The sequence below is a fragment of the Urocitellus parryii genome, chromosome 6, assembly GCF_045843805.1.
Source record: "Urocitellus parryii isolate mUroPar1 chromosome 6, mUroPar1.hap1, whole genome shotgun sequence".
Classification (NCBI taxonomy): Eukaryota; Metazoa; Chordata; class Mammalia; order Rodentia; family Sciuridae; genus Urocitellus; species Urocitellus parryii.
The window spans coordinates 194,762,920-194,872,617 of NC_135536.1; the positions used below are offsets into that span (position 1 = coordinate 194,762,920).

A 109,698-nucleotide genomic window follows, 5' to 3' on the forward strand; every position below is an offset into this window, starting at 1 on the left:
CTCCATAGAACATCTTCCCTTTCCCATCACCTTTGCCTGGTTCCTTCCCAGCCAGATCGCGTCAGGAATCTCTCTTACTCCAGGACAGCACCTCTGCACCCCGTCAGGGCAGGACTTCCTGCCTGCTACTCTCAGAGCCCCCAACCCTTTTCTCTCAGCTCTCGTCATAGCTAGGAGTAGCATCTGTCTCGGCCACTAGACCAAGAGGCTGTGTTGTTCTTGCTCATGCTGTGTCCTTGGTACCAAGAGGCTCTTAATCCACAGTTGTCAGCGCAAACCACAAGCCTCAGTTCCAAACGGCCCACTCCAAGCTGTATCTGCTGAACTCTGTGCCCAGGGAGGAAAGAGACCCACCACGTGGCCCAGCCGGGCTCCGGCCCTGAGCTTGGTCTCCTCTGAGGTACCCACACAGCTGCCTAACCTCCTTGGTCCCCTTGGGCCCCCAGGGCTCCACCTGCCACCTCCCCAGATTCGTGGTGCGCCAGCTCACGGAGGACGCACCGGGCCAGAGCACGTTTAATTTTAATTTAGGAATCGGTTAAGGCTGCAGGCCTGCTCGGCTCCGGGCTGTCAATCAGCCTTCCCCGAGGCTGCATCAATTAGTTTAAAAATATTGAATGTAATTTTGCCTGACACAACATATTGCAGCTACTGCAAAATATAATTTATTTTAGAAGAAGAAATAATTAAACTAATTTGCATGTCAGTCAGCTGAACTGAGATGCCAAGGGGGGAGGCTGTGGGGGACCAAGTCCCTGGAGGGCACCTGCCGCTGGGCATTGGGTGAGGTCAGCTGCTGGGTCTGAGCAGTAGCTGCCATCGAATGGACAAAACTCAGGCAGAAGGAGAGCCGGGTCCGTTATATCTGGACCAAACACTTAGAATCGGGAGACTCACGACCTGACCCTGGGCCTAAGGCAGACTCACCTGACTTGGGGGGACATTCCCACCCCTCACTGGGCCTCAGTGTCCTCATCAACAAAATGGGTTTAACAGTCCCCCTTCGGGGGTGTTTGATACTCACTCAAGGCCACCCATCAGGTGCTATAAAGTGGAAAATCCTGCACGGTGGTCAAGGGTGGGCAACTGAGGGATTCTCTGTTAACAACACAAATTTATAAGATGATGAACCCAGAAATTATTATCAAATACTAACTGTAATCGGGGGGTTGGGAGAAGCCAGTCGGAGGTGACCTGCCGGTCACCCTCGGTCACTTGTTGGCCATCCTTGACGCCCGTGAGATTTCCCTGGGGAACTACTGAAACCACACCGGTGGCCGAGCACCCTGCTGGCATGTGTGAAAGGCTCCTCAGGTGCTTCCTATGGACAGCCCCCGAGGGCCGCTGCCCCCATGTCAGGGCTCGGGGGCGGCTGAAAGCCCTGGGTCTGGGCCAGCCCAGTTCCCCAGGACAAGCCCGAGGCCCAGCTCCCTCAGGGCCCACCCTGTGGATCTGAGGCCCTCACTCATGCCAGCACGGCCAGGGCTTTCCCAAGAGGTGACCTGTGGCATTTTTTAAAAGGTCATTGGAGCGGCTGGGGGGTGGCTCGCTTGCCTGGCCCGAGTGAGGCCCTGGGTTCCATCCTCAGCACCACAGAAAAACAAAGAAATAAAGGCCTAGTGTCCATGCTCAGCTAAAAAATATTTTAAAAAGGAGGCAGGAGAGGCCCTAGCACGACCCAGCAGCTGTCAGTCCTGGGGTCTCCTGGACCAGGGGCCTCCTGAGCTCTCGGCTGCCCGGCCGTCTCCCTTCTGCGTGGCCTGGAGGACCCAGGCTCCCCGCCCGCTGCCGCACCCACTGCAGGGGGATGCCCAGGAAGGCCACTCAGGCCCCGCGGCTCCCACCCCCACCCCAGCTGGGCCGCAGCCTGGGTTCCTGGCTGTGGGCCTCGCCCTCCTCTCCCCAGCCTCCAGGAGGCACCCCATCTGTCTGTGGGGGTTCCCTGGCAACACCCGCTCTCAAAAATAACGCTGGCCCGGCCTCCCCGTCACGACTGCCACCTCTCAGCCCCGGAGGCGCCCTCTAATCGCTGGAGCGGCGGCAGATCTGGGTGAGCCGAGGAGATAAGGTGCCCCAGGCGGAGGGGAGCTCCAGAGAGGGGTCGGGAATTTCTGAGCTAAAGAGGGACGCCCCTCCCCGGCCCCCAGGAGGCCCCCGCCCGCCTCCGGTTCTCCCTTATCAACACACGAGCAGCTGCAGTGGCATCCAGCAGCCCCGGGTTCAGAGGAGGCAGCAGCCAACCAGTCCCCTTACCCAGAGCTCGGGGCGCCTGGCTGCTGAGGGTTCCAAAGGCTGCCACCAAAATAGCTCCTGACCCGCCCAGCCTGAGACCTGTCATCCAAGCTGCCGCTGGGAAGTGGGGTGCCATTTCCCCATGCCCCCGAGGTCAGTGGCAGGTGGAACAGGTAAGTGACAGTCACAGGGTTGGACAGCTGAGGATGAGGTACAGCGGGCACTCAGAGGCCCAGGGCAGGGGCAGGCCAGAAAGGGACAGCATGAGAATGAACAGCATGAGAATTCACCAGCGGGTGAAGCACTCCCACCTAGAGTCACTTTGAGGATGTTTATTTGTTTATTTAACAAATACTTATGTAGCACTTGCTTTGCGGTTGTTCTTTGTTACAGTTTTATGTGTTTAACAAACATTCAGGCAATCTCTCTCCTAGCCAACCTGTTGCTATGAGACCTGGTTTGCAGGTGAGAAGCTAAGGCACAGAGAAGTCAAGTGACTTGTCTCAGATCACACAGCTACTAAGTGGCAGGGTTGGGATCAGAACCACCAGGCTCAAGCCCCTGTTCTTCATCACTGTACCCTGTTCATTTCCCATGTGGAAACTGATATCAAAGAGGACAGAGCCTTGCCCAAGATCAAACCCTGGGTCAGGGTCTCAGTCACCCCTGGAATCCAGCCTCCTTCGGTCTCTGTCCTTCCAGGGTTTATTCTTTTGTTCAACCTGCTCTGCTGAACCATGCTGGGTCCTGCGACAGGACCCGGAGGCAGATAAGACTGGGGCCTTGACCTCGTGCACATCCCAGTTGCCTCTGCTGGCAGAATCCGCCTCCTTAGCCCGGTGTGGCCTTTCAGGATCAGAGGCCTGAGAGTCCAGCCGGCAGCTGACCGGTCCTTTGACGTCCCGAGTTCTCGTCTCCTCTTTGCAAGGTGGAGACACAAACGTAGGGTTTCTGCACCGACAGCTGAAGTGATGGCTGTGGACGCTCCCGGTGCATCCCAGTGCTCTGGGTGGTGGGTCGGAGGCAGGAGTGGCCACGATGGTGTTGCTGGGTCGGGGGTGACGTGGTGGTGACGCTGGCGATTGTGGCGAGGGTAAGGGAGTAACAGTGTGGCTCGTCACTGTGGTGGTCACTGCGGAGAGGTGTGGGTGAGGACGGGGACGTGATGTCGGGTGGCCACAGGGGACGCTGCTGGTGGAGTGGTGATAAAGGTGGTCGTGTTCTTCTGATGGGGGGTGACGAGAGCAGGGCCAGTGCTGAGGGTGCCCATCCCAGCTGATGGCCATGGTGGGGACGGCAATGGCGACGGTAACAGAGTGGGGATGGCGGCGGTGCGCTGGGTGGGCAGTGCGCTGGGTGGGCGGTGTGGGGGTGGGCCGAGCGCTGGGTGGGCGATGCGGGGTGGGCGGTGCGGAGGTGGGCGGTGCGCGGGTGGGCGGAGCGCTGGGTGGGCGGTCTTGCGCCGGGTGGGCGGGGCTATGAGTGGGCGGAGCGCCGACTCACGCTGGGAGGGGCAGTGAGGACAGAGTCCAAGGCAGGGATGGTCTCAGGAATGGTGGTGAGGATGGCAGTGGTGGTCCTGGGGTTGACTGCAGCCATGATGATGCTCATGGCGGTGGGGATGGAGTCCAGATGTCCCTGGTCCTGGTCCTCTAATGCGCGTGGTCAACCCAGCGCTCTGTGCGACTCCACTGACCCTGGACCTGGTGGCAGACCTTGTCCTGCTGTTGTCCCCCAGCCCTCACGCGGGACGCCCCTGCCTTCCTCCTGTGCTCTCGTTACAGACAATCATGCTCAGCTCTCCCGGGCGTCCCTGAGGATCCGAATCCTGGATGTGAATGACAACCCCCCAGAGCTGGCCACGCCCTACGAGGCAGCGGTGTGCGAGGACGCCAAGCCAGGCCAGGTACCCCTGAGGGGCTGGGGACGGGGCTGCTGCCAGGAAAGGCCAGGACACCCTCCAGCCTGGCCCAGAGTGGCCTCAGCCCCGTCACTGGCCCCTGCCCCCCCTGCCCTCCAGCTCATCCAGACCATCAGTGTGGTGGACAGAGACGAGCCCCAGGGCGGGCACCGCTTCTACTTCCGCCTGGTGCCCGAGGCTCCCAGCAACCCCCACTTCTCTCTGCTGGACATCCAAGGTGAGTGGCCTGTGCGCCACCCAACCCCAGGGTGCACCGTGGGCGGGCCTGGCCTCCCCACCCTCTTCCCTTCTTACAGATAGAGGGACTGGGACACCCAGGGGACCCACGTTGGGTCTAAGGTCACAGAAAGACCCCGCCCAGCGGGGCTGTTCCCAAACCCACTGGCCAAACCATCAAGAAGGAGCGGAGGGGTTGGCAGAGGGAGGGGGCATCCAAGGGTGGAGAGAGGTCAGTGGAAAGATCCAGAGAGGACACGTGGCAAGGACAGAGTGAGGACCTCCTGCCATAAGCGAAGGTGGAAGGGGTCACACAGGCCGTCCTCAGGCGGTGGCACAGAAGTGCACCGCCTGCCCCACGCCCTCAGCATCCCCACGGCCCTTGGAGTGGCCATCGGCATCCCCTGGAGGGTGGCTTTCCAGCCCCTCTCCTATTTTTCAGGTGGTAAAACTGAGACTCTAAGAGAGACTTAAAGTCTGCCCCTGCCCTCCAGGGAGCCAGTGGTGAGCAGGGCTCAAGGCCACAGCTGCCTCAGACACAGGTGTTTCTGCCCCAGCTCACAGCCCGAAGTCCACGGTCCTCCCACCTGAGCGGAGGCCTCAGTGAGCCTCCATCCCAGGGCACCTCTGCAAGTTGTTCAACCCTAAGGGACGGACCCAGGGGGAGGCAGGCGCCAGTGCAGGGGGAGTGAGGGCCCTGGGTCCCTGATCCCTGTGCAGCCCTGGCAAGTGTCTGGCCCTCTCTGAACCGCAGTTCATCATCTGTAAACAGGGGCTAGTAATGACCGAGAACCACCCTGGTGAAGCGGCAGTCTGCAGAGGCCCTGAGGTGGGAGCAGGGTTGGGATGGAAGGGGACCTGCTGCGACAGAGGGGGCGAGAGGCAGGACCCTGAGGAAAGGGACTCAGAGAGGCGCTGGGGGACAGCTCACATTTGTTGCGTCTCGCCCTGGAACAGGTCTTCCGTTGACCCCAAGGCCTTTACACCCCAGCCCATAAAGGGAGAGACCTTGGTGGCCTCTGAGGCCAGGCCCCTCTGTATTCCCAGGAACCATAGTAGGAATATTTAATACCCAGCCTAGCAGCTCAGATAACCAGAAAAACCCTAACCCCAACCCGGGCAAGGCCCCGGAGCCCCTCTGTGCCGGGCACTAACCCCTTAGTGGCTTGGTGGTGTTAAAGATCAGAGGACACCTGGGGGACAGGCTGGGGCAGCAGGAAGGGCTGCACCAGGCCTTTAAGCCTTTCTAGGAGTATTTCAGGGTTCTCACCACGTACAGCGCAGCCTACGCCGCCCTCCAGCGTATTCCAGGCTGGCCCAAGAGACGCAGCTACCCTGTCCCCAGGTTCACACTTCTTTCCGACACCAGGGGCCTGGGGTTGTGTCCTGGCTGCTGTTTGACTTGTGACTTCCGGAGCTTTCTCCCTGTGTGACCGCCTGGAGTAAGTCCCAGGGACAGCAGGCTGAGGTCGGAGCAGCCACCAAGGTCTCTCCCTCCAGTCCCTGAGGCCCTCTCTGCCGCGTGCCAAGCAAGCCCCTCCTCCTCCCTGCATAAATATCCTAGGTGACAAACGGCCACCCCAACCCATCTGTTTCTCTGTACAAATTTGTAGCCAGTTTGGAAACGTGATTTATAAATATTGCTTTTGCAGCCAGGGATTGACACTGATGTATGTCAGGCCAGATGGATGGATGCAGGGCCGGGCGCAGATCCCACCTAGAAGGGTTGGGTAGGGTCTGGGGTGGCCAGGGGCTTCCCCAGCAGAAACCAGCTGCTGCCCAGGAGGGTAGCTTGATGAGTTCAGGGATGACGTGGGGGGAATCCCTTCTGCGGGGTAGAGGAGTAGTGGGACCAGAGCTCTCTGAACATATGTTTGCATGGCCAAAGACAGCAACCTGAGAGATGAACATCTCTGTTCCTGTTTGGCAATTTGAGACTGAGCCAGAGCCAGACACTCATTTCTCAAATCTGTCTACCCAGTTCCTCCACTACCACAATTATCTCACCCAAAACACGCAGCCTTCCTGACTGCTCTTCCACGCCCATTCTGGAACATAAGATCTTAAGCTTCCTTGCCCAGAAGGGAACCATGTCTGTTTAGTGATTGCTGGGTTCCCCTGGGGCTAAGAGAGTCTTGACATAGGAGTGTGTTCAATGCATATTTGCTGTTGAATGAATGGACGATGTCATTAGGTCACTTATTTGCTTAAAATCCTCCAATCAATGGCCTCTGCTTTTAAAATATATCCAAATTCCTTACCAAAGTCAGCCTCCAAACTGTCTGTGATGTGCTCCTGCCTCCCCCCAGCCTCCGCTGGGCTCACTCTAGCTGTTTCTTCCACCCTCCTGACTGTGCCTGGGCTCTTCCCTTTCCCTGAACTTGTTGCTCAGGACTCAGGAACAGTGTTCCTTCCTTCAGAGGCTCAGCCCAACCTCCCAGGCTGGTCGAGTCCTCTGGCATGTGCTCTTCCTGCCCTTGTCCCCCACAGCACTCGCCATGTTTGTAACTGTAGACCAAAGTGTGCATTTGTTTGATTAGCATTCATCTCTCCCATTAGAGTGAGAGCTCCAATCCAAGACTGCAGGTCATTTAGCTCGGTGTTGTTTTCCCACAGTGAGTAGCATGACGCCTGGCCATAGTGGTTAATTAAGATCTGTTAGAAGAGAGGGAGGAAGGGAAGGAGGAAGGGAAGAGGGAAGGAAGGATGGAAGACAGGTAGATGGATGGGTAGGTAGAAGATGGAGGGATGATGGATGATGGATGGGTGAGGATGGAGAATGAAGGATGGATGGGTGGATGGATGGATGTACAGGTGGCTGGATGGACAGGTGGATGGATGGATAGATGGATGTACAGGTGAAAGGATGGATGGATGGATGTACAGGTGGATGGATGAATGGATGTACAGGTGGATGGATGAATGGATGGATGGATGGATGTACAGGTGGATGGATGAATGGATGGATGGATGGATGTACAGGTGGAAGGATGAATGGATGGATGGACAGATGGAGGAATGGGCGAATGGATGGATGGATGTACAGGTGGAGGAATGGATGGATGGATGGATGTACAGGTGGATGGATGAATGGATAGATGGATGGATGTACAGGTGGATGGATGAATGGATAGATGGATGGATGGATGTACAGGTGGATGGATGGATGGATATACAGGTGGAAGGATGAATGGATGGATGGACAGATGGAGGAATGGGCGAATGGATGGATGGATGTACAGGTGGAGGAATGGATGGATGGATGGATGTACAGGTGGAGGGATGAATGGACAGATGGACAGGTGAATGGATGAATGGATGAATGATGAATGGATGGATGGATATACTAGTGGAGGGATGGATGGATTGATGAATGAATGGATGGGTGTACAGGTGGGTGGATGGATGGATGGATGGATGTACAGGTGGGTGGATGGATGGATGGATGGATGGATGGATGTACAGGTGGGTGGATGGATGGACAGATGGACAGGTGAATGGACGAATGGATGAATGATGAATGGATGGATGGATATACTAGTGGAGGGATGGATGGATCAATGAATGAATGGATGAATGCACTGGTGGGTGGATGGATGATTTCACTAGATTAATTCAAATGAGTCACTTCTCTTTGAACCTCCATTTCCACACATATAAAAGGAAAATAAAACCCTGGGTCTTGCTCATGAGATTCAACATTGCTATGTACTTAAAGTCCCCACACTGTCCTGATGCATAAAAAGCATCCAGTCAGGACAGAGTCCTCTCTGTTCCTTCTTTCCTCTACTTGCCCTCGAGCTCCTTCTTCCCCAGTCAAAGGTGATGTCTCCACAGCTGGGGTGACTCACCCCTTGACAGAAGGGCCAGAGTCCAAGCCACAGCTTGAGGATCGGGCACACAACCACAGTTAGCCCAAGAGCTATGCTTCCTTCAAGTGTCGTTCCTCAAGACTGGCTCAGTGCCAGGTCCCAGCTGGCCAGGTAGCAGAGAGGGGGCACTCGCCAGCTTAATACAAGGTGACAAGGCTGCCACAGAATGGTGCATGGCATCTGCATTGTCAGAGCAGGGAGGGGGCATAAATCCTTCCTTCCCAGGAAGCAGAGAAAAGAGGCCACAGAAAGGAGGTGACATTTAGCTGGAGTGTGATGGATGAGCAATCTGCCTGGGCAAGAAGGTGGGGAGGGTGCGGCAGACAGCGGGAACTCTGTGAGGAGCTCGGGGAGGCCGGGCAGGGCAGGGCACAGGGTGCAGGGCGCAGCCTGGGGAAAATGGGTGAGCTGGGGAAAATGTTGACCAGCATTTATGGAGAAGTTCTCGATGCTGGGGACTGCTCTAAGGTTATGCATGAATTACGACATTTAATCTTCACGTGTGATGCCCTTTTTCTCAGTTTACAATGAGGACACCAGGGTCCAAAGGTCCAGCTAAATTTTCCAAGCTAGTGAACGATACATTCTGAGTACTATTTTAATATGTGCATGGAAATACTCAAATGTGTGTAAAAGTTGTAAAATAATATCATGGATCTTTCTGTGCCCATCACCTCATGGGCAGCCTTCAACTTACTACAAACTTATCTCATCTGGACATCTGGTCACTTCCTGGATATTCCCAAGGTTACAAGCCAGTCCTTCCTGTATTATGTTCATGATAAAGAAGGTCAGGTCTGGGGCACTGAAGTGGAGGGTCATCCAGGAAGGGGCTACTGGGGAAGGGATTGGTCCCCATCCTGAGGTCCTAGTTTCCTTTCCAAATAGACCCTTTGGGGGGGGGTCTCACTTTTCTTCTCCATACAAGGATAGGCTGACCTGGATGATCGGGAGCCACAAAGCTGGAGAGGGAGCCAGGCTGCCCCAAATCTCAGGTTGAAGATCGAGCCCAATGACTGGGAGGGTGGGAAGAGGCGGGAGGACCTTCTTTAGTGAAGTTGGCTATGAATGGCGGGGCAGTGGCCAGCTGGGCTCCCAGCCCTCCAGATCACCATGATGTGCAGAACCAAGAGGGTCAGGGCAACGGAACCACACAGGCCAGGTGTGGAGGGGCAGGGGGAGTGGAGGAAGTAGGTGCTACCTGTCACGAGCCTTTGCTCCAAGACTAGCCGCGCCTCCCCAAGCCCGGCCTGGCTTCCCCAGCAACAGGCTGAAGCCATGCAGTGAGCACCGTCTGTGCCAGGTCACACACGGTCCTCTCCTGCTGCCCGCCTAGAAAGGAAAGATCTGCATGAAGAGGCCTGTGCTCTAGGGTCTCCTCGTCAGGATGCAGAGGCTGTGCACCCGGCCTTACGGGCTCAACCTCTTCACGAAGAGAGCCCTGAGTTGGTTCCAGGACTCTTGACTGGCGTGAAGGACAGAAAGGTTCCTCAACCAAAGGCAGACGCCAGCCAGCACTCCCAGTTCTCTCTGATGACCCTGGACTTGTCAGGGCCCAGTAAACCATGACAGAAGGGTCACAGGACTCCTAGGGTCGGAGAATATGGGGCAGCTGGAGTGGGACCCAGAACATAAGCAGGCTGTTGAGAGAATGAGGAGAAACTTTTTTTTTTTTTAACATAGCTGGGGTGAGGACCTTGGCCCAGCCGGGGACAGAATCTTGGAATAGCTGGGGACAGTACCTTGGCACAGCATGGAACAAAATCTTAGAAGAGCTGAAAACAGCATCCCGAGGCAGCTGGGAATAGAATCTGGGGACAGCTAAGGACAACACTGTGGGCTGAGTGGCTCAGGACGGGATCTCTGGGCAGCAGGGGCAGAACTGGGGAGACTGGAGAAGAGACCCATGAGTCACATGGGTGGCAGCTGTTGGAGCCCAGAGAGGCAAATCCCAAGGTGAATCAGGAGGTGGCAGGGTGGGGGTTGACCCCAGCCCGAGTCACGCCACCCTCTTCTTCCGCTGCAGACAACACAGCCGCGGTGCACACTCAGCACGTGGGCTTCAACCGGCAGGAGCAGGACGTGTTCTTCCTGCCCATCCTCGTGGTGGACAGCGGGCCGCCCACGCTGAGCAGCACGGGCACGCTCACCATCCGCATCTGTGGCTGCGACAGCTCTGGTGCCATCCAGTCCTGCAACACCACGGCCTTTGTCATGGCTGCCTCCCTCAGCCCGGGCGCCCTCATCGCTCTCCTGGTCTGTGTCCTCATCCTGGTCGGTGAGTCCACCGGGAGCCTCCCGCCCTCTGATTGGCCCCGTCCTGGGTCCCTGGGTTTCCTTCCCAAGTAGCCCTATGGGCCAGTTTCCCCCTTCATTGAGGTGCCCCGGCTGATCTCAAAGATGAGCTCGCAGCGCCCAGCCGAGGTCCCCTGGGTACAGAGCAGCCCCACACGCCCAGAGTGGTCCCCGCCTGGGATGGAGTCCACGCAGCCCACCTCCCACAGCCCGCGTTCTCCCACGTTTAGAAAACAGGCATGTCTTTTAACTCTTCCTCGGGGTCTGTGATCCTTAATTCTCCATAAAGACGAGGCACAACTGCGGGGCCAGGCACATGGCGGCCAGGCATAGGGTCCTGCCTGAAGACCAGGAGGCCCAGGCTCCCAGCTGAGTGGCGGGGGGAGGGTGGGCGACCTTCTCACCTGAGCCCCTCCTCTGACTCCACCTCCTGCTGTGAATTTAAACCGGGAGCCCAGCTTTGGGACCCTGGGGCAGGATCTTAAGACGTTGTGGAGGGGGTACCAGTCTGGTACCAGTCCCACCAGCAGCCCTTGAGCCCCAAAGTGTCCCTGAGAAGAGGTCAAGTTTCAGGAGCTAAATGGGATTCAAGCGGCCCTCGGGCTCCCATCCCAGGTGACCACTGATGCCCCAGTCCTGCCGCAGCTGGGCTGACCCGGGTGTCGGGGTGTCTAGAGGACAGACAGCAGCTCTGCTCGGTTCCCCGGGAGCTGCCGGCGGCCCCCGGCCCGCGCTGCGCATCCTCTGAAGGCCCGCGCCGCCCTGCGCATCCGCGCTCCGCCTCTCCGCAGGCCCCGCCCACCCCCGCCCCAGCCGGAGGCTCCGAGCCCTGTTCCAGCGGGTGCACTTTACAGCGGTTTCATTTTCCGAGGCCGTGCAAACAAATTTCTGCCTAATTGCCCACAGACGAAGAAAGTGCACATCAGTGCTCTAAAGGTGACGGGCGGAATCGCTGATCAAGCCTGGCACATCTGTCGCCCGCCTCCCGCAATCCCCACCATCTGCTCTCGCGGGCATCCCCCTCTGCAGATCCGGCCTCCAGCTCCGAAAGCTGTCCATCCATCTTTCCCACTTCTCTCCTGACACCTTCCTCCCCTCCTGCCCTCCTCTGGGCCATTCCCTGTCACAAGCTACCTTGTTAGGTGGTAAGCCAGTAGCCTGCCCAATGGCCCCAGCAGCCGGCTGCGGCCACTGGCCTGGCTGGAACTGTCTGGAACAGCAAGAAGAGTCTAATCCCTGGCACAGTCCCCAGCATATGTCTGTCCATCCATGCATCCATTCACCCGCCCACCGTCATTTACTTATGTATCCATCCCGTGAGGCGCTGGATTCACCAGTGAACAAAAGAGACTTTTAAAAGCCCTGAGTAACTGAAAAGTGGGGGGTTGCCATTACCAAGATGGGAGACACTGAGGCTGGGGAAGGGGGAAAGATTGTCATTTCCACTTTGGTCATGTAAGTTTGAGAGTGAGTCTCTTGGTCAACCTAGAGGACATGTTGAGCAGGAAATTGGATGCACAATCTAGATTCCAAGGGAGCGTTTCAGGCTGGAGCCTGAGATATAGGAGTTGTCAGTTTCTAAATGGAATTTAAAGCCATGAGACTGGAGGAGAGCGTCAGGAGAGGGAGGTGGAGTCCTGGGACTTCTCCTGTGAAGGGGTCGGGGAAGAAGGAGAAAGCTGCTCAGACAATTGAGAATGAGCCTTCAGGGAGGTGAGAGGGGGAGAATGTGAGTCCTGGAAGCCAAGACGGGAGCCAATTCATTCACCCCCTCACCCTTTCGCTCACCCAGGTGTCCATTCAATTATTCTTCCCTTCATTCTTTCCCTCAGAGCATGCTTCGCGTGTTTTCTGCACATGGGGCACCAAGCTAGGGCAACATTTCCAGGTCCTTGAGAGTATCTAGGCTGTGTATGTATTTCCCCATCCGGGAGACAGACATGGGAACGCAGCAAACCTGGTCTATGACAGCGCAGAAGCTGCCTCTTCCTCACCCAGAGACCTTGTAGAAACAGAGTGCTGGGCCCCACCTGGCAGACCTAGGATGGACCCGAGGATCTGCATTTCTAACAAGTTCCCTGGGGGCTGCTGCTGCTGGCCCAGAGGCCACACTTTAAGGAGAGCAGGACAGATGGAGGCACCCCTTCCTAGGGGAGCTCAGAAGTGAAGGCACTCAACCTGGCCTGGAAGTCTGAGGAGACCTCAGGACTCCTGGAGTGAACCCAGGAGGTCAAGGGTGAAGGAAAGACCAGGGTCAAGGACATCTTTCCCCAAAGCTCCCTCTGTCTTTCAGCCGGCTCCTCCGCCGCCCCAGCACCTAGAGACAGGGAGTATGTATGGAGACCTCAGAGGCTGGGTCCAGACCTCAACACCCACAAACCCACCACACTGGTCGGCCACCTCATGGCCAGTGCTGGTCTCGCCCGACTTGCCCACCTCCTGAGGGGTAGCTCCCCACCTCTCCAGGCCGCTGGGGTCTGGCTGTTAAGAAAGGTGTTTTCTGAACAGGAATCTAGGAAATTGGCCAGATGAGGAGTCCCCTGCTCCTCTGAGTGGTGGGGTGGGGGGTCCCCTAATGCCCTGAGACCCTCACTCTGCGCCCTCTGCATCCCACAGTGCTGGTGCTGCTGATCCTCACCCTCAGGCGCCACCACAAGAGCCACCTGAGCCCAGACGAAGACGAGGACATGCGGGACAACGTCATCAAATACAACGACGAGGGCGGCGGCGAGCAGGACACGGAGGCCTACGACATGTCGGCGCTGCGCAGCCTCTACGACTTCGGCGAGCTCAAGGGCGGCGACGCGGGCGGCGGAGGCGGCGGCGGGGGCGGCGGGGGGGACGCGGGCAGCCCCCCGCAGGCCCGGCTGCCCTCCGAGCGCCACTCGCTCCCGCAGGGGCCGCCGAGCCCCGAGCCGGACTTCTCGGTGTTCAGGGACTTCATCAGCCGCAAGGTGGCGCTGGCGGACGGGGACCTGTCGGTCCCGCCCTACGACGCCTTCCAGACGTACGCCTTCGAGGGCGCGGACTCGCCGGCCGCCTCGCTCAGCTCGCTGCACAGCGGCTCGTCGGGCTCGGAGCAGGACTTCGCCTATCTCAGCAGCTGGGGCCCGCGCTTCCGGCCCCTGGCCGCGCTCTACGCCGGCCACCGCGCGGACGACGAGGCCCCGGCCTCCTAGCCCCCGCCCTGCCGCCGCCTCTCCCCTCTGCCCTGCCCACCCTCCCGCCCCCGGGCGCCGGACCGAGCGCAGAGCGGACTCGACAGGGCGGCCTCCCGCCTCCAGCGGCGCAGCTTTGGGGTCCAGCGGTGCGCAGTGATGGCCATCGTCATTAAAGGGAAGGAGGCCGGGCGCTGCGTGGCTCCGGGTTAGCAAAGGAGATGGAGGAGGCGTCGGGGCGTGGGATCGGGCAGCTCGCTCGTCCTGGCGTGGAAGGGACACTACAGCGAGGACGATGCCGACACGCGCCCCTCCCCGGTTTCCTTGCAACAAAGGGAAGAGGAAAGAAGGGCTGTTCATTTATTAAGCACCTACTGTGTGCTAGGACGCTGTGTAGAGACCATCTTAGTCGTCACAGAAACCATGAGGTGGGATCCTGCAGGTGCCAGATGGGGAAGGCCCCCCAGAGAAGGGGTTGTGACCTGTCCAAGGACACCCAGCCAGCGAACGGTGCAGCCTCTGGCACGAGCTGGCTGCCTGGCCTTGGGCAAGTCACCTCGTTTCTCTGGGCCCCAGTTTCCTCATCTGTCAAATGAGGTTAACAACAGAACCTACCTCGAAGAATTGTGGGGATAAGAAGGGTTCAGACGTGTCCAGTGGTTAGGGCAGTGCCTGGCACATAGTAGGTGTTCAATAAATGCTAGCCTTTGTTACTATTATTATTTCTGTCTTTATTAGAAGCCCAGTGTGTCTGCCTCCAATTCTGAATTCTCTCCGTGGCCCCAGATGCCTCCTTGGGGACCTAGGGAGAATGAATTGGTCCCAACTCTGGGTTCCCCATCCTACCCTGAGAGGGAAAGAGGGGTGTCCCCGGTGACTGTGGAGCCTTCCAGAGTCTCTGGTCACATCAACATAAGACATTTGGCAGGAGCATCAAGAGAAGACAAGCTGGACACCTCCTGGACCTAGACAGAGAGGTCAGAACCAGTGGGCACTGGGCACTTGTCTGTCGGATCTGGAAACTCATGAGTTTCCATCCCTGAACCCTAGTTCAGGAACCCCTGCACGAGGTCGTCTCAAGAGTTTCCGACTCCAAGCCATGATTATGAGGCGTTGGCGATCTGTCTTCCTGCCTAGTCCCACCCGGGGTGGCTCCTTCCTTCGCATCCATCTGATGTGAGTTCCAGCTCCTGCTAGCTGGGCACCTCCATCAGCGTCCTCGGTGGCTGAGCCTCGGTTTCCTCACCTGTAAAGTGGAGAGGATGACGCTTCTTCCCTAAAGGAAGAAGGGTTCCGGAGGCTTAAAGGAGATGTGAATGATAAGCTCTGGTCTGGTGCCTTCCTGGCCCAAGGCAAGGGCTCCATACACGTACCTCAGCCTTATTCATGCTCCCAGAGAGCCTTCATTCATTCTCTCCACATTTGCCAAGGTCCACCGTGTCCTGGTGCCTTGCCGGCTAAGTTAGGCACTGCCAGCCAATGCTCGGGTGAGAAAGCGGCAGCTTGCATGGCCGGTAGTCAGTCCTGCCTCCTGCAGCTCAAGGCCTAGCTGGGGAGGGAGAGTGTCAGGGACAGAAACAGCCAACCATAGTGTTTGTTTGAGATGTCACAGAATGAACTAGAACTCTGAGAAAGAGGGAAAAAATCCGGGAGGGCTTCCCGGAGGATGTGACTCTGGCTGGGTCTCAAAGGATGCCTATGAGATCGTGTGAGCCGAGCCAGGAGAGGAGTCTGCAAAGGCGGGTGGGTAGGGTGCAGAGCACACGGAGCCTCAGGAAGGCCGCGTGCCCCAGGGCTGGATCCCGGGTGGAGGAGTAGTGGGGGTGGGCTTTTCTGATGATGTGGTGCCATGGAGAAGAGGCTGGGGAGGAGTGCACAGCCTTCAGCCACCGCCTCCTTGGCCCCATGCGGTCCCCCAGGAGGAGAGCCAAATCTTCTGCCTGGTCAGGCCGAGAACAGGCTGCCCCAGCTCCAGGCTCCAGCTGGGTGCACCCAGTTCCACCAAGGAGCTCGAGGACGAAGAGCCTGCCTCTTTAAAAGGCAGCTGGGAACACGGTAAGAAAGAGACCCGTCCCTTACTGTCCCCGTTACTGTCGTTATCGTGGGTTAAAAGACCATCCAGGGTCCTGAGCAAGAACGGATGGACAGTTGACGGAGAATTCCAGAACCAGGGGTCTGAATGGCAATGACGGGGAGGAGGAGGGGGACTGCACACTTATGTGGCACCTGCTGCATGCACGCAGTACTTATGTGGCACCTGCTGCATGCACGCGGTACTGAGCACTGTACATCATTAATACATATGAAGGTCAAACTCACAGACAGGACTCTGTGGTCGCGGAGCCTGGCCCTTTGCATAACGGGTCTTGTTGAACTTTAAGCAGGTGCTTTTCTTAGCCCTCCCTCAGGAGGAGGAGATATAGGGGCCTGGGACAGTTTTATGCGCCCCCCGCCCGCCACACGGGCTCTGCAGGGACTTAGAAAACCAGACTCCAGGTGGAGTATGCAGGGTGGGGTGGACAGGAGAGAAGCCCCTGGGGAGAAGGGGACATGCACCCGATGGTGGCAGAGCCGAGGAGCGGGCTGGCAGTCCGCCCGAGCCTGGGTGTGCCTCTCTGTGGGCATCCTCGAAAGGCTGCGAACACGACCCGGGAGGAGGGGAGCCGGCGCCCAGCACAGAGGTCAAGGCCAACCCCCCACCTCCTGATGCAGGCGGCTCAGAGAGCGGGCTGCTGTCACAGGGGGCGGCTGAGCGCCTGCATCTGTCACCCAGCCGTCATCGCCAGCCACCCCCAGGTCACGACTCGGCAGCTGCACTTACCTCCTGCCAGCAAGCGCGCTCAGGCCGGCTCTGTCACTGGCCGCCGAGCCTTTGGAAAATGTAACCCTGTCAGCCCTCACACTGATGCGAAGGCCTCACGCTTCAGTGAATGCACACGGGCGCAGGAGCATGCTAGTATGTGACACACGCACACGTGGCACCAAGATGTGTCCCCCCCAGCGTACCATGCAGACGTGTGCGTGTTCACTACAAGGTGCGTCCCTGCAGGTCTGCAAATGTGGTCACGTGCCACCACAGGGCAAACTCTCACATGGACACCCGTGTTTCTACACGAAGCACATACCCGCCTCCCCAGGCATGTTCCCCTACATGTGTGGACAGGTGTGCCCACGAGCAAATATACTTTACCATTTGGACATGACACACGTGTGCCCCCAGAAACTCCACTCAAATGCACAGCACATGCATGTGTGTGTTCCCAGTTGTGCTCGTACACACTACATAGACCTCCGTGCATTCATCCATGACGCATTTGTGTGCACTCGGGAGAAAGCTCACGTAGCTTCAGGAAGTCTGTCACAAACCCTCAATTCAGGCACGATTCCACTTCTGGACCACTTGTGCCCAGACACCTAGCCACCTCTGTCCCCTGCACCTTCGGGCAGGCCCTCCGTGGCCCCCACAGCCTGGGCCACATCTGCCTGACTCCACAGACAAACACGCACACAAATGACACGTGCCTCCAAAGCCAGTCTCCCACACGTGGATGGAGTCGGATCCGTGGCACGTGGCCGCACACCACCCCCGGGGTGCAGCCTGCCCAGCCCCCAATGGGCAGGTGTGCTGGGCAGCAGGAGGTGCCACACAGAAACCGCCACTCTCGCAGAATCGCATCTGCGCCAACTCCTCGTCGAGGTGCAAACGATGATTAAATGTTATTGTGCAGGAGAAGACGCAGGGAGGGACTCATTAGCTTCATTGTCAGGAAGGACTCCGTGGGCTCCAGCTCCCATCGCCGAGGCTGGCTTAACCCGCTGCGAGCCGCGGGACACCGAGCACAGACGTGGGCTCGCAGGGGACGCAGACCCGAGTCGGAGATGGCCCTGTGGGCCCGCAGGAGCCCACCCAGACGCAGAGGGCACCAGGTGCTGCAGCCTCGCCCCTTCTTTGTGGTGGCCAGCTCCTCTGTCACCCCCACTGTGTCCCCAGTATGTAGAGGTACAGATGCCATGGTCCTCCGGGCATCCAGAGGGCACTTGTTCAGGAAGCAAAGACACGCACGGTCAGCAGGAGGACAGGCCTGCGGTCAGCAGGAGGACAGGCCTGCGGTCAGCAGGAGGACAGGCCTGCGGTCAGCCCCCCAGAGAGTGCGTTGCCTCTTCCTGAGACCGACGGGGAACCTGGAGAGGTGCGGGGACAGAGCTGGCCGTAAACACAGGGCACCCACTAGGTCTGAATTTCAGATCAATGACCAGTCACTTTCCCAGTATCAGACCCTGAGTATCGCTCAGGCCATGCGTAGGCTGAAACCCTTACACGTCGTTTATTGAGACTCACATTCACCTGGGAATCCTGTCTTTCTACTCGCTGAACCTGCGACCTTATGTACAAACTGTGTCTAGAGATCCCCTGGCCCTTGTGCTCAGGGTGGGTTAGAGGGTAAAGGAAGAGAGGGGACCCAGTGCGGGTGGGAGCAGGTGTCACAGTCTTGCCTTCGTCCTTGATCAGCTGAGACCCATGTTTTATCCGGACACAAGAGCATCTTTTATGATGACCGCGTCCCCCGGCCTCTACCACAGCTGGGTTTGGCAGGGACTGTCTCAGCCAACACAGACTGAGCAGAACTGGCGTGAGTCAGCTTCTGGGCCACTCCTTGAAAGACTGCTGGCCTGTGCCTTTTGCCCCTTCCTTCTGCCCCTTCTCCTTTCTGCTGGCTGCACACATCTGAGATGGCTGGAGCCCAAGCAGCCACCTTGGACCATAAGGACAGAGGTTATAGCCTATGGAAGGCCAGACAGCAAACCAGAGGCTTGGATCCCTTTAACCTCGTGAAGCCCCACACCTGGCCCCACCTTCCCACGGCCAGGCTGACTGAAGTCGCTTGTTTGGGTCTTCTGTCCCTAGCCGGCAGGCCAACTCTAGCTGGTTCAAGGAGTTGACACAGGAATCTGAAAGAGAGAGACTGAAGCCCAACCAAGGTCAGCCACAGTGGACCTGAGAGCCGTCTCGAAGGGAGCCTGACGGTGGAGATGGGGTCAGAGGCGTCGGGCTTGAGTGACAAGGGCGTCAAAGCTGGTAATGAGCCCGGGACCCAGGAGGGGCCTCGGAGTGGGGTCAGGCGCAGTCGGTCTGATTTTGGACGCGTGGAGTCTGCATGGGGAGGCCCAGGGAGATGGACTGGCCACGTGTCTGCAGTCGGACCAGAGCGGGGCCAGGCAGGCAGGGGAGGCCAGGACCAGAGGTCGGGGTGAACTTGGAGGAGCTCCAGGGTCAGGGAGAGGGAGCGGGGCCCCCCTGGGAGCCCGTGTGTCCTGCTGTGGGTGAGGGCGGCGGGAGGGGGCTGCACGGTCCCCAAGGCTCCCTCCTGACCTGACATCAAGAATCTTCAGATGTGACCGGAGCCACTGACTTGTCCTCTCGGAATTTAGTTCTCCTTTGGAAAATGGGCGTAAGACAAGCCCCCGGGCGGGAGGCTGTGGGCGCCCACCCTGAGGCCCAGCCCTGGCACAGAGGGGGCTGGATGAAGAGCAGCCGTCGGGGCGCCAGGGAGGGGCCTGGTGCGGCGAGGGGAGGGGTGACTCGTCCTCTTTCCCACCCAAGCCCAGAAAGAGGCTGAAAGCCTGGAGCCCTCACTGAGGCTGAAGAGTGGGCACCTGCTGCATACAGGACAGAGAGCTCTGCAGGAGAGAACTGCGGAAGTCTGAGCCCCGGGCTTGCCCACTGAGCCGCGTCCCGGCCGGTTTACATCTTCTTTTGTTTGTTTTCTTTTTGAGACAGGGTCTCACTAAGTTGCTGAGGGCCTCCTAAATTGCTGAGGCTGGCCCGAACTTGGCCATCCTCCCGCCTCAGCCTCCCCAGGCTGGGATCACAGGCGAGCACCACACCCAGCCGGACGCGGTTACTCGGGGAATGGTGGAAAGCCCGGCCTTCCCGGAAGCCTCTGGGGGAAGCGAGATGGGCACCAGGGCAGGTTGGAAGAGGGACAGGGCGGGGTTGGCCGGAAGGGCTCTCAGAGGAGGCTACTGACCCGAGGCCCAGGCGTCAGAGTGCTTCCAGCAGGAGGAGCATAGCGGAGGCCCACGAGGCAGGGCAGAGGGGGCGGCTGCTGGCCACGGCACTGACGTCTGTGAAATGGGCGCTGAGGGCGCACGGGGGCTGGCAGGTGAAGCGCTTCTCCTCCGTCTCCTGATCCATTCGCGAGGGCTGCGGTAACAGAGGCCGCAACCCGGGTGACTTAAAGGACAGAAACGCCTCATGGCAGGGTCCTGGAGGCCTGGAACTCTACAGCACGGTGTCCGCCGGGCTGCGTCCCTCTGGGTGGGAGGGAGCGGCCCCCAGGCCTTCCTCGTGGCTTGTGGCCTCCGCCTGCTCCGGCGTCTCTTCCCCTTCGCCCTCTAACACGGCCGAGTCCACCTTTCCCCCTTTTTATAAGGTCACAGTCATGTGGGGTTAGTGACCACTGGACTCCAGGATGGCCTCATCTTAATGAATTGCACCCCAGTGACCCTGTTCCCAAACGAGGCCACCTTCTGAGGGACATGGGCCGAGCTTCAGCAGGTGAAAGCCGGGGACACGACTCCCCGTCACCCCCTTGTTCCCTCTCAGCTCCAGCTCCGGCCACGCCCCCCGCCAGCTCCCTCCCTGGGTCAGCACCCACCGCGGAGGCTCCATCCACGCGGTCAAAGGGCGGAGGCCGGGGGCCTGACCACCAGGGAGTGGGCAGTATTTCCCCTCCCTGCCCTCATAGCCACTGATCTTCTCAGATGTCACACCACACACATGCGTGCACACACTCACACACACACTCTCTCACACACACTCACACTTTCCAAAGAAACCCAGAGACGCGCCCCATGCCAAGAGTCACACACACACTCAAGGACGCCTGTGCAAAGCCTCTCGCAGATCCACGCAGATCCACGCAGAACTCGGTATAATACACACCTGCTCACACACCTGGCGACACGCAAACACGGATCACAGCTCACACATCCCCAGACACACGCACGTGTGCACAGGGGCAGTGACAGTCCCGTGGACAGACGTGGGGCACGTTATGTTCTCGTGATCGCGTTCACAGCACAGGCTGGCGCCTTGCTGGGTGCACACGCCCACGCGGAGCACCAGGCCCAGGCCCTCACGGCACTCACGCCCACAGACACGCGCCAGGCTGTGTGCACTCCCAGGCTGTTGGTCCCTCTTGGTTGGCAGGTCCTGGGCTCCCGCCCCTTCCCGCTGGCCCCACGGCTCACCGTCCACTCGCTGGTAATTGGAGGCAATTTAATCCCCATCCTGCCAGCCAATCACGGGCCCGCGGCAGGCAGCCATCCAAGCCCCCGCCACGCGGGCAGTGAGGCAGAGAGCCTGTGTAGTTGGCACGGGGTTTACAGACCCAGAAATGCACACGCACACGCACAAACAACACACACACACACACACACTGCTGTCCTGAGACGCACATGCACCCACCGTCTCATCACAGAACCACACTCGATGGTGCCCACAGCTACACGGGCACAGACGGTGCCTCTGCCTCCAGATACCCACAGTGGGTAGTGCTCGTGTGTGCGGCGGCCTGGGGCCTGCTCACGTGTACAAGCTCACACACGCACAGCTACACAGATCCCACGCTGGGCTCGGTGACCACCGGGGGTCTCTGAGCATGTGTGCCCGCCCACGCACGGTGACAACCAGGAGGAAGGGGCGCAGGGGCAGAGGACAGATCCCCCAGGCCCTGGTGTGTCCACTCCAGGCCGAGCGTCCCCTCCTGCTGAGCCAGGCTCGTTCCCTGCCCGGCTGGGCTGATTTCCCAGGGGAGGGGCTGGGCCCACCTGTCAACCTGCTGTTCGTCACTCCATCACGGCCCGTGCACTGACATTCAGAGCTGGCGCCGAGATGATCGCATTTAGCTGTAATGTGCCACAGATTGCACTGACATTTGGAAAATATTCTGCCTCGGGACCCATTCACTTCCAACTTCTTTCCTGGAAGGGGAGAGAAGCGGCAGGGACGGGCAGCGAGGGCCCGCGATGTTCCGCGGTGTCCCCCAACCCGCGGGGCTGAGAATCCTGGCTCAGCTCCGGAGGCTCACGCACCTGCCTCTCCCCCCTGCCTCCACCTGGGGAAAGAGGTCGGGAGCAGCCACAGCAATCCCCCAGGCGGAATACTATACAGCAGTTCTTCCCTGCACAGCTTCTGCCGGCAGGCGCCCGCGGGGTCTTGGGTCTGGTGAAAAGGACCTGCTGTCAGTGGAGTACCTACTAAGCACCAGACCTTGTTTCAAGCATGTCGCACACACGCCCTCATTGGTAATGGAGTGACAACCTTGTGAAGTAAGGACTACCCACATCCAATTGGAATAAGGAAGAACTGGAAGCTCAGAGAGGTGCGGTGACTTGCCCAAGATCACACAGCCAGGCTTCCTGACTCCTCCCTCCTCCCCTCCTCTCGGCCTCACTGAGCAGGACCAGCTCCCAGAATGACAGCCGGGCTGGACGGCTTCCTGGGAGAGAGCGGCGCCTGGAAACTCAGAAAAGTGATGAGAAAGGTCAGCAAGCACCTGGGACGCGGGGCCAGGGTCTTGCCTTTTCATGGCGAGGACAGCTGTGTCCTTCCACGCCGCAGCTGCTGACCCAAGGCTTGGCCAGGGTGACTGGCCGGCAGTGGCCCAGCCTTCTCTGAGGTTGTGCCCAGCGTGGGGTCCAGTCCAGGCGGCTCTCCAGGGGAACTGGTGGCTGCAGAGGTGCCCTCCCCGTCCCCAGGAGAGGGGCTGCGAGAGCCCCACCCGGCTGATCCCCGGCCCCGATGGTGGAAAACCATGACTGGAAGTCGGGTGACAGTGACGTGGCCCCGGCTTGCCCTAAAGGAGACGTACGAGGTGGGAAGGCTGTCCAGGTCTAAAGCTTATTAATCTCCTTAAATAACTCGAGTCCAACTTCCCAAAAGGCAAAAAAAAAAAAAAAAAAGTTGGGTTAATCTACTCGAAACAACTCTGGGTTCTCAGGTGGCGATCAATACCCGGGCGCAGCCTCCCTTCAGGAGCGATTCCCAGTAATTGTAAGACAGAGAGGTGGGCGGCGTGTGTGCGTGCGTGTGCATGTGTGTGTGCATGTGTGTGTGCGTGTGCATGTGTGTGTGCATGCATGTGTGCCTGTGTGCGTGCGTGTGCGTGCGTGTGTGTGCATGTGTGTGTGTGCGTGTGTATGTGTGTGTGCATGCATGTGTGCCTGTGTGCGTGCGTGTGCATGTGTGTATGTGTGTGTGTGTGTGTAGAACAACACTCCAGCCTCCCAGAGCCCTCAGGAGGGGGATCAATCCGTCTCCAGCGCGGAGCCAGCAGGACACAGGCCAGGCCACCAGGCCACCAGGCCACCATTCCCGCCCCCCGTGGAGGGCTGTGGGAGGGGCCAAGGCCATCTGCCTGCCAGGGCTTAGATCCAGTGGGGACCAGAGCCAATGGGGAGGGACGGTCTCTCCCCGTCCCTGCTCCCCCTCCCACTCTCCAACCCCGTCTCCAGGAGGAAGAGCCAGGCAGCCCCTCAGCCCAGCAGAGTCACCACTGATGTCACTGGGTGGCCGTCAGTGCCCAGCATGGGTGGCCTTGACGGGTCCCAACGGCGCCCACTCTTAATGTAGAGGAAGGAGTGCCATCTGTGTCCCGGGGGGGGGGGGCATCGATGCCCTGAGGAGACGATCGTCATGGAAATCACCAGTGATGTCTAGGGCACCGTCAGTGTCCACCCCCAGTGCCCACAGGGTCACCTGTGTCCTCAGGAAGACTCACCAGGGTCCACCCCAAAGCCTGGGTCGGCCTCCTCACTGATGCCCCCGAGGACAGGGATGGACGGCGTCGCATGACCGTTACTGCGTCTCCACTAGCCGCAGTCGCTGCACATAGTAGGAGCTCAGCCAACCTCTGCTGGGAGGGAGGGAGCCGGTGCAGGCTCTGGAGAGGAGAGGACCGCTCTCTGCCCTGTCCACCGCAGGGCCTCAGGGCCTCTGGTACAGCGCCCGGCCAGGAGGGTGCTCCACACACGCTGCGGGGCGGGTGGTGCCAGGTGGGTACAGGCACCTGGGGCACAGTCACCGCCCATCCTTAACCCCAGGGAACCAGCCTCCAGGATCTCAGGACAAGAGAGAGCCACCTGCCCCTCCCTAGGGTCCAGGCCCCACCTGGACGCAGTGGTTTCCTGTTCCCTCCGTTGCGGCAGCGTAAGGACGGAGGTGGCAGAGGCAGGGACAGTCTCTCTCCCCCGGTCCCTGCTCTCCCCCTTCCTGTGCAATTTTCTAGAATGTCCCCAGGTCCTGGAGGGAAGCTCATTACCTGTGATCCACCCATAAAGCCGTCAGCGGCTGCCTGGTGGCCAGGAGCCAGCTGCCCTCAACTCAGCCCCAGCCCCCACTCCGCAGCTCCGTGCAGACGGGGTGACCCTGGGGGGCTGCCCTCTCCCCAGGGAGTCAGCCTCGGTGTGGGGCTGCAGGCCTGCCTGTCATTCGCTCCCTCGCTCCCAGGCCACCAGCACCCTGGGGACAGCCCTGCAGCCAGTCACCGAGGAGTCCCGGGCTCCGAGAGGTGAAAGAAGTTGCTTCAAGTCGCACAGCGAGGATGTGGCAGAGTCGGCCCTCAGACCCAGGACCCCAAACCTGGCTCCCACAGAAGGCTGGTCCCAGCCTCTGAGCCCAAGTCAACCCACGCCACCAAGGGCAGGTGGCCACCAAGGTGCCTGGAGGGCGGCAGCCTCCTGCAGGCAGGAGCACAGAGGGCAGCAGTGGCCTGACCCCTGCCTCTCCAGACACTGGCTCCAGGACGCTGTGGCTCGGGGCATTGTCCCCAGCTCAGCAGGCAGAGAAGGGACAGGCCTGGGGACCTGCCACCCGCAGCACACCTGGCTGTGAATCAGAAGTCACCCGAAGGTCTGGCGGGGCCTGGTGGTCTTGTGGGCGGCCAGCCTGCAGCCTGGGACAGCACTGTCACTCCGAGGTCAAATCCTGCTCTCAGACCCCGGGACCCCGGAAACTCAGCTCTGGAAACTAGAAGGTGGATGGGCCTTCGGGGCGCCGCAGCACGGAATGCCAAGGTCGTGACCTCGGCCACCTCCCAGTGGCACTTGGACTATCGGGAACCTGACGTTCGCCCTCCCCCAACACCCCCTTCCCCCCTTTACACCTGATTTTATTTTGAAAGCGAAACTGGCGTCAGCACACCCAGTGGGGAGAGTGACGAGGACATCAGCGGTGAGGCGAGACAAAGCACGCGCAGATAAATGGCACCGCCAGCTCCCGCCCGAGTCCTGTGCTCTGGTCACCACAGAGATCGCCGGGTAGGAGAGAAAGACAGACACACAGCGCCCCACCGTCAAAGACGGAAGGGGGCTGGGGCGGAGCCTGGGCTGCCGGCAGGTGGCCATCCCGTGAGGCTGTCTACGGGTGGTCAGGGCAGGCGGACCACGCCTTGGGGGAGCCAGGGTGGAGGCCAGCTCTCAGGGCCACTGTGCACTGCGATGTAGAGCCGGGGATTCCCCTCCTGACTCCTTCACTACTTGCTGTGTGTCCTTGGGTGAGTGCTTTCCCCTCTCTGTGCCTCTGTGGATGCTCTGAGCTCTGATGTCCTAGAAGTCCGAGGTCTAAAAGGGGGTGATCCCCTGGCCTAGGGTTGTGGTCAGAGGGGCGGGCCAGGGTTTTTCTGGATGAGGATCAGGTAGGAAGTCTTTTGGCTCTGAGAGTCTTGCCGGATCTGGTAAGTGGCCATCTGGGTCACGGGTGGAAGTGGCCACACACAAAATGCCTCCATGAGGGGCTGGCCGGGTCCCCGTAAAACTCTCGGTGGCGCAGCAGGCTGGGCGCAGGAGGAGCTCTGCCAAGCCCTGATCAGGCCCCGGGCGGGAGGAGCCCCAGGGTGGGCCCCACAGCTCTCAGTCTGCGACAGTCCCTTGTGAGGCCCCGGCCTCCCCCTGGGAACGGTCTTTCCCCGCGGCCTCCGTGTGACCATCATCTGCCTGACCTCCACACACACGCACACGCACACGCACGCCCGCACACACGCGCCCTGGACAGGCCCCTCCCCAGGGCCTATTTGTGCAACTACAAAGCCAGGACGTGGAGATGCCACCCGCAAGGTTGATTGCAGGAATTAAGGAGTTAGTGCCCCCAGCACTTGGCGGGAACCTCGTGTCCGCCACCCTGGGCCCTTGCCTGCTCTTACTCTATAAGGTCCAGCGGGGGACCCCCAGCACAGCTGCTGCACCAGTCACTGCCATCGATTTCTTGGGAGGCAGCTTCGCGGTGTTGGTGATTTTTTTTTAGTTTGATTTTAAATCCGTTTCCTCTTGGCATTGAAGAGAGGAACCCGAGGCTGGGGGCAGCTGGGCCCTCCTGCGGCTGGTCTGCCCCCTCCTTCCCCTCCGGCCCACTTCCCCTGCTGACTTGGCCCTGGAGGAGGTGCCCTGGGACCTGTCCTCTGTCCTCCGGTGACTCCCCTGCAGCCCTGGTCAGGGTCACCTGGGCCTCCTGTTCCACCCCCAGCCTGGGGCTCAGGCAGCAGCTTAAGGGGCCCCCCAAGCTCTGCCGCTTCCTGGTCCTGGACACATCCTGAAACCCTCGAGTCCTTGTTTGGGTACAGAGGTGCCACCTCCCAGGGCTGTGGGGGACCCGTGGAGGTGGCCAGGTGGGGCTCTCTGCACAGGAGGGGTTGGCGGCGCCTGCCTGGGCCGGGCCTGGGGCCGGTCAGGCGAGGCGGGCCTGCCCTCCCAGCTGGGCACTTCTGGCTCAGACCCTGGAAGGCTGCAGCTGCCACTCTGCTCCGCCCAGCTGGGACCGCCAGCATCTCCATTCCAGCCCAGCTCCTCTCCAGACGCTGCTAATCAGGGCTAACGGGCAGCGCCCCCTGGGGCTCCAGCTGCCACTCCCTCCCTCTCCATTAGAGCAGGCCACCGAGCAGGGCCCGGCAGATGCCCAGGCCACACTGGAGGCCAGCCTCTGCACAGAGGGATGCTCTCCACCGTCTCTGGGAGAGGGTGACCCTTCTTGCGCTTTCTCACCGTCAAATGGCGAGGCAGGCTGACCGTGGCCAGGGGCCTGTGGGAGGCCCTGGGGACACACAGATAAGCTGAACCCAAAGCCAAATTTTCTTGGATTCGATTTTTAGCTTGATCTGTTCTGGCTCTGTGACTCTGGGCAAGTTACTTAACCTCTCTGAAACCAGCTCTCTGCATGTATAAAACAGCCCCTGCCTCACAGGGAGCGGCAAGGATGGACTGAGGTACAGGGGGCCAGCACCTCAGCACGCAGCCCGCAGGGACTGGGGGTCACACAGGGCCTCAAGTGCCCCCTCAGGAGCGCGAACTGCGGCGAGAGAACAATGAACAGTAACTAATATCCCCCTGTTCCACCCACCCGGGTGCTGAGAGTGATAGTAGCTACACTTCATGGCACCTACTGAATGCCAAGCGCGTCACTGTGACCTGTTGACCCTCACACCCGGCCCACAGGAAGGTCATGTCCACGTTCACAGACACAGACTGATGCCCAGGAAGGTGACTCGCCATAGTCCCCGGCACTCGGTTCTCCAGTGCTGGGTCAGGGACGCCCTCCCAACTTGGCGATCTGAAGCCGTGAACATGTCACCTCACAGTGTCTCCAGGTCGGGAATCGGGCAGGACCCAGCTGAGCGCCCTGGGGCCTCTCAGCTGCCTTTAGCTGGGAACGTCAGCTGCTTGTCACCGGGCCTCCCTCCGGTGGGTTAGTGACAGCTGGCCTCCCTCTGAGGGAGCAAGGAGGGAGGTGCCCAGGACAGAACCTCGGGAGGGTGGAGGCCACTGGTCCAGCTCAGTGTCGAGGAGAGGGCTGTCCTGTCCTCTGTCCTCCTGGGGTCCTCCACGCTCCTGAGAGAGGGCTCTGCACAAGGCATGGCTGGCAGATGCCACAGCCGGGGCAGCGTCACCTGCCACCCCCCGCAGCCAGTGAACAGGGGCTGCCCTGGAGGCCCAGGGACGCAGGCAGCCCTGCCCCAGGACCGTTCCTAGTCCAGAACCCAGGCCAGGTGCGCTGTGGGACCACAGGCTGGAGCAAGCAGCCGGACGAGCTGCCCCCTGCCCTCCAGCATCCCCACCAGGAGGGCAGCAGGACGCAGGACAGGCAGGCGGTGCCGAGGGGGAGCAGGGCAGGTTGAGCAGAGGGCTTCCCGGAGGAGGTGAGGCCCGAAGTGGAAGAGGATCCGGCTACCTGAGCGCGGCGCCCGGCTCCCGCGGAGTTCTGGTGCCTCTGGAAGGCCCCGGTGTGCGCAGGACGGAGGGGGGACAGGGAAGGGCTGGAGAGGTCAAGAGGCCGGAGGGAGGAGCACGGTGAAGGATCGGTGTTATTCCAGGGAACTGGGGAGCACGGAAGGTCGCCCCGGGATCCTCCTGCCTGGATGGAGAACAGGAGAGGTGCCCGGGGCCAGGAGAGAGCGAGGGGCTCTTTATCCGTCCACTTCAGGGTGGCTGTTGACCACTGTGAGCGCGGCTCTGGGCCTGGGGATACACAATAGACAACCCAAGGCTGCTCTCCCCGGGAAGGGACAGTCTAGCAGGAGAGAAGAGCAAACTTGCAAAACCAACCTGCGAAATAGAAAACCATCCGAGTAACAGGGCCATGGAAGTAAAGCAGGCAAGTGTCAAAGCTCAAAGGACGCTCTCAGCTGGGAGGTTCGGGTCGGTGACACTGGCCATGGGAGCACAGCCTCCTAGACCACAGCTGGTGCAAAGGCCCTGAGGTTCGTACGGAGAGCTTGGTTGGAGAAACACAGGAAAGGCGTGCCGGCAAGAGGGAGAGGGACGGGAAATGAGGCTGGAAAAGCAGACAGGAGCCAGAGGAGGGAGCTGGACCCGGAGCCTGGCAGCAGGAAGAGGGTGGAGTGCTGAGGAGTGATCTAAAGAGAGTGCAATCTTCAGGCCTTGCCTAAGCAAATTGCTGGCCCCAGTGGACCAGGGGAGCCACAGCCAGTGAGGAGGAGGGGAGGGCTGGCCCACTTTGCAGGCCTCCTCCCCGTGGACCCAGCGAAGATGAACAGCCACAGGCCCGGCCCAGGCCGTCATGGCAGCATTTGCATATTTGTTTAATGAAAACTCACGGATGTGCAAAGGCAGACGCTCATCACCAGCACAGTCCCTCCCTGTCACCGCCGCGTTCCTGGCCTTTGGAAGAGTCAGCAGAGTCCGCACCCCCTCCTCCAGGCACGGCCCAGGCCCCTAAATATGAACTTACCAAGCGCGCGGCCAGTCAGCCTGCAGGGCGATCTCGGGGTCCTCAAGGGTGGGTGCCGGGACCCAGGCCCCTTCAGCTCTTTATTTTTGCAAAGAAATTAAATCAGATCGATAGCTCGATGGCTTTCAGTGTGCTGAGAAGAGGGTGATGAGGAACCCAAGCCCAAGGGATCTCCATTGGCTGGGCCCCTAGGTCCTCCCAGCCCCTGCAGGGGGTGGAGGGTGTCCCTCCCGGGAGCCAGGAGGGCGGGAACTCAAACTGCAGGAACTTGGGCCCCAAGAGGGCAACAGCTACAGAGACGGGCTGGGAGCACTGTAGGTGCTCAATAGATGATCGGGAAGGCCCGGGTGGATGATGAACGGCCGCAGGGAGGACCTGAGCTAGCGCCACCGCAGGGGTCTCTCCTAAGGCCACCCTCACCCCATTGTTCTGAGAATTAAATGAGATGGTGTGAGCAAAAACGCCCCCAGCCAGAGGTGCCATTATTCGGCACTTACTACACGCGGAGTTGTGCCAGTCCTCGTCCTGAACACTGGACCGCTGAAGTGCTTGGAGAGTAGGGGAGAGGTGAGAGACCCCCACTAAACCAGCCACCCCCGCAGCCGGGTTCCAAACCTCTGAGCGGCCGAGCCGCACCTCCAGCCCCGAGGCTGCCCAGCACCCGGTGGTTTGGGGTCGGGGCAGCCTGCATTCAGCCACCTCCTGCTTCTCTGTGCCCACTGGTCGCTCGGGAAACCCAGGCCCAGAGGAAGAACCTGGCGCCCACATCCCACTGCGCCCAGCTGGGGCTGGAAGGAACCCGGTCCCCCGTGATCCCTCCTGGTAGCTGCTGCGCTCGTGCCCTGAGGCAGGATAATGAGCAGCGACTGATTAGCGCTGATTGCGGCCCCCCATGGCGGAGGAGGGAGCCTGGGCCTGGGGCTGGGGGTAGCGATGGGGGTGACTGGGGCGCTGCTGGCCCCGCTGCACCCTTCACCTGCCCGCCCTGGGCGAGGCTGCCTTCTGGGGTGGAAGGCTGGAGGCCCCCTGGTCTGAGCCCCACCCGGGAACACACGGGGGTCCAGGGCCACTGGACTCCAAAACCTGGAAACTCAGGCTGAGTGGAGGTTTGAGGGGTCAGGTGCCTGAACTGCAAGTCTGGCTCTGCCACTAAAATCAGCTGTGTGGCCTGGAGCCAGTCCCATGGCCTCTCTGAGACTCAGTTTCTTCCTCCATAAAATGGGAAGATGATCACGGGTTCTTCCCGGGGCTGTGATGGGGGCTAGTAAGACCCTGCTCTGGGAGTCAGACTGGAGCCCAGGAGGACCCTGGTTGTCATCGATGGAACCCACGGGACTGTGGGACACCGCCCAGCTTTCAGCCAGAGACTGGGGGCTGTGCCTTCAGGGCCTGGGGACAACTGGGGACTCTCCTCCCCACCTGGATCTCGAGGAGGAGAAAGGGAAACTGTCTGGATCATCAGCCGGGGGCTGCCCTCGGAGGCCATTCAGGTCCCAGGAGGCCACTCGAGTGGGTCCTGCTGCCAGGTCAGGTGACGGCGGGGGGCGGGGGGGGGGCTGGTGCAGGTCAGAAGTCCCCACGGGGGCCCCCTGACCACAGAGCCCCTGGGAGCAGGGGACACCAGGAGACGGCCCTGGGCCTGTGTGGGAAGCCACCTGGTCCGCGGCGTCCCTCAGTCCCAGGCCCGGCGGATGGCAAGAAGCGGAGTCGGAGGATCTCTCGAGGCAGCTCACCGGGGAGTCCTGGGAGGGCGCAGCCAGGATCCAATTAGGATGCAGCCTCCGTGAGGCCCGTTTTAATTTTCCACAAATTAGCTTAAAAGTGGGGATGGAGACGGAGACGTTATGAGCCGAGCGGGGAGATCCTTTGAGGATTCTATGACTTGTTTCTCTTTTAAAAAATAAAACCACTCTCCGCTGGGGGCTCAGGGCCTTCCCACTCCACCTCTGGGAGGTGGTCTTCAGGACCCACCCCTTAGGGTGAGGGTGACCCCCTTTGGATATAAACGGCCATTTCCTCAGTCAGCACTTACTTTGCACCTTACAAGCCTCCACAGGCCAGTACCACTGCCGCTGTGTGCATGTACCTGAGACTCAGAGAGGTAAAGTGATTTTTCCAAGGTCACACAGCTAGGAAAAGAGAGAGCCCGGTTCCAATATCCTGTGCTCCCCCCTGAGACCAGGCTCACACTCAGCCCCAGACCCTGCTCCACTCGGACCCCAGAGCCTGCAGACAGGAGGACAGGACATGGGGAGGCTCCAGCGGCCACCAGCTCCGTCCCCTGTAGGACCAGCATTCCAGAGGCCCTTGGGCCTTCCTGGCCTCCACCCCACGTGAGGTGCCCCCAGCTTCTCCAGGGTGGCTGAGGTTTCTGACCCCCGTCGGAGACACACGCACTCGGGAGCCCTCGCGGTTTGCCTTCAGCGGCCCGAGGCCGGGACCAACCCATTCATCACTGTCTGCTGCGAAGGCCATCTCCCATCCCCCTCCGCCCAGTGACTGGCCCTGGCTGCCGGTGCCCTTGATCTCACCACAGTGTCCTCCACTCCGGGTCCCCACCCCCGTCCTCCTGTCTCCTGGAAATGATTCCTTTTGCCAGGTGGAAACCACACGAGATCAAACTCAGCACAGCACCCCGCAGCCTCCACGCGGGCGGCAGGGCCTCCAAGCCCACACGGAGGCTCCACCAAGCTCTGCTCCGAGCCTCGGGCCGGATCCTGGGAGAACAAAACTGGCCCCTTCTGGGCTGTGTGTCTTCAGATAGATGACTTAACCCCTCTGAACCACCACTTCCTCGTCTCTGATCTCATCTGAAAGGTTGCAGTGAGGAGGCCCTGACAGGCAGACGTGGCCCAGGACACATGTCCTTCCGCCCTCCAGAACCGGAGGGGAAGGACCCCCTGGGATCCACCCCAAGAGACAGGCAAAGATGGCTGAAGAGAGGAGACGGCGCTTCCCTTGGTGGAGGACAGAGCCCACTGGAAAGGAGACAAAGGAGGCGTCTAGGAGCCAGGGGCAGATGAAAAGAGCCAGTGGTGGACAGGAGGGCAGTGAGGTCCTGTAAGACTAGACAGCCTAGGCCAGGCACAGCGGGAGGCTGAGGCAGGAGGATCACCAGTTTGAGGCCAGCCTCAGCAACTTAGGCAGACCCTGACTCGATAAATCAATAAGATAAAAAGGGCTGGGGACATAGCTCAGTGGTAAAGTGCCCCTGGGTCCGCTCCCAGGGCTGAGAAGTGGGGGGGGGGACTGACCACGTGGTCTGGGGTCATAACCCCTAGTTTGGGGGTGGCTCCGTGATGTTCAGACATCGGCAGCACCTAACCACCTATCTCTCAGACCCTGTCCCTGTTGCTCTCATGACGTGGCTCACAACGGTGTCACAGCTGCCTCCCTGGCCCCAGTGGGACGGACAGCAGCCCAGGGCCGTGGGCAGGGCCGGGCAGACTCGGAGCTGCACCTGGGAGGGGGCCGCCCGGGACCCGTGTGAGCTGGTTCAGGGAGGGCCTGGGGGGCCGCACTCCGCTGCCGGGTGGCCTGAGGCGGGGCACCCGAGCTAGTCTGGGGGGACGTCAGGCTGCAGGGTGTGCCCGGTCTGTGGGGGACCCGCTGGGAGCCGCCGAGGGTGACCTCTGAGCAGGGCCAGTGCGGTGAGGGCCCCGTGTCTGCGGGAGCCCAGGCCCAGGGGACCCCAGAATCCGAGGGGAGCTCTGAACTTGGGGTTCCCTGGCCATGACCTCAAGGTCCTGGGGCATCTGGGAGCCCCGTGAACCCGGCCACCACCCCAGGTCCGGAGCCCTGTGTGGGGCCACAGCAGCCCCGCGGGTGCCCGAGAAGAGCCGGCCCCGCAGGACAGGGGGGACAGGGGGCAGCGGCCGGGGGTGGGGGTGGGCAGCCAGTGCCGCCCTCCGCGCGTCCTCTGTCCCTCCCTGCGTCCCCTCGGCCCCCTCCTCCTCTCCCACTTGTGCCCTGAATCACGGGCCTCCAGGAATCGGTCTGCTGAACCCCGAGCCTCAACCTTCCTTCCCCGGGGCCCAGGATCAGGGACGAAGCAGGGACACCCCCCCCTCCCAGCAGGGAAAATCCTCCAAGTCGCCTCCAGGGCCCAGGAAAGGCGCTCAGAGGCTGCGGCCTTATCTCAGTCCCTGGAACAAGTATTTTGCATTTATTCCCCCAAATGTGTCGGGGAATTGCGTTCCAGCCCATGGCTCCCGGCCATCTGCAGGGAGAAATCCAGTTAGACCTTGTATAATAAGTCCCCGACAATCTTGCCGAGGACGCGGGGTCATAAAAGTCTCCCGGTTTTATCGCCGGTAACAGACACAGGGTGAAATTAAGTTGTCTTATCAAATTTAGATAATATACATCCTCCAGAGCACAGGGCTCGCATGGGGCCGTCACGGTGCGAACCCAGGACGGGTGGGGAACACGGGAGTGTCCCTGGGCATGTGGCCGGGCGAGGGCCGGCCCAGAGAGGCTGGCGGGACTGACTGGTAGGCGGGCAAGGTGACGGGCACCTCGGGGTTCAAGGTCGGCCAGGCCTGGACTGGGGACCCGGCTCCAGTGGCTGGAACAACTGAACTGTTCTTCTGAGAGCCTCGGTCTCCTCATCTGTCAGGTGGGCATGTGAGACCAGTCCCTGCCTCGGGGTGGTTGTGGGACTTAAGTGAGATGCTGCGGGCCACGGGCTTCGCCTTCTGGTGGGTATGAACCGAGCACCGGGCCGGTGTGGTCTGTAATTCGGGGACAGGAGAAAGGAGACAGGGCTGGACACTGGTGCCATCTGGTCCATGCTCCTCCTGTTTTACAGGTGGGGAAACTGGGGCCCAGGGAGGGGGACTAAGTGGACAGTGTTCTCACAAGTCTCCTGGCTCCTGCTCCGTCCCCTCAGGACCGGGCCACCCCTGCTGTCCCCTACCCCGACCTGGGTCTCCTGAAGGTGGAGGGAGGTGGCCTCCTTGCTGCTCTGAGCCTGCTCCTGCCATTGGACGCCTCGCCCAGGGAATGGGCCCGCGTGGTAGAAGGGCTCTCTGCTCTGGAAGAATGGACTCCCAGGACATGGCCCAGTGCTGGGCTTCCGCGGCCTGCCCCGCCGACCTCAGGAAACATTGCACTGTCCCGGGAGGGGGTGTCATACCAAAAGCAGCGTCTCCCACAGCCGGGACCTTCTCTGTGGCCACCTCGCACTCCGACTTGCACACCTCGGGCGATGGGGAGATCGCTACCTCACCAGGCTACCCTTCCAACTCCCCAGCCTGGACTTAAGATGACCCCCAAACTTCCTACTTCTAAGGGTCGTTCTTTCTAGAAGCACAGTCTTCTTTCAGCACAGCCTGAGTCTCTGGGAGCCTGTGTCTGGGGACGGCTTTCTCTGAATGCTCCACACTGTGAATCCTGAAGGAAGGGAAACCGGACTGGCTCAGCTCTGTGACCCCGAGAGACAGAGCCTGGCGCACTTCAGGCGCTGAAACACAAACACACACAATAGCTTTTATTAAGCACTTACTATGTGTCAGGTGTGGGTTACATGCATTAACTCACTTAATCATTACAATAACCCTGGGTGCTGTTACCATTATCACCTCCAAATTTCTGAGGAAGTCTGAGGCACAGAGAGGTGAGGTAACTTGCCCAAGGTCACCCAGGCAGAACATGGTACAGCCTGGATTTAGGAGTTTTTTGGGGGAGAGGTGCTAGGGATTGAACCCAGGGCCTCTTAACCACTGAGCCACATTCTTCAGCCTTTTTTATTTTTTATTTTGAGACAGGGTCTCTCTGAGTTGCTTAGGGCCTCTCTCAATTGCTGAGGCTGGCTTTGAACTTGCCCCCTCTGGGCAGGCACAATCCGGTGGATTTGGCTTGGCAAGCAAAGGCACCATTTCATAAAGGGAAAAATGTCCCCTCCTCTGGCGTCCGCCATCCCAGGGTGACAAATGGAGCTTCCCAGGGACGTGCCTTTGCGCAGCCCACGACCTGAGGGACTGTCCACGGACATCCTCTCTGGCTTCCCGAGGCTCAGCTATGGACCTGAACATGCCAAGGGCATGGTGTTTGTTGAATGACTATTTGCCGGTATTTGCATCTCTCCTACTTTTCTGTGAGCCCCAGGAGAGCGGTGGGTGGAGGAGCCACCACGGGGTGTGGTGCGGCCACGGTGCTGACGGCGGAGTTCTCAGACATGAGAGGGACAGACAGGGTCAGGCATAATTGGTAAATATTTGTCTATCTAATCAGAGGGCCTTTTAATTAGCAATTTCAGCCTCGCAACTGGTTTATTTATTTTTTTCCTTTCTGCGGGAAGTCAATTAGATGTAACAGATGGAGGAGGACACGGGGTTCCCTGGTCTCCCACCATCTGTCCCGTGCCACCCCCCCAGCTGGGCGCCCACCTCATTGGTGGAGCTGCCTGCCAGTTGCCAGAAGAGGGTGGGCCTAGGGGACGGCTGACCAGGGGCAGGGTCCCTGACCCCAGGGAGGCCTCCTTGGGGCACCGGTCTCCCTACCTCTCAGGCTGACCCCGGTCACACGCTGTGACTCCAGGCCTCAGAGCCTTGGCCGCTGGGCCCTCCTCTTCCTGCGTGACAGAGAGCCAGCAGCTCGGGGCCCCATGCCCTGCCGTGGCTTCCACCGGGCTGCCCTGGGCCATCCAGAGGACCCGGCTAGTTCTGCCGACCTCCGCAGGGTCTCCTTCCTGCGGCAACAGGCCAGCGCGGGGCGGCCAACGGGGGCGTCCTGGCCCTGGGAGGGGGTGACAGTCGGGAGTCACCCGCTCATCTGCTCTTTCAATATGTGTCAGGCAGCGCACGAGGCCGAGCTCCGCGCTGGCCCCGGGACGCCCCAGGAGTCACCAGGCCCTGGACTCTCCATGACACAACGAAGCTGTGTGTTGGGACAGCATTCACCGCGCGTCTGCACGAGTTGGGCCCTGATCTGGCCCTTGGGGACACAGCGGTGGGCAGCATAAAGTCGGCGTCTTTTCTGATAGGGGGAGTCAGACAGACGGAGGGTTGACAGCAGGGACAGTCCGTGATTCCAAACAGGAGCAGCCACCACGGTGCTGCGCGGAGGCCAGCCTCGCTCCGCGCGCCCAGATCCCCTGGCACAGCCTGCCAGCGCCCATCACAGGCCGAGTGCCCCGTCCTTCATGGCCGGTCCCGCCCCCACCTACACCCCAACCCCACCGGCCCCTCTGAGGGTCCCCAGCCGCTGTGCTGTCCCTTGGACTGGGCGCTCTGCCTCTGATTTCCTGGCCGCGCTGACTCCTTTCGGGGAAAGCTGCCGGTTGCCAGGTCCCTCCACTGCCCCCCGCTGGCCAGCCTGGTTATTGCAGGACACAACGATCCCGGGAGCCGCCGAGGGCCCCGCCCCCCTCCGCCCCGCCCCCTGCGCTGTATGGCCAGCAAGGCCCTGCAGGGCACTCGGCCCCGCCTGGGTACCCTGTGCTGACCGGGTTGAGTTCAATCAGGTGGAGAAGGGGGAAGGGGCTCCCCAGGCAGGGCCCCATATTTGCAAAGACCAGGCAGCTGGAGAGGGTCTGGGCTTTTTCCTGGTAAGCCCACAAACCAGCTGGTGTCCCTCACCGTCCCCTTCTGTGGCTTCACCAGAGAGCCCTGTGTGCCTACGCTGTTGGTCATTTAAAGACCAACATTTTTTTTTTTTTAGTTTTTAAAAATGATACCTTTGTTGAGATGTCATTCACGTAGCATAAAATTCACCCTTTTAAAATATGATTCAGTGGGTTTTGCTCTACTGGACAATTTCCCAACATTCCCACGGCCCATCTCAGACCCCGTGGTCACCCTCCCAAACCCTGTGCCCACACCTCCATGCTCCCCTTGCTTCTCTCTCCCTGGCAACCTTGAACTATTTTTATTTCTGTGGATTTACATATTCTGGACATTTCATTTGAATGGCGTCCACAATACGTGACCTTTGGTGCTGGTCCTCTCTGTTAGCATACTGTTCTCAAGATGCACCGTGGTATGCACTTTCCTCCTTTTTATCACCAAAAAATATTGCGTCGGATGTGCACACACACAGACGTTTATCAATTGATGGATATTTGAGTTCTTCCTACTTTCAGACTGTTTTGAATAACGCTATAAATATTCCCCTACAGGTCTTCCCGAAGATGTATGCGTTCATTTCTTGGGAATGCACCTGGGAGAGCTCGTGGGTCAGACAGTAACCCACAGGTGGTCTTTTTTGAGGACCTGCCAAACTATATCCAAAGTGGTTGCTGCATTCCCCAAAATCCCACCAGCAGCTCTGAGCATCTCAGTGCCCCCCCCATACTTGTTATTAAGGGTTGCCTTTTTAAAATGTTCGCCATTCTAGTGCAATGACACCACGTGGTGGTTTGAAGTGGTATCTTGTGGTTCTGATTTGCATTTCCCTAAAGATCAATGGTGTTGAGCATCTTTTTTGTGTGCTGATGGGTGATCTTCTTTAGAGAAATGTCGGTTTAAATCCTCTGCTCATTTTTTAATTGCATTTGTCTTTTAATTGTTGAGTTGTAAGTGTTCTTTATATGTTCCGGGTAAAAGTCTCTAATCAGATCCTTTTCACTTTATTCTTTTTTTTTTTCTTTTCTGTACTGAGGATCGAACCCAGGGCCTTGATCATGCTAGGCAAGTGCTCTACCACGGAGCTGCCTCCCCAGCCCCTTTTTGCTTTATTGTTACAGGGAAATTTCATATCACAAACTCAGAGGGGAAAACTTGCTACCTGTCATGCCAAGGGAATAGCAAAACTCTATGCAATGCATTGATTCAGTCAAAAAGTCACAATCATCTCCTAGGAGCCAGACACCATTCCTGGCACTGAGGACACAGCAGTGAGCCAGGCAGGTCACATCCCACTTCAATGCTACGCATAAAGGTGGGGGGGATGCAAAACCCAAAGAAAGAAAACAAATTGAAAAGTGCCCCGCTCCACAGAACTAGCCGGAAGTGTGTGGCAGTGACTGTCCTATTGGCTGATCAGGGAAGGCTTCTTGGAGGAGGCAGCCCTGGAGCACACAGCTAGGACAGCAGAAGGTGCCGCGCTCCAGGGATCAAGGGGAAGGAGACGGAGCTGAGCTCAGTAGTTCAAGGACAGAAGGGCAGCTGCGCGGACAAGGGGGGAAGTTAAACAGGATGACATGGGAGAAACAGGCCGAGGAACACCAAGCCACTCGGGGCCTGCGAACCTGAGGCCAGGGCTCAGATTTGTCGGGGAGCACCGAGGGATGCCCTCTGAGAGCCGGAGGCCCTGAGGGACGTGGTCTGATTGATCTTTTTAAAAGCCCCCACCCCCAGCTGCTGTGGCGGAGGCAGCGAGCCCAGCAGAGCGGCCCTGGCCACATGCAGATGGGGGGACTGGGCAGCTGGGACGGCCAGGAAGAAACAGAGAGAAGTGGCCATTTCAGGATGTCCCTCTGCAGGCCACCTTGATGGGTGGCTGGCGGGTGGGAGGCGAAAGGCCGGGAGTGAGAAGAAGCGAGGAGAGCCCCTAGATGCTTGAGCACCTGCGGGGACAGGGACGGGGACAGGGACGGGGACAGCAGGGGGGGAGAGCACTGGCTCCACTGGGGACCTTTCGTTCAGGGACAGCTGTCGGACAGCCACGTGGAGACGGAGAAGGCAGCTGGAGAGTTCTGAGTCTGGAGAGACCCCTGGGGACACCAAGGGCAGACGAGTCCCCGGTGAGAAGGGCAGAACCTGACCACACGCCCCCTCCAGCCACAAAGGAGAGACCCCAGGAGACCCCGGGGGCAGCCAGGGCAGCCAGGCGGACACAAGAGACAGGAGCCAAGGAGAGAGAGAGAGAGAGAGAGGAGAGAGAGAGAGAGAGAGAGAGAGAGAGAGAGAGAGAGAGAGAGAGAGGGAGAGAGAGAGAGGGAGAGAGAGAGGGAGAGAGAGGGAGAGAGAGAGGGAGAGAGAGAGAGAGAGAGAGAGAGGGAGACAGAGAGAGGGAGGGGGGGCTGTGAGAAGGAGGCAGAGTTGGTGGCTCTGACCAGACGCAGCTGCTGGCCAGCGGCCCTGAGCTGCCCTGGCCTCCCTTCCGCAGACTTGCAGGATGGCCTCCTGGGCGTTGAGAGAGATCCGGGAGGTCCCCGGGGGCCCAGCTGATGTGCCACCTAAGGCTGTCCCCAGCCTCCACGGGGTTCTCCCGGCACACCTTGAGGGGCCAAGGGGAGTCACTGGGGTGCAGACGAGGGGAGGGAGGGGCTACGTTAAAGGCGGGGAAAGCGGGCAGGAGGCCTGGGACCCAAACCCCTCTCCGCGTCCGGCCCCACGCCAACCCCTGCTTTCCTCCCAGTCCTCCCGTCCTCCCCGTCCACCTCCTCCCCACTCCCTGACCTCCACACCCCCACCCTGACTCACTCTGTTCCCCAGGGCCCGGCACCCTTCCCAGCACTTCCCACGCGTTGCTCGCCCAATGCCCACGGTCTTCCAGTGAGAAAAGTGAGGCACAGAGAAGTTCAGCAAGTGGCCCAAAGTCACAGAGCAAGTAAACCAGGAGCTGGATTCCAACCCAGGAGCTCTGACTCAAGTCCACAACCTCCTGCCCAGCAAGGCCCCCCTCCCCAGGGGACCACTGCCCGACGACCTCCATGGCAGGCACTCCGTCAACTCCCGGGTGGATCTGCTTTGTTGGCTGGGTGGATCTGTAAGGATTTTTCGTTTGGTGTGTTTTTTATCTGTCTTCTTGTACCTTCTCCTCGCCTGGGGAGTGGGGAGGGGGCACTCAGGCGGGACTCTGAAGCCAAGCAGGGGCTGGGTGCAGCTCAGAGGCAGAGCACTCCCCTGCGAGGCCTGAGGCCCAGGGCTCAATCCCCAGCGCTGAACATGAAACAAAGCAAAACAGAAAGTTCAAAGCCAGGCAGACTGAACCAGTGGCTGTGTGGCCTGGAGTGAGTGGTTCCACCTCTCTGGGCATCTTTCCCTCATCTGTGAACCTGGCCAGTGACAGAACGCGTCTGTGCTGCGAGGATTATGGGGCAGGTGCGTGGCCCACTGCCAGGCCCACGGCGATTTCTGGACAAGTGACAGGGGAACACCCACTTAGGAGGGGGACCCTTCCCTCCCTCAAGGTCCTGGGCCCAGTTCCTCAGCCCCGGCTCTGCTCCAGCCTGCCCCATCCCTGTGCCCTCGGTCCCTGGCCGCCTGCCCTCCTGTGGCCCAGGTAAGCCAGCTGCACCTGCTCCCTCCTAATCAAGATGCCAGGCCCCCACCACGGCCTCCTGCAGCGCCCACAGGCTCCTGGCTGATTCCTCTTCCTCAATCAGTGCTCTTGTGGCCTCTCAGCTGATTGCCCCTTTGTTCCCTGCCAGGCTGCCGCCTCTGGAAGATGCCCAGCCTCACCCACCTCCAGGGCGCAGCGCGACCCAGGCGGCCCCGGGTGCAGGCAGCCTGCCCACAGGCTCCGAAGGTGGGCGAGCCGGGCCTGCGGGTTTGGGGGTTGGCGGGAGGCGACCCGAAGGTGCACAAACAAAACCATCAGGAGCGTGTGGGTGGGCACCTACATGCACACAGGCTTGTTTCCAGAAACACGTGCTCACCCAGAGCTCGCTCTCAAGAAATCAACACACGTGACCAGGAAACAAAGCCATCTCACGCTTCTTTGAAAAGACAGCCACGCTCCGGAGCCCCGCACCTCCAGCAGGTCCCTGCCCCGCCAGCCTGGACTTCAGCTCTCCCCGCCGCCCCCCAAGTCCTCGCACATCTCCTGCCCAAGGCCAGCCGGAGCCGGCACAGGGAACAGGGCAAATCTCACTTCCAGAGCGGCCACCCACCGACTGAGCCCAGGCTGCACTCAGACGCCTACCCACAGCATCAGTAGGTGCTCATGGGGTGGTGGCCCTGGTCCACCCCCAAAGTCACGTGTCCCTTCCTGGGAAGGTGAAGGTCTTGGGCCAGGGTGGGCCGGGGAAGGCCAGTGCTGCCCAGTGGCTCCAGCAGAGCCCTGGATGCTCAGGGGACCTCCCGGCCGTGGCTAAGGGCTGGCCTGGCTCAGGAGGCCGATGATCACATCCCCGCCAGCTGGCTGCGTCCACTTCCAGCTCAGTGCCCAGGGCGAGGGGTCTCCCGGGAGCACTGATGGTGCAGCAGGCTCTGGGCTTAGGGGTGCGCTGTGGGCCCGTCCTCTGATTCTGCCTGAAGCCAGCCCTCCGCGGGGGCCCAGGGGAGGAGAGGGGACTCAGGGCCGTGGGGAGCACTGGCACACGGATGCCCCCCAGCCTCAGCACAGATCCTCCTCCTCCCCAGGTCCTCTCCTCCTTCCCACTGGGCACAGCAGGGGCCTCCAGGGGCCCCGCCTCTCTGCGGCCTTTTGATGGTGCTGGCCATGATGAGGACGTGAGGCAGGACTCTGACCCTGTCCCCACCCCAGCTGGCCCTGGAGGCAGCCCTCCCCTCCTCCCCTGCCCTGGTCCCGGCAGCCGCCAGCTCTCTGGCCCTGGGAGTCTGGAGTCCTGTTGGGTCTGGGCTCCAAGGAGAGTCGGGGCACAGACCCCGCACTGACCTGGGCAGCAGCAGAGTCCCCTCTCTGGGTCTCAGCCGAGGGCAGTGGCCGTGATCCCCACACACGTCTGCACCCCCTTCCTCGCAGCCCACACCCGTGGCCCCCAAGTCCCTCCGTCATCTCTACAGATTTATTTCACCGTAATTTCATTTCATCCCGGCTCCAAAAAGATGGATCGGCTGGCGAGGTGATGGGGAATCAGTGCTGGGCTCATAAATCTGCTGCCCCTCCATGAAGCTCCCACGGAGTCCCCTGCACTTGAGGGCTGGGGGAGGAGGGGCGGTGAGGGTGACAGGGTGACCGTCCATCTCTTCCTGCCACCTTCACTGGGGGGCAGCTTGGGAAGCCTGGGAAAGGGGGGCTGCTCTCTCTCTCCTGCTCTTCTCCACCTTTGTTACTAACAAGGCTATTTGTCACTTGGCTGCCAGGGCGACCGGCCTTCCTCCTCCCCTCGTCAGCCCCAGCAGGAGGCTAGACAGTCACCAGCTGAGTGGGCACTGGAGCTGGCTGGGCATCTGGGGAGCAGCAAGCAGAGGCAGGCCCCGCTTCGCTCCTCTGGCTGGTCAGCAGGGGGCGCTGTGCTGGGCAGGTCTGGGAGACCTGCAGGCAGCTGGCTCCTTTCAGGAGAGAAAACCTACCGACCTGCACTTCTAACAAGCACACACACAGAAAGAATAGTAGCACGCCCACTTTAACACCTGCAAGAGAAGAGATCCCAAACAGCTAGGAGACAGGAGCATGGAATCTGGAATAGAGGAAAGCCAAAAATTGGATGCTACCTCTGCTGTGTGTTCTTGGATCACTTACTCAACCTCCCTGAGCTACCTGGCTCAGCTGTAAGGGACCTCATGGTTTCCCTTGTGGAAACCTCAAAGGATTTTGTTGGGTTCAAATGAGATAATGTGGGAGAAGTTCCGGACACAAAAATGGCATCTAGAATTGTGATCACCAGGCCCAGCCCCACCTCCCACCCCTCCCCTTCACACAATCTACTGTCTGCGTCTCTCTGCAGCCCAATCCCCCACCTTCCAGATCTGACCTCTCACCTCTAACCTCCAGGAGACCTCAGAATCGGGCAGCCCAGAGCCGCCTGGACCCCACTCCAGGTCTTCTCCGTCGCTGTGCCCCATTCCCTGGACACTGCGCGCCCCACCAGTCACCTCCCTAAGGCTCTCCCCACAGTCACAGGTGAGGCTGGAGCTGGGAGGTCCTTGGTTGGGAGAGGAGGAGAACGGATGCCGCAGATGGCCTGATGGAAGCCGAGCGGGAGTCTCGAAGGGCAGGGGAATTTATTTCATCCTCCAAAAGGAGGCCTGCCTAACTCTAGAGGCCAGGAACTCTGAGCTTTGCATGGGGACCAAACTGAGCCCAGCTGTGTCCCCTCCCTCCAGCCGGATCTTGAATAAACTGAGGCCGTCCCCCCCATGCCTGTTTCCCTTGCCTGACGTAACAGGCCTGGAGAGGAGCTGGGCATCCAGCCCTCAGCACAGGCCTGGCCCAGGCACGGCTTGGGACTAGAGGGTTTCCTCCTGGGAGCAGCTGGGTCCCTGGCTCAGGTGGGACCATGGTGGCTTGCCACCCCACCCTCAGGCCGGGCTCATTCCCTCCCACTCCCTGGGCCCTCCCATCTCTGTCCATATTAAACCCCAGCCCTTTGCCTGGTGATTTCCCTCCGTCCCCCGCCCATGTAGACCCTTCCCTGGGGTCCTCCAATGAGACTCACAGGAGGGTCCGCTTCCCCTCCAGAGCCCACTTCCTGGGGGAGGAGGGAGGAGAGGCTAGCCTGGTCTGTCTCCTCACTCCTGCCCTAATCAGCATTCCGGGGAGAGCCGGCTCTGCAGGCCCGGGGATTGGTTTGCCAGCCGGCCAGTTCCCTGTCTCCCAGTTCAGAGTGAGTAATTCTGTCCCTCCCAGGCCCATTTAAGGGAGTGAATAATTAGTTACATTCAATTAGGCCTCTCGCTGCTTCGGTGGCTCCTGCCTGCCTCACTTGGGGGGACAGGCTGGCTAATGAGACGGCACACTTCCGACAGAGGGGGGTGGGGGCGAGCCGCCACCAACCTCCCACCCCTCCGCAGGGTGCAGGGAGCTTGGAGGGAACAGGGAGGGCCAGAGATGTCCTTCATCCGGGACAGATGCAGATGCTGGATGCTGGGGAGGGAGGCAGGAGACAGGAGGGCGAAAGAGAAGGAGAGAGAGAGCGGCCCCGGTGGGAGGAGAGGGGCCTCCTGGACGTCCTGCAGCACCGGACTCCTGTGACACCATGGAATCTGTGCAGTGATTAAAAACCATGTTGTCGATCTATATTTATGGGCACAGAGAGATGTCCGCTCCACTGCTAAGCAAAGAAGGCTGCCTACCAAACAGTGCATATGATAATATCCCAAGTTTAAAAAACATTTTTGGCATGGAACGCAACTCTGGAGGGACCATGCCCTGTGGTCAGCAGGGGCGGAGGGAGGCTTCCGGGTGGAGGTATTTGCAGTCCCTGTCTGTTGCATGGACGGGGTGTTGGGCCTGGCGTGACGTTTATAATCAGCCATAACAATAGCACTTGTTGGAAAGAGAGCAGGGATGAGGTGGAAGAGCTGGGGATGGGAAAGGAGGTGGTAGGGGAAGGCAGGGGAGCCCAGGGCCAGGCAGAAGCTGCCTGGGAGAGAGGGAGTCCTGGGGGCCGGGGAGACAGGCACTAGCTGGGGGCCAAGGCCGGCGTGATTGCCAGCCAGCAAGCTGAGGCGGAGAGCCCCGGGGACAGAGAAGGAAGGTCCAGAGCAGGGATGTCCCCTGTAACTGGCCCCCTGGGCTGAAGCTTGCTGCACCCCACCCCACAGCACTGCGGCTTGTGCCATGGGAGTCCCCGTCACGAGCTCCTCCGTCATCCAGAACCACAGCATGGGAGGCTTTCTCTCTGGCTTTGGTACAAATTAAAACTGCATCCCTCCACCCCCACAGGCTGGTTGGTGATTTTCTCACGAGAGTGGCTCTGGGGAGAGAAATCCTAGCGGGCAGAGTCCTAATACCTTCTGCCACCCAAGGATGGGCTGCAGGGTCCGAAGGCTCCGAGATGGGAGCTGGAGCTTCAGGGACTGGTCATGGATTAGAGCGCCTTGGCGTCCCGCGGGCCCTCTCAAGCAAGACCCTCCACCTGGCTTCAATGCCCCAGACCCTGCCCCCTGCCGAGGATGCAGCTAAACCCCCAGGGACTCTCCGTCTCCAGCAGGGAACAGCCTGCCTGGGGTGTCCTGCCTGACCCGGCTCTGGACCCTCTAGGGCCTCAGTTCCCCAAATGTAAAACAGAAGAGTGAGACAGTGAAACTCCCAGTCTTTCAACCAACCCTTCGTCACGTGTTTCCTGGGTGGTCACTGAGCCTGTTTCTGTAAATTGTGGAATTGGTGACATTTAACTGTTGGGAGATTTCACCTAAAAATCCGGATTCGCAGCAAGGTACAGACTCATTCCTTCGGGTAACGACTGGAAGGAGCGGACAGACGCTTCCCCAAGGACGGCCCTAGTCTCTGCCACACCAGTCCTGGCCCTGCCAGCCTCCCTCCCTCCGGATCCTGGGCGAGTGCCCTCTGGCTCTGGAGATAGCCGCTCTGCGGTGTTTCTCCATGGACCGGGACAGTCACACCGTCGGAATGACCTGTTGGCACCGGTTCCCTCACTCACAGAGGGGCAAAAACCGCGGGCTTTCAAGTGCACCCGGTGAGGTCCAAATCTCAGCCTGAGCTCATCTGTAGAATGGGTATAGGAGGCCACGCCTCCCCGGGCGGTGCTGTCCACTAGGGCAGCTCGGGAGAGGCCCCAGGTGCTCACGCAGCGCGCTCTCCGCAGGAGCGCAGTCCTGTCGCAGGGCGGGGGTCCTGACCTAGGAGGAGGAACACACTAGGGACCTCGTCCGTGTCTGTGAAAGACGGGATGCGCCCTGGGGGATGGACGGAGGAGCGGCTCCGCCCGCGGAGGCAGGACCCCAGCCCCAGCACGGGGCGTGGGCGGAGCCTGCGTCAGCGCAGCCACCTGCGCTCCGGCCGCCAGCGACGCCAGGCCTTCGGACGTTACCTTGGCGCCACCTGCCGGCGGATGCGTGCCTCACAGCCCTCTGCGGCCAGGACCGACCCTGCTCCCTGGGGGGTTGGCCCGCTCCACAGTTCAGAACTGGCAGAACCGTGGGGAACCAAGCAGCCCTTCACGACACATCGGGGGGATGTCCAGACCAGAGAGTCATTTCCCAGAGGCTCCACAGAAAACTCCTGACCAAGTTCCATTAGAATCAGAGCCAGAATTTGCAAGAGCTGCCAGGAGTAACTTCTTCCCTTGGTCGAGACACCGAGACACACCCACTCCCCCCACATGGGCCCAGGCCGTGTGCTGGGAAACCGAACCCGGGAAGCGGTGGTGGAGTGGGGAAGGGACACCAGGAAGGGACCAGCAGAGCGCATGCCCCTAGAGAGCCCAGAAGCTGTGCAGGACACACCTCAGGTTTGTCCCTTCTGAGGGAAGGAATGTGGGTGTTTACCCGTCCCCTCGAACCCCGACTGGCTGAGTGTGTCCGCCAGGTCATCCACTCTCCCGGCCACAGCCTGCCCGGCCTCCGTCACACCAAGAGCATCTTCAAGACCAGGGGTCCCAGGTGCGGCAGTGGGAACCCAGCTGCGTATTCAGCCTGGTGAAGGTCCAGGGGGGTGGCTCTCAAAGTGTGAGCCTCGACCCACCGCAGCACTAACCCCTGGGAAACTGTCAGAAACGCAGATTCCTCATCTCGGTCCCCACTGAGAAGCACTGGAGGTGCCACCGGTATCCCTGGCTTCCCAAGCCTCCCAGGTGCTTCTGGTACCATAGGAGAGGACGCAGCAGGCCCCAACAGCTACAAGTGTCACCACCAGTTCCCAGACAAGGAACCCAGAAAGATCTCATGCAAATAGGTGGCAGGCAGGAGCCTGTTTCTGCCGGCCCCACCACCACGCAGAAGTGAGACCACTAGCATCTGGGCCCTGGGCGGAGGGTGAAGATCAGGATCAAGCCCCCTGCGCCCACTCTGCCACTGAGCTCTGCTTTCCAAACAAGACTCTCCCTCCACCCGGTGCCTCCAAATGGCTCTTGAGGCTCTTCTAGGAAGACTGCCAAGCCAGGTGCCCCTCTCCTGGCTCCCAGCTGCCATCAGAGCCTCCACGGGGACAAGCCCTCTCCATCCCAACCCTCATCAGAACATGTGAGCCAACAGGACACATGGGAGCAGTCCAAAGCCGTTTCTCACTGGGAAGGAAGAGGGGCCCGGGTTCACCCCCACGGGGAGCCTGCCAGGCTCTGCCCAGCCCTCTGCTCTATGCTCCGCTCTTCTTGTCCCTAGCCGTCCCCCTCCCCTCTGCTCCCATTCCATCTGCTGCTCCTCCTGGCTAGGCTCCCCCTCAGTTGGCACAGCAGGAAAAGAGAACAGGAAGGGTTATTTTTATCCTGAGATACTGCTGGGGAGGGAGGGGCACCATCTGACCTAGAGACAGCAGCTCCTGTGACGGGAGACCCAGGACCTCCCTGGAAGGCGCTACAGAGGTAGCTGCAGAGAGCAGGCAGAGCTGGGGGGAGCTCTGGACCAAGGGGGGGGGTGGTCTGAGCTCCCTGTGTGTCCACAGGCAAATGACTGCACCTCTCTGGGCCTCTGTTTTATCTCTGAAAGAGGAGGGAGGCAGACCCTCCTGGCCTCCAAAGGCTTCTGTTTTGTTGTTTTGTTTGGGACCATGAATCAAATGGGAAGAACATCTTGCAAACTTGGATGCCAAACGCAAGCACACTCGGAACCTACCCTGGAGGGGCAGCAGCCTGGGGACATTCTTACTTATCCTCTGAAAATGCCCTCATTCTGTGAGCCTGGCAGCAAATTAAACAGCTCCTGTCACCCAGCACGTCCACCCCCGTTTTTCTTTTTACGTGTTTGATGGGTTTTTTAATTACATAAGCATTATGTGAACTCATTCTCCTTTTGGGAAAAAAAAAAAAAAAAAAGAAGCATCAGGGGAGAGCCAAGCCTTCCCCAGCACAAACATGACCAGGTCTGTGAGTTTGGGTTTCTGGGTGTCCTTCCAGAACCCTGGTTCTACCTACAGATATGATGCATACTGTGTCTATGACTCCCAGTCTCCTCCTGGATCTTGATGCTGTCTGCTGCACACACAGTAGGTGCAGTGTCTGCATGACTGCACTCTGTTCTGTTGTTCCAGGTGTGTCCACTGAAAAGGTCTTTGTGTCTACCCTCCCACAACCTCTTTTGTCTTTCCATCGGACCGTGTTGTGGAGACCCTGCTGTATAAATACAGTGCCATTTTATTTACCAGTCCCTGCTGATGGACAGGGAAGTGGTCTCCAGTCATTCACAACCACATACAAAACAAAAAGCCACAACAGACACACGTGTATAAGCCTCCTGGGCGCGTGGAAGCCACACGACACGTCTCTGGGTGCCAGGCTGCTCCGCTGGGCTGGAGGCTTGGTGGGTGTCACCGTCTCCCCTTGGGCCCCCAGAGTCTTCCCTCCATCTCCAAAAGCAAAGCAAGTTGTGCAACTGGAGGAGCCCAGGTGTGTGGCGGGAGTCCCTGAGGGCGCCGTGGGCTCCTCTGAGTGCAGAGGCCCAGGGGGCTGTGCCTGGTCGGCGTCGTCCCCTTGGCCCCACGCTGTCACCACGGCAGCAGCTCCGGGCTCTCAGCCAGGTGTCCTGGACCCGTGCAGCCGCGTCCCAAGCAGGCGCAGCCTCACTGCCTCTCCTGCACGGCCACGCGACTCTCCTTGCCGTCCTCTTGGGTGACCGGCTGGCAGCCATGTAAGGTCTCCTGCACTGGAGCCGCAGGAGATGGAGCAACATCATCCAGAAAAATAGTCTCCACAGGATCTTGCCCCTGAGCCTTCGGAAGATGGATGGCCTGGGAAGGAAGGTGTGAGGTCACCCCGCAGCCTGTCCCCAGGAAGCAGAGGCCCTCCCCAAGCCCCTTCCCCTTTCCCAGGGGTCAGGGCTGATTCCTTGGGTGTCTCCTGCCCCCTGGTGGCCACACTGAGGGTACCAAGAAGCTTCCAGAGCAAGAGCCAGTGGATTCCAGGAGCTACCGCACTGGGCCCAGCTCCAAGATCCCAAGGCACGTTCCCCTGGGGCGAGCGCCCGACCAGGGGTGCAGGACTTGGCCAGTGGTGCCAGGCTCCATGAGGAGGTCAGCTCTGGAGGTGACAGGCTGGGACTGACTAAGTGGACAGAGGAAGCAAGGCTGGAACGTGGCGGGGGTCGGGGAGCCTCTTCTGCCCCCCACTGACGGCAGTGACAGACCCCGAGTCAGTTTTCCTGCCCCACAGGCAACAAAATCTTTCTTGCCAAAATTCTGTCCCGGGGTGACCTACCTTCTCCATCGGCTTCTTGAGCACTTTCCCTGGAGGAGAGAGAAGGGTGTGAGCCGGGAGGCCGGATCCAGCCACCAGGGACGCGACACCTCCTCCTCCCTCGGCCCCTCCACCCACCTGGGGACTCACGGATGTACAGCGACACCAGGAAGATGGCCAGCAGGAGGACCCCGACGATGGGGATCACCACCAGGGCTCTCGTCCGACTCTGGAAACCTAGAGCAACCAGACCTCAGCAGGCTCCCGCACAGTCCCCCGCCCCCAGGCCCAGGCTGCACCCAACCCTCCACCGTCCGAGCCCGGGACCTCAGAGCCCTCAAACACGGGTCCCTTGAGGAAGCGCGGCTGGCGGGTGTCTTTAGGGTGAGGAGCACACTGTTTTAACGCTTTGAGATACTGGCCAACATTCTTTACTGAGGACATTCGGTGTTAAGAGCCTGGATATCTGGCCTCCTACAAAATGGGGAGATCAGGGCCCCGTGAGCCAGTGTCCCCATCTGACAGCATCAGCTGGAACTGAGCAGCGGCGGGCTCCCCGGCTTCCTGTCACCCTACCCGCTGCCCATCGCCGAGATCCAGGATCATGCGTGTCTGGACCGTTTCTCTTCTTATAGAAAAGGCAAGAGGCAGGTCAAGTGTTTCTTGTTCCTCAGCCTCTATTTTAAGTGGCAAATGAAAGACCAAGAGGCAGGAGCTCTGACACCGAGAGAGAATCAGACACTTCAGACAAGATTTACAGGTGCCCCGGCCGACTCGGGGATCAAGCTAAGTTCTGGTCTGATGCCACGATTTTCAAGTCAGCGGTGGACCCCAAGAGAGCAAACGACGGCCCACGGTTCAGCCACCTGTTTTTTAAATAAAGCTTTATTGGAACCAGGGCCCAGCCGTAGGGGAATGTGAGGAAGGCGGGGTCTTGCGAATGCAGGGTCAGATCCTGCCTTTATTTAAAATTTTGCTATTTTATTTATCACGGATTTTTTGCATTCATTTTGATTTTTATGATATTGCGTCAAGGGGTTGGAGCTATAGCTCAGCGGTAGAGCGCTTGCCTCACACATAAGGCCCTGGGTTCGATTCTCAGCACCACATATAAATGAAAAAAATTAAATAAAGGTCCATCAACAACTAAAAAAACTAATAAAAAAATGTATTGCCTCAAAACGCTTTATCTTGGTTACCACATTGATGGCACTCCCTTGAACACTTGGCTCAGGCCAAGTGCCGCATCACCTCATTCTACGCCCAGCCCTGCCAAGAGGAAGTCGAGTCCGAGAAAAAGCAAAGACGGTGTGTTTTTCTCACCCCTGACCTCCGACCCTCACTAACAGGACCTGCCCAGTCCCTGTAGTTATCTGAATTGGTGATCTGTGCTGTAAGCCAACCTTCTCATTCTAAAATCAAAACTGAGGCCAACAGGGGACAATGTCACTGTGTGCTAGGACCTGAAGTAAGGGGTGGCAGAATCGCATCATGGAGCACCTCCATCGTGCAAGAACCCAGGCCAGGCACCTGCACCAGCCTACTGAGAGAGGCGCACTTGTCCCATTTTACAGATGAAGAAACTGAGGCTCAGAGAGGCTCCCACAGTAAAGGGCAGAGCTGGGATACCACACCCCCAAACTGCCTCCTCCTCTCCCTTTGTCCCCCACTTCCTCCCCGCTGGTGTCTCGGGCCTCAGCCGCCCCTTCAGTCCCCACAGCTGCCAGGGCCCACTCCAGGACTCACCACAGATAGCATCAGTCACGTTGGTCCCTGGCTGGCGCTCCACCAGGTCTTTGGTCTCACAGCTGTGCAGACACATGTGCACACACATATGGGCACGCAGACAGAGAGAGAGAGAGAGAGAGAGAGAGAGAGAGAGAGAGAGGTTAAGTCTCCCAGCCATCAGTATCCAACCCCAGCGGAGGGAAGTCAAGGCAGGCTCACAGAGCTCACACTCCCCACAACAGCCCATCCGGCTTATCCTGGGAAGGACGCAGACTGTTCTTTTGCACCTCACAGGGGCAAAGGAAAGACGCCCGCATGTCTTGAAGGAGTGATGGACAGTGGAGTCAATAGTGAGCGCCAGCCCTGGAATACTGATAAAGTGGGCACCCAGAGGCGGCATCCACAATGGCTGCAGGGGAGAGATGCTGAGCTGAGTTTAAGGAAGGGTTCTCAGCCTTGGCACCAGTGACCTCCTGGCTGGATAATCCCGTGGGGGGGGGCGGTCCTGAGCATGGTAAGACGTTTAGCAGCATCCTTGGGCTCTACCCACTGGATACGAGTAGCTTCCCCTCCCCAGTGGTGACAAAAAGGTGTCCAGACACAGCCCAGGTCCCACAGGGAGCAAATCCGCGCCTGGCTGAGACGCTGTGGTTTAAGAAAGGCTTGCAGAAAAGCTTCCCTGTAGGAGGAGATCTGAGAGGGCCTGAGGATGGGAAGTCTGGAGCCGCCGTGCATTCCAGCCAAGCAGACAGGGCCGAGGGGGGAGACCAGGCAGCTGGCACATGGGGTGGTGCTGGGGAGCCACAGGAAGACAGAGCTGACAGCCAGGCATGAGGGTCTGACTGGATGCAGCTGGGAGAGTCACCAGCATCCAACCACATAACCTACTGAGTTAGCAGCAGCTGACCAGCGGCTCGGAGGGGGGTCAGCAGAAGAGTGGCCAGCCAGGAGGCATGGCGAGAGCCTCCATATGAGATGAGACCTGGTCCCAGGGAGTCCCAGCAGGAGAGGAGACGGGTGGACAGGAAAGGACATTGCAAAGGAAAACCCGCTGAAGGCAGGAGAGAGAGAGCAGCTCGGGACAGAGCGCGTCCTCTGGTCGTGCGGGAGGACTGCTGCAGCGTCTACACACACTCCTGACTGTCTTCCTCTCAGGCTTTGTCAGAGGAAGGTCATTCCATTTCTCAGGGGAGGACAAGGCTCGGAGGGGTGAGCTGCAGGTGGATTGGAGCCCGTGCAGGAGCTCCAGGGCAGCAGCAGGACTCACCGGGAAAGACCAAGGAGCGCCTGCCCCACAGCAGCACAGGCCAGGCCCAGGGGCTGGGGGCTGGGGCTGGGAAAGGCCCCGTCTCTACATTTAAGGAGATGCAGTCCACCGGGAAGGGCAGGCAGGAAGCAGAGCGAATGTGGTGGGCCACAGAAAATAAAAGGGGGGGCTGGGGTGTGCCTCAGCGGTAGGGCACCTGCCTAGCGTGTGCGAGGCCCTGGGTTCCATCCCCAGCCCCACAAACAAAAATAAAGAAAAGGAGAGAGTGTGTGTGCTTATTTATTTGTTTATGCACAGGATCTCTGGAAGGACCCTCAAGAAACAGAGGCTGCCTCCAGGGAGAACTGGGAGGCTGGGGGGAGGGTCATCACCGTGGGCCCCTTGGTACTGTCCGTCCCAGGAGCCCGTGTTACCCGTTTTTTAAAATTAGGTGTAAAAAATTAATGGTGCGCGTGTTTAAGTGTATTCCAGGCAGAAGAGTCTAAGCCAACAGAATGAATCGTGTCCCGGGGGGACTGCAGATGGCACGATGCAGCCTGGCGGGGACAGGAGGTCAGGAAAGGCCACGTAAATGTGGTGCGGAAGAGTCTGCGTTTCCTGTCGGAGGCAGGAGAGCCACCAAGAGCCCTGAAGTGGGGGACAGCATGACCCAGGGGAACTGGGAGCCCACTTTAGCAAGAGGTGGGGGATCCGGGGGGGACAGGGCTCAGTGGTGGAGCACTGCCCAGCATGTGGGGCCAAGTTCAGTCCCCAGCCCTGAAAAATAAGTAAATAAGTCAAAAATGAATAAAAGAGAGAGAGAAGCGGCGAAAGAGGAGACACGAGCGGGGACCAGTGGAGGCGAAGGTATCAGCAGATGACAGCGACGAGGCCAAACTAAAGTGATGGCTCAGGACAGAGCAGGGAGACCCGGGCCAGAGGGACAGGAGCTGGAGGTAAGGAGGGAGTCGCAGGGGGCCAGTATCCAGAGCCACACGCAGCAGGCCCTTTCCTCCAGGGAGGGGAGCCGGCCGCGGGGCCATCTGGACAGAGTTGGAGAAGCCGGCAGGTCACTGCCGAGGAGCGAACAGCAGGACGTTCTGGTCTATCCAGGGGATAGATCCAAACAGGGGACGAGGGAGATGGGAGTTGGGGATCCCAAGAGATGGCCCAGGAAAGGTGGCCGAGTGGTCAGAGAGCCCAGCACACGGCAGGGAGAGCACGGAAGGAGCAGGAAAAGGAGGGGGCAGAAGGGGGCACTGAAGGAGGTTCCCCGCTCCCCAAGAAGGGCGCTTCAAGGAGAGGAAGAGGCCAAGGGTGTCTGTCACTCGGAGAGCAGACAAGAAAACCCTGGAAGCCCCTGGGCTGGCCGTGGGGTCGCGCCGGGGCAGAGGTGGGGAGAGAGATGGAGGCAGGGCCTGGGCGCCCCTGGGTGGGAGTCCTTAATACCTGGTCCAGGGGTGACACTTTTCAAAAGCGGATGACACATTGGAGAAGAAGCCGACGGGGCAGGGTTCACAGACGGTGTCAGAAGTCCCTGTACCTGAGAGCGGTGGGGAGGGGACATGAAACAGCACCGCGGGCTACCTGTCTGGCTCTCAGGGGAGCCAGTGGAGGGCTGCCCCCGACAGTGCAGCCCAGGAGGCCCTGCTGCCTCCCAGGCACCTACCCACGGCAGGAGGCAGGTGGCAGAAGGCCCTGCTCGCTCCAGCGGAAACCCACCTGGTTGAAGTCTCCCTTTCCTCCGCCTCTAGAGCTGGGTGCGCTGCCCACCTCCTGCGATCTGGCCCCCTGCCCCCTCCCCTACCTCCAGAGCCGTCCCCCACAGACCACTCACCAAGCTGCTTGACCCCAAGCCCAGGGCCACACGAGGTGTGTAGGGCACAGCTCTCGCAGGTGCCACCGGTGCAGTGCCGGCCCTCCTCGCAGGCGCAGAGGGTGTCTCTTTCTGCGCTGCCCTCTCTCTCGACCCGGAGCCCGAGATCTGAGCACAGTGGGCAGGGAGGTGGGAACCCGCCCGCCAGGTGGGAGTCCCACTCCTCACGCTGCCGGCTCAGTGTCCTTAGACCCTCTTCCCCCGTGCAGCCTGCCATGACCACCCAGGACCACCCGACTCCAACCAATCAGAACAGGCCCTGGCTACTAGAACCCCACGTGTCCCTTCCCCCGAGCCCACGCACTGGGGTCGCAGTATCTGTGCTCGTGACAGCGTCTGTCTCTGTTCCAGGTGTCGGAGAACTCGCCCTTACTGCAAGGCAGGCACTGGGTGACGGTGAGCTGGGTGCAGTCGTTCACCAGCTTCTCTCCTGGAAGACAGCGGGCAATGGGACAGCGCTGGTCCCCGGGGCCCTGATCTCCACAGGATCGGGCCGGGCTTGCAGGTGGGGGCTTAAAGGTGACCCTTCTGGTGGAGAGATGGAGGAGAGAGGACCCCCAGGTTGGAGTCGGCCGAGGTTTACCAGGCAGAGAGGCAACCAGGACGTTCCAACGGCAGGGCCGGGAAGGCAAGGGTTGCTTCAGAGGCCAGTTTGGCGTTAGTACATGGGCTCTGCATCTGCCACGAAACCGAGAGGCATCCCACAGTCGGACTGAGGGTGGCGTCTCACCTGGTCGGCACTTATCACAGCACTGACTGTTTAGGAGGTACTGGTTTTCTCCGCATTCAGTGGGTGGCTCGGGGTAGACCTAAAAACAAAATCATCTTCAAGTTTCTGCTGTCACCTCCTTGGCAGGAGGGTTGAAAATCAGCCCAGACAGAGGCTAACCCTGATGTGGAGATCCAAAACAGAAAAGGAAGCCTGCACAGAACCACAGAACCGGGTGTTTGTCTTTAACGAAACGGTCAACTGGTCTGAGTTTCAAAGTACCCAGAGAATCATTCTGGCCTTTTACAAAGCAACAGCTCTGGAAACTCAGTATTCTCTGAACTGAACAGACCTGCTTGACTCCTGAGTCTTTCCTCCTCCCAGACTCAACAGGTGGGAGGACTCCCATACCTCCCCGGGAGTCCTGAGGTTGGCTGGCTTCAGAGGACCCCAGTCCTGGGTGGGCTTCAGAGCCTCCCCTCATTCTTCCCACCTCCAAGACCCGCAGGGTTTCTCCCCCCAACTCTGCATTTTGCTCACCTCACCCCTCCCTCACAAGACGAGAGGATTGTGAAGCTGGAAGGACAGAATCTGATTCTTTCATCTTACAGATGGTGAAGTAGATCACCAGAGAGACTGGGTCACTTGCGCCCAGGGTCCCACAGGGGCAGAACCCACAGGTTGCAATATACCTTCTCTCCACCGGCTGTGTTTTACCTGCACCGTTTCTACCATGCACCACCCATGAGACTCATGGCTTCTTACTAATTTAAATACAGTTCTTTTGAACGCAAACCTCATGTCATTGCCGTCAGAGAACCAGTATCACTTCTCATAAATAAAAGGAAACCCTAAAAATAAATTTGACAGAAATAAAACAATGCTATTAAACCCCAGGTGGTTGCTTTACTAGCTAAAGACCCTCTTCCCTAGGATTGCTCTTGGTTTTAGTTAAGAAGGAGGATTAGTAAGCCTCTGAGAGGCTTTACTATATTTTAGCTTCAGAGACTTCTTCCTTGGGGAAAAAAAAAAAGAAGGATTTTTAAAAGAACTATAAAGAGTCTATATTTAGTTCTATATCCATGTGCTCCCTAAAACCATCCCACACTTTGGGAACAGCCAGGGAAAAGAGGATACGTTTGAGAATCAGATAGCTTTAGGCTGTGGATTTTATAATACATACTAGTTATTTTGGTTCTCTTAGCCTCCCTTTCCTGGCTTTCAAGATGGGAGTAATGACACCTGCTGTGCAGGTTGGGCTGAGAAGATGAGAAAGAACACGTGTACATAGCGTTGTGCCTAGCCCATAGTAGGTGCTCATTAAACGGCAGTTTTACTCACCATATATAGATGAGTATCTGCTTGGATGTCCAGTACCCTGGCTAACTGTCTGTCCAGGACCCATTTGATCAGCAGCTGTCACTCAACCTGGGTTGCTGAGAAAACTACTTACAAAAATATGTGTCTTATCCAAAATTGGGAAGGAAATGGGAAAGGCTACCACTCCCAAGCAGAAGCCCCCACCAGTGAACACAGACCTTCCTACCACGCTCCCTGAGCAATGAAATTCCTTGATGCCATCTTCAAACAAAAATTCATATGCAGGTTCTACCGGTATGTACCTATGAGACTTTTGGCAAGACAATTCCCCTTTCAGAACTTCAGTTTGCACGATTTGTATAATGGGGAGTTGAGAAAAGTCGGGTGGAGAAGACACTTAGCATCTTCCTCGGAGCTCCATACACAGGAAGACCTTGATGAATAGCCCCTGCTATTGCCCAGCCCCTACCTGGAGGCCCAATGAAGGGTCAGGGAGCGCACTGCTCTTGAGAAGCCTTGACCACCCCTGCGCTTCCTCCCCACTGTCCACCCTCTCCAGTTCCACCCTCCTGACCTCCCTGCTCCCTAAGAGCCATTGTTTAGACTGAAAATCAAACGGCTTCCCCCTCACAACGTCTTCCCCTGCTGCTGGGTCATTCCTGTCCAGACCTCACTGCAGAATCTGAGAGTCCCTGAAAGTAGGGGGCCGCCAGGGGGGCTGGGATGAGAGGGCCAGGTACTCGGGGAATTCCCAGGCTCCAGAATGAGGAACTACAAAAATACATTTTAAACCAAAAGTGAATCGAGTGTGAGCTTCTGAAAATCCCGGAGACGCGCTTGGTTGGGTCTAGCCCTTCTGGTGCCTGGAGAGTCCCCTGCTGGTCCTCTAACCCTTTCTTGGGTCCCAGGAGCTGTTTCTCTCCCCCAGGGCTCCCCTAGGTCATCTCAGATTCAAGAGGTAGAGGCATACATGGATCCTTCTGGGTTGTCTCTCCGGGATAAGGGGGCGTGTAAAAACACCTTGCCTCCTCCAAAGGTACCTGGTCCTCTGCACCAACCCTTGTTTCCGCCAGATGCCCAGGAAGAAAGCAGCCCCAACTGGCAAGGAAGTGATAACCACGAGGACTGGCCTCTGTCCACAGTGGGAAAAGGCAGGGAAGGGACAGGAAACCCGCCCCTTCCCTTGGCCGGCCTCCTCTCCCGCCCTCGGGATCCCTTCCAGTTCCCGTGGCCCGCCTCGGAGGCGAGCCGGACCCAGCCCTTGGATCGGATGAAAGCCGGGGCTCCCTCCGCCCCAACCCTTCCACGCAGTCTAGGCGGGCAGTGCCCCCATCGGCGCCTTCGGCGGGCCACCCCGGAGCCCCACCCCGCTAGGCGAGGGGCTGCCCACCTCACCTTCAGCCCCGATCGGGGTACCTGGCCCGCCCCCCCACTCCCTCCTGCTCCCCCACTCCCTCCTGCTCCCCAACTCCCTCGGGTCCGCACTCCCGGCCCCTAGGTCAGCTCAGGGGGCCTCTTCCCCGAGGTCTTGCTTCTCCTTCCCTCCCATTCCGCACCCTAAAATCGGAAGCCCGTCGGGTGGGGCGCGGACTACTCACGGAGGTCCAGATGCAGCCCCAGAGCACGCACTGCAGAGGCAGCCGGACCATGGCGAGGCCAGACGCCGACCGCGGGCACCGGTCCTCGTGCGCCGCGTCCAGTAACTCCCCGGCCCAGCCTGTGGCCCCGCCCAGGAAAGGGGCGGGAGTCTTCGAGGACCAATCGCGGCCAGCCGGGGACGGTGCCCCTGGCTACAGACCCTTCAGGGTTTCCCCCAGGACATTCCCAGGAGTCTAATTCCCTCCGGGAGTTTAGGGGCGCTCCTCCCCCGGTAGAGGTGTCCCCAAGGAGAGCCCTTCCTCTCGTCCCCAGGACCCCAAAAGCCACGGAGAGGCGGGCTAGGAGCCAGCTGCGTCCAAGGGAAGAAGGGAGAGGAGGGATCCCAGTGGGTGCTGGGGTCGCCACCAAGACCTCCCCGGTTCTCCCCCGCGCTACCTGTGGGAATCCCGGCAGAACCGAAAGCATCCCCCCCCCCAGGGATAGAGAGACTTGCGGAAGTTCCCCCACCATCATCACCCCCAGAAAACGGGAAGGCCACAGCTGGAGGATGGGAAACAGTTTCAGGGAAACGGGTTTCCCAATCCAGTTTCTCTCTCTTTCAAAGGAAATCCCCTTGCGTGGGCGCAGGCCCCAGCGTCCGCATCCACCCATCCATGCACCCCTGCCTCCAGCTCCTGGAGACAGGCACTTGTGAAACGTGGATCAGCCTTGAAAATGGTAGAAGACCCCAGGCCTCCCTGCGCCTTCTCTTCCCGAGTCCCTTTCCCCCAGCCATTCTGGAACCTATGGCACCAAGGATCACGGGGTTCTGGTCCAGGGAGTGTCACCAAGGATCACGGGGTTCTGGTCCAGGGAGCGTCCCAGACGCGCTGAGTTCCTCCGGGAGCCTCTGTTTTCTCCCCAGGAAACCTGAGTAGCTTGAACCCGGAATGACGCCCTCTAAGCTCTGAGGTTCTGGGCCAGGCTGCACAGATTGGAGACGGGAAGCCAGGGAGCCACTGTCTCCACTCCCCTGGCTTTTGTCGTGAAGGGCACCTTGGCAGCCTTGTGAAACCTCTGTCTATCACCTCTGCCACTGTCCTAATTCAGAAGCTCCTCACCTTTCATCTGGACTGTGCTAACAATCTCACTCATTTGGGGACTACTTGTTGAGCACCTACGACATCCCAGGAGACAATTCCCCCTTCCCTTCCCCACCCCACCCCCCCACACACTGCGGCAAATCCCTGGGTAAACTCCACATCTCATCGGATGGGGCCCTTTCCTGTTTAAGTACCTCTCTGGCTTCCCCCTGTTTCTTTCGGGGTGATCCGAATTGCTTAGCCTGTTGGATCAAACCCTTCCCTGCTCAGTCCCAACCTCTCCAACCATGATCAATTTCTGCTCTGTCCTTCCCGGAACACTGGCTTCAAGCCATGTTCCTCCTGTCCCTGGTTCCCAAATACACAATTACTTTTCCTTACCGTGTTTCTCACCCTGTCTTGTGCCTTCCTTCTGTCCCTTCCCCTTTGTGAAACCCATTTAATGTGGTCTCCTCTTAGGCCTTCCCCAAGTTCCTGAAACCGAGGTGGTACTCCACCCCATCCTGCCTGCCCACATCCCACATCCCACAGCAGTTATGGGGACCAAGTCATGGTCCCTCTGCCTGGTCCCACTTAGTTGTGAACTTCGGAGGGTGGGGCCAGATCTATCCCAGTTCTGGGCACCAAATAGGACTCCAATTTGTCCAATGAATAAAGAAATGAGTGAGCAGGTTCAGAACTTCTGGTCCTCCACAAAAAAGGCGAGGGGGGGGGGGCACAAAGCTACTAACACGGATCTCAAGCTTCAGTGGCCCCTGGATAGAAAGGATGAAAACCAGACAGGAAAAGGCCAGCAACATAGTCAGGACCCTCGGGTCTTCTTTAAAGTCACCAAACATGCCAGGATAATCAGAAGATTAAAATATCATTTCCTTTTTGACCCCCTTTGAAAAAAACCCGCAGTTTTAATTCCTTTGGGAGGGGAGCATTACTGTAATAACTTCAGCCATTACTTATTCCTTATTTGCTTGATTCTGAAATTGGGCCCTTCAGGAAACTGCCTGGGGAAGCAAGTATACAGAATTAAAACGTTAATTATATTATATAAAACATATCATAGCAGCAATTAAAACAGCTTAAATTAATGTGTGAAAGAATAAATAGTAGCCTTCTGGTTGCCCCATGGGGCGCAGGCCAGACAAGATAAAGGAAGATATTTCGGTACATGCGCATCCCGTGGAGACTGCTGGCAGAGAGGCCCAGAGGAGTCTCGCTGGGCTGAGCCGGTGGACTGGAAGGCAGCAAGGAGATGATTTAAGGGAGGTGGCAACAGTCAGTGTCCCATCTCCACCAGATGACCAAGAGGGAAATGGTGAAGGACATTCAAGAGCAGAGAGCCAGGATTTTGGACTCACAGGGGAAACGGCCTTTGTAGGGTGCTCAGGGTGAATGAGTGAGGGGCAGGCCTGGGGGTCATCCTCACGCTGCCAGAGTCTGGAGACCAGGGGGTCTTACCTGATAGGCAAATCCAATGGCTCCTGCTGAGTTTGAAGAAACTTCCCACTTCCTCCCCCTGCCTCTCTCACCAGCCTTCCAGCCTCCCACCTGATGCTCCAGCCTTGCTCCCCAACTGGACCGCAGGGTCATTCCTGCCTGGAAAGTCCTTCCACTCTCCTTCCAGAGCTGGGCTCCAGTGCCCCCCCCTTCAGAAGTCCCCCTGTCAGCCAACCCAGGATGTGAACCCCAGCTCCCCAGGCTCTCTGGGAACCCTGGGGCTGCTTACCTGGGTGAGCCGCCAGCTGCTCCGCCACACTGTACTTCAATTATTCTGTTTATTTGTGGAACCAGTGTATTGAACCGATTCAGCTCCGTGGGGCCTAATAATGAAGCCTTCCCCCTAATCTCTGCCTTCAGCCATGCTACGTTGAATTTCCCTTTCCCATCCCTTAATGACATTTTGGGCAGATTGCATTACTTTTGGATCACTTTCTGTTGTTAAACCTCCATCCTTTGAAGCTTTATTCTCAAACTCAACTTAAATCTCATTTTATCTCTTCTTCTGGCATCCAGGGATTGACCTGAGCCAGGACCCTATCTTCTGGAAGTAAAAAGCAGGGGAGGGGGGAGGCCTGCTGGGAGGTGCACCCCAGCGTCCTCCCCTGGTTGAGTGGGGAGGGCAGGAGGAAAGGGAAACACCTAGGCCCGTGTCCAGCCCCTGCAGGAACCTTCTCTGTTGGCTGAAACTCAGTTGCATCGAGTGGCGAGTGTCATGTATGGCTTCTCAGGGGGCCACCCACTGCATAGTTCTCTGGTCGCCCTAACACCTGAGTCCTGCCCTGCTGGGACCCTCCCGCCCAGCAGTCAGCTGGTGTGGGCGAGCCACAAAAGGTGCTCCAGCCTGGCCCATCGCTACAGTGTCCACCTGACCCACAGGAACACAGGCGTCCTGGCCGCTGCTTTGCAATGCCCCTCTTTCTACTTTTCTTTCCCCCTGCTAAGGTAGGCACAGCCCGCTGCCAAGTAGACTCCCATCAGGGAGCAGCATCCCACCATCCCCTTGGGCGGTCACTCTGAATCTCCAGGAGAGAACTCCCTCCGGCCTCCTTACACACACCCCTTTAGTGGGAGGGAAAGGAATTGCCCCCCAGTTTTCATTCTGTACTCCTCACTAAATCCATGAAATCCTCTCTAGGATTATTATATGAGCAAGGAAGAGAAAATTGGGTTTCTGACTAGTGGATGTGGAGCCAGTTCTGTAAACGCTGGAGGGAAAGTATCTATCTAGGATCCAGGGCACCTAGGGACTGTTGGCTTTGAACATGGGCCCTATTGCCAGTTCCTAAATGACAGGGAGCTCTCTCCCTTGATAACTGTGGACTGGGCCATTCCTCACATCTCCCTTGATTCCTGGCGATGAGGAACAGTGTCACGGTCATCTTCCTGATCTGATGCCCACCCAGAGTCTAGGCACATGCCAGATGCTGGTCAAGTATTTTTTTTTAAGTTAGATTTCTTTTTTTAGATGGACACAATACCTTTATTTATTTATCTTTATGTGGTGCTGAGGATGGAACACAGTGCCTCACACATGCTAGGCGAGTGCTCTACCACTGAGCCCTAGCCCAGCCCCCTGGTCAGGTACTTACTGAGCTAAGAAAGGACCGCAAAGTAGTAAGACAAGCCATGGGTCCATCAGGACCCCTCTGATCCGCCCACCACGGTCCTGGGCAGCTGTCTGTCTCCACCAGATGACCAAATGCCCCAGCTGGGATTCCCAGGCCTAACTATAGACAAAAATCTTTCCCTTTAGCTCAGCAGAGTTGAGTTGGAATTTATCAAAAGGAACTAAGAAACATAGGAAAGAACCCAACCAAAAATTTGGAAAACCCAAACACCTACAAGTAGATGAGTGTGTTGGACAACGTACAGCCTTCCTTTGTCACGTCTGGCTAAAGCTACTTACCGATGGGCTGATTCTGATTCCCAGACAAGCTCTGGTCCTCCGCCTTCTCAGGTTCTCGTGCCTGGCTCTGGTTGAAGCGGGAGGGATCTCAACTCCTCACCACAGCCTCAGGATCCCGAGTGACCCAGTTTCTGCTGACCTCTCTGTCCACTGCCCACTTGCTGCTATCTCCCACCATCCAGCCATCTGGGCTCCCACCTCCGAGCTCTGTGCTCATCCTCCCACTCTTCATCGACCGGTCCTTCGTCCCCACTCGGGTCTGGGCACATGGCATCTCCTCAAGGAGGCCCCATCTGACCACTCATCTCAAGAGAGTTCCCTCCCTTCCAGCCCCCGTCCCCACCGCTGCCCTCTCAGGCGAAGGCAGAGCCTGTGACTCTAACAGAGGAGAACATATCGGAAAGGTGTCCGGCAGATCATGGGGTTGACGGAAGGACTGGGAGCCAGATTCAGGCCAGGACAGCAGGAGGCAGAGCACAGAGAAGACTCTGCTGCCACGGAAATGTGCTGACAACCCTCTCGGTTCTGGCCAGCCCCTGAGATAGCCGCCAATAACCCCTGACTCCAGGTATTCACACCTGGGCCTGGTCCTCTCTCTCTCCTTATGTCAGGGTTGGCCTGTGTCACCCAACAAACCAGCAGGAGTAATGGTCGGTCATGTCCTGCATTCAGGTTATAAAAACCCTGAGACTTCCATCTTAGTTCCTTTCTTCACACACACACACACACACACACACACACACACACACACACACACACACACTCTCTCTTTCCCTCATAGGGCCCTCTGGGGGAGTCGATTGCCTGCCGTGTCCCTCAAGCAGCCTATGCAGAAACCTATGTGACAGGAACTGAAGCTTCTGGCCAGCAGCCACAGAGGAGACCTTGGAAGTGGACCCTCCAGCCCCAGCCAAGTCCCAGATGACTTCAGCCCCAGCAGGTGCCTGGCTTCTGGCCTGTGTGAGACCCTGGCCAGAGTCAACCAACTAAGCTGCTTCTGGAATTCCTCACCCCGGAAACCGTGAGCTAATGGATGTCTGTTTTCTCAGGCCATGGAATTTGGGCTAATTCTTTATACAGTGATAGATAACTAATAAAATCTCCAACTGATCTTGAACTTGGACATCAGTCTTTCAAGCCTCAAAGTCTTGGGGTGCATCTCTTGGCTTGCATCCTACCCTCTGGTGGTCAGAAGGCGGGAAGAACAGTACGTGACTTCCTGGCTTCCTTGGAGGGTCCTCTGACCTTTCCCCTCAAATAAGGACAAACAGACGCTGAGCATCTCGCGGAGCGACTCTCCCCACTGCTTGTCTTCTCTCTTTTCCCCCTTCCTTCTTTACGTCTGGGTGAACCAGGCCCCAAAACTAAAGGGGGAAGCTCCTCTTTGGCCCCATAATGTAGGGAAAATATCCTCACAGGTCAAAAGTCTGGTTACCTTAAAAACAGAAAGATCCATGAGAAGGCAGTTCTTTCAGTGAATTAATGGCAGAAAAAGTTGGGGAATTGGGATCAAATGACATGACTCTGCGTCTTTTCACATAGTCATAGCCCAGTGAATGGTCAAGGCCTCCCCACTTGAGATAGATGATAGATAGATGGATAGATAGATAGATAGATAATAGATAGATGGATAGATAGATAGATGGATAGATAGATAGATAGATAATAGATAGATATCAAACAGACACTTCATTACAAGCCAAAAGATAGTCCACAGTTGTGTCTTGAAATGAAATCAATATTTTCATTTGTACAAAGACCTTTCAGTCCTTACCCATTTGTACCTTTAGATTTTTCTTTCCTAGGGAAAGAAAATCCATCATAGATAGATTTCCTGTTTTATATTTTTCTGTAACATTCTGCTACATGTATTATTTCTGCTTTTGTAAACAGCTCTTTTTTCTTTACCCATTTTTACACTCCACTCTTCTTAATGCCCTTATCCGTCTACATATTTAAGAAGTATTGGTTCATTTCATAAGAAAAGGAATTTTTATCATTTTTTTAGGAAACCAGTTTTCTCATTTAAAAATAAATTGTGGACATAATTTCAAGTCAGCAGACACAGATCTCACACATTCTTTTTTAAATAACTGTGTGGTATTCCCTGGTGTGTCTTGTCACAGTGGATTCTACTGTCCTATTTTGTTCACTTAGGTCACATCTGGGATCTCACAGCTGCAAGGCCTGTCACAACAACATACACCCTACACGTGTGCGGGCACTTGTGCTTTCACATCCACAGGACAGAGTTCTCCAAGAGATGTGTGGATTGGGTAGAGTGTGAAGGCTAAGGGACACTTTCAAATTAAAAAAGAAAAAACAGCTCCCTTGGGAAGTTCACATCTGGGGGGACCTCTACTTTGCGTCCATGGCTAAATACTATCATTCATTTTAATATTTGAAGCTTTGGGTATTATCTTTGGGTGAAAGATACTTTGTTGCTGCTTTAATTTCCATTTTCCCAGTTACCAGGGAAGTTGAGCATCTTATCCAGTGTTTATCAACCATGTGGACCTCCTGTTCTGTGAGCTAATCGTATGCATCCCTAGCCCAATTTTCCATAAAACTGTCCTTTTTTTTCATTATCAGCTTCATTCAATCGTGTATTCGTTCAGCTAATTTTCACTGAGCACTTACTATGTGTCACATGTTAGGGTGATAGCATTGAACTAGAAAACGCCACAACCCTAAAGAGCTCAGGGGCACTCAACCACTGGGCCACATCCCTAGCTCTTTTGTATCTTATTTAGGGACAGCTGCTTAGAGCCTTTGCTGTTGCTGAGGCTGGCTTTGAACTCGAGATCCTCCTGTCTCAGCCTCCCCAGCCACGGGGATGACAGATGTGTGCCACCGTGCCTGGCTGAAGAGCTCTTTCTATAATATGAACTGTTCTGTCTGTCATCCATGTTGGAAAATCAGATTTTTAACTGGACCACAGACACACTCTGGCAGACTGTAATCACTTTGGTTTCAGGTTTTACGATATGAAAATCCTGAGTACTAGGCACCGTTAGCCGTTAAGGCAGAAACTAAGCACACAGTATACTCCCCTGTGCAGTCCCTGTTGGTCCCCCCACCACCAGGTCCTGAATGTGCTCTGTTTATTCCCTACTTGAACCATTTGTGACCTTCTGCCCTGCGACCTTTCATGGCTACAAGACTGGGTTTAGCTTTTGATAGAGGCCTGTGTTCAGGCCCCTGGGAGCAGGCTTCTAGCAACAACAGCAGATAAAGGCCCAGCCCCGACCCGGTAGGTGGGGTGGCTAGGATTCTGGGCTCTGCACTGATTGCCCAGGGTGTGACCTGCTCGCTCCCCCACCTTGGAAGAACTTTCTTCCTCTTTCTCTCACTTCTTCATGCTATCTTTAGCACCTGTGGGGGTCACCTCCCCAAATTACTTGCACTCAAATTCTTGTCTCAGTTTCTGTTTCAGAGAGAATCTGAGACGCTTGGTTTACGCATAAGGAAGTGGCAGCAGAAGGCAGCATGGTTTGGTGGGTAGAGTGTGACCTCTGATGTCAGAGATCTGGGTCCAAAACCTGGCTGCCCTACTAACTGTGGCCTTGAGCATGTCCTTAGCCTCTGCTTTGTAACAGTGGTCCCTTCACCTTCTCAATATAGCCCTCATTGCTCTAAGGTTTTTTGTTTGTTTGTTTGTTTTGGTACCAGGAATTGAACTCAGGGGCACTCGACACTGAGCCACATCCCCAGCCCCATTTTGTATTTTATTTAGAGACAGGGTCTCACTGAGTTGCTTAGCGCCTCGCCATCCCTGAGGCTGGCTTTGAACTCGTGATCCTCCTGCCTCAGCCTCCCGAGCTGCTGGGATGACAGGAGGGCAGCGTTGCACCCAGCCCCTCTAAGGTTCTTTTTTAAATTTTTTTTTCTCTCTTCTCCCCTCTCCCCTTCCCTAACAAGATTCACGAAGCAGTGTTACCTTTTCTTCCCCTAGTTAATTGCTCTTAAACACACCCACTACATGAAGGAGATGCCTGCTGATGATCAGGAAAAGAATATTTCCTAAGTTAACGAGTGAATCCTAACAAGCCATCGGGGTGCCCCAGGACCCCCGTACCAGAGCACACCTGGAATGTAACCCTAGAAGTTCCTCTAGAACCCCCCTGACCCTCATGATCAAGAGAGAGTCACAGCCTTTGGGACAGGAGTCTCCTGTGTCTCTCCTTCACTAACAAAGCAACAAACCTTCTTTTTCCTTTTCTCAAAACCGTGTCCTCATTATTAAATTGGAATTGATCGGCATTGAGGACAGGAACTGAGCTTTTGGTTACAGCTTCTCCTCTGTGAAATAGGCATAAGAGCTCACATATGGTAATTAGAAAGACTAAATTAACAGTTATGTGCTTTTCTCACCATAATAGCTAGTAAAATGAAATCAATCGTTATTAGAAAACTGAGTTCTAAAGAGTACAAGCAGCTCACCTAGGTCACATGGACACCTGGGACTCCTATGTCCCATTTCAGAAAACTCTACTTCTCTGCCTCCCTGTGGCCAGAGATATTACAGTCATAGGGTTCCCCTTGCCCTGGACTTTGAATACTTGTGGTGGATTGGTGGATTGGGGTGCTTATCAGTGCTGTCCAGCAGAACTTTCTGTGATGATGGAAACATTCCATCCAACATGGGAGCCACTGGCTACATGGGCCTTGTGAACACTTGGACTGTGGCCAGTACAACCAGGAAGCAGATTCATTATCGCATTTACTTTTAACAAATGCAAATAGCCGGGCAGGTGGCACAGCCTGTGATCCCAGTGGCTTGGGAGGCTGAGACAGGAGGATCGGGAGTTCGAAGCCAGCCTCAGCAAAAGCGAGGTGCTAAACTGCTCAGTGAGACCCTGTCATAAGTAAAATACTAAATAGGGCTGGGGGTATGGCTCAATGGTCAGTGCCCCTGAGTTCAATCCCGGGGGGGGGGGGGTGTTGGGGACACAAATGTAAACAGCACCTATAGCTAGTTACTGCCACATGAGACAGCTCGGGTCAAAGGACGGGCTGGTGGGCAGTGGGGGAAGAGTCTCGGGTCTCTCCTTTCCCCTCTTCTCTCTTGTCCCCTGTCACAGCTCTCTCCTCTTCCTCCTTTGTATGTGCTGAGTTCCATGGAAGGAAAGAGTCGGGAGTGTGACAGCCTGGTGTTTTCACACGCAGCAAGGTGAAACAAGCTCTCTGTGGCTCCTGAGCTGAAAGACAGCCTAATACCTGCTGTAAATACAGCTGAACAGAGCTCTCTGCAGATGGCTTCCATTGTTCCCTCTTGCGGTTTTCACGAGGAGATAATCCCCAGCTTCTCTGAGCTTCCTTAGTTATAAAACATACCATTACCTCATTTTCATTTCCTTAGATTTACAGGTCACAAGACTACTTTGATCCTTACCAAGTTCATCCTGAATGGTTTCAAAATAATGGTTCTTTCTGTTTCCGCAGCAGCCCAACGCAGAACTTCCTACTTGTGAATTCTTTTATCTCCTGCTTCCTACTTTTGACGCTCTAGTCTAGACATGGGGGCTAATGGAGCTTCCCAAATGCGGGTGTGCATTTCGCCTTCATATGAGGATGCTCCGCACACAGCTCTGCAACTCCACAGCAAAAGCACCAAAAGTAGTGATTTCTTTCCAAATCATCTAATCCTGATGGACAGCTGGACAGGTTTGCCTGAGTCACCTATAGGATCAACCTCCAGCTCCCCCAGGCACTTTTAATTAACTCTGCCAGTAACAGAACATGTGGGCTTTGCAGTTTCCTAGACATGAGTTTGAATCCTGACTGTATCACTTTAAAAGGGGTAAAAAAAAAAAGTTGAGTCTCGGTTTCCTCATCTGTAAAATGGAAGTAAGAGGTACTTGCCTTGCAGAGTCCTGGCAAGGGCTCAGAGGATTTATATGTGGCAGGCACTGTTCTAAGTGTTTGCGAAACATGTGATAGAGTGTTGTATGTGCTTCCTTATTAAGTTGGACTCAGTGGGGCCCAGGGGCACACGTCTGTCGTCCCAATGACTTGGGAGACTGAGGCAGGAGGATAGCAGTTCAAGGCCAGTCCCAGCAACTTAGCAAGGCTCTAAGCAGCTTAGTGAGACCCTGGCTCGAAAAAGGGGTGGGGGGCTAAGGATGTAGCTCAGTGGTAAAGTACTGGGTTCATTTCAACTCTCAGTTCCAAAAACAAAACAAAACAAAAACCAAGTACTTTGCCACTAGTAAACTGCTTTGTGACCTCAGGTAATTTACCTACTCCTCTGAACTTCAGTTTTATCATCTGTAAAATGGGGTAATACCTACTTCTTAGGTCATTGGGAGAATCGAATAAAGGGATATACAGATACGTAGTGTTAGATATAGGTACATCCTCAGCACAGTGTCTGACTCAAAGGAAGTACTCACTGTTTCATACCCTCTGAGGAGAGCTTCTCACTCCAGCCATCGACTACTTTCTTTAGATCAGAATTCCTAAGTGTTTGGTGTGTTGTGGACTCCTGTGACCATCTAGAGAGCATTTTTTTCCCTTGACTCCCAGGGCACTCTACCACCTAGTTATGTCCCCACTCCTTTTTATTTTGAGACAGGGTCTCCCTAAGTTGCTCATTCTGGTCTCTAACTTGTGATCCTCCTACCTCAGCCTCCCAAGTAGCTGGAATCACAGGTGTGCAACACTACATTTGGCCTGTCTAGAGGTTTCTGTGGACACTTATCAGAAAAATATTTGTCATATCATAAAATATTACAAAGAAAACCAACTATATTGAAATGCATTCATCAAACAATTAAGAAAATATGTAATGTAGCACTATATGTGCTTCTTTATTAATGAACTAAATAATAGAATCTAGTGGTAAGTCTAAAGTCCCCCTATTGTCAAAGTAATGACGAATACAAATGGAAATTTGAGATACCTGCAGCAACTGTAATGTGATATGAAACAGAAACATCTGTGGTTTCTTTGGGGGGCAAGGCAGCAGGCCCTGCTAATCTTGCTGTAGTTTGTTACCTACATTTATAATAGAAATGCTTAACCTCAATTAGTAAAAATAAGGACACAGGTTTTCCATCCAAGTTCATGAACCCCAGGTTATAGGCTTCTGCTTTATTTTAGCACCCCTCTATCCTCAGTGGTGTCCAAAGTCGCAGACTAGGAGGTAATGCGCCGAAAAATACCTCGTGTACCATTACATGGCCTCTGGTTGGACGAGAGTCCAATTAAAGGGTACAAGAGGTTGACAAAAGGGGCTGGGGATGTGGCTCAGCGGTAGCGCGCTCGCCTGGCATGCGTGCGACCCGGGTTCGATCCTCAGCACCACATACCAACAAAGATGTTGTGTCTGCCGAGAACTAAAAAATAAATATTAAAAATTCAAAAAAAAAAAAAAAAGAGGTTGACAAAATACTGCTGCTAGCCTTCTTAAGCACTCTGTGGCAGACAGGGTTCTACTGTTTACTACCTTAACTCATCAACGTTCAGCACAATCCTTTGAGGTGGGCACTACTACCATCCCTGTTTTACAAAGGAGGAAACTGAGACACAGAGAGGTTAGGCAAATGCCCAAGGTCACACAGTTAGTAAATGGAGCCGGATAACCTGGATCCACAGCTGGTCTCCTAGCTGCCATGCCTCCTGACTCATTTCAGGAAGTGAGATCTGAACTAGTTTTCAGGATGAACAGAACTGAAAAGAGTTGGAAGAAAAGGGAGGATAGAGGAAGGGGGGAAAGAGGCTGGAAGATACTTTCAGCAGAGGGGATGAGGGTACGAAGGCCTTGTGGTAGGAAAACCAGGTGAGCCGAGCATGGGGCCTGAGAGAATCGAGGGGCTCCAGCCTGGAAAGGAGGGGAACAGTGGACTCCGGGGTGCAGGGTATCACCTGTGATCCCACACTTCAGAGCGGAGGCAGGAGGATTGCAAGTTCCAGGCCAGCCCGGGCAACTTAGGGAGACCCTGAGTCAAAATTTTAAAAAAAAGGGGGGGTGGGGGTGGCTGGGGATGGGGCCCAGTGGTAGGGTGTTCCTGGGCTCAGCCCCCAGCACCCCTGCCCCCCACAAAACAAACAAGAGGAAGAGGCAGTAGCTACTCTAAGCTGGAAGGCAGGCGGGGACAGTGGGAGGGATGTCAGATCTCGGAGCCTAGGGGAGAGGAAAAGTAGGAAGAGGGAGCCCAGCCGGGAGGCAGTCCAGGTGCTCCGAGCTGGAGGTGACAGTGGCTCAGGCGGTCGCCTGGGAGGAGGGATCTGGGGCACTGAAGGTGGGGGTGAGGGGTGACCCCACTGTGGAGAAAGTGTCTCACGACAGCCACAACTCTACACCGTCCCAGGTGCCCTTGGAGAGGACCTCACAGACAGAGGGTCCCCGTCCTTCGCCCTTGAATCTGGCCGGGCTTGTGTGACCCCGAGGCTCTGTCACCAGGCACTGCAGCTCCTGCCTGGTTCTTGCAGCCACTCTCAGAACCCTGAGTTCCACCTAGGCAGCGTGGCCGACCGCACTGAGGCCACCGGGAAGCCCCAGGGCCTTTGCAGAAAGACCACGTGGAGACACGGGAAGAGACGTCCAGCCAGCCTCCGTGGCTCCAGCCCCTTGCTGTCCCATAAGCCAGTCTGACTCTGAGTGACAACTGCCCAGACAAGCCCTTCCCAAAATACTGCCGATTCCCAGATACTGTTCCCCCAGATGGCTGCTTTCCACCGTTCCGTTTTTAGTAGGGAGCACCCAGCCTTGGGATCCAGCCTCCACTGTAACCTTCACAGGGGAGATTTCACATTCTTCTTTTGCCTTATTTATAAGGAACCCTGAAAGTTGGTGACTCATGACAAATGGCTTACCGTTATCTCTGCAAATTTAATTACTCAGCCCAGTGGTTTGCAAACCTGGGAGACTTTTTTTTTTTTTTAAATATAGATTCTCAAGTTCTACTCTGGACTCACCAAATCAGAATCTCCTGGAAATGGTGAGCCAGTGGCCAGCTAACCTGTTTTACTTTCTGTATGATTATTATACTTATATTCTATTTATGAACCCATGACATAGAGACAACTTAGGAGACGGATCTTTGGAGAATTTCCAATGCAGGTGAGCACTAGGCAGATGGACCGGTTCCTTTGAGTAGTGAGTGCTTATTAAGGATAACACACTTGAGATGTCCTCACAAGTATATTCCACATGGCTCTGGAAACAGAATGACTGAATCTGTAACAATAAGTGAAACAGTGTTTATTGCCTCAAAAGAGACAGATAAGTTATGGCAACAGTGGGTGGCCCTGAATTTGATCCTCCTATAGAAAACAATGTTATATGACAAAGAAGAGATGTAAAAATGATTTGGGAGTGTTATTTAGAGCTGAGATCACGTGGGGAGAAAAGGAATCTAATTACACCTACTTGTGACGTTATATATTAAAATAAATTTAAATATTTATTAAAAGGGGAAAAGTAATCCATGTTAAAACTAGAAAAGGGAAAAATATATCAAGTTTTCTGCAGAGAAGAAAGTTAAAAGTCAAAATTGGGTCTTCTGGGGGTGGGGGGGTTAGGGAGAATCTGTTTTTTGCTTTTCCCAGCTTCTAGAGAATTCCTTGGCTCGTGGCCTGTCTCCATGTTGAAAGCTACGCAGCACTGTGCAGCCTCCCGCTCCTCCTTTCTGCACCTCCCTCCCCACTCCTTTCTGGCTCTCCTCCCTCTCTTTCTCCCTCTCTTCCTTCCTTTCCTGCTCTGCTTCTGTATCACCTCATGCCCTGTCTCTGAGCCCCCACCTCCCTTTTACAAGGACCCTTGCAACACATTGGGTCCACCTGGATAATGTAGGGACATCTCCCCTTGACAAGATCAAGGATCATATGCAAAGTTCTTGCTATCATTCAAGGTGACATATTTACAAGTATCAAAGGTTAGGACATAGACATTTTGGGGAGACCATCATTCTACCATACTCTGTACCATAGTTGTACAGAGCTATCCTGACATGGGTGGTCGTGACCAAAAGCATTGCTCCTAACCAGGTGACCCTGCCCAAGGGGGCTATCTAACGGTAGCCATTCTACTGTTCCTTGAGCCACCCTTTACAATGCGCAGCAGAGCCTGCCAAGTGGGAAGAGTCCCATCTGGATCCACTTTATTTATAGAATCTTGCTTCACAGAGCCATGAGCTGTGTTGGGGCTCACCATCACAGAGTCCCCTCTACCTTTATGCCAGTATGCCAGGGGACCAGGACCAAATGATCAGCTTCCAGCGGCACTTATTCCATCTATGACAGTGCAGACTATGAAAACTAAGGGCCTTTGCTTTCTGGGAATCGTCTGTAAGAACAGTCCAAGCAAATCTACAGAAAGTCACAAACCGTGATCTCATAAAATCAACCCAGAGAGGATGAAAACTGTGAGCTGAGGCGTCCACATCACAAACCAGGCATGATTCTAAGCTATTCCCCCGATGAAAAATGCTACTTCATGCTGACCTAATGAGGTATGTCTTATTTTTAGCCTCCACTTTACCTGGGAAGAAAGTGAGGTGCCAGGGGTTAAAGAACAACCCCAAGTTTGCCCAGCAGGAAGTGGTGGACAGAGGAACAGACCCAGACGACCCTGATTTCCAGCCTATGTTCTGCTCCACTGAGATTTCAGAAACAGTAAGTTCTCCTAAGAGACTTGATCCAGGAAATTTGGAGCAATGGAGATGTGTTTGCACGACTTGCTAGGGAAGGCCCCCAGGAAGCCCAGGCAAGTGCTGGGGGACTGTGCAGCCCTTCCCCAGCTCTCCACACCTCTCCCCACCTCTCAGACAGCAAGAAGGAATGGAATGTCATGTGAGCCCTTTGAGAATAGGATATAAGAGATATAAATCCCTTTACCTAGAAATTTTTTGATTTTATTTTTTAAATACACAACAGCAGAATGCATTACAATTCTTATTACACATATGTACCACAATTTTTCATATCTCTGTTTGTATATATAGTATGTTGACACCCAATTCCTGTCTTCATACATGTATTTTGGATAATGATGTCCATCACATTCTACCATCCTTGCTAATCCCCTGCCCCCTCCTTTTCCCTTCCACCCCAAAATGTATTTATACACATAATGTTGTAGAGGGTCCCAGTCAAAAAAGTTTTTAGAAAAAATACTGGCCAAAAATCAACCACAACAAGATATCATTTCACCTTAGATGACTGATGGATCCTCTATCACAAAAAACTCATCATACATTAGGTTGTTATGGTTTGTTTATCACTTGTATTCCCTAAAGGGTTGTGAGCTCCCGAAGGAAAAGAACATCATCCATCTTATTCTCCATTCTCCAAAAAACCAAGCACCTTGTAAACACTCCTTCAGTGCTTGCTAAATTATCAGTGAGTATATACTTTGGCTTAAGTCCACACCCAACTCAAGTGCAGGATTTAAAAAATGCCATATAACCCCCCAAACCCACAACATGCTCCCTTAACTTAATAATCTAATTAGCATCACCCTTTTTAAATTCTTCATATTTTAAGACCTACATTGTATAGAATTAAGTATGAGCATTTGGAGGGTATCTATTGTTTGACACACGTTGTGTCTTTATCCCTAAAATCACAGAAAAAGGGGAACCCTCAGACACCGTTGGTGGGAATACAACTTAGCACCACTATTATGGGAAACGGTGTAGATAGTCCTAAAGAAGCTGATAGAAATGCCATATGATTCGGCAATCCCACTATTGGATATTTATCTTATAAATCAGGAGTTCACTGTGGTTCCAGTTATACCCTCTGAGAAGCCCCACTTCTTTCCATCATAGTGAAAAACCAGCCTCTATCTCAGAGCAAAGCCTGTCCAAGGAAGGGACATGGCCTTTGTCCTTGGAAAGACCCACAGAGCACTCCTAGGCACATTCCCACCCTGCTAAGTGGTTTATCTTCAAACAACAGGAGAGATCAGACTCAGTCAGGCTAGGTGAGGACCCTTAGCAGCCCCCTAGCAGCCACCAATCAGCATGAGACAGGGAAATACCTGGGATGCCAGATGACCCTCGCAGTAGTTTATGGTGGTTGATAACGTGTTGGGAAACCATGTAGTTCAGCATGTACACCCCTCTTGGCTTAAACCAATCAGTTCAAATGAATACCCCTTTTGTACTGACCAATCACCCCTACCCAACTTGTTCCGCCAGTGAATGTGCTAATCATGTTTTAGAGTTGTTATTTGAATTTCCCTCGGTGTGTGATGATTTGCTAAAAGAGGCTATGATGTATGTGAATTCCCTGCCCTCTCCAAAAAAATGTATAAAAACGCTGCAAACCCTGGGTTCGGGGCCTCTCAGTGTCACCAGTTGCTGTGTGTGTGTGTGTGCGTGCGCGGAGGACTGAGCTAGCTCGCAATAAACACCTCTTTGCTGCTTACATCAATCCTGGGTCTCTGGTGGTCTTTGGGGGTCCCAAATTCGAGCATAACAATAGCACATATCTCAGTTTGTTATTACACACTCGTGATTTTTTTCCCCTAAATCCTACCTTTCCACTAGACTGTATTCTCTAAAAGGGCAGAAATGAGCCTGCATTTGCTTAGGACAGAGCCTAGCAAGTAGGTATACAACAGGTCTCAGGGCCACATATTCGCACACATTCAAGAGTGGGTGAATGTAGGAACAGGTGTCAAAGAAACTGACTTCTCCTAGTGTTTAAAATTCCACCCCACCATTTTTACTAAGATCAAGGAAGACTAGACACTATAGGGTCTTTCTGATTCATGTAACATGGCTGTGATTAATAGAGTGCGTTTAAAATTGTGTAAGCAAATTCCATTCCCTGTGACAAATACACTCCATACAATAAATGAAAAAATGCAACATTTTACATGCTTCACGGCCTACTATTTTTGACATTGAATGAATATTCCAGGAAGAAATAAATAACTCAAGAAGAACCTGTGACTATATCTCCGGAAGCCTTTTGCCTCCTGTCAATGAAACTAATAGTGCACACAGCCTATGTAAATGTAAATTTAAATAAAACATTTCCCCTGCCTCCCTGCTCCTTTGTTCCTTGCCCTCCGGAGGGTGCAGGACTAAATGTACTTTCTCCAACACCATCTATAGGTACTGGGGGAGGGGGCTGGTTTTTGCTTTTAGCTTTAAGCAAAACTAAACCAAAGTATTTGGGGATTTTAATGTTCCATTTCTACAGTAAAGGAGGAAGGTGAGCACTCTGGAGACAGACAAAAAGGCTTGACTCAAGTCCTTGAAGGGATGAGCAGGCCTGGGGCCCATCCTCAACCTGGGACGCTGTTGCTAGGCAACCCCTCAGCCCTCAACCGCCGCCCCGAGCCCCTTCCCGGCCTTCGTTGCCAGGGAGATCGACGCTCCAACTCAGCCCTGCCGTAAACCCGCGCGCTCTTGCGACACCGCCGCACCCGCCGCTGCGTGCGCGCCCTCTGCCCCCATCTCCACTCTCCGCCCCGGCCGCCATTGCCTCGTGCCCGCGCCGGTCGGTTGGTGGCGCCTTTGTCCTACGGCGGGCAGGTGGGCTGAGGCGGAGGGGGCAGCGGCGGGCCTGAGGCGAAGGAACGGCCGGGAGCCCACCGCACTGGTAGCGGTGAGTGCCGGGAAGCGGTAGCCATCCGCCTAGGCTTAGGGCTGAGGGGCTGGCGGTTGAGGGGAGGCTGAGGCGGGAGGGCCCGCTCGACGCGCGGCCGCGGCCTCTCCTCTTCGGGAGCGCGCGGGGCTGCGCATGCCCGGTGTGGGGCGCGGCCGCCTCCGGCTCCCGTCAGGCCCAGGCCGGGCGGGCTGGCCGGCGGTGGGCTGTGGTCGGCGGCTAGGAGCCGCAGCCGCCTGTGTGTCGCGAACCGTCGCTTAGCGCCCCGGCCTCTCTCGGGATGGGGCCGCATGCCCCGCGCCCCCTTGTCGAATCGGCGAAGGCGCGCGCTCGCCTGCGGGCCCTCCGCCGTCGGCGGCGCAGCCGGGCTTCGAACCCGGGCCGAGGCGGCGCGGCCCGGCGGGCGTTCTCCCGGGCGTGCGGCGCTCACGGCGTTCGGAGCGCTGTCCCGCGTCGCCGCTGCCGGGCGGCCCCTGGCTGTATCCTCCAGGCGTCTCCCTGTCGTGTGACAGTCTGCCCCTTTGGTGACCCTGGGCCCAGGGTCCCGGAGAAGAGCGACCGCGGCTGCTGGCTTTCCAGGGTCCTGACGCGGGCTCCTCCCGCTCCCCAGGGCGGCAGGGGCCCCTCGTGGCGCGGAGCCCCCAGCTGGAGTCCGCCCTGCCCCTTTATGTCCGCGTGTGCCATCCGTACCGTGTACCGAGTGTTAATTTTTTTCCTTTAAACTGACTCCCCCCCCCCAACCTTGAGTATATTTTGTTTAAGGCGGAAATTTCAATCCCAAACCGTATAATGGACAGCCAGTTATTTTCCTAATGCTCATAAAAAAAATAAATACCTGTCTATTAAAATAAACAGTGCGTCCTTGTTCCTCCGAAGTTATTCTGCGTTCCACGTGCCCTAGGAGCACGGGGTTCATTGTCGTCCTTCGGGCTTTCATTCTGTGCACATGACAGGTCCCATGAAATCCCTGGGACCTCTCGGTGTCAACTGTTCTCTGTTCTTACAAGGAACTGCAAGAACTGTCTGCTCGAATGCATTCGATGTGCCTCCTCGGTTTTCTTACAGCATTGTGATGTGGTAGTCACCTGACAATTCATAAAAAGATGTTTCTGCAAACGCTGATGGAGCTTTCTTGGGTTTTGACAACTCTGGATTTAATGTTTTCTGTATGAGTCAGAGTGTGAAAACTAACTTTATGTCAACTTTTTGGAATCAGTAAAATGCAAGCTTTGCACTGTGGAGATTGGAGATCAGTTGGCTCTTATTTGTTAATCTCAGTTTCTTCATTCAGGTTTTTGTTTGTTTGCCTTTCCTTTTGTTCATCTGTCACCCTCCAGATATTTCTTAAAATATTTCTGGCGTATTCTCTTAATCTAAAACAAACACTGTTTTTTTCCTTGTAAAATGTGCTAGAGGAACCATATTGCCAAGGCACAGTGGAAGGAATTTTTCTGGTTGCAGACTGCTCAGTGTTGCATGCCTGTGAACAACACGTATTTAAAAGAGGCATTGACAGATATTATAAGTTAATAGTCTGTTCCTAAGCTCTGTATTTTTAAGTGAGAGCACATCTACTTAATTCATTCAAAGGAAAAGAAAAGTCAGCTTGGGCCATTCAAGTCCCCCCACCCACTCGAGTTCTGTTTTTAAAAAAAAATCCATATTCTTTAGGAGTTTCCTTGGTATGTTCACAATATGGAGTTGACATAAGGGCTGATCATGTTCAAATTTCTAGGCATCAGTTCTGTGTAGAAAAGAAAGGAGAATTTAATATTACCAGGGAGTCAGTTTCAGAACTTCAGCACTTGTAACTTCAACTATGTACTCAAGCTAAAAATACACATCTTTTGGAAAGGTTTTGAAGTCTCATGAGAAAAGGTTTGATGGTTTGAAACTTCATTTTAAATAACCATTGCAAGCATTCCATGTCTGTGGCCTGCAGATGGCAGTGCCTTTGTAACCTTGTTACTACTATGAGGATTATTGGAATTTAGTTGTGCTTTTAAGAATGGAAAACCTTATAAAAGAAAAAAAAAAAGGAAAACCTTTGGAGGAAATATATTTAACTTTTTATTCCCCTCAGTTTATGCTGTTCTTTTGTTTCTTTACTCCCCATCTGAAGCATATAACCTCTTTTTCTAAACTCACTGCTACTCTTAGTAGTAATGGTAACATATATCTAGCAGTGCATATGGCAAGTATCAGTTCATTTGCCCCTGCCAATCATTTTGTGAGATAGATAGACTGGTGTTATTATTTATTTATTTTGCATGTAAGGAAAGAATAGCTCAAACATATTATTTTACCCAAGATCACATATTTAGCAGAACACATTCAAGATATTGGTGGAGCTAGCTCATTCCTGTAATCCTAAATACTTGGGAGGCTAATGCAGGAGGATCAAAAGTTCGTGGCCAGCCTGATAACTCAGCAAGACCCTGTCTTAAAAAATAAAAGGGACTGGGGTATAACTCAGTGATAAAGCCCCCTGGGTGCAATTCCCCCCACCAAAAAAAAAATGAAAACACTATTGTTGAAGATAAAAGATTTCCTAGTCAAGCAACTTGGGAAATGTTAAGGTATTCTAGAACTTGTCAGAGGCTGTTGTGTGCTAAGCATGTGCAATGTAGATGTCCAAGAGGGGATGGTTTCATCATGCCTTTCTCATAATCCTCCCGCAAACATCTTGAGGTCATAGTGTTCCCCACAACTGACTACTTTATATTGTGCTTGTTTCCTCTTTGTAGCTTGAAGTTTACTAATGATTGCCATGTGTCTTCAAGATAAATACTTATAAAGTTCAGTGTCAAATTTTTTATGCCAAATGATTAGCCTGGTGAACACCATGCACATTTTTTTAGACTATTCTGCTTAAGCAGAGTTAACCGGTCAAGGGGTTAAAAGGGCAATACCCTTTTAACTTATGTTTATTAATGAATGGATCAGGATAAGGCTACTGTCTGAAGCAGAACACATTAAGGAAATATGGAGTATACTGACAACTTAATATATAATACAGCATGCCTGCTGCTTTTTAAATGGTAGTTTTATTACCACCAGATCTGAATATTTATAGGGATCAGATGGTCATTTTCATTCTTCATTCCATCACTAAAATTTAAGCACTAATATAGGTCATCTGAACCAGTTACTTTAATGTTGAAATAATTTCCCTTGTAAGAATCAGGACTGAACTCATTTCCCCTTATTTCATGTTAAGAACACTGTTGACTTATATAAAAGGACTAGGAAACTGCAAACAAGAATCAGCTCAGCTTATGTTGCAAGGTATTACATCTTTAGCTTTAGTGGATCTTACAATCTTTAGCTTTAGAGCCTGGTTTGGCTCTATGGTGATTAAATTACTAAAGATTAGGCTGATCCTGCAGTTAGTGGACAAAATATTGAGAATTTTGAACTATAAGAATTTTTACTTTGAGTATACTTCATTATATAATTGGATAAGAAAGTAATAACATGTATTTCAAATGATATGTTATTTTTAATCTTTCTTCTAAAATTAATTTTGGTATCCAAAAGAAAAAATTAGGAAAACAGTATTTTAATAAAAATTTAAAACTATTGGAACTATAAATGCAAGCTTTGGGAAACTTTATAAGATTTATTGGACTGGGGTTGTAACTCAGTGGTAGAGCGCTTAACTAGCATGTATAAGGCACTGGGTTCAGTTCTCAGCACCACATAAAAATAAGTAAACAAAGGTTTATCAATGACTAAATAAAAAATTAAAAGACAACATCAAAATCTGATCCCTGGGCTGAGGACATACTTTGATAGAGCTCTTGCTTAGCATGCGTGAGGGCCTGGGTTCAATCCCCAGCACCCTCACCCCCAACCCCAAGGAAAAAAATCTGATTCCAGAAAACTGCCTCAGAGTCACCAGAACAACATGTTAGAGACAGATTCTTGGATGTAGTTCCTTCTCCCCAACTCCTAACTGACTGGAGCTAGGGCCCCAGGAATCCATCTTTCAAAACCCACCCTGGAAGAGGATTTATGTATCTTGCAGTTGGAGAATCCCCAATATAGTACTTTTTTTAAAAACCAAGTGTTCACTGGAAAACGGAGGTTAAAACAGATTCTAGGACTAATATAATAATATCCCAGATATTATTGACAACTGTTGGCATTGACAACTGTGGTTTATGGTTAGGTTTGCTTTAAGCAAGAGCTTGACCATAAAATGTTTTTGGCTTCATAGTTTGAACTAGATCACTTCTTGGCCTTTTGGATAAGATCAAGTGTGTAGTTTAACTACAGATAATAGAATATTTAGAATATCTGTGAAGCTTTAAATGTTTTAATTCCTTCCCTTCATAGTATTAGAGTGGTTTTACCTTTTTCAGAACAAAGAAAGTGTATCTACCAAAACCCTGTGGTATGCTTATTAACTTTAAATTTTTTTCAAACACTTTATGTTTAATGGTGCAGATGTGAAATTATACGTGTGGCCTTTTTTTCCCTTTTTGCCAAGAGTTACATTTAGGTATGAAAACAAAATGCCTCAAAGAAGAGTCAAAGCTTCTGGCCCCCAGGAGGAAAACCATGTTGACAACTCTGGTTTGCAGAATTTCGAGAACTTTAGTTGGCAGTTTGCCCTTCATTAGCCAAAGAAGTAAATAACATGCTATTGAAAAGTGACAATGTCAGTAGCAAGTATATTTCCTGCCTTTTTAAACTAGGTAATTGGAAGAAGAAAAGCTTAACTGTTTGGGATACTTTTTTTAGATGGAATTAAAAGTGGTGGATTGCACACTTGCACACTCCTCCTGTGGAAGGGGCCAGTAGCCATATAATTGCATCTTATTAACTTCAGCACTTTGGAAACTTGGTGATGATTCAGTTTCCTTTGGAGGTAGCATTGTGATTGTGCTTTTCATACTGTTTTCAGGGATTATATTTTTATAGATTTTAGCCATTGTCGTGACATTTTCTTTGTAAATAGGTTACATTTATGGGTTATTTCCCCTTGAATACAGGCTTAAGGATATTTCTAAATGGAGAGCCTAAGTATGTTATGTTGTGAAAGCTAAAGAAATAAATCAATTGGAGTAGTAGTCCCCAAATACCTGCCAAGCGTCACCTGAGAAATATGTTAAAATACAGATTCCTGGGCTCAGTACTCAGATTCTATAAGTTTGAGACAGGGCCTAATTTTTACTTCTCTTTTCAGGTGGTGCTGACATATCTTCATTAAAGAAAGTGATGTATGGAAAAAAATAATTCTATATAAAGAGAGAAATGGAAAGTCTAATATATAGAGTTTCAGTTTTACATGATAAAAAAACATGACACTCTTCTGGCACAGTAATGTAAACACACATAAATATTAAACAGTACACTTAAAAACAGTTCAGCTGGAGGGCTGGGGTTGTGGCTCAGTGGTAGAGTGAGGCCCTGGGTTCAATTCTCAGCACCACATAAAAATAAATAAATAAAAATATTGTGTCCATTTACAACTAAAAATATTAAAAACAAAAAACAGCAACAACAAAAAACAGTTAAGCTGGTGCTATAGCTCTGTGGTAAAGAGCTTGCCTAGCATGTAGTCCTGAGCACTACACCAAAAAGGAAAAAACATAAAATTTTTTGTGTTTCTTACTACAACCTTTTTTTTTTTTTGAAGAAAAAGATGTTAAGAAAACGAAGAATAATGATTTATTGTCTGTTCCTGAGCAGTGAATTGAATTAGTAGATTGGTGAATATTAATTACTGACTCCTGTCCATCAATCCATTTTACACCCCTTTATTAAAGGGAATCATGATCTTTTAAATTTTTCTCCCACCTGTTTCTTTCAGTGTTGACATCAGTGTTCTTTTAAGAACATTACTATAGGGCTGAGGTTGTGACTCAGTGGTGTAGTTCACTTGCCTAGTATGTGTGAGGCACTGGGTTCAATCCTCAGCACCACATAAAAATAAATAAGTGGGGCTGGGATTGTGGCGCAGTGGTAGAGCGCTTGCCTGGGATGTGTGAAGCACTGGGTTCTATTCTCAGCACCACATATAAATAAATAAATAAATAAACAAACCAAAGTCCATCAACTATATATATATATGTTTATGTATCCATCTACAATGAAAACTATTTAATAAAAAAAAAGAACATTATTATAATGGGGAATATGTTGAATATCTTAGGTTCAAACCCTGCCTCCTCCTTTTTAGGATGATATGCATATAGTAAAGCTTCATTAATTTGGCTTCACTGAGACTCTAATTTATTCATGGCTTCCTAACAGGTCCTCTCACCACCAATTTCTTCCTTTTCCATAGCAAAGTGCTTTACAGTCTAGACTAGTTTAACTGTAGCTTCCTTTGTCATTCGTCTTTTTCTTCCTCCTATCCCCATATTCCCAAAACTGAATTTCCTGTAGTTTTAAACTTACTATGTTTCTCTTACCTTTGCATGTTCTGAAACAAATTTCTTCTTTCTGGTAAACTACTTATGTCCCAATTTAAATGTTTCTTTTAGGTCTTCACCTTCTCCATCACCCCGCTGCGTGCGCGTACACACACACAACACACGCACATACACATACTTCTCAGTCTAATTTTTGTCCTGCACCTAGTTCTTCTAATCTCTACAATAATCATACTTTATATTGTAAATATATATATGTGTGTGTGTGTGTGTGTGTGTGTGTGTGTCTTTGTGTCTTTGTGTCTGTGTGTCTGTACCTCTCCCCTTTATTAAAGTGAGCTCTTTTAATTAGGATCTCAAGCCTCATCATTTCCACATATCTAAGGCCTAGTACAGGTGTAACACATAGTAGGCATTTGGCAATGGGTGAGTCAATGAAGCATTTAGTGTTCTAAATATAAGGTGACCTTCTCAACAGCTTAATTTATTAGGAATACTAAGCTCTCTACTTGTACAGTTCAGTTTAAATTTTGCCTGTTTTAATTAAACCCACACTTTATAATTTTTGTAATTCAGAATTTTTTACTGGTATATGTTAGCTTAACCTTTGTGAATCCAAACTAGTAAGTTTTTCTTGTGGTTGATTTTCTCCTTGAGTCAGTATAGTCAACACAAGCAGAATATCTGTTTTATCAAGAAGGACATGTAGATTCAGAGAAAATAAGCATCTTGATTAAATTCTCCAGAGTAGGGCTGGGGTTGTGGCTCAGTGGTACAGTGCTCACCTAACATGTGCGAGCACCTGGGTTCGATTCTCAGCATCACTTAAAAATAAATAAAGGTATTGTGTCCAACTACAACTAAAAAATAAATATTAAAAAAAAATTTCTCCAGAGTAGGGCTGTGTAGCTCAGATTTGCTGATCCCTAGCAAAATGCTCTTTTCTTAGAAGGAAGGACATTATGTTCAGTGAAATATGCCAGACACACTGGACATGGTAGTATACACCTATAATCCCAACTACTCAGGACACTAAGGCAAGAGGATCAAAAGTTCAAGGCCAGCTCAGGCAATTTGGCAAGACCCTGTCTCAAAAAACATAAAAGTAATAAAAAGAGCTGGGCATGATGGTGCACACCTGTAATCCCAGCGGCTCGAGAATCTGAGTCAGGAGGATTGTGAGTTCAAAGCCAAGCTCAGCATCTGCAAAGTACTAAGCAACTCAGTGAGACCCTATCTGTAAATAAAATACAACACAATAGGGGCTGGGGCTCAGCAGTAGCGTATTTGCCTGGCATGTGTGAGGCACTAGGTTCGATTCTCAGCACCACATATAAATAAATAAAATAAAAGTCTAAACTAAAAAGATACATTTTTTAAAAAACTAGGTGTGATGGCACCAGCCTCAGCAATTTAGTGAGACCCTGTCTCAAAATAAAAAATTTTATAAAGGGCTGGGAATGGGGCCCAATTGCCAATACCAAAAATAAATAAGGTCTGGGAAGGGGTGAGAATGTAGCTCAGTGATAGGGTGTTCCCCTAAGACCCTGGAGTTAAATCTCCAATATGGGGGGCGGGGGGACACACAAAAATGCTAGGGATGTATGTAATTCAGTGGTAGAGGACTCCTGGGTTCTCTCTCCAGTTTGGGAATGTTGGGAACCAGACACAGAAAGACAAAAACTGCATTTCCTCACTTATATATGGAATCTAAAACAAACTCAGAGAATAGAACAGGCTGGGATTAGGGAGATAATGATCAATGTTTAGAAAGTTGCAATTAGGAAGAATAAATGATAAAAATTTATAATGATGGATGATAATCTGATTTAGTTATTCCACACTGTGTATATACACAATATAACATGTGTATACAAATGTATAGCATCACATGTACCCCATAATTATATATGATGATAATATATCAAAAAATGAAATAATTAAACTCAAAAGAGAAGGGCTGGGGGTGTGTCTCAATGGTAGAGTGCTTGCCCAGCATCACCCCTTTTCTATACAAAGGAGGCATTCCACCTCTTGTTAGAAAGACTCCTAAGTTGTTACTTGTTACCTCTTGTTTTGTTTCATTTGTAGGTAGTTCCTGAAATTGTGTAGGCTTCTGGGTTCTTTCAGTGGCCCCTAGTGGTGCTGTCGCTAAGCATGGTAGTTAATGCTACTCTTATTTCTTGTCCTTGTTTTCTAGTACTAAAGCAGTATGGAGCCAGTAGGAGGCCCTGGGTTCAATCCCTAGCAACACACACACACACACACACACACACACACACACACACACACGTAATAGTAAAAGGGGGAGTAAATTAATGTTGATAAAGAGCTTTTGTCTGAAGAGTTGAAGTGCAAAGAAACCAAAAACATTGTAGTTTGAGGTGACAGAAATTGGAGTGGTAATTGAATAAGTAGGCCCTACCCTGTTGAGTGTCTATGAGGCATTTAAACATTGGCAAGTGTAGATTCGGCCTTTTCCGGCTTCCACCAGCATTTGATCCAGGAGTCCTAGCAAGACCAGTGTAAATGGGAACCACATCTTTCCACTCCCTGTTGGAGGCAGTGTAGCATAATGTTTAAGCACTTTGTGCGAGAAGGACCTGGGTGTGCACCCCATCTTTGCCTTCTGATAGTAGTGTGGCCTCGGATAAGTCATCTAATTTACCTAACCCTCAAATTTCCTCATTTGCTGAAAAGAAATCATGTTGTACTAAACTCCTAGAAAAGGTTTAAATGAAATAAATGTACATCATGTTCTTAGTACAGGCCCAGGAACAGAGCAAACATTTTGTAAATATACATTTTCATTTCCTTCATCCGTATTCTCAGGAATATTATGCAAATACAGTTAAAGGTATAAGAATTAACTGAGAATGAAAGAGAAAGTCAGATATGAGTTGAGCTAGTTTAAAGGGTTGATATAGAACAAAGCAAGCATTTTCTTATCCCTAACTGGTTACATGTAACTCATTACAATATCCCTGATGTCACAATATATCATCAAAGTAATCTTCATGAATTGAAAAGTACTCTCATTTCTCCTCCTAATTTAGGGAATTTAATAAGTGATATTTGCTGTCATTGTCAGTATGGTTTTCCAAGTGGCATTATCTTTATCTTCATATAATTCCAATTTAGTCATTCCTGGCTGTTTGTTGGTTTTCAGCTCAGCCTTCTGGGAAGTTTTGTTTCATTTGTAGGTAGTTACTGAAATTGTGTAGGCTTCTGGGTTCTTTCAGTGGCCCACAGAGGTGCTGTCGCTAAGCATCGTAGTTCATGCTACTCTTATTTCTTGTCCTTGTTTTCTATTATTAAAGCCAGTGAAGTATAAATTTTGGTTTTAAGATTAAAAGAGTTGTTTTATGATGGTACCGTTAAAAAAAAATAGAGCAAAGCAGTTCTTGGTACTGTGAATGACACTTGCATTTCTTTTTATTTATAACATTATTCAAAGATTATTTTTTGTGAACTCTGTCTGGCATACTAAAATAAAATTATACATTAGATATTATGTCTTTCTTTAGGAGCACTTTACCCCATTCTTTTGATTTTTTCCTTATAACACCATGTTTTCTAGATTATTTTCCCAGTTTTTTTTTCTCTCTTATGTAAATCCCTTGAGCTGGTGCTATTTTTCTTGACTGAAAAGTGCTTTAAACTTGAAAAATTTTCAAAAGACTACTTACTTGGAAATTAGAGCTCTTCAGGCCAAGGTTAAGCATCTCAGTGATTATAATTATTTTGAATATCATTCATATTGCTAATATAATTTTTAAAGTTGTAAAAGTACCTCTCAAGCTACAGTGGAGAATATACGAGAGATCGACTGTGTCCTAGAGGCAATTGGCCAGGATAAAGTATAGCAGAAAGGATGAGAAGCACCTTCTCCCCTTTTCTATACAAAGGAGCCATTCCACCTCTTGTTAGAAAGACTCCTAAGTTACTACTTGTTACTTCTTGTTGATTAATTTCTTCCCAATCATAGTTCCCCATCTAATATCCAGAAAGATCTCCAACTGGCTACCCTTTTCCCCTTCTTTACATTAACTTCACTTCTATTTCCTTGCTTTCAATTATATAGTGCTCTAAGAATTTAATAATCTGATTAGTGAATACAAAGGTCCCTTTACCAGTCACAGTAGTTGCAAAGAAAATTTTAAGTGAATGTCCCATCTCTAATGTATAGAAGCCCAGAGGTTTTCCAAAAGTTGTATGTGCACATCTATTAGGATTTTTTGTATATGAGGGTTGGTTGTGTTTTCATAACTCACTGAAACCTCCCAGCCCTACTCTAATCTGGGCAATCCTCTTGAATAGAGATGAGACTTAACAAAAAATTTCCAGATCTTGGGCTAGGGATGCACCTCAGTGGTAGAGCACTACCTAACATGCACAGTACCCTGGGTTCAGTCCCTGTTTTCACAAAATAATAAATTCCACTTCTCATTTTCTCCATATTTCAGCTAAAATGGGAGTTTAAGGAGTTCTTAAAGTGAATAGACAAACACTTGACATACTACACTAAAAGTGTGCTAGCCTCTAAAAATGTTCTAAAAGTTTTTTTTTGTAGATGAAACATAAACCACACCATCCAAACATACTTGCTTTGGACTACTCAAAGAAAGTGGATATTAGGAGACAAATTACAGTTCAAAAATGGTTTAAAGATATAATCTTGAGGAGCTGTGATTGTGGCTTAGTGGTAGAGCACTCACCTAGTGCATGCGAGGTGCTGGGTTTAATCCTCAGCACCACAAAATGGATAAATAAAATAAAGGTATTGTATCCAACTACAACTAAAAAAAAAACTATAAAAAGGTTTAATCTTGAATATTCTTTCAATAATCTTTCAAGTAACTGCAAAAAGCAAAAAATTATTGCTGGGCACAGTGGTGTATACCTGTAATCCCAGCAACTTGAAAGGCTGAAGCAGAAGGATTACAAGTTTGAGGCCAACTTGGGCATCTTAGAGAGACCCTATCTCAAAAATAAAGAGGTCTGGGATGTAGCTCAGTTGTGGGTTCAATCCCTATCACTGAAAAAAAAAACCATATATATATATATATGGAGGATGTTGATACAAAAGTAAAATGTTTACTTCCTTCTATCTGGAACCAGTTTGCCTCAAATAACATGATTACTTTGGTCTCCTCAGTTCTGTATATAGGCCCTCGCAGAACTGGATACAGTATAATACTAGCCTTTTCATATGTGGAGGAGAAATTATAGCATGAATATAAATTTACCAATTAAAGGAGTACCATATATTCTGTACTCTTACCTAAATGCTTATCAGCTCTAGTCAATGTTTAGTTGAACTTGTTTTGTTCATAAGACCATTTAAAAATATATGCTGAAAATGTGACTTACTTAAAAGAAATCTTTATACACATACTGTATTCCAGTGATACTTTGAAAACTACTTAAATAATAAGAGACTTTACATTTCTGTCTGAATTATAGCTGGCCTATATTAGAAAGTGATATAAAGTAAATGAGCAGCCTAGGTCAGTAAGCCCTTCCAAACCTGGACTGCTGTTCTTCACAGTTACATAATAAAGAATTAGATATTCCCTGTAAGGCCTGTCATTATATAATATATAATTCAGAAGTTGGTGAACTTTAAGGGTTTGAAATTATTAGCCATAGTGGTGGTGCACATGTATAATCCCACCTACTCGGGAAGCTGAGTCAGGAGGATCCCAAGCATGATATCCTTGGGCAAGTTAGTGAGACCTTGTCTCAAAATGAAATAAAAAGGGATGGGGATATAGCTCAATGATAGAGGACTTACTTAGTATGTGGAAGGCCCTGTGTTTAATCCCCAGTACTGTCTGTCCCTCCTGCCCCCCAAAAAAGGTTGTAAATTGTACATACCAAAGCTATGGTCAGAAATTATTAGCTAAGTTTTATATAGGGATTTTTTTTTAAGAGGAATTGTATCCTTTGATCAGTTGAAAAGATAGAAGTATTTTAGGCGAACTCTGCTTCTCTATTTAGACAAGTTTTCTTCAGTTTTGTGAAAGCTATCCCTCTCCTAGGTATCATGGAGACTTGTAATTTAAAATGGAATTGAGGATCATTGTCACTTAAACAGGAATTCAAAATCTGGCAGTGTAGCAGGATAAAGTCTATTATAACATATCCCTAAGTTTCTTGTTTTTGCTGTAGGTCTCACATGATAGGAAACTGCTCCAAGATTTTTAAAATACATAATTACTATTTTAAAGCACTCTAATTATGTGAGTGCTTAATACCATTTGAGTCATTAGATATGCTATTAATTTCTTAATGTGGAACAAGAGGAACAAAACTACACTGCAGCAAGAAGCAGTTTATTTCTCCGTTCATCTGAAGTACAAAATTTTTAATTAAAATGTATAAGTCATATAAAAATTGTGAGGTATTATTTGTGGGTATAGATTGGTATGTTTCTTTAGAAGATCTCATCAGTTCTTACTGTATGATGTTTTTATAAAGGTTTTTATAAAGCATATGCTTTATTTTTGGTAAATCAGGCTTTTACTGCATAAATGGGTTATAAGATTTCCTATAAGCTTATAAGATTCCCTTACCTAGTTGTATATACTGGTCTTCTCTTAATTAAAACTTCGTATGAGGAGTCTTTTATTGCCTAACTCCACTGTACCAAATGCCAATTCTTATTCTTAAAGTACTTAACTGTGAAATTTATATATATTAACAGGTAATATTCTTTGATTACCCCCAAAAAATTTCTGTCCTGCATGTCATTCTGGAAGATTTTGTTTGATGGGAGTGCAATACAAGGCACACTAAAAGGAGGCCCTGCTTCATGAAATATTGAAAGTCTTGAGACCTCAGTTTCCTTCTATTACTCCTTTGTAACATAAAATAGAATTATTTGCCTTTACTCTTTTTTGTTTTTGTTTTTGTTTTTACCAAACTCCTTTTCTCCACTTTCTTCCCTACAAAGAAATCTTACAACTGATTCTCCAGTAATTAAGAAAACAACCTTTTCCTTCCTTTGGAGGGGGGAACGATGCATTTTGGGCTTCACAGGGTGTTAAAGCAATGATATAATCAGTTTTATACAAATTATTAAAAGGGACATTCTTTACCAAGCTGTGACAATGTACTCCTTAACTTAATAATAAAAATTGCCCAAGTGACAGTGTCTCTCTGCTGAATGGATTTTCTCATACCATCTGGTTGTCATTGTAGTTTTTTGTTGTTGCTTTCATTTAAAATGTGCTGATGATCTTGTTTTTATTCCGTAGCATTGAACAGATGGGTTGATTATTCTTTTCAGATATTAATAAGGCAGCGGAAAGAAGAAATATGAATACGGCTCCATCAAGACCCAGCCCCACACGAAGGTAAAGTACCCTGAAGCAGTGAGTTACCTTGGGAGAGTTGGGCTCTGGGGAGTTAAGCCCAACTGCATACATCAAGGGTCTTTTCTTCCCCCCCAGCAAATCAGAAACGCTCAAGCAAACAATAAGAATATGAACCTTGTGTGAAGGGCCTTGCTGCTTTTTTTAAACAATACATCAGGAGATGCAGAGGAAGCTTTGTGTTTTCGGTGGCAAACCCAGCAAGTTCAGCTTGCAACATGAGTTGCAGGCCATTGGAAGAGGATAAACCTCTGTCTTTCCCCAGCACACGTGTCAATGGGAGCCTCCAGAGCAGAAGGAGTGCCCCAGGGTCGGTGGTGTGTGCCATGCTGCATTGCAGCAGGCAGCAGAGATTCGACTCTTCATTCCAAATGGCTGCCGGTCCAGATGTTAACCCAGGTTTACGGGAAGAGCTGCTTGAGAGATTGCTGCTATGCCTGTGCTGCAGATCCCCTGTTTGCTCGCATGCTTGGGTTACCTGTTTGAGGGGAAATAAAAAGGGCAAAACACTTCACCTCTCAAAAGTCTCCCTTTTTCTTAGTTTTCCTGGAAATAGAAGACATTTTCCCACTGTATTCTTCTTTCCAGTATATACAAAAGAGATAGTCCTGATGTATTCCCTCAAGATATGAATTAAATCGGTCCCTTCTCAGTGAAGAGTTTTAAAATGTTACCATTTGCACCAAAGATGCGCATATTACATTCAAGCTTTCTGGTTCCATAACAACACACAAGTGGATGCAGTGTGTGCAGTTTTGTGTGGAATGCAGATAGATATGATATATTTCATATCTCGTGTCTCTTCAAGGCTCAACTGGATACTCAATATGGATTTTGCCTTTGCCCCTAGGTAATGCCAATTTTCCACAGAAAGTACATAACTAAACTACATCCCACAGTAAACTACATTTCCTACAGTGAACTGAACACTGCTGAATACAGTGAGTTGTAGTCTATACTCATAATTCCACAGGACCCAGGAATATATCCAACTAATTGAGTTCTCAAACATAGCTACCCTGCTTGGGGCAAAAACACGTATTTTATTATAAGAAAAAATGGTTGCTGTATGTTTCATGTACATACTCCTACTTGAATGTGAAGGGAGAGTATTTTCTAGCTACCAGGAATAAAGTATGTTTCTACTCTGCAGAGTTCAAGCAGACCCTCAGGGCAAGGTGGAGCTGCTGTTTGGTGGGGGTTTTTTTGTTTTGTTTTTTTTGTCCATTCTACCCAGGCGGAGGAGTTGAATCCAACACAACAGTCATACCACAACTGTCATGCAAATGCCCTGGCCATCCATTGGTTTCACTGCAGAAGTGGGCATATACATTAGCATTCTGTCTGTCCTCTCAACACTATAAAGAATGCCTTCAGCTTGCAGGTAGATGCCGTGTTGGTTGCTTTGTGAGTATGTGAGTAGCCTGAAGAACATAAATAAATCCTTAGAGCTTCAGCAGTTCCATATGATGCCTGCTTCCATTAGGATGTATCCAACTATGCTACAGATATTGGGCAGTCCCATCTGTATCATTTCCCACATTGTCCCAGTAATTATGGAATAGGGGTGGCTAAGTGTTTGCCTCTAATGATCAGAAACATGGGGCTCCCATTAGAAACTGTAGTTGCCAGGTGGCTTGAAAAGAAACATGGTGTATGTGTTTAATTTTCAAAAGAGCTCTGATGTGTGTTTCTCAACTAAGTGGCTTATCAGGAGAAGTAGGAATTTGTAACTAAAAAGTAAAATCATCATTCCTTCCTCTTTCCTCATGATGCTTGTGATCTCTGGGTACTGGTATCTGTGTTTTTAAAGATTAAAAGAAAGCATATACACATATACATTGCAGAGTAGAGACTAGTTCTTGTTTCTTTTATGCATAGAAATATTTATTTATTTATTTAGGGTACTTGGATTGAACTCAGGGGCATTTGACCACTGAGCCACATCCCCAGCCCTATGTTATATTTTATTTAGAGACAGGGTCTCACTGAATTGCTTATTAGCACCTCACCTTTTGCTGAGGCTGACTTTGAACTCACGATCATCCTACCTCAGCTTCCTAAGCCGCTGGGATTACAGGTGTGCACCACCACGCCCGGCTCTTTTATGGATTGAAAAGGTATTTTATATCATCCTTATAATACTTAGCCAAATGCTTTTAACATTTCAAGTTAAATGTAGATAAGATAATCACACATTTACAGTGTTGGGGAAATCACCAACTCCCCTGGTTGGAATCCAGCATAGCTATTGCTGAATTAATTTCATCCCAGCCTAAAATGCAACTCCATAATTTAAGGGAGGAAATAGTTTTATGCTCCTTTTCTTTTTTAGTAATAGTCCTTCCACAAACATAAACAGCATTGGAGAGGGCCTTTTAAAATGAGCTCCTAGCCAGGTACAGTGTCACACACTTGCAATTCCAGTGATTTAGGCTTGGGCAGGAGGATCACAAGGTCAGAGCCAGTCTCAGCAACTTAGCAAGGCCCTGTCTCAAAATAAAAAAATAGAAAGGGCTGGGAATGTGACTCAGTGGTTAAGCGTCTCTGGATTCAAACCCTTGTACCAAAAATTTAAAAATAAATAAAATGAGTCCCTTACCAACAATATAAATACAAAACTCATCTTTATATACCTCTTACAAACATCACATTCCACTCAGTGTGGTGGTGCATACCTTTAATCCGAGCAGCTCAGGAGGCTGAGACAGGAGGACTGTGAATTCAAAGCCAGCCTCAGCAGAAGCAAGGCACTAAACAACTTAGTGAGACCCTGTCTCTAAATAAAATACAAAATAGGGCTGGGGATGTGTCTCAGTGCTTGAGTTCCCCTGAGTTCAATCCCTGGTACACCCCCAAAAATAAAAATATTATTCCTCAGAACTAATTCTGAAATGAAGTTCTTTGAGTATGGGTGGGGTAATGGCTTCCTGCTTGACTTAAACTCAATAGGACTGACAGCTAGGCTAATTCAGATTCGATTAACAGTCAGTTTTCCCCTTGGTGATAGGTTCCTAACTGGATTCCTCAGCATATCATTTAACATGATGAAATTCCATACAGTCATGCCTATTTGCTTCAGAGAATAAGAATGACCACCTTTCATAAAATTTGTTTTGAGCCCCATTTAAATCCTGAGCAAAGTGTCCTAGATTTTTTATTAAAATAAATAAGCCAAACAAGTTGAACATCATATTCAAAAAAAAGCATCAACATTTTGACCATTGCCCTGATCATGCTTTCTCTCTTAACCAGTAGACCAGAAGTAAAATGTGAAAAATAGGCTAGATGGATAAATGATCAACCTGGTAGGGGCTGATGGTTTCTCTGAGGGTGAATACTACGTATCTCTCTCTCTTTGGGTACATGCTTCCAGTCAAATCCTTGAGGTAGTCCTAAATGTCCCAGTATGTTGACAACACCAAACTTCACTTAATAGCCCTTTGTGCACCCAGTCAAGGTGAACACATGTTCCCAGGAAAGGCGGGGGGACAGCTGCCTTTAACATCTTCAGTGCTGTCTACTTTTAATAAGAAAATTGTTTTTAAGCATGCTGGCACGACCTTTATAATACCTTGTTTTGCTGGACTTTAATCTTGAGTGTCAAAACAGCAAGGTATCTTTGGGAATTTTCACAGGATTATCACCTCTTCAGTTGTCTCTGTAAAACGTACTGTTGGCTTTGCTTTGTGTTTCAGTATCATACCTCCCTAATGACTCCAGCTGTCAGTGTATAATTCTGACAGTATTGACCCAGCCAGGCACAGAATTCTGCATGAAGGATCCCTACTCCAGATCATATTTCAGCCTGAATTCTTATCATTTAATCCCTGGGCCACTTCACTGGACTCCTTGGAGTACATTGCAGAGTTACCATACAAGTTGTCTAGCATTGATATTGGGCATTAGTCCTTCTTCAAAAACTGCATTGTGATTTTGGTTGTTTTAGTTGTTTTCAGAATCATTTCCAGTATAACACTTGTCAAACAAGGCATTGGAGTATCCCCCTATGCAATTGTGGCTCCCAAGTGTTAGAAGTTAAGACTATATGGTATTTTCTAAACCTTAACTTGGTCTACACCAAATGCTCTGCAGAGGATTTCTCCCATATATTTGTGAGTTACGTTGAGCCTGGTACCTCTTTGGTGAAGAGATTGGGGATTGGCTCATCAGAAATAACTTGGCTATGGGTAGGTTTCCTGTATAACCTGAGGTGCTCTCTACTTGTCCATGGGGCCTTAATCCCTTTGATAAGTGAGACAGCTGTAGCTCTAGATGCCTCACAAAGATTCCAGGCTGTGATTACTTCCGTGCTAACACTTGAAGAAGAAGAGTCATTGGTTCTCAGCAAGTACCGCCTCCACTAGTAGAAAAGTCATACCTGTGCTCAAGAAAATCTTCAGTCTGTTTCCTAGGGAGAAGCATGGACACTTAAACATTTGGATCTGCGAGGTGTGAATCTCATTGCACTCCATATCCTACCTGCATCTAATGGCAAAATTCTGCACAAGTCTTTTCTAACAGCATGGAGCCATCGTGGTGAGGGAACAGCATTACATAGCAACAAGTCACCTAAAAATACTTGTGGACAGTATCTATATCAGAGTTCGAAGAGCTGATGAAGGATTTTTGTCAGGGTCAAAAGGCTGGCCCTTCTGAAGAGAATATTCCAGAGAACAGAAAGGAAGAAAGGAGATGACACCCTCTGCCAAAAAAAGGAAGTGAAAGACCGGCCTTCCTCCCGACATGTGCAGCGAGGCTGAGCGCGCCGTGCTGGGCCTGCGTTCAGTCTCTTGCTGAAGAGCAGCTTAAGGTTCATCACAGTCTTCTAAGATGATCATCGTCTTTCAGTTCATGCTATGTAGGCTCTTGGATGCCCAGTGCTCTGCAAGCTCCTTTGGTCCCCAGCAAAAGAAGCACTCCTGCCAGAAGCACAGTGCTAGTCATCTGAACCTTGGTCTTTCCCTTCACCCATCCCTCCCTTTCCTCTACAATGTTTCCCAGTGATATGACTGTTTCTCTCAAGGCAAAGAGCATCCTCCCCACCCCCATTTAGATAAAACAGCAGGATTTTAGTTGTTGGTCACCTTCAGTTTGTGGACTCTGTTGCTGAAATTTATTTAACCACTGTTCAATTTCCTTTTAGCCACTAGCGACATGGGACCTGAGGGTATGCTGCATTGGTTTCCCTTAGTAAAATACCTCTGGTACCATGCAACGATATTGTGAACCTTATTTTGCTCAGAAACCTCTTTGTAACTTATCATCAGAGGTCAAGCTTCTCATGCAGAAGGCTTTGTCTCCTCTGCACTCTGAATCCTACTTTTGTGAGCCTTGTTCTTGTTTTGAGAAAGATGGTGGGGCCAGCAACAGGAGCTCTTTTGTTCTAAGGAGTTCTTTGTTTGGATCCTAAAGTGATCCTAAAGGGTTTTTGTTTGTTTTTGTTTCCAGAAGAACAGCAGTCTGCTGTGGTGTTCATCTTTTGGATACAGGGGAGAAGCTCCCCCTTTTCATTTCAGAGAATTATTATCTTCTCTGTTCCTACTTCCTCTACTACCTTACCCTTGGTTCTTTTCCCCCATGTGAATATCTCCTCTCCTACATTTTCTGACAACAGGCAGTTGAGAGGGAATTAGTGGTTGTGTTGTGGAAGAACTGTAGATTCTTTGAGGGAAGGAGAGGGACTTGCTGTCTCAAAACTGGAAGCATGGACCCCGATTTTGCAAAAACAGGGTTGTAGTCAAACTGCAGGGGCAGGTTCTGGCAGGTAAGTAAGGGTTTTTAATTGATTCAAAAGAATGAGAACCATGGTATTGGAGATGTAGCTCAGTGGTACAGTGCTTACCTAGCTTATGTGAGACCCTAGGTTCCAACCCAGCACCTTAAAGAAAAAGAAAAAAGAAAACCAAATAATAGCATTTACTGTCCTAAATCTGTGAATAACATGCTGTGACATGGTGTTCTTATCTGCCTCCCCACCGCCATTTCCACCAGCTTCAGGCTTTGTGTGTGCTGGTCTGTGGTCTGTCAGGTTCATGGTAGTTCAGTCCTGATTGCCAAGAATACTTGAAATCTGATTCCACCTCTAATGACTACTTCTAACTGCTCCCTAAGGCTGGTTTATCCGCTGATCATTAATAGTACAAAAATACTCCACAGTTGTCACTTCCTATTGGATCTACAGTGTTGGCCCACATTGTACACTACATTAGGTGTTATACATGTTAGGAGGATTATGTGACATAATAGGGGAAATTGAAAACTGTGGTTAGTCTGTACTTCATTCTGATAAAAACTGTTTAGCTCTCCTCATTTAAATCCCCTAATCTACCATATGGTTGCTCCCACAAATCAAGCATAGCAGTGAACCTAAAGACACATGACAAGACTGCTTGCCTGTAGTCCCAGCTACTTGGGGCTGAGGCAGGAAGGTCACTTGAGTCCAGGAATTCAAGACCAACCTGAGCAGCATAATGAAACTTTCATCTCAGAAAGGAAAAACATACATGCATATATTTCTTTTTTTCTTTTTGAGATAAGAACTTCTCATGGAAGCAGAATAGATATTTAATTGTGTGTGCTATGTCCAGGAGGATGAAGTGAAGTTGAGATTTTCTGTGAAGCTAATGGCACTGTGATTAATGCCTTGTGTAATCATGGTAAATAATAGAAGTTAAACAAAATACAGTGCCTGCTTTTGAGAGGCTTTAGTTTAGTAGAATAATTCAAAACATTTAACATTTACTGAGCTCCATGCTCTGTCCTAGGGATACAAAGCCTTCCCTGTTTGGGAGGGAAGTTATGTGGACAAGCAATGTGGTATTAGGTGATTTTGATGCTTGGTTAATATTGTAGTAGACTTACACAAACTAAAATGGCTACAGTGCCACTAGGCCATCAATGGGACCACCAATATATGCACAGCCCGTCGCTGACTGAAACCCATGTGGTGCATGACTAAATAAGAACAGATTGAAGTAGGTACTGGAGCAAGATGCAACATATTTATAGAGTATCTGCTGTGGGCCGGACATTGTTCTACATAAAGAAGAATCAAACATAGTCCTTGTCCTTGTGGAGCTTGCGATCTAGTAGGGCAGAGAGACATTAAACAAATAATAGATAATGTCAATTTGTGGTAAATGAATAAAAATGCGCTTGGGGTGCAGATGTAGCTCACTGGTAGGTTGCCTGCTTAGCATGCAGGAGGCACTAGGTTCAATCCTAGCACCACAGAAATAAACACCAAGTGCTTGAAAATTTTCAGGGCACAGGAAGAAGGGATATTTCCATGCCAAGACCTGAAAAGTAAACCTGGGTTCATTCCTGTTGTTCAAGTAATAGAATCAGGAAAGATCTGGGCTAGTTGTAGATGGAAATTTAGTATCGCCCAAAAGTGGTGAACTAGGGAGTGGGTGTGACAGGGTTGGAACAGATCGGAGCCAAGACTGAGCAGGACCTTTCTAGCCTTGGTAGAGATTTGAGGTTGCATTCTAAATACTGTGAGAAATCAGTGAAGGGCTTTTGCCTATTTGAATGATCACTCTAGAGTGATCTTTCTGGAGGAAAATCAGAAAAAAGGCAGACTTAGCAAGACCCTAAAAGACACTTTCCAAAACATGTCTGGGGATGTAGCTCAGTGGTAATGTGCCTGGATTCAATCCCCAGAATCAAAAACAGAAGAAGAAAGGAAAGAGCAGGAATGGGAAGGGTCCTTTCAAATGTTCTTCCTGTGGTTTGGGGAATGAGATGATTATGAGTTGGCTTTCAGTAGAACCAGTGAGTTAAAAGTGGGCAGAACTGATGCCAACCGCAGAGAACAAATGAACAGAATTTGGAAATGTGGATAAAGAGTGCACACAGTTTTAGGCAAAGAATAGCATCTATTTTCCTGGCTTGAGCAATAAAGTAGTTAAGATGTGCCATTTATTGAAGTGGGCATTCCCTGGAGGAATAACCTAGGTTTTTTTGGGGGGAGGGGGGGAGGAGGGATCAGAATTCAGGGCAGGTTTTATGGAGGAGGTAATCTTTAAAGTGGGTCAAACACTAGACTTGTTAAAAGTGGGGGGAAAAGATCAAAATAGATAAAAAGTGCTCCGAGAGTTGAGCAGGAAGTGACCTCGGCAGTTATTAGAGAGGTTTCTTGAGAGACCCAGGACATGAATTTACCTGTGGGGATTGGATGGCACCTGGACTGGTCTAGGAAAAAAAAAAAAACTGCAAGTAGGGAAACCATATGAACAAAAAATAAGACACGTTATGTGAATGAAGTCATGAGAACAATTTAAATAGAACAGGAAGATTGAGCCAGGAGAGAAAAAAGAGGTAATAGAAAGGAACACAAGTTTATTTTTTTTCAATAGGGGTGTCCAAGGGCTTGGAATTTAAGCTGAGATTGTAAAAGGTGAATATTGGCATTTTAGGATGGTTGGTATGATGTTTATATGTCAAATGAATTAAAATAAAATTGGGTTTTGTTTCAGTTTTGTTTTTTGGAAATTTTTATTAGTGCCAGCATAGAAGTAAGGGCTTCAGTTGGATTTACAAATCTAGAGGGAATGAAAAGAAAAAGGGGCTGGGGTTGTGGCTCAGTGGTAGAGCACTTGCCTAACATGTGCAGGACCCTGGGTTCGATCCTCAACACCACATAAAAACAAATAAACAAAATAAAGGTATTTGTCCATCTACAACTAAAAAAAAAGAGAAAGAGTGAATAGGACTCAGGTGACTTAATGGGAATAGGGGCGGGGAGAAACAAAGTTAACTTTCAAAAACTTAAGCCTTAGTAACTGGGTAGTTGCTTTTTGGCCAAAGTGAATAAAGTTGGGAATGGGACTTAATTGAAGTAGAAAACTTTTGGTTTGAATTATGTTAGGGATGGGTTTACAGTGGAGTAAAATGTCTCATGAAGAACACTGAGTAAGAGCAGATCAAGTGTATTTGTGATTTCAAACACTGTTTAAAAGCAAAACCTTGGGCAAAAAGAAATCAGATTCTATATAAACACTTAGATTAAGAAAGACCACTATTATATAGTTCTGTAAAGAAGAGAAACTGATTGTTCTTGATTCTTTGTGTATAGTATTGTGCTTGCTTTTTTTCCCCTCAGTTTGATTGTCTTGCTATATATTTTAAGTGAGGTTTTCTGTACTTTAACAACAACTTTTTTCACTTTGTATGAGATTTTGCTGTTTGTTATACAGTACAGTAAGTGTTGGCCCTTACTCTATCCCTTCTGCTTGCTTTTTCCCCCTGTAAAGTCTCTTTTGAACAAATCCAATGGGAGAAAATAGATTTGGGGGAAAAGCACTTTCACTTTGAAAACCCATTGAAATTGAGATTGAAATAACAATTGGCATATGCAAGGAATATCAAATTACTCCCTAAAGCCTGGTGAATACTATTACCTCAGTCAAAAGTTTTGGCTTTTGATTATTCATTCTTCCTTTGATGTCATAATCTTTTGAGATTCTCGAACCTTCTAAACTAGTTGCTGACCAGAAGGGTCAATATCCTTAAAATTTAGTCATATTCTGTTTATCACCCGTGTTTTAGGGAAAGGCACTAGAGGGTGGGGGCTTCCTTCTGTAAAGAGCTGAAGGGTTGGCTCTCTGCAGTCTCTTTGTCTTAGCATCTTCTTACTACCTCCCACAGGGATCCCTATGGCTTTGGAGATAGTCGAGATACAAGGCGTGATCGATCTCCAATCCGAGGAAGTCCAAGGAGAGAACCCCGGGATGGCAGAAATGGCCGGGATGCCCGTGATAGCAGAGACATTCGAGACCCCCGAGACTTGCGGGACCACAGAGACAGCAGAGACATCCGGGATCACAGAGACAGCAGAAGTATGCGCGATGCTCGGGACATGAGGGATCTTAGAGACTTTCGTGACCTAAGAGACTCTAGGGATTTTCGAGATCACCGGGACCCCATGTATGACAGATACAGAGACATGAGAGACTCCCGAGAGCCTATGTACAGGTACTTACATGGCTACCATGCTTCCTTTTTGTTAACAGCCTTTGTGTGTTTTGCTGAATTAAGTGACAGCTCTATAAAGGCAGTGACTTTATCAGCCTTACATTTTCTGAATATATCAAGTAGTAGACATGGTGCTGGTGCTCAATAAATTTTGCTGAAATGTGTGAATGATTGATTAGTTATGCTTAGTGAATGAATCTGGATTTTTCTAGGTCCTGAAAACAAAAAAGTACAAAGTTGTTGGCAAGGCAAAAACCCAGGGAGGAGATACACAAATAGCCAATAAATATATGAAAAGATGTTCCATGTCATTAGTCATCAGGGGAATGAAAATGAAAGCCACAGTGAGATACCACTTCATATTTACTAGGATGGTTATAATAATTTTTTTTATGTGTGTGTGGTACTGGGGATTGAACCCAGGGCCTCCTGCATGCAAGGCAAGCACTCTACCAACCAAGCACTCTATCCCCAGCCCCACATAATAATTTTTTTTATACAGAAAATTACGAGTATCTTCAAGGTATGGAGAAATTGGAACCCTCTTACATTGCTGGTAGATGTGTAAAGTGGTATATAGCCCCTGTGGGGAAAAATTTGGTAGTTCCTCAAAAAGTTAAGTATAAAATTATCATGATTCATTAGTTCTATTCCTGAGTATATACCCAAAGGAATTGAAAAGAGAGCCTCAATTATACATGAATGTGCATAGCAGCACTATTCATACAAGACAAAAACTAGAATCAATCTAAATGACTATCAAGAGATGAATGGATTTTTAAAATGTTATAGATACATACAATGGAATATTATGTGGCTATAAAAACTCATGGAGTTCTGATATATGTTAAAACATGGATGGCCCTTGAAAACATGCTAAATGAAACAAGTCAGACATACACACACACACACAAAATTCCCAGTTATTGTATGCTTCTACCTATATGAAATATCTGGAATAGGCAAATTCATAAAGACTGAAAATAGATATTACCAGGGGCTAGAGAGAGGGAGGAATAGAGAGTTACTGCTTCATGAGCAGAATTTCTGTTTGAGGTGATGGAAGTTTTGGAAATAGATAATGGTAACATTTGTACAACATTGTAATTCCACTGGATTCTACACTCAGAAATGGTTAAAATGGCAAATTATTATTATATATTTACTACAACTTCTAGGTCTTAAAATTTTTTCTTAATCTGGTTTTTGCATGTAGGACAGAATTTTAACTTGGTGAAAACTTCCCTAACTTTTCAGGAGAGAAGGCTCTTATGATCGATACCTGCGGATGGATGACTATTGCAGGAGAAAGGATGACTCTTACTTTGACCGTTACAGAGACAGCTTTGATGGACGAGGCCCTCCTGGCCCAGAAAGTCAGTCTCGTGCAAAAGGTAAAGTAGCAGAAACAGTCTATTCCTAGTACTATGGTAAAACACTACAAAAGACACTTAATAACCAATACCCCAGTTGAAAGGGGGCTAATACATAGTTGGGCAGGCAGGTCATTAAAAGAAATAAAAATAGCTTGTTAATGTTTAGAGAACATTCAGTTTGAAAATAATTTTTAAGTTCAAATTAACACCATCATCTGGTCTAGTCATACATCAAGAAATACAAAATTCCAGAAATGAGAAATGAACAGAAGATTGGAGCAGAAAACATTAAATGCTTGCTTTTGTGCTCATTGACTAGCTATGACTGTCTGGAATATTTATACAAAATGGGTTTTTGTTTGTTTCTTTATCATTTTTACCTGATCACATCTCTCTTTTTTAGGTAAAGACAACCTTGGGTCTGTTTATTTATTTATTTATTTAATTTTAGAAAAAGCATAAAGGGTTTATTTAGTGAAAGGAAATATGTCCCAGGGGAATGTGGAGTAAGCTGTCTCAAGACAGGAAGTGTATTTTTCTCAATACACCTTTTTTTTAGTGAGCTGGGTGTAGTGGCAGTGCATGCTTGTAATCCCAGAGATTCAGGAGACTGAGGCAGGAGGATCAAAAGTTGGAGGCCAGCCTCAGCAGTTTAGAGAGACCCTTAACAACTTAACAAGACCCTATCTCAAAATAAATACTAAAAATGTAGGGCTGGGGTTGTAGCTCAGTGGTAAAGTGCACCTGTGTTTAATCACCACTACCAAAAAAAAGTCTTGTGCCTTTTAATCTATTTCATTTTTATGAACTTAATAGTAAAAAAATATATATTATTATTTTAGGAGGTAGATGTAAGAATTAATTTAGAGAGTCCTCTGGCTTATTTTTGTAGAAGGACAGTCCTTATTTTAGATTTCCCTGGTGGTATCTTGCAGAGCGTTTGAAACGTGAGGAACGGCGTAGAGAAGAGCTTTACCGTCAATATTTTGAGGAAATCCAGAGACGCTTTGATGCCGAGAGACCTGTGGATTGTTCTGTGATTGTGGTCAACAAGCAGACTAAGTAAGACCCCTTGGATACCTCTCCCTAATAAGGAGATGGGTCAGAAGAAAAGTTCAGGCTCCTGCTTAGCTGCTTACCCACTGAACTTGGGCTTGCCCACTGAATTCTGGTATTGTTATGAGCATTAGCCAGAGTTCTTTGAGTTGTAGGTGACAGAAAACTCAATTGAATCTGCCTTAAATCCAAAAGGGAAATTTTTGGATTGCTCAGCTGGGAAGTTCAGACATGGCCTCATCCATGATCATACTGTGTCATCAGGACTGGTCTCTGGTTGGCATCTTGGCACAGCTTCCCTCCGTGTTTCCATTATTCTCATGCAGGTTTTCTACTAGAAAAGGCAGACTAGCTAGATAAGTGTTTTCTGAGCTTAACAAGCCCTTTGAAAGAGAGCTTCATTTTCCTGTGCTACTACCTAAAGTCCTGGATTATTCTCATTAGATTGGCCTGGCTCACTTTCCCCATCGCTGATCTTGTCACTTTGGCCAGGGGTATTAGAATGCCATGTCTGTACCCACCCTAAAGCTGGAGGTGGGGTTAGAGCCATGTGAACTGAGAGTGGGAGAGGGAGTAGGTATTAATCAAGCAAAGCAATAGTTCCCCTTCTGTGGGACAGTCCCAAATCCCTAATACTTTGGGAAGCACATGTCTGGGTTTTCCAACCAAAACTGTGCCTGCTTTGTGAAGGGCCCTGGCCTTGCAGAACTGTTAGCTGACCATGTTAGCCAACCCAGAATTGATAGCACAGCTCTGTTTCACCTCTACATTCTCACCTGGGAAGAGGTAGAGCCGAGAAACAGAAAGAGAGATGGCAGCTTGCAGTCTCGACGGTAGCTGTGTTCCCTTTCCCCAGTTGGTTAGTAAATAACATCATGTATTTTCTAGTAGTTTGGGGTTAAAGAGCTAATTTCAAGTCAGTGACTAGGGAAATAGGTGTTGAGACACCAAGCAGCAGGCAGAGTTCACAGGCTCTGGGCAACCTTGTTCAGAGATAAATGCTGCTTTTACTGTAGCTTTTTCTGGATAATACATGATAATATTAGCTGTCCTTTTCTGAGCACCTACTTTGTACTACCCCATGCTAGGTGCTTTACGTAAATTATTTTTAATCTTCACAGTAATCATGTTATATGTGTATTCCTTCAGCAAGTGTAGATACTAGGTTCAAGGTCTGTAATAGCAACAATAAGCAAACACACAGCCCTTTCCTCTTGTGGATCTCACAACCTGTTTGGAAAATGAAGAAAAAAATATGCGGGTGATGAGAAAAGAAGAGACTATCAGAGATCTAATTAAATTGGAAGGAAAGTAAAGGAAATGACATAGGAGCTGAGCCATATTATTACTGTTTCATTGGTTAAAAAAAAAAAAAAAACATCTGAAATTGGTTAAGAGTTTTTTTCATTGGATTTACTTAAACATTCACAATTGTGCAAACAAATGTTGGGGCTGGGATTCAACTTTTTAGCATGAATGCCTGTGTTTTCCCACTGTTATGCAGACTGCCCAAAGGCAGATAAGTGCTGCAGGTCTTAGGCAGCAGGATGAGCTAAGGAAAGACCACTGGACTAGAGAATCAACAGAAGTGTATCAGGGCTGGGGATGTGGCTCAAGCGGTAGCGTGCTCGCCTGGCATGCGTGCGGCCCGGGTTCGATCCTCAGCACCACATACAAAGATGTTGTGTCCGCCGAGAACTAAAAAATAAATATTAAAAAAAAAAAAAAAAAAAAAAAACAGAAGTGTATCAAATACTGGACTACTGTCAGATTCCTCTGTGACCTCAAGTAGGTCACAGCCATTCTGGAAAAGCCAGTGGAAGGAGGATGGTCTAGATCCTTGGAACCTCAGGGGGGAATTGGGGGTAGAATTTGAATTCTCTGCAGGCACATGTGCAGCTAAAGTGCAACAGTGTGCAGACCGAGAGTTGGTCAAGAAGCACTGACCTGGATCCGGTTTACTCTTGCAGAGATTACGCTGAGTCTGTGGGGCGAAAGGTGAGAGACCTAGGCATGGTGGTGGACTTGATCTTCCTCAACACAGAGGTGTCACTTTCTCAAGCCTTGGAGGATGTTAGCAGGGGAGGGTCTCCTTTTGCTATTGTCATCACTCAGCAACACCAGATTCATCGTTCCTGTACAGTCAACATCATGTTTGGAACCCCACAAGGTATGGAGACCCAAATAGGCCAGAATCTCAGAGGGCAGTTGTTAGCACTTTAATTTTTCTATGCCTAAAAAATAGATTTTGGGCAAATGACTCACGTATCAGCTCAAACACAGTAGGCCCCCCTCCCTAAGTTTAATGCCCTAGAGGAGATTTACATATCATTTATTAGTCTTATTTTCTCAGCGATACAGTTCTGAGTCTTCTTTCTACTTAGCCATTAGGTGTATGCAGTATATTTGATCAGCTCTGAGGTAAGAGGGGATAGTCTGTAGCATTTGTTGATTTCTATGGTATAAATACCCCCGGTATGTCCCATTTCAAGTCATGAAGGTGAAGCACTGAAAGTAGAGTTGGAAAGAAATGCACCCATTGAGCTCTGGCCAGTGAGATCTGGCTCCCGCAGATCTCTGGTGCACACTGTGCTGAAATGCAATAGAATCCTTGCTTTCACCCAGCGCTCTAATGGGAACAGAGACTATCATAGACAGGATCCTGGTACTGTGCTGGAGAAGTAAGTAGGTGGGCTGCGAGGACAGGGAAGAGGTTCTGACCCCTAGATGCCCTTCAGTTCCTTCTCCAAAGTAGCTTTTAGTGCTTTGATACCCAAGTGTGGAGACTTAGCTAGCTGTGCCCTACTCAGGGCTCTTACAACCTGGACTTTCCCTTTCCCACCACACCCAGGATCTCTCTTGGCCAGACTAGCTGTGCTCATAGCCTCAGAATATGTTGGGATCTCTGGTGAGTCAGTTGTCTCCACAGAACAGTCCTCAAGATGTGTGAGGACAGTTAAGAAAGTTCTGAGACGTCTTCTCTCCATCCTGCAAAGTCGTTGCCCACTGGTAGAGTGCGAGGTTATTTGGGGTCACAATTTGATCTTAATCCATGACTTTTGAACTGATGAATTAAGAAACAGTAGGCCAGCTCTGTCCTGAGGTGCACAGTGGAAAGCCAGGCTTTACAGAGGGCTTTTTGGCCTCCTGCTGCTGGTCTCGAGGCTGCCGGCCTGCCTCCCATGGTTACTCACCACATGGTCTGTTTGAATCTGTGGGAGGCTGTCATGTTTCTTTGGGTTTTACTACCAGTCTGTGATCTAGGAATTTCCCCAAAGAAAGAGCTCTATACAAAGGTGGGCATTCCCCACCAAGGATAGCCATTCCCCTCTCCTCCCCTCCCCTCCCCTCCCCATCCCACCCCCATCCCAGTCTCAAGGCTTTTTGTCATCAAAATGGTTTTCTTGCTAGTTTGAGGCTAGGAAAGGCTTGGTAGAGTACAGCAGGTGGGCACTCAGATCTGTCATAGGAGAAAATAACTCATGTCGTTCCCTCCTACAGAGCATCGCAACATGCCCCAGGCAGATGCCATGGTACTGGTGGCCAGAAATTATGAGCGCTACAAAAATGAGTGCCGCGAGAAGGAACGTGAAGAGATTGCCAGACAGGCAGCCAAGATGGCTGATGAAGCCATCCTCCAGGAAAGAGAGCGAGGAGGCCCAGAGGAGGGAGTGCGTGGGGGGCACCCTCCTGCCATCCAGAGCCTCATCAACCTGCTGGCAGACAATAGGTACCTCACTGCCGAAGAAACGGACAAGATCATCAACTACCTGCGAGAGCGGAAGGAGCGGCTTATGAGGAGCAGCACCGACTCTCTGCCTGGTGAGCTACGTGGCAGGGCCGAGGTGAAGTTCTGACTCTGCATTTCTCTAATCCCCAGGCTCTGTTGGGAGGGTGTCAGCCCAGGGCTCCCTGGGTGGGTGAGGGAGACGAACCCATCCCTTGGGTTCTCTCACGGGCCATCCATGCTAATTTGATTAACGATAACTTTAAGATTCACGTACTGAATTCTGACCCCCGTGATGCACTGAGGTGGGCTAGTATTGCCGGCTCCCTGGTAGTCAAGGTGGATGCCACTCTGACCTTTGCTTTTTTCCAGTTTTCTTTGGAAATGGGGCTATTGTCTGTAAATAGCACATATGTACCATGAAGTGGCCCCTTTGGGAAATTGATGTCATTGTCTGTGTACCATGTGATGATGTGATTCAGTGATTGTTTTTCTTCCCTGGGCTGCTCGGCCTCCTGCCCTTGGGGGGTACTTTCAACCAGATGCTTCCCTCTTTTTGTCTTCCAGGCCCGATTTCCCGCCAACCACTCGGGCCGACCTCGGGTGCCTCGCTGAAGACACAGCCAAGCTCCCAACCGCTCCAGAGCGGCCAAGTGCTCCCCTCTGCTACACCCACTCCAGCTGCACCCCCCACCTCCCAGCAAGAGCTTCAGGCCAAAATCCTCAGCCTCTTCAATAGTGGCACGGTTGCGGCCAATAGCAGCTCCGCATCCCCCTCAGTTGCTGCCGGAAGCACCCAGAACCAGAATTTTTCCACAGCAGTGAACAACCAGCCTCAGCAAAGATCACAGGCCTCTGGCAATCAGCCTCCAAACATTTTGGGACAGGCAGGATCTGCTCGGAACATGGGCCCCAGGCCTGGGGCTCCATCCCAAGGGCTGTTTGGCCAGCCCTCCAGTCGCCTGGCACCTGCTAGCAACATGGCTAGCCAGAGGCCCATGTCATCCACAGGCATCAACTTTGACAATCCAAGTGTACAGAAGGCTCTGGACACTCTGATCCAGAGTGGCCCTGCTCTCTCTCACCTGGTTAGCCAAACCACAGCACAGGTGGGGCGGCCCCAGGGCCCCATGGGATCTTACCAGAGGCATTACTGAGGCTAAATTGTTCAACCATCCCTAGTCCCCTCCTCCCCTGGCCTCCTTCCACTTCATTCTAAATAGAGTTGTTTGGAGGATGTTGTCTGCGGCTCCAGGTCTGCACCGAGTGTCATGAGTTCCTACACCTGCGCTCTCTTCTGCCCAAGGCTGTGGCTTACTCCTCACAGAGTCAGAGCTTATACTGCATTTGGGGGTGTATCTTTTTTTGTTTTTTGGTAGAAAATATCTCTGGGGTCACCGAGTAGTCCAGGCATCTGGGCTATTTATATTGATGGGGCTTCCCTGGTTCCTCTGTCTGTCGGATTTGTGGGGGAAAGGAAGAAGCCACATCTGAGCTGGCATTTGTCATGACAGTAGCCACCACCTTTGCTTATTTTGATCCTGCCTAGTCTTGTCCTCCTTGCACGTGTTGACCAGAGCTGGAGCTCCTGCCAGAGTTCACAGAGAAGCCGCCTGGACTTGGCAGGCACAGTGTCGTCACCATGCGCCATCCCATGTGTATGAGATCCTGCTCGAGGCTCAGATCAGCACCCGGCCGCGAGGAGGAGCCACAGAAGGAAGGTCTCCTGCCTGCAGCAGGGGGATGACCAATTGGAAGTTTTGGGGGCGATACTTGTTTCTTGTTTTGTTTTCATTTTGGAGGATCCCTAGGGGAGGACTGAACAGCTCCAGTCACCAGCAGTTTGGCACTAACTCTTCCCCCAAAACATCTCTGTCAGCACCTCCCTCTCCAGTGGCACTCCAGGGAGTGGATCTGAGAAGGCAGCTTGGACTCTGACAGTGGATCCCATCGTTTCAGTGATTTGTTTTGAGAGTTTAGCTCAAAAACCCAGGCTGTTGTTTTCATCTGCCTCTTGTTCTGTTTCCTGAGCAGCAGGAGGTAGGGACCATTTCAGTGTCATACTGTTGGTAGCTGGACATGTTCTCGATGCAGACGGTGTTCGTAACCTTTGAGCCAGAGTGAGATGTTGGAGGGCCTCTGGCTGCTGCTCTGAATGGAGCCGAAAGAAACCACCCTCTCCCTGGGGCTGTGCCCACCCGAGCCCCGTGGATCGTCTCCAGGGGCCTCTGGCAGGGCTGAGGGCAGAGACTTCAGCTGGGTCCCTGCCAGTGGCTGAGCAAACAGTGGTTTCAAAACTCAAGGTCCCCAAATGACAGCATTTTATGTTCTGACCCGTTTGTGTTATATAGTGTTTTTTTTTTTTTTTTTTCCTTTTTGGAACTCTTGTGTTGTTAATAAAATGAATGATTACTTTTTAATTAAAATGAAAAAGTCAACACTGTGTTCATCTTTCTTGGGTGTCGATGGTATCTGCAGCACCTCTTTGCAGGGCACTTTTTCCGGGGTTAGAAGGTGAGGAGCCCCTTCCTTGAGGACTCTGGTCTGCCACTGCTTGTCCTCGACTTAGGGTCAGGCCTCAAAACCTCTTCACCCTGCTGGAGCCTCATGAGTTTCTACACCTGCTCTCTCTCCTGCCAAGTCCCACAGCCTCTCTGTGCAGCTCCCCTAGTGAGAAGCTGTCCTGATAGTTCAGGGCAGAAGCCCACTGGCTAGTTATGCCGTTCAGCATCCTGCTTCTGGCAGACATGCAGTGTCAAAAGGTGGTCCCCTTGTTCTAGGGAAAGAAGGTTGTGAGGGGGTCTTCTCTGGCTGATGGGGAGGGGAACACTTCTGTTTCGATCTCATCTCAGCTGGTGCTCTGTGCTCGCTCTTGTGCAGGTAGCTGGTGTACTCTCCAGTCAGAACCTGAGCGCTTTAGAGAGCCCCCTAGACACCTAGGAAGTGATCCTTGGGCAGTGCTTGCTGGGACAGGGCCCCAGTGCTGCCCACACACAAACTGGACAGCCAGACCCGGTGCATTCGCTTGCCTCTTCTGTCAGCAGAGTTCAGTGTTTCTGACAGAGTCCAGTTCCTCCTTGAGGGCCCCCTGGAGTTCCAAATAGCACACCTCAGGCCATGAAGGGTATCATAAAATTATTTTTATTGCATTTTGTGCAGACGAGAGTCTAAAAAATTAATACAGTAAAAGCCTTAAAGCATTAAATGGGAGCATTCAACAATAAAGGAAAGAACGAAGCCTCTCCTTTTCGTATTGGCACGAAGAACACAAGGTCAATACTGAGGCAGGATGCGGAATACTGAAACACTGAAAATTAAAGGCAGGCCTAGTAATAATAGTAATAAATACTCTGGATTTGGTTTGCAACCTCTCCTATTTACAAGGTTCTCAACTTCATTGCATTGCCCTGCACATAGATCTTCTAAAACAAAAGCAACACTAGTTAATCACTACAAAGCTATTGAAATATTGCACTCAGAATAAAAGTCACTTGAATGGACATGAAACATCTAGCTACAGTGATTATAAAGATAATTTGATGAATGACGTGATAACATTCATAACAAATATTGCACATGTAGCACAGAAAACTTGGGTTTTTGTTGTGGGATGTTTGTTTCATCAACGGAAACTTTGCTCTTGCCAACCAGAGGGTCTGGGCCCAGATAGTGCAACTTTGGTTCCCTAATTGGTGTTGACCACCACCACCACCCAGCCCCACCACTTTAAACCAAAATGCTCAGGCCCCCAGAAAGCAGGACCCATGGTTCTCGGAGGGCTTTTGGAAGATGCAGGGGGCTGGTGTCTAAATAATTCCAACTTTCTGACTAGTTTATGGAAGAATCTATCTAGTCCCCGATTAAATTTAACCGGCAGACCTATCCCCAACCACACCTGACCCTGTCTAGATGGCACCAGCTGCAGCTCTCTGCCTTGGGCTCAAAGGAAGGTGATGAGGTCAGGAGTACCCAGTGGCCCCAGCTCTGGGAGATGGGCAGGATGTCTAACTAGGTGCGCAGTTCAGGGCCCTGGGGCTGGAGATGCTGTACCCAGTCCCAGAGGGCGCTGGAACGAGCATGCAGTGCCTGTCCCCCTTAGTGCCCTGGGGGGGAAGGAAACAGCCCAAACGCTTTCTCTATGGGCAGAGTGCGCCTCCGACCGACCCGGCTGATGGGGAGAAGCGCCAAGGACTGGAGTCAGTCGGAGGAAGCCAAAGGCCTTGGGTCCTAGTTAGAGGATAGGGAGGTGCTAACCTCTAAGCTCATGTGACTCCAGATGCCTGGGGGATGTAGCTAGAGGCCGCTGCTAGGCAGGGAGGCCTGGCCTCAGAACACGGAGTAGGCAGGGGAAACCCAAGACTGGAGCTGCGGATTGGGACAGGGGAGGGAACATCAGGGGCGGTGCTGGGGCCTCCCAGTGGGTCTGACCCCTAAACCAGAATTGCCCCCTCCTCCCTCAACTGAC

The 109,698-nt window shown here is 52.1% G+C and overlaps 3 protein-coding genes across 5 annotated transcripts in view; 2 read left to right on the plus strand and 1 right to left on the minus strand.

The window, feature by feature from the left end:
- Cdh22 (cadherin 22) overlaps positions 1-13,715 on the plus strand; it is a 20,535-nt gene extending 6,820 nt beyond the window's left edge. The window contains exons 3-6 of the mRNA XM_077800181.1: positions 4,017-4,138; positions 4,253-4,370; positions 10,268-10,519; positions 13,153-13,715. Coding sequence (XP_077656307.1) covers positions 4,017-4,138; positions 4,253-4,370; positions 10,268-10,519; positions 13,153-13,715 — 1,055 coding nt within the window. The remainder of the gene's footprint in view (positions 1-4,016; positions 4,139-4,252; positions 4,371-10,267; positions 10,520-13,152) is intronic.
- A 33,992-nt stretch (positions 13,716-47,707) lies between these two features.
- On the minus strand, positions 47,708-57,380 carry Cd40 (CD40 molecule). Of its 2 annotated transcripts, none has more exons than XM_026408329.1 (9): positions 57,274-57,380; positions 54,377-54,455; positions 53,951-54,076; positions 53,608-53,754; positions 53,220-53,313; positions 50,543-50,604; positions 48,947-49,033; positions 48,818-48,846; positions 47,708-48,351 (listed from the first exon to the last, which is right to left on the minus strand). In XM_026408329.1, exons 1-9 carry the CDS (start codon positions 57,322-57,324, stop codon positions 48,184-48,186), a joined length of 843 nt encoding a protein of 280 aa, XP_026264114.1. In that variant the 5' UTR covers positions 57,325-57,380; the 3' UTR covers positions 47,708-48,183. The 2 variants fall into 2 exon arrangements, with proteins under 2 accessions (XP_026264114.1, XP_026264113.1); XM_026408328.1 differs by having other exon boundaries at positions 48,935-49,033.
- A 17,817-nt stretch (positions 57,381-75,197) lies between these two features.
- On the plus strand, positions 75,198-107,207 carry Ncoa5 (nuclear receptor coactivator 5). 2 transcript variants are annotated; one of them, XM_026408336.2, is made up of 8 exons: positions 75,198-75,328; positions 89,009-89,075; positions 98,748-99,074; positions 100,332-100,468; positions 101,386-101,512; positions 103,477-103,676; positions 105,008-105,328; positions 105,801-107,207. In XM_026408336.2, the coding sequence occupies exons 2-8, from the start codon at positions 89,038-89,040 to the stop codon at positions 106,388-106,390; spliced, it is 1,740 nt and encodes a 579-aa protein (XP_026264121.1). In that variant the 5' UTR covers positions 75,198-75,328; positions 89,009-89,037; the 3' UTR covers positions 106,391-107,207. The 2 variants fall into 2 exon arrangements, with proteins under 2 accessions (XP_026264121.1, XP_026264122.1); XM_026408337.2 differs by having other exon boundaries at positions 105,008-105,351; positions 105,801-105,935.
- Positions 107,208-109,698: the final 2,491 nt, after the last annotated feature.

What these genes read in the sequence shown, in the direction of transcription:
- Cd40 (XM_026408328.1), bottom strand. Translation starts at nt 57,324, where the DNA reads ATGGTCCGGCTGCCTCTGCAGTGCGTGCTCTGGGGCTGCATCTGGACC. An exon ending in GGGGCTGCATCTGGACCTCC is followed by an intron (nt 54,456 to 57,273) that starts GTGAGTAGTCCG and finishes TTTTGTTTTTAG; the next exon opens with GTCTACCCCGAGCCACCCAC. An exon ending in CTGTGATAAGTGCCGACCAG is followed by an intron (nt 54,077 to 54,376) that starts GTGAGACGCCAC and finishes GCTGTCTTCCAG; the next exon opens with GAGAGAAGCTGGTGAACGAC.
- Ncoa5 (XM_026408336.2), top strand. Translation starts at nt 89,038, where the DNA reads ATGAATACGGCTCCATCAAGACCCAGCCCCACACGAAG. An exon ending in AGACCCAGCCCCACACGAAG is followed by an intron (nt 89,076 to 98,747) that starts GTAAAGTACCCT and finishes TACCTCCCACAG; the next exon opens with GGATCCCTATGGCTTTGGAG. An exon ending in CATGTTTGGAACCCCACAAG is followed by an intron (nt 103,677 to 105,007) that starts GTATGGAGACCC and finishes TCCCTCCTACAG; the next exon opens with AGCATCGCAACATGCCCCAG.